This window comes from Amborella trichopoda, chromosome 9 (assembly GCF_054954075.1).
Source record: "Amborella trichopoda isolate Santa Cruz 75 chromosome 9, AtrichopodaSantaCruz75HAP2 v2.0, whole genome shotgun sequence".
Classification (NCBI taxonomy): Eukaryota; Viridiplantae; Streptophyta; class Magnoliopsida; order Amborellales; family Amborellaceae; genus Amborella; species Amborella trichopoda.
Genome location: NC_142344.1, coordinates 16346322 through 16468217, shown reverse-complemented (window position 1 = coordinate 16468217; position 121896 = coordinate 16346322). Strand labels below are relative to the sequence as shown.

General features: G+C 37.0%; 3 protein-coding genes across 9 annotated transcripts; 1 reads left to right on the top strand and 2 right to left on the bottom strand.

Annotated features, from left to right (window-relative positions):
• Window positions 1-15783: 15783 nt before the first annotated feature.
• LOC18424505 (altered inheritance of mitochondria protein) lies at window positions 15784-54245 on the top strand. 2 transcript variants are annotated; one of them, XM_011630716.3, is made up of 5 exons: window positions 15784-16035; window positions 24123-24292; window positions 49140-49203; window positions 53768-53837; window positions 53928-54245. In XM_011630716.3, the coding sequence occupies exons 1-5, from the start codon at window positions 15810-15812 to the stop codon at window positions 54046-54048; spliced, it is 651 nt and encodes a 216-aa protein (XP_011629018.1). In that variant the 5' UTR covers window positions 15784-15809; the 3' UTR covers window positions 54049-54245. The 2 variants fall into 2 exon arrangements, with proteins under 2 accessions (XP_011629018.1, XP_088704619.1); XM_088848493.1 differs by lacking the exon at window positions 49140-49203.
• An 11781-nt stretch (window positions 54246-66026) lies between these two features.
• Window positions 66027-73043, bottom strand: ALDH3F1 (aldehyde dehydrogenase 3F1). Of its 2 annotated transcripts, none has more exons than XM_006829090.4 (10): window positions 72853-73043; window positions 72724-72792; window positions 72543-72639; window positions 71995-72201; window positions 71788-71912; window positions 71087-71191; window positions 70601-70773; window positions 69813-69903; window positions 69562-69711; window positions 66027-66509 (listed from the first exon to the last, which is right to left on the bottom strand). In XM_006829090.4, exons 1-10 carry the CDS (start codon window positions 73027-73029, stop codon window positions 66261-66263), a joined length of 1443 nt encoding a protein of 480 aa, XP_006829153.1. In that variant the 5' UTR covers window positions 73030-73043; the 3' UTR covers window positions 66027-66260. The 2 variants fall into 2 exon arrangements, with proteins under 2 accessions (XP_006829153.1, XP_011629017.1); XM_011630715.3 differs by having other exon boundaries at window positions 71788-71876.
• A 30421-nt stretch (window positions 73044-103464) lies between these two features.
• On the bottom strand, window positions 103465-109786 carry LOC110006381 (uncharacterized). 5 transcript variants are annotated; one of them, XM_088848489.1, is made up of 4 exons: window positions 109541-109786; window positions 108856-108929; window positions 106510-108371; window positions 103465-106403 (listed from the first exon to the last, which is right to left on the bottom strand). In XM_088848489.1, the coding sequence occupies exon 4, from the start codon at window positions 106163-106165 to the stop codon at window positions 105692-105694; it is 474 nt and encodes a 157-aa protein (XP_088704615.1). In that variant the 5' UTR covers window positions 106166-106403; window positions 106510-108371; window positions 108856-108929; window positions 109541-109786; the 3' UTR covers window positions 103465-105691. The 5 variants fall into 5 exon arrangements, with proteins under 5 accessions (XP_088704615.1, XP_088704614.1, XP_088704616.1 ...); XM_088848488.1 differs by having other exon boundaries at window positions 103465-108368; XM_088848490.1 differs by having other exon boundaries at window positions 103465-108371; window positions 109545-109780.
• Between the last annotated feature and the right edge of the window lie 12110 nt (window positions 109787-121896).

The window sequence follows — 121896 nt, the reverse complement described above, 5'->3', positions numbered from 1 at the left end:
AATTTTTCTTTTCTCCCTACTTACTGTCCATCAGAATGGAAGTTGTTTAATAGCTACTGTATATGTCAACAGTAAGTTTCATGTAAACATTACTATTCCATTTTGTATTGATGCTATAGTTATGAAATGCAGTTGAAATTAGTTTTCAGTATTAAAATTAGAAATTCAACTCATACCTATTGGATTATCTTAGATGTTTCTGTTATTTCCGCTATCTTCATAATATTTTTATTCCTCTATTATATAGGAATTTTACGACAATTAATTAACTATAATTATGCTTTATTCATGTTTTTAAGATAATAATAAAAATTAAGGTTAAGATTTATGTAAAATAAATTAGGGTAGTTCTTGGCGCTATTGATAAAAGTGTTAAGATGTTTAAAATGTTGATCAATAGAATCAGAGAATATTAAGACATCATCAATGTAGACTATCATAAATTTATGATAAGGATTGAATACATCATTCATTATCTTTTGAAATTCAAATGGAGCATTTTTTAGACCAAAAGGCATGGCATTCCATTCAAATTGGCCAAATGGTACATTAAATGTTGTTTTATATTTATCTTCTTCTTTAATTTATATTTGCTAAAAACTTGATTTCATATCAAATTTAAAAAAGATGACTACATTAACAAGTCTGTCCAATAAATCTTTTTTATTAGGAATTGGATATCTAATCCATTGTAAAACTTTATTAAGAGGTTTATAATTTATAACTAGTCGAGGAACTCCTCTTTCTTTTTCAGCATTCTTATTTACATAAAACACTGAGCAACTCCAAGGAGATTGACTAGGTCTTATTAGTTGTTTCTAGATTAAGTCATCTATTTCAGTTTTGCATGTTTGTAGTAATCCACTGTTCATTTGAATTGGTCTAGCCTTTGTTGGTATTTTCTTTTCATCAAAATCAGGCTCATAAGGTAAAACTAATAATATGTTGTTTCCTATTCCATAATGCATTAGGTAAATCATTACATATTTCTTTTTCAATTAATGTCTTTAAGGACTGTATTTTCTGCATTAATTAAGAGGTTTGTAATTTTTCACATATTATTTTATGTTTGATTTCTGTTTGTAAAGAACATAGAAAATGTTCTTTTTATTTAATAATTGTTTTGATAGTATTGATTTCTTTGATTTTAGGCTTATCTAAGAATTCAAATTGGATTGTAGTATTGTTTATTTGTGTTTCTATTCCTGTATGAGTAATTGTCATGGGATAAAATAAAGTCAGAAAGGGTACACTAAGGATACCAGCTCGACTTAATCCTTTAATCATGATAAAAGGGGTTGGAAAACAATGTCCGTTATTGCAGATCATAGTATTTGATAATTTATATTTAATATATAATCTACTACCATTAACAGTGTATAAAATTTGAGTTGTTTTATCAAAATATTTAGTAGGTACTATTCCTTCATTGAGACAGTTTAAATCTGCTCCAAAGTCTATTAAAGCTAAAGATTGGAAGTCATACTCATTATTCACTACGATTTTGACTAATACAAACCATTTTTGAGTAATCACTTTATTAAGTAAATTTAAGGATGTAGTATCGTCCTCCTTTATTTTGACTTTTGAAGATTCAAGTTTATTTTTAAAATTATAAGTATGGACTAAATTATCAAATTCAATATCATCATTTTCAGTTACTGCATCCGAAGTGTTATTTTGTAATTCTAAAATTTGTATCCTATTTTTAAATTGGGATACTTCAATTTTAATATTATTCACCTCTGTTTTGAGTTCAGCAATAGTGGGTTTTTTATGAATAACTTCATGTTGACTTATTATTTTCATTATAGTAAAGAAGTTGTATTCATCTGGAGGTTTGATCAACGTAACTGGTTTAAGTTTTTCTTTAGTTAAATTAATAAATTGTGTGATAACCTGCCTTTTGTCATCTGGATCAGATATTTTCTCTATCAGATCTAGAATAAAATTATCTTCTTTTGTCAAGGTATGAAGATTATAAGTTGGAATTTTACCGGAACAAGTTGGAGTTTTGCCAGAGCATTGTTTGCATAGATCATTATCAAATTCATCTGATGTATCCGACCAAATAAGATTTTCATCTTGTATATTTCCTAGTAATGACATATCGCTACTGGATTGAGAATCCGTATCAGAACTAGTAGAGGAATTATATATTTGTACTAGATCAAATAGATTATTTCTTAAGGATTCATCTAATATAAGAGTTTCGATTTTCTTTTTGACTTTACATTGGCTTTTATAATGGCCAATTTTACCACATTTATAACAGACATGTAATTTTCTTTTGCCCTTTTTCTTAAAGGCAGAATATTTGGGAGCAAATCGTTTGATAAATTTATCTCTTTTCTCACTATGTTTATATTTCTTAGAATGGTATTTTTCTTTTTGGTTAGATCTATGTATTTTTTTATGGGATTTATGAATTTTATCCTTTTCTATATGGTAACCAAATTGTTCACAAAAATCACCTAATTCTTTCCTACCAGTCATTTTTTGTTTATCAAGTTGTTTCTTTAGTTTCATATCTGTGCATAATGTTAATCCTTCAGCACATATTTCAGCAAATAATTCTCCTAACGTATATTTAGAATAATTTATTATACCACCATTTTTATTTTTAAGACGTTCTTTTACCTTCTCAGCGAATAAATAAGGTAATCTAGCTATGAATTTTTCTTTCCAGTATTCAAGCTGGCTATCTTCTCTTAGTAATAAACGGGAAAAGAATACATCTTTATACCATTTGTAATGGGATAGAGTTGGACATCTTAAATTAGATAAAAGATCTTCGGATCTAGATGCTAAGACAGCGGTATTTCCTATAAAATGGAAAGTAATAGTATAAATTAGTGTATTGACTGCATCACTTTCTGTATAAAGGACATCTTGGTTTTGTTCATTTTTGGCAGTCCATTGTCTTGTATTATTTAATATTTGTTTTTTAATGGATTCTGGGAGATGGAAATCCCACCATCCACATAATCATTCTGTAAAACCATAGATTATAGCTTTTGCTATTTCTTGATCATGGGTTCCCACCATTTTGCATGCATATGCATCCATAGTCATATGTCTCATGGTATCTAAGATTTGATGTTCAGAGATTCCATCTATATTCCAGTTTATTAAAGTTTTTCCCAAATAGGAAGAAGTATTGGATATGAAAGCTTCTTCAAATTGGATATCAACAGGTGTTGGTCTTCTATGATATGGTAAGGCTGTTGCAGGTTTCCAATTTTTGGAATATGCAATTCTTTGGATTTCATCTATTTGTGGACTAGATGTCATAGACTGATTAAATGCTTGTTCTCTATTTTCAATTATATCATCCATAAATTCATCAAATTCTTCCTGAAGCATTAAGGTTTCATGTTCAGGAACCTTTTCTTTGGTTTTATTTGTAATATCAAGTTTAGATAATTTTGATATTAATTTATCCATTAATGTTTTGTTATCATTTCTGATAATAAATTTTTCTTTATTTAACTCAGGGGGAGGTTTGAATAGTAACTGGTTTGGTACTGGAATGGATGGAGCTGGAGATAAAAGATTTTCAATTCGTAATGTTTGTTTGACTATTGTTTGTAGGTAAATATTTGTATAATAATTTTGTTCAATTATATGAGGAAGTAAGTCAAATCTTGTGACATCTGAAGTAGTTAATTTATATGGGGTTACTGTTGTTTCATATACAACTATTTGAGTAGAAGTACTTGATTCCTCTGTATCTTTTTTGGGTAGTTGTTTACTAACACCTTTAATGGTTAGACTTTGTTTTGGAGGATGCATACAGGCGATTTCTTTGCCACTAGTAGTGTTGAAGTTTGTGAATTGAGATTCATGAGTATTGACTTCAAAGTCAGGTATTTCAATGTTTTTATCGCTACATATATTTCATAACCAATCAAAGAAACATATTGTTGTTTTCTCCTTTTTAATAAATTTATTAAACTTTTTAAGGAATAATTCTACTAATCTAGGTTCGAATGTATTTAGATACCATTTACATATACTTGCATTTCTCTCAAATAAATAGTCATTAGTAATATAACTTTTATCTAGTTTTCTTTTTTTTGTAAGGGTTAATATTTGAAATTCTGATTTATCAGGTTCATCTTGGGCAGGTTTATATTGAGGAATAATTATATTTTCAGATGTTCTCAATAGTCCTTGAATTTGTGGTTCAGGATGTTGGCTATTTCTAGATGCAGGTCTTTGTGGTCTGTCATATGTTGTGACAGATTTTCTGGATGGTTTTAATTTCAAAGATTCATCTATTGGATTATCATATGATATTACTGAATCATCCTGATAAGAACGACTTAGGTGATTTGGAAATTGTATTTCGATATTCCCATTAATATGTTCAACAATCCTGTTAGGAATGTTTTGAACCGAAATTTGTGATGGTTGGTTGTCATTGTGTATTAACCATGATTCTGGTAGTCTTATGTCAGACCAAGATATTGTTTTTGGAACTATAGTGTTGGATTTTTCTATATTAGTTTGGAATAGTATGGTTTGACCTCTTGTATCTATTTGAAGAACATTAGGACATAGGGTTGTCATAACTTTATAATAAATACGATAAATTATTGCAATATTTTAGGATCCTTGCATCATATCAAATCCTTGTGTTTTAAGATTTAAAGATAATACATTTAATATATTAGGATCTGTTAAAGACACAGAATAATTAAGTAAACAATTAAAATATATTGGTCCACTACAAAGACTGGAATCAAAAAATCTATTATGTCTTGTATCTCTTAAGCATACAAGAACAGAATTATTAAGTCCTAATCTTGTTAATGGTTTAATTGATATTTGTATTAACCCAATATGTAGATATTTATAATTTTTATTTTTATGTACTTGTAATATTTTATTTGATAGAAGTTGAAAGTCTTCTTGGTTACTAGTAACAGATAAGGTATGTTCTACAGTTTTTATAGCATAACCTATTTTTAAATCAAATGCTCCTTTTCTATATACATTAGATATAGGTACTTTTGGTATATTCCAATTTTGGTTTTTAATATCATTTATAATCACTTCTTCTTTATTCTTAATTCTTAGAGTATTACTAGTTTGTCCAACAGCTTTATCAGTAAGATTTTAAAAAAAAAAATCCATTATTAGGTTGCGAATGAGTGTTATCTGGACAGTCCTCCTTGACTACCTATTATGTCTGTTTCGACCTCAGCGGTTCTCCTGGCCTTAACGGTATTTAGACTGGGTGTCTGAGCGTCTCTAATCGCAACTCTCGGACTAACTTTCTTTAATGGATAATTTTCTTAGATTTCCTATGATGAAGTTGTTCTTGAAACTAGTGATTTTCTACTAAGATAGTGAATATGTGTGAACTGGGTTGGCTCTGATACCATAAACGCGCCAAGATTTACCCAAATTTATTTTGCATAAATCTTAACCTTAATTTTTATTATTATCTTAAAGATATGAATAAAGCTTAATTATAGTTAATTAATTGTCGTAAAATTCCTATATAATAGAGGAATAAAAATATTATGAAGATAGCGGAAATAACTGAAACATCTAAGATAATCCAAGAGGTATGAGTTGGATTTCTAATTTTAATACTGAAAACTAATTTCAACTGGATTTCATAACTATAACATCAATACATAATGGAATAGTGATGTTTATATGAAACTTACTGTTGACATATACAGTAGCTATTAAACAACTTCCATTCTGATGGACAGTAAGTAGGGAGAAAAGAAAAATTATAATCACACATGAAGAAAAGTAAGAATAAAAGTTACCGACTTTGTAGTAGACGGTGTATACAAGACTGTGAGAAAGCTAATCTACTGTAGTAGAAAAGAAAGAGAGAATAGCAGAGAAAAAAAAGAGAGGAATGTTGAAGAAGGACTTCTGATGTGGCTGTGAGGTTTCCTTGTTCTCCGCCCTTCAACTTTAGCGGAGATGGGGTTTTATAGATGGAGCCTAATGTCGATGGCTGCCAGGTGGACTAAGATGCACGCCTGAGAGAATGGTGATATGATGGAAGATGTCTTTGTAGATAAGGAAGACTACTTTCGTGGCTGAGGAAGTCTCAGTAGTGTCGGTGATGAACGCTTGGTGGAATGGGATGCCATGTGGCAGTAAATAAAACAACAACGGTCGATGATAATCTTGCTTTATTATAAAAAGACAATTATGGTCTAATTATATATCTATATATATATATATATATATAGGAGTAATGAGGTCACGATCAATTAACATTTGGAAAATTTTATTTTAGACTTTGTGCCCAATCAATGACACATCATCAATCACCTAATTTCTCATTTAATGATTAATAATAATTGTGACCTCCTTGTATAAAAAATAAATTGACTCATTGTATATATTTTTCTATATAAAGAATGCAATTTGCATAAGGTTGCAAACTTAAATAATCAAAGTAAGGTGTAATTTTGGTGAAAATTCTTAGGATAGTGCGAGAATCTATTTTTATCTCTCATTATAAAAAATTTGAACTCAAAAAATAGCTCAAATCAAGCAGATCTACAAACACATGAAAATCTTAAAAATGGATGGTACAAATGATGTATTGCAAGATGTATTATTTTTAGGACTTGAAATCTCTTTTCTTTTCCATATATATATATATATATATATATATATATATATATATATATCTTAATGTCAAGATGATCAATTAGATGTTTCTTTAATTTTTTGAAGGATTTTAATGGTGCACTTTAATTCTCCATTTTAAGGTAATTCTACATTTTAAGATATCAACCCTATATATATATATATATATATTTCAAATGTATTTTGAATGATTTGTTTTTGGTAAATATTTTTTTTAACATTTTTATTAAGTACGCCTTGATGAAAAGAGTGGACGTCCCAAATTTCATGTGATTTGGATTTATAAAAAAATAAACTTATGAAACGTAGTTGTGACCGTTTGATCGGTCTAGATTCGATCTACATTGTTGGTCTTACACTATTCCATTAGCCCATGGGCTGACAGGATCTTTTCCCTACACACACATCATACATCTATAAACAAATTTATCAAAATATTATATATTTCAAAAAATTATATATATGCATGATGTGTGTGTGTGCATATATATATATATATTTGAAAAAAATTAATATCTTTTAAAAGGAAATTGTTAGGTTCTAGTCGGACTCAAATTGGGTCGGGTCTAGATCTGAGTCCAAATCTAGATCGACCGAGACCTGGACGGACCCATTGCCACCCTTACACACTGGTGTGAGAAGTTGAACACTCATTTGTAGATTCATCTCTCAATCGCGCTCTTGTCGAGATCTGGATTACTTATTCTTAGTCTGTATCATCGATTTTTAAAATGTTGGGTTTGAGCTTGTGTTTCCATTACTCAAAAGGACAATCCAACCAAGATATAGGCTTTGCTTGTTAAAAATGATCAAAATGCCTCAATTGTGCCCAAAAATTTCAAAACATACCCTTTTATTATTTCCTATTAATTTTTTATTGCTCAGCATTTATTGTGAAACCATATATCAATTCAACGTATTTCGTCATAAGTTCAGCAAGTCGAATAGAAACCCTAACCAACAGAGATACGAAGTTCATATTGGTATTAGCAAAATCAATAATAATTATTAGGATGACCATTAATTCTATTTGGAGTATGATATTGTATCTAAACTTCATATATTCCGTGTAATATTATCTTATTAGTTTTTGGCATGTACATTGTGTTATTTAACTTTTATGATGACTTCTAGTCAGCGCTTAAAAAATTGTCGATTCGATCTGGAATCGGATGATCTTGATCGGATTTTGGTGACACTGTTCCGGTTTTGCTAATACCACGAAATACAGACGATTTGCGTCCAAGAATCGAATTGATGATATCGGTTACTGGAGCTCATTAAAATACGTGTTCCATATTTATGCATACAAGCTCATGAGTCCAGACTCCTCCATGCGTCAAGCTCACACCAACTGGGATGGTAACCTCCATTTTATACTCACTTAACCTTCCGAAAATTGTCGACTGACTAATTTTTGTGTCTTTTTCGAGCGGGCCAATCAACCTCCTTAACATAGTAAATTAGGGTGCATCGAGTATCTGTGCTTTTTTTGCGTGAGTAATCTTGGTTGCGTTGATATGATAAAACTCCATGCGTGTCACTTAAATTAGCATGCCTTTGAAGCATGCCATATTAAATGAGCATGTCCTCTAATTTATGAATTTTAGTGTTGGCATATTAATGAGCGCGGCATGTTTCCAAATTAACGTGTCATATTAAATGAGCATCATCAACATATTTTTTGAATTAAATAAATTAATTAGCGTGCCAAATTAAAACGACAATATAAAAGTTTTTGCTATTTATTAATAAAATGGTTTTTTCGATAGGCTTTATTACCATACTTTATTTTTATTTTTATTTTTTGTAGCTATTGTGCATATTGCCGATAGGATTTTTTTTATTTTTTTTATTTTTTGAATTTTGATTTTTTTTTTTTTTTTTTGAGTAAATTTTTTTTGAAATTTTTTAATATCATAACATTAGAATTTATTGGGGGTTTTATTTTTAATTTTAATCATATGATGTGGAAGCATTTTCTAATAATTTTTTAATCACGTTTACTATAATATTATAATTAATAGTTATATATTGAGAACCAAATCTTGTATTTTTTTTTATTTTTATTTTTACACTATAAATTATGTAATGTATTATTTTTCTTATAGTTGTAAATAATATTTTTAAAATTTGATGATATTATAAGATATTTTAGATTTGTTCTTATTTGTATAGTAAAATAATAATAAAATATAAACAACAATTTCAATTTCATTACATAAAATTTCATTACATAATATTTTTAATATCATAACATTGTAAATTATATTCAATTGATTGTTAATTTATAATTATCATGTGAAAGTAACTTGTATTGTTCAACTTTATTGTCAGTTATTTAAAACAATTTGTTGATTAAAACTGTGAATTAATCTCAAGTGCCCACTAAGTTAGATGATTCGTTCCTAGATCGAGTCAATAAATTGTCACGTGAATTCAATCAATGGCACCGGCGTGACAAAGATGAAGAACAACATCGTCTTTCATTTGGGTATTAGGTCATATTTTACGAATTATATGCTTTATTATAGTCCATATATGGTTATATACTTCATCCATGATAATTCTATGCTTCTTCTTTTGTGTGATGTAAATTTAATGGTTAACAATAGTTCATATAAGGAAATAACATCGCAATATTCACATATTGATGTAAAAAAAATGAAAGTTATTAATGTAGTACCTCTATTTCTTATTGGATTCCTAAAAAGCAACATTTATAATGATTTTTAATAAGTTTGTTTAGATTTTTTAAAGGCCTAATTCGATGGATTCGGCCGATTCCCGATTTGAAACACCGATTCACCGATCCAGATAGGTTTTTAGGGTGCCTGATCCAGGGCACCGATCCGTTTTTTAAATCATTGCTTCTAGCTATTTCTGGCTAAAACATGTGATTTTCAATAAATTATTTTGAATAAAATAAAACAACTTTTCAAAAAATAAATTCATATGTAAAATTGCTTATAAGTTTATCTTAGATAACTTTTTTTTTTTTTTTTTGGTTTGATAGAGGATAACATTCCATTGCTTCAAATTGTCAAAAGTACAACAATTGCATCAACCAATTGGCACACAAACAATGACAAAGACAACATAAACAATCTATACAATTGTTAAGCTTGTAGCATTAATTGCCATCTTTGCAAGAACATCAGCCTCTGAAATCTTCTCTATATATACATGGCATACAATATAATCTATTGAAGCACAGTAATCCATCATCTTTAGATGCCAAGGTATATGTATATTATAATTCATCCACTTAATCACATTCATTGAATCCCCTTCCCACCTTCATTTCTAAATCTTTAACTAATCTTACTCCCTACATCACATATCTCAACTCTGCTTTATTCGAATTTGCCACCCCCCCCATAACCATATTTTCTTAATATAACACAACTACTATCTCGAATAATACCGCCTATCCTAGGTCCAGGGTTTCCATAAGAACTTGTGTCGAAATTTAATTTATCCAATCTTCCATAGGGAATTCATATACACCAATCCTCATTTTCTAACTAGATTTATTCTTGATAAATACATGAATGTTATGCATTAAATCCATTCGAGAGATATCCTACAATCCCTCTTTCATTGATAGCTATTCTGCTACTATCACTTTGATCTTTTCACATAGTTAAACCTTTCTTTAATTTCACCTTGAAGACACATTCGATTTCGCTACTTCCACAATTCCCAAAGACATTGCCTTCCAAACCATACCATCTTTTCACCTTATCCCTTCCAATTGCCACTTGCCACTATGAGAAAATCTCACTTACCCACTAAGAATTCACATAACTCACATCTATCTAATCAAAGCACCATTTCCAAACTTCATTTGCAAAGCCACATTGAAAAAAGAGATGATTAATTGCTTCTTCATTATTTTTGCACATAAGACATATATTAGGAAATATTTTCCCTCTTCCTCAAGACATCCACTGTTAGCAATTTCCTTTGAGATAGGACCCGGAAAAAAATCCCAATCTTCATTGAAATTGGTAATTTCGATAATCTTGCCAAAAAGAGTTATTTCCATCTATTTGGACCATAAAATAACAACTTATAAGCATATCCCACCATAAAGACGCCATTTTTAGAGGGCTCCCAAGTGATCCTATCTGCATTGTCTAGATAATAATAATGTTGATGTAACATCTCTATACAATGAATATACGCTTCAACAACAATCTCATCAACTCTTTGATATGCAAATCTTATATCCCATACAGTGTAAAAACGTCTACCCCTGACCATTTCTTTGTCCATCTTACTTTTTAATGTCACCTTTTCAAAAATGTGGGAATTGAACCTTCAATGGTCTATCCCCTATCCATTTCTACTGCCAAAATCTAACCTCATTACTATCCCCAACCATAGCTCGCATGTTCTCTAGGAAAAAAATTCCTATGTGAAGCAATACCCTTCCATATCAATGAACATCTTTTCTTATTTAATCCTTTAACAACAATACCATGTTCATTATCTATCTCATTTTTTCCCGTAATAAATTTCCATGACTGATTTTTATCCATAACATATCTCCACCATCACTTTGTAAGTAAAGCGTTGCTCATCATTTATATCCTTTTAACCCCCATTACCCCCATCACTTATTGGAGTGCATACTCTATCTCATCCCACCAAATAAAACTTCTTCTTCTCATCAGATTTCCCCCATAAAAACGTTTTCATGAGTCTTTCAATTTTCTTCATGACACCACTTGGCAGTTGGTGCAAAGATATATAATAAATTGGAAAGTTAGATAAAGAAGAGACTTAATCAAAGTAAGCCTCCCCTCTAAAGAGAGTAAGGTTAACTTAAATAACGTTATGATGGATATTGTTGAACAATAAATAATTCATTGTCAGGATTAATTTTATTAAAATAATAAATTATCAGCATAATGAGTAAATCAAAATAATGAGTATATTTCTTTAAGGGGTGTGGTTTCTATAAGGTTGCAACCTTAAACAATCAAATTAAGGTGCACCTTCTAATTTTACCATAACATATAATTTTGTTTTAAAATATTTTTAGGATTATGTCAAAATCTATTTTCATATCTAATTCAAAAAATTTTAAACTCCAAAAATGGTTAAAATCAAGTAGATATATAAAAATATGAAAATCTTGAAAATGGACGGTCTAGATAATGTGTTGCAAGATACACTATTTCTAGGACTCAAAAACTTTTTTTTTTTCATATTCATACATCTCAATGTCGAGATGATCAGTTAGAGGGTTTTTCAACATTAAAACAAACCTTCCTGATAGATTTTTGAGGTGCATATGTAATTCTACATTTTAAGGTTGCAACCTTATATAAACTTTTTCTTCTTTAAAAGTATTTCAATTCATTGATAGTTAGCTAAGTTGGAATGTAGTGTTGTAATTGCACAACGTCTTAACCAATCTAGGCTAGAGGTGGCAATGGACCCAGACCCGACCCATTCCCGCCAGGTATACCAGATATGGGTCTGGGTATGGGTCCAAGTTTTGGACCCGCGGGTAGGGTCTGGGTCCAATAAAGGATACCCGGATAGTCCCACGTTCGGGTACCGGTCCTGCTATATCTGACCTGCGGGTACCCGGATCTGAATTTTTAGTTTACCCGAAGGCCAAAGCCCCAATACTAAAATCATTTCAATATTTTTTGACTTCCCCTAGTTCCCCAAATGGCCAAACCCCATCACCATCCTCCCTCTCTGCAATTCTCCCTCTCTCAATTTCTTGGAGACGTAGCTCTCTAGCTGGATCTTGAATATGTCTCTCTCTCTCTCTCTCTCTCTCTCTCTCTCTTATTGCCCACCCTTAAAAATCAATTCTCTGTTTTTCACTATTGTAGGTTACAAAAAAAGGAAGCTCATAGTGAGGGTGCCAATGGACGCAATCAGACCCAGGACCCGACGGGATAGACCTAGAACCCGACGGGTACAGGTATGGGTCCAAATTTTTGACCCAACGGGTCAGGTTCCTGTCCAAAACCTAAACCCAAATACATTCATGTCTAGGTTTGGGTCCAGCTGGACCCAGACCCGTTCCACCCCTATTCTAAGCCGAGCCTTAACATCATCAGAGCTTCTTCCCAACTAAGTATAAAATTGGTACATTGATTATTGAATGTTAATTTGAAAGACATATATATCATATAAACCACACCATTGGAAATAAATTCTACATTGGTCTCCAAATGACTTTAAAATTGGTACATTGATTATTGAATATTAAGTTTTAAATATATAAACCATAAAAACTACAACATTGGAAGTAAAGTTTAAGAATCATTACTCACATCTACCTGGGTCTCCTAGTGACTAATAATAGTTGTGTTTTTTAAATCATATTATCTAAAAGCATGTCAATTTCACGTGAATATATAACTATAGTATATGTTACATTTTTAAGCTAGGGTTAAGGGGCGGACACGTGTCGCAAAAATAAAAAAGGACCATAATTCATTAAAGGTTGTAGGAGACATTCCCATCTTTCAGGGAGAAGAGAGCAATGTCCCAAAATTAGTGCATGTTGTGTGAGAGAGAGAGATAGAGCAATTAATGCATGCTAAGAGAGAAAGGGTGTGCATGCATATCAATTTACTATTTTCCATTTAAAGAGAGATTTGAGAGAGAGAATCAATAGGGAGATACTTATCTTATTTTATCCATATCTATAACATACCATATTCTATATCCTAATTAGAGAGAGAGATAGATATGTGCCTGTTAAGAGAGAGAGAGTACACATTTCAATTTTATATTCTCTATTAGATAAATATATCAACAAAATGAATCAATCGAGAGATATTTACCATGTTTTGCTATATCTAAAAATACCTTATTCTATATCCTATTTAGAGATAGATAGATAGATAGGTGTGTGCTGTGTGAGAGAGAGAGCACGCGTATCAATTTTCTATTCTCCATTTAGAGAGGGATATCAATAAAATCAATAAAGAGGAAGATACTATATTCTATCCTTATCTAAAACATCCTATCCTATATTCTAATTAGAGAGAGACATAGATAGACTATATTGGATCGATTTTAAATAGATACTATATTCTATCCGTACAAGCTCGCTTACAAGCATGCGTCACACCCCATGGGATGGAAAGAAAGAGAGAGAGATAGATACTTATCATATTCTATTCATACAAGTTCGCGTCACATCCCGTAGGATGGCCAATAACCAATGGTTAATTGCCAAACGGTCATAAATAATTGCCCGATTGGTACCATGTAAGAAGACCATTCTATCACACAACCCATGTCAGGAGGTTAACTGTCGGATCGTGCTAAAAAACTACTAGACTGGTGCCACATTCTATTGCTAGACTGTGACCAATAAAACCATTGCCGAACCACAATGCACAAATGCTGGACCGCAAGTACCCTATGCCGGACTCTGTACACCTCCTGCTGCAGCGAGTGAAAAGAATGTCAGAACAATGGCATCTCCTGCTGAACCGCAAGAAACCTAAGGCCGGACCATTTTCACCTTTTGCTAGAACAAGTAGAAGGACCGAGTGCATAAAACTTCGAACGGAGATCACCACGTGCTGAACCATGCAGAATCGATGCCGAGCCACGTGCAAAAATTGTTGAAGGACATCCCACGGGGTGTGATGCAAGCTTGTATGAACAAGGGTATTTTTGCCAAAAAATGATAACTTTTTGACTTAGAGGTATTTGCTAGGAAAGAATGTCTGGGGTATAAGTTGTAAAAAAAAAAAGTTGATTGGAGGGAGGTTTTCTAAAAAAATCATTCCCTAACTATTAAATATAAGGGGTAAAGTATGTATCAAAATTTTTCCTCATGCACTAGATCAATGTCCATATTACACTAACTTTTGTCCAAATTACCATAAATTTAATAGGTTCCTCTTTTCAACTATTCCAACTCATGGCTATATATATTTTAATGACTATTTTGAAATTTAATAAAAGATATATGAAAGATGTTAATAGTTGATCTCTTAGTTTTTTTTTGATAAAGGGTGAAGTTTACATAAAGTGTCAACCTTAGACTATTGAAGAAAAGTACACTTAGAAACTGTGCATAAACTATTGAAGAAAGGTGCACCTCGAAATTTTTCCAAAAGATGCAGTTTTGGTGTTAGGAAACCTTGTGATGGCATGAAAATCAAGAAATCTATTGCCATTTCTAATTGAAATTTAAAGCTCTAAATAAGATGCAGATCAAGCATATCTATAAACATTTAGTTTTTTTGAAATGGACAGTCTAGATAATGCGTTATATGGTGCACAATTTTCATGACTTCAAATCTTTTCCGTTTTTGTATGCTTGCATCTAGAGGTTGAGATGATCAATTTTGACAGTTTTCAGCATGGGAACAACCTTTTTCTATGGCTTTTGAGGTACACCTTTCTTCAATAGTATAAAGTTTGCACCTCATATAAACTTTTCCTTTGACTAATTTTACCTCTTATAAATAGAAAAAAATTTATACAAGGTGCCAACCTTATACTATAGAAGTGAGGTGCATCTTAAATCATCTAGAAGATAATTATCTGATGTTGAAAATCCTCCAACTAATCAACTTGACCTTGAGATGGATGTATATGAAGGAAATAAAAAATTTCACATCCTAAAAATAATACATCTTGTAACAAGTTATTTTGACAGTTTATTTTCAAGTGCTTATAAATATGCTCTATCTATATCACTTTTAAAAATTTAAAATTTTATAGCTATGAATTTTTTTTTTTCAAGCTATCGTAAAGTATCCAAAACTAAAACTCCATCTCCAAACAAAATCTAGAGGTGCGTCTTACTTGCATAGTATAAGGATGCCATCCTATAGAAAAACATAGAAATCAAGGATGCCAACCAAGATTCAACACAACAAAAAGTTTATACAAGTTTGCAACCTAAGGTGTACCTCAATAATCCAATAGAAAAGAGAGTTTTAAAGTTGGATAGCCTTCCAATTACGAAACGAAGAAAAAAATAATTTCTAAGTACTGAAAATAGTAAATCGTGGAACAAGTTATGTAGAATATCTATTTTTAAGATTTTTATATAAAATTTTAAAATTTGTAATTGATATTTAATATAAAATTTAAATTTTTTTGACAGAATAAAAACCGCACGGGAGTTGAGTGAACCCTGGGGGTATTTGCTGTTCACTCCGGTGATGGGCGAGAATGAAGAAGAAGAAGCAGTCGGCGGAGCAGGGGTGGGAAAAGAAGGTGATCCTGTACCCTACAATGGTACTGGTAACAATAATAACCCTAGCAGCGGCAGCGCTAATGGAGGACCAAAAGGCAAGTCATGCAAAGGATGCCTCTATTACTCTTCCCATCTCAAATCCAAACGCCACAACCCTCGTTGTGTCGGGGTCTCAAGACCTCTTCAACAAGGTAATCTCTCTCTAATTTGTTTGTCTTCTATCTCTATCTGTTCCGTTTTGTTTTACTCGAAATGCGTATTTCTTATTTGATTCATGTGCTATAATATGTTTATGTCCCTCAACATATTACTGAATTACTTATCAGGTTATTTCGTAGACTGTCTGGGAATTTTAAGGAATACATATTGGTTGATTTGTATTTTGAACAGGATGAATTTGATTTAGTGTCGGGCCAGTTTAAGTCAATTATGTATACTTTGAATGTTGTATTGGATAGTAAAATCATGGGATGAGATGAGCTTGAAAAATATTTTAATTCATGGATTACTATTTGTGAGTTTCTTTATTTCATTTTCTTCCAATATGTGTTCTTATTTAAATTTACTACTGCAAATCACATCATATAAAATTGTTATATGTTTTGTTCAACTTACCATCAGAGTTGTAGAATTTCACATCCTGTTGAATTTCTCATCTTTTTATGCATTCAGTTGTTTCTCTGAATGGTTTCATCAAAATAGTAATGTCTGTAAGGGGAATAGATGGATTAGCTCAGCTTGTTCTTTGCCTAGGATCTCTGGTTGTTCTCCTAAATCCCTTTTTTTTATGTCATCGTGCATGGACTTCTGAGGCATGTGATCCGCTTCCTTTCTTTCCATTTAGAATATCGTGCAGCTTTGGGTTTAAAGGCCATTGTAAGCTCTATAGCACTTGGCTGTTTATTTATTTTCTACTTTTGTTTTTGTTCACATAAGCTATTTTCCATGAGACAGAATCTCGCTGGAAATGCTTCAATTGGGGTTGTTTTTATATAAATTAGTGAATAAAAACTCGCCTGAGTCACCTTGATTTCTCACCTGAGTAACCTCGATTTGCCAAGTATGTGAGTGCTTACAAATGAGAAAAAGAGATGTATATGATTTTTTCATTAGATATGATTTTTTATGCTTAGTTCGATGTAAACAATGTATCTCAATGTGGTAATGCCATGGTATGCCTTGTGTGATTAACTGGGTTTGATTACCTTGCGAAACACTTTATATGTTTATAACTCTTCACACGACAAATTGAAAAAGTTGCTCGGTTTGTCTGAGATCATTGCTCAACTCAACTTGTTTTTAGCATTGAAATGTCAACTAGAGGAATTTTGTTTGAGGAAAAGTTGCTACCAAAGAAATTTCATTCTATCTCTGAAAAGTGAAGACCAACCAGTAGACTTTCTTACCAAGGTCGTTGGGAACCCTCGAGTACAAGTGATTTAAGCAAGCTGGGCATGAGGAATATCTATGCACTAGCTTGAGGGAGAGTGTTGTGAATGTTGAAGTTTATACTCTTTTCTATTGTATTCAAGTCCCTAAGGGCTTATGTGTCATTTCCTCACTAAAAGGGCAACATTGCGTACAAGTAAAAGTTAATATACATGTGTGTGTGTGTGCGTGCGCGTGTGTGTGTAGAAGAGAGCCGACCCAAATAATTGGTATAAAGGCTTGGATGATGATGATGATGATATATATTAGAAGAGAGGAGTGCAGGTCAGTTTTAGAACTCAATGTGACTCCTTATCTTCTCTTCCTTTTGCTTCTCTCTAGACATCTCTCTTTCTCACTTCCTCTCCTCTCTCTTGTTCTCTTTAGATCCTCTTCTCCCTTGTTCTTCTTCTTCTTCTTCTTTTATGCTGTATATTATAACTAGATTACATCGAAAATCATGCATATGAGACAACTTGGGGGCTTTCCTAGTTAATTTTTCAATTATACTACTGTGGCCAAGAATTGGTAAATGCTTGTAAATCATCAAAGTTCTCATAATTTCAAGGGTATCTCTAGTGTTTCTCTCTACAACACTATTTCCTTGTGTGGTTGTAGGCATGAGGTCTGATGAATTATCCCTTGCAAATATTGGATCATGTTTCTTTTTTACATTGTCCTATTATCGATTCTATAGATTTCAACTTTGGCATTTAATTGAGTGATGACCACTTTATGAAAAACTTAAAAATTTCACACACTTATGTTTTGGTTTTCTTGCTTTAGACCCAAGTATTACGAGAACAATCATCAATGAAGGAAACAGAAAATTGTGCACCATTGATAGGACCCCACACATGAGAGTAAATGAGAGAGAAAAAATCTGAACAAGCATTTTATTATAATTGATGGCAAATGACAATATTTTGAAAGTTGGCATGCTTCACACAAGGAAATAACATGGTTTGAAACAGAGGCAGAAGGCAAGATACTCCAAGGACACGAGTTGAGCGATGCCCCAAATGGGAATGTCAAAGATCCCCATTGTAATTATTTGATAATTAGCCTTGCCGAAGATGTAGAGACAGCTATCCTCGTATCCTTCCTTAATCTTTTTCTCAGTCTTCAAACTTTGAAAGACATGGTGAGATGGAGAAAAAGTTACAGTTATAACTCATATCTATCATAAGTTACTAACACATAGTAAGTTAACTGGGAAAGAAGGAACATGAAGGGCTCTTTAACATATGCAAGAGAGCCGCAAAATGATTTCTGGTCAGATTTGTTTATTGGTCTTTCCCCTCTACGAGACCATTTCCCCATTTTATTGCTATTAGTGAGAACAACCCAGGCCACAATGGTCGGGAACTACGAATTGTTGGGTACTGTTAGGGTGTGGAACCCCAACTTTCTAAGGCCCTTGGCGGACCATGAGTTGCATGATTGCATGATCCTATCTTCCATTCTCTAGATGACCTTCTTACCAACCCTTGGTCCGATACAATCATTTGGTCTCTAGCACATCGTGGCATCTTTTTGGTTTCCTCTTTTTGCCATAAATTTTATATGCCCCCAACCTTACCTGACTCACCTCCTTCCATTGCTGTTAGAGCTTGGTTCCCTCTTGTACCCCTTAGAATTCAAGTGTTCAACTGTATCGCAATATCCAAGAGAAGGGGATTGCAGATACCAAATAGATGCATCATGTGCACCCTCAAGGAGGAAACCACCACCCACTTATTTATCCATTGGGACCTTGTTAGAACCCTTTGGGGAGACCTCATTCGCCTTTTCAATTGGTTGTGGTGACTCTGACATTGATCCCACACCTATGTCACTCCTCTCTCTCCCACCATGGCCGAAAGCAGGTATCCTCTTGTGGCGGGCTTCTGTGGCTGGCATACATTGGGTGATTTGGACAGAGAGAAACAATAGGACCTTTCACGATGAGAAGGTTGCCATCGAAGCCTTAAATGATAGGGTCAAACCCTCAGTTATCTTTCGGGCAAAAAATAACAAATTGTTCAAGGACTGTTCCTTCTCAGACTTTCATCAAAATTGGCAGGCTTTGTTGAACCGCAGGCCTGCTCGCATCCCTCGAGCTTCACTCTGGAGACTACTAGAGATCGGCCAAGCTAAGCTCAATTTCGATGGATGTTCCCTGGGTAACCCCGGCCCCTCGGGCATAGGGTGCATTTTCAGAGACAAGGACGACTGTACACACTTCCCCTTCTCTTGCTTCATCGGACACACTGATTCTAATACCACGGAGGCTATTGCCCTTGTTGAAGACCTTAGGAACTTTAATCCCACTTGGGGGCTCCATGTTGATCAACAAGGGGGTTCTAAGAGCATAATCTCTTGGGCCTTAGGAGTGTCCTCTTGCCCTTGGAGGCTAGATCACATTTTTGACAAGATTTCCCACATTTGCAGCCATACTCATGTTGGTTGGAGTCATACTTGGAGGGAAGCTGATGTCCTCGTTAAAGGGGGAGCCACCCAGGACAACAAGCAGGGGACTTTTCGAGCATCTTTTTGAGCACTTTGGCCCCATCTTTTGTATATTTATTTTCGTAACTATATGTTTTGGGTAAGTCAGTGGGGATTTGGGCCCCTACCCGTTTTTCATTAATAAGTAAGAATGGTACAAAAGGATAAAGAGTTTATGATACAGTTCTTTCATGAGAAGTCTTGGCCATAGTTGCTGGAACCTTGTAGGAAAGGCCACGGACCCGCTCCGGAACGTTGATTCCGAGGTTCCAGCTAGGAATCTCGGATGGAACGCGGTTCCCTATATTGTGATTCGCGTTCCAAGCAGGTTCGAATTGCAGTTCTCAAGTCTATGACACAATGCATATGATTTTTCCTCTATTTGGCACTGATTCATATGCAATGATTTAGTTTTGTGCAATGGTATTGTGGACCTACGCATCATTCTTTATACCTTAAAACATACTATGGCTATTCCTTCCCCATGGAATCGCGCTTCCCTGTGACAAGGATCCAGCTCCCTTGATATAGGATCGTACGGACAATGATCCCAACCACAAGGAGCTTCCAACAATCCACGGTTCCACGAACCCAAGCCCGCTCTCTCTCCCGGGAACGCACCCGCACCCGCACCCGCACCCGCACCCGACAACTATGGTCTTGGCCATTTCAGAAGAAATTAGAGGAGAAATAAAATCAGGTGGCCAGGCACACCAAACCGTAGGATGAGAGACTTCTAGCACTCTTGGCCAAGTGATCGGCCATCGAGTTGGCCTCTCGATAGACATGCTTAATACTCCAGGGGCGGCGATCCAAGATGGTAAAGGTAGTTTGCTGTCATAATTCGGAGATTCCAGGGGGGCTTATGGCGGCCGTGAAGGGAATGCACTAGAATCTGCCAATCACTCTCAATGAGCAGTGGAAAGCAATGCAACTCAGTAGCTAGCTGAATGCCCCTTTCATTGGCTGAAAATTCAGCAACATTGTTGGATGTGTGCCCTAGAGGAACAACAAAAGCGGCGCAAACCCTCCCATATCATTTCTGATAATTCCTCGACAACCAGTTGCTCCAGAGTTGCCAAGGGACGAGCCATCAATGTTTAGTTTATAGGGACCTGCTGGGGGTGGAGACCATGAGACCAAAATCAAAGTTTTAGGATGCATTGGGTACCGCTGGATTTTGAGGTCATCAACTATGTAGGCTTCTCTGACGGGTAGAAAGTCCATCCTTTCACCTTTGCTAAGCTTGCAACAATAGAAATGATGCGGTGCAACAATTGTTCTCTTTTGGGTCTCTTTTCTTCAAAGATACACAAATTCCTCTTAGTTCAGAGGAGCCAGATGGTTGTGGAGAATAGAGAGATCCAAACATTATGTAATCCTGCTGATCGAAAGCGGAAGTTGACCCATCTCTCAAATATTAAAGGTATTGATGGGCCTATAGGGAAACTTTTGCCACATTGCCACATAATAAACTGCAAGAGAACCTGCGAGAAAGTACATAACAAAATAATGTGGTTAACAGAATATTTTGGTGACTATATACGGGATGTGTAGCATATGTTGAGTCCCGTCGGGGGTTTTTGTAATGGAGCACCCAACATGTGGGTTGCCAATCTCTTGTAATCGTCTTCACTCAATACAACAGTTAACACTTTCAGAAAAATGGATGTAAGAGAGCTGTCGGCAAGGGTAACTGTCTTGGAACCAGCCGGGTATTCTCAAGTGAAGCTAAGTAAAGGGAGCTTACTAGTCATATATTATGTTACTCCATAGTCAATGACCCAATTTAAAGATGGAGCAAGGAGGGACTAATCATTACCTATCTCTTGAGATGGCTGCGTCGTTACGGGGTTTAGTGGGTTCCTTTCTCTGAAGGAGCACATTGAGGTGATTGATCTTACCATTTGAGTAGTTGCCTGAGGAAGCTGTCACTTGGTCGGTTGCAGGTTTGGCTTAACTTAACTGGTTGGTGGTGTTGCTGGCCAACACCTATCCTTCGTTTCCCCAATCAATTGCGATGCTCACATTTAGGTTTAGTAGTTACACCCCGACTATGTTCACTGCCTTTCTACTTGAAAATTAGCCACAGAGGCTAGATCAAGGACCTTTGGAACAACCCTCATTACTTCTTTGCACTTTTCTTCTCTTTGAAGAAGACTGTAGACAAAATTGATATCTGGTAATTTCTTAGTGCACAACAATGTTTCAAAAAACGGTCTGCTCGGCGCCTAGGCACCCAAGACTCTATGCATCGCACGCCTAGGCCTGCCCATTTTGGGTAGATGTACCTGGGCGGGCGCCTAGGCGGGTTCCTAGGCGGGAGGCTAGGTACAAGAGTTTTTATTTATTTGCAAAAGATACCCAAAAGGTAAAAAGGGGTAATTTTGACCCCTAAAAGTTATGGGGGTTATTTTCAACACTTAAAATTAAAAGAACAATTCCATAAACCCTTCAATCTCTTAGCGATACCTATTTTTGAGAATCAAAAGTATTTTTTGTGGTTTGAAGAAGCTTCTTAAATTTTTTCACGTATTATGGAATATGGAGAGTTGGAGACTATTACTAATACATATCCTATTGGACTTTTAAATTTTGTATGGTTTGAATTTTGAAATTTTGAACATTTTTATTCTCAATATGTGATATGTTATATGTTTGTATATAAAAAAGTATGTTACAATATTTTCAAATGCAATAAAGTACAAAATTAACACAAATATATGAATATATATTATATATTTATAGAATTTGTACTACAGGGTGCCCAAGGCTTTGGGCGCCCTCTTGGGAGCTGGGAGCCAAGCCGGCTACCTAGGGGCCGGCTAGCGTATTTGAAACCTTGGTGGACAGTACATGTGTACGAACCATCTCAGAATCACCATTAAGGCACCAATGAGTTCGAAATAGGCGTCCTCAACTTGCCTTTGTCATTCGAAGATGGCAATTGGGCACTTATGTGGCAATGCCTCAGAAAGTTTGAGTTCCTCCCACATGATTTTGAGTCTCTTTAATATTCTGACCGAGATTTCTCTCCTTTATAAAGCCCTATCTCTGTAGAACTGATACAGTTGGACAATATTGTCTTTTTTGGAAAATTACTCTTTTACTATCAGTAGATTTCTTTGGCAGAATCAAGGAAAAAATCCACTTCTAATGTTTTCATTTATGGAATTGAGATCCATGCCATAATATGTGAATCAGATGCCATCCACTCTTCATACTTAGGTCAAAAGGATTGGGGTTCTTGGATGTTCCATTTGTGTGTCCAATCTTGTTGTCATTTTGATGGAGATGGCCTATGCAAAGTTGTTGCCGCCATTTAGCTTCACAGCAGCAATATGCATGACCATTGAATCCCATGAGGGTATATTTCTAATCCCCTGAATGTGGGTGTCTTTGATCTGCCATCTAATAGATAAAAACAACTTACTAGAGGAGAATATGATATATGAAGCTTATCCAAAGATGATATTGCAGCCTTGTATAATCTCTAAACACTTATGACCAGTCTAAGTTATTTCGGCAAAAAGTGGAAGTATTTTCTGCAAAAAAAGGGTGCAAAGCCTTAGGGATCCTTCCAAACTTCGAACTGTTGAAAAAGATGGTGCAGTTGTGGATCACTGAGTGTTGGTTGTTGCTCTGGTACCATGTAAAGTTTGTGGGCCCAGATCTCTAGGGGAAACAATGGCTGCAAGTGAGAGAAATTGTTGCGAAGGGTCTCACTTTATTGATTCTTAGGAGGGTAGTATAAATATTCTTAGTAGAAATTGTTGATGTCTTTGATGATCTTTGATGATCTTTGATGTTCCAAACAAAATATGATCCTCATGGCTCCCTGTTTCCTAAGCAGCGTGTTGGATGAAATGCCCTTAAAAGATGAGGACAATCTTACCTTGAATGCACACACTTGCATACCTGTAAGCTGCATTGTATCTACGTTAGCGGCATTATGTATATCCATTGTCAAACAAATATTATGTGTTGTAGGGAACACTAGATGAATTAACCTGTTTTTTGCACTTGAAGGATACTATTAGGTTCAGATTCCATTGGGTTTGAAATGTTCTTTATTATGTGTTGTAGGGAACAGTAGATGAATTAACCTATTTTTTGCACTTGAAGGATACTATTAGGTTCAGATTCCATTGGGTTTGAAATGTTCTTTTATGACTATTTTATGTGGTGTTTTCAAAATGTGTAGATGTATACATATTTGCCTTTTCTATAGTTCTTTTAAAATGCGGCAAAGTACTTGTTGGCATTTCTTTTTCTTTTCTCATATATCTCTTTATGTTAAGGTGAAGCATGTTCATTATGATAACCCTGTGGTGTAACCTCTTGCAAATGTCATGAGCAGTGCCAGGTTATGTCATTGGGGAGTCGGAGATGGAGGCTTCTAAGGATGGTCGTAGCCTATCAGACTTCAAGTATTCTTGTCTGGGTTACTCTGTCTACTTGGACAACAAAAATAATTCAGCTGAACATCATGAAGAGCATGCTGAACTGCCCTTTTGTGTTGGCATTGAGGTCGTCGTTCATTCAAATTCATTTCACATTTTAAAATCATGTTTACAGTAGTGTTTTTCCATGCAATGAGGTGCATGATAATTGGCTTGTTGTTTTTTTGTTCATTTGCCAATAATGCATAGATAGTTGGAATTATCACTATTTCTTTTGAATTATCAAGTAAATTTGTTCCTAATTGTGTTGGTTCTTAAATGTCCAACACTAATCACTGGTTGCAGTCTAACATGGTGATATGCTGAGACTCTTTTATGCTTATTTCATTTCTTCATCGTAAACTGTAAAAAAAAGGTTCCCATTCTTTCTGCTGCCATCTTGTCGAAGTCACCTATCTTGAAATAACATGTTTGTCCTGTCCTTGCCACAAATATAGGTTCTACATGCCAGCCAGCCTGATTTTCTGGACTGTGGACCATGTCTAAGCCATAAAAATGGTTCTCAAAGCTTGGATTTATAGAATCTAACTGTCCTCTCACCCAGTGGCTCATAAAAAGTTACATAAAAAGTTAATACAATTTCTATGGTTTCATGTGTCATGTTCTTTTACTATAGTTGTGTTCAGTTCACACAAAACATCTTCGGCAAATTTGTTTAGTTGAATTTGAGCACACATGAGCACAAGGTAGAAGTATGATTGACCATCTGTTGTGCTGGTTGGGTGGGGGTGTTTTGAAGCAAAATTAGGGGCCTTTGCTGAAGCTATGGAGCACAATACCAGACTATGGTCCCGAGGAAGTGAAACCCCGGATTTCTACCTCTTAAGGGGACTTTCTGCCGCCCTAAATAAAAGACATGAAGAAATAAGTCAAAACAGTGGCCTACCAAGTGCACCCCACTGGAAGATCAGCCGAATAAACACTCGGGCACAATAATTGCCGGGATTCCATAGGAATTTTCGAAGCTGAGTTGAGAAAAATAGCCTAATATCAAGCTCAAATTTGGCAGATTCCTTTGAGATGATAAGAAGCCCGATACACTGAACCCACTCCCTATACACTGAAGCTGTGCCCTATTCAAAATTGGCGGATCCAGATTGTTCCACGACTTGCTCCCGGATCCTCGCTTTGAGGTGGCATCGAGGGTTTTTGACTTGCTTCCGAATCCCGCTCATAGGAAGGGATTCCATGTGTCCCACGACTTACTTGTGGACCCTTACTTTGAGGTGGAATTGAGTGCCCTAGACTTGCTCCCGATCATCGTAACAGATTCCAAGTGTCCCGCTACTTACGAATAGATCCTTGCTTTGAGGCGGGTGTCGAGTGTCTTTGACTTGCTCCCTATAACCGAAATTGAGTTTCATAATATGGTTGATCTTGGCATAAGAGTTGGAGGCTTAATTTGCTTTTAGGATCAGGCCAAGCTTTTTCGGGACACCTCGCGGCTGAAAATTGGTCCGGGATCCCTCTTTGAATGACTTCAGAGCTGTGCATGGTGGCACCCACACTGTGGGTGCACACCATGTTGTAGGCATGAATCCATGCTGATGCTGTACGTATGTGGGTTGTGGTGGGGTGCACGCACCCATGCTGTAGGCATAGGTGTGTGGCTCCAGCTCCATATCCATACTTCTGTGACTTGGGTTGGGCTGGGTCTTGAAAAATCTGGCTCGGCGAGATCTCTTCAATGGTTCTGACCTCACGCCTATCTGATCACAAAAATTAACCATGGTATTATTCATTTTCAGGCCATTCCAGTTTTGCCTTCGCTAAAATTTTCCTTTGTGTTGAGGGCTTTTCGTCAATAGGCTTTTATAAGGGCTTCCTTGGTCACTTCTCTTATGGTAAAGAAATATGGTATCCCCATTTTGCTCCTCCTTGGGACCCCACTTCACATTGGGGACATAGTGTCTTTAAGGATTTGTAAGGGAGTCTTTAAGGATTTGTAATGGTAATTGGGGTCTTCTCTCATGGGCTTCCATTTGCCCCATTTCACCTCACACCTTCTTCCCTTGAAGCTTTAGAGAGCCCTTTTTTACTTGGAGCTTTTAGTGAAGACAGTTGAAGCCTTAGAGAGGAGTATTTGGGCGTATTTCTTCAGCATGCAATGCTCTACTCTAGATAAGCTTTTAGTTCCCTTTCTTTTGCTCTTATTTTTGCCATTGCTTTTTAGTTCTGTAGCATGCTTTTGGTGTGAGGGGCTCAGTCCTAGCCTGTGATTTGTCGGACATTGTTCCCTTTAGAATCCGGTCATGGATTTCTCTGGGGCTTTTGGCACTAAGTCAGGGTTCTTGTCATTTTTGCAGAATGCCTCGATACAGGAGAGTTGTTGTTGAAAATTTTCATTGTGTTTCCCTCTTGTGGGGCCATTTTGACCCGGCCTGCTTTTGTCAGGCACCCACGCTGTGATTGTGGGTGAGTTTCAGTCCAGTGACATCCATGGGATGCTCTATGGCATGGATGTATCCATGGGACTGTCACATGCTGTATCCATATTGTGAATTTGGTTTGAAACCGACGGGGCACCCATGCCGTATAGTGCAGCGTGGGTGAGAGAAGTTTCATGGAGAGCACCCATGCTGTGTGGTGGGGGTTTGTAGAGTGGGACACCCATGGTGTGCTGGTTCGTGCGGGTGCAGATGTTGTAGTGAGAGCACCTGCTCTGTGTGGTCCAGCGTGGGTGGATATATTCAAAGGTGGCACCCACGCTGTATGGTTGGCATGGGTACAGAGTATTCTATTGGGAAACCCATGCCATAAGTGTGGGCAGACTGTTTCTGGGAGGGAGACACGCTCAAAATCAGCGTGGGTGAGGGGGACGTTGCACTGGGGCACCCTCGTTGATGGTTCAGTGTGGGTGTGAGATGTGGAGCAGGGCTGTGCACCCACACTAGGGCTTTAGCGTGGCTGCATTTTCTTTTTACATTGGTACCCACACTGTGTGCTTCATCGCGGGTGAGCTTTGTTGAGGCATTTTTCGTCTTAGCTTTGGGCACTTCTCTATTGCTTCCTTCTGTTGGTCCAACTCCTATCTCCGTGCTTTTTGCAGTGTATAATCTCTTAGAAGATTCGGATCTGTTTGATAGTTCGCATCTCATTTCGGATCAACTTCCTCGCAAGGGGGTGGATTGGGAGGTCCATTGCTTTGGTATCGTCATTTTGCGGCACTCGCCCTTGGCCTGTTATTGCCCTCAATTAAACTTGAAATTCCCATTTAGCATCACATATGTTTCCCAGGTCATCCATGCTTCATTATCTTCATCGGGATGTCGCCTCAAGCACGGAATGGCCCCCAGTCCATGATAAAGGCTGCACAATACTGACGGGGCCAACACAAATCTTTTGTCCTGTGCCTCCTCACAGGCCATGAAAAGGCACTCTGGTGGGCAGACGAATTCGAAGGCCAACACAAACCTTTTCTTCTGTGCCATCTCACAGGCCATGAAAAGGCATTCCGGTGGGGCTGACGAAGTCGCCCCGAGGGGAAGGGAGAGCGATTTTACAGAGGAACATGGCCAGATAAGCGGCCTGATATGCGCAATCTTTTTGTCTCCTGCATGTGAAGAACTTGGTCGCTATGCATAGTAGGTTGATAAACCTCAACTTTCCTTGAAGAGCAAGCCCCAAAGACACTCAACGCAACTCCAAGATTCCAAGGTTCTGGGAGCAAGACAACAAACTTGGTACTATTGACCATGAGTGGGAAGCAAACTTCAATGAAGTATCCAACACGCCCACAAATTGTGGACTACAACAAACTGGTAGGGAGCCTGACACACTTGAAAGTAAAGCAAATCGCCAGCTATCGAGAACTCCAAACTAGAGTGAAATGTCCCGCTCTTTGTGGTGCCACGATCGTGTGACATTCGCGCACATGCCCCGGAAACAAAATAAGGTCATCGAGGGCTAGTTGCTGTGGTTGTGAAGCACAATACCGGACTAGGGTCTCGTGGAAGTGAAACCCCGGATTTCTACCTCTAAAAGGGGTCTTTTTGTCTCCTTAAATAAAAGAAATGAAAGAATAAGCCAAAATGATGGCCCACCAAGAAAGTATAATGCTTGTTTCAAATTTGGGGTCGATCCGATCTTGGAAAGTACCACTTTTGATGCAACAATCGAAAAAATCACCAATGGACCACCAAACTTTTACGAGAAATGCATTGTGGGCATGGTCTAGGAATGGAAGACCAATTTCCAGCAACTACCAAGTTTTATTATGCAAAGAAAGGTCATAACTCATGATTCCTATAGCTAAATGGCTTCAAATTTAGATATTTTGCTCCCCTCTTAGCTAGCTTTCCATTCGCATGCATATTCTCGACACAGATCATAGTCGAATCAAGGGGAAAAATAAAAGATGAATGGTGAACCTATGTGTAATAGTCCCCATGACCCTGATCCGTGCTCGACTCAATATCTTACAATCTGTAGGGAGTTTTGGTCTCAAATTTTGCAAGGGCATTCCTCATTCAATCCCTTCGACATCAATATAAAATGTCAAAAGGTGTCCAAGCCGATTCGGGGTTTGGATTGTAGAGAGAAGCTACTCAATAAACCATTGCTGCTGAAAATTGAAGAAGGGCTCAATAGTTTGATCATACTCGTTGTCTATTGAACAATGGACAATAGTGGGCAAATTTCCTAGATTTCAAGCAAAGCATGGCGTTCTTAAAGAACTTGTTGCCAAATCCGTTAAAATTGCCCTCAATCCTTGGAGTTTTTTTATCCAAATTTGTCTCAAAATGATCATGGCAACATTCTCCACAAAATTCAGGAGAAAATTCGAGCAAAAAAAGGCCCAAAAACGCATCATTGGAAAATGGATGGTGACATGGGAGAGGCTCGTCCCAATGTAGATTGATGAAACTTCCAGGTTTTGACCCTCAAAATGGTCAATTTCCCCTCTAGCCTGAATCTAATTTCCGATTTTCTTCTCACCTATGAGGCCTAACTTTAATTTTCAACCATTGTTTCACTCAAGTTCAACCTCTAACCCCCATTTGTTAGGGTTTAGAAAAGTAAAATTAGCCATTCCCTCTTAGAGAGAGAAACCTCCCACCCTCTAGCCTAGAGTGAGAGACCTTTACCAATAACTAAACTACCCTCCCAAAAATCCAAAAACTCCTCAAACTAAGGAAATAGAAAATACATCAAAATTCCCAAAAATTTCCCAAAACCCAAGGCACCAAAATTACCAAAACTACCCGCTGGAAACTCCAAAAATGCCAAACTACAAGAAGGGAGAATTAAGGTAGGAACATGGATCGAAACCTCGGAAGTTGACTTGGATCGGATTACTCCTCTCTATTCGGATCATTTGGGATCCCTCATCAAGGTGCATGTTCCTTCTTGTCTAAAACAAGCAAAGTGGGGCTAAATTCCTGCGAGGAACAATGTTGAATACTCCGGTTGGATCTGCCAGCTGACGAATATATCGTGGGTCGGCATCCTCGGTATTCATATAAACCAAGTGGTCTAAGAGGGTTGGCTAACCCGACCTGGGGAATTCTCGAGCCCTCATTGTAAGAGCGTTTCATGCATTTTGTAATTGAAAAGAGTTGTTCGCTTATTTTCGCTTCTCAGGTTCTTTGCCTCTTGTGGTTTGGAGTTGGAAGGAAAAAAACAAGCTTGAAGCACACACGAGCGCATGAGAGCCAAGTGAGCGCTGGTGTCTAATGACGTCGGGATATCCCCCTCCATTGGTAAGGGGAACTACCTCCATTAGCTGTTAGCCATTGAATGCCTTGGACTACCTTAGTTGAGTTACATTTCCCTTAGGAGTTTTGAATGAACCCACTTATCCTTGCCGGGAGGTTGCCGTCAAATGCAATTTTTTTAAAACTGGACTAGATAGACCAGTTTGGCTTGTTGGACTAGGAATTGGGCCTAAAAATGGTTTGGTATGATAAATGAACTGGCAATTGGTCAAAACTGATGCGAGTCATCCTGTTGGGCTGGTCTTGAGAGGTTATTACTTGTTCAGAACCCCTTTTTGACTGATTTGACCAATTATTTATTTTTTATATTTTCTAATTATATTGTTCAATTCTAATATCTTGGGTCAACAATCCAAGAGAATGGAGAGATTGAGGAAAATGTCACGTATGAAATTAGAGCTGGGTGGGTGAATTGGATATGTGCATTTGAAGTTCTACATGATCATTACATACCAATGAAACTGAGGGGAAGTTTTATAGGACAGCTGCAAGAGTGGCCGTGCTTTATGGGACGAAATGTTAAGAAGTCAAGAAACAACATAACCATGGGATAAGTGTAGCTGAGATGAGGATGTTGAGATGGATAAGTAACAAGACAATAAGTGATAGAACTCGGAATGAATACATTCAAGGGAATTTAGGTGCGGCTTCAGTAGGCGTTAAGATGAGGGAAAGTAGACTTAGGTTGGCAGTAAGCCTAATACAACACTGGTTAGGAGGTGCGAGTTGGTTCGAGTGGAAGGATCTAAAAGGGCAAGGGGAAGGCCCAAAAGTCATGGATGGAAGTAGTGAGAAAAGATACGATGACCTATGGTCTTATTGAGGGTATGACCCTTGACAAGGCAGAATGGCAAAACTGGATTCGTTAGCCGATCCCAAATAGTTGGAATAAGACTCTGATGATGATGATGATTATTATTCCATTATTAGATGAGTTGTCCTGATTTGATAATATTTGATACTTTTGTCACATGGAGTTCCTTCAATGATTTCAACAACCTTGTGCTTGGCGCAAGGTAGGGAGGTTTGATCATATTATTCTCTATTTGTAGATTGTTTGAGATGACCCTATCAGACCCATCCACTTAACGTAGAACTGTTATATTAAGCTGTCATGGTTGCGAATATGTGGTGCTAGAGGTATAAGAGGAGAGTTACTTGTGATGAGGTACGATGACCCCTATGAGGAAGGAGAGTTCCTACCCTTCCCTCACCCCATCGACCCCCCACCCCTCTCCTGATCCCACTTCACTCAACCTCCTCCCTTTCCACCTTTCCTCCTCTTCAGCTTCTCCTCCCTCAATTCCATCAATTGACTCTAGTTGCAATGGTTGTTTAACCTCCACCATAGCACGCGAGCAAACCTAGCTTGGGAGGTCGAGAAAAAGGGCTGCCAGAAAATGGAGCAGCCAGAGAACATCTCCACACCTAATTGAAATTGGCCAAGACTTTCCAACAAATCGATGGTGAAAGCTTATGCTCATTGAGATTTCCACAATCCTCGTACCCAAACCAACAATGCAAAGTTATTATCTTACAATGTCAAACCAAAGGTGAAGATACAAGCAAGTTTAAAAGAATGGTAAGCTACCCTTGTTGGATCATTTTATGGCTGAAGGCCACAATGGAGCTAGAGAAACTGATTTGGAAAATAGGAGGCAATTTCGAGAACATGGCAAAAGATGAAAACCTGCTATCTTCTAATTTAAACTACAAGATATGGAAAGAGTCCTCAATGGAGGACACTGTTTTGTGGGTGGAACTATACAAACTACAAGTTTCATCAATCACAAAGAACTGCTCTCATTTACGAACATAAGTGAGCACAGTTACTTGAATGCCTCTTCTATTTGTGGTCACCATATCTACTTGGACACATTGCTGCCTCCTTTGGGAACCCTATCTCAATGGATCGTGTGGCGAGAGTCCACAAGCAAATAGATTTTGCATGCAGTGCTGTAGAGGTTGAACTCAACTTAGATCTCCTCTCTGAGGTTTGGATAGATTCAGATGAAGTTGAAGGGCAACTGCAGAAAATTAAATATGAGCAGGATCCCAAAGTTCTGCTCACTCTATATGATGCTTGTCCAGGACTCTGAATCATGCTGAGCAAAGAAGGGAACAGGGTTATAGAATAATACATGGCACCAAAGACCAGGTTGGTGAAATGAATGCCAGGAGACGTTGAGGCAGAGGCAGGTGTTGGAAGCTATCAAGCACCCAACCACAGCTCATTTGAACCACATTCAGAGGAGGGAAAACCGAATGACATGAACCAGAAAACTGAGCATTCTTCGAAAACTCCCCCTTGAGTTCGGGTTCTTGATTTAGCCTCTTGGAGGGAGGAAATGATAGGATTCCCATTATGGAACTCGAGAAGAACAAAAGGAGACTGAAAACCAATGCTCAGAGGTGGAGATGAGTAGAAAAAACAGGAAAGAGGTTCACAGAAATTCAGACTCCAGCCAAATCAGTAGAGTTGACAGATTTTGAAGGGGTAAGACGGGATTGAAGGAAAAAAGAACTCGAAAGAGGGTCCCAAAATGGACGGTATTGGCAAAGTTTGAGAGAGAGATAAGAGAGTTACTGAGAAAGCTGGTCGCAAATTAACTCTAAGCAGATTCCAGCAATATTAAAAAATTCTCTTGGCTGGAGAATATAGACCTAGGCGGCGCCCTACGCGGACATGTTCCTAGGTGCCCACCTAGGAGGCTTAAGGCGCTTGCCTAGTGCCACCCACTTTTTTTTTTGGTGGTGGTGGGGGTGGGGGGGAGGGGATATCGTAAGCACCCTTAAAAATAAAGAAAATAGGTCAGAATTATAAAATTGATTGAGGCCCTTTTCTTTCTCCCTCACTTAAGGTTCATATTCGCTTTCTCTACATATAGGAAGAAGAAAAAAAGATCGCCTCCAAGAGTTCTATGCGAGGCTTCTCTCTCACACACATACACATGCAAAAACATACATGACCCATATGCTCTCTCTACATGTAAGAAGAAGATAACCTCCAAGCGTTCGATGGAACGCCCCACTTTGTCTCTTTCTCATGGACTCATATTCTCTTTCTCTCTTTACATATAAGAAGAAGAAAAAGAACATGTCCTCCCAGTGTTTGACGCAAGACCTCACACACACGGATCCAGATGCTTTCTCTCTAGTAAGATGATCTTCAAGTGTTTGATGCGAGGCCTCACACACACACAGTGTTTGTGTGTGTGTCTGTCCGTGTATGCAAATGTGCTTGCGTGTTTCCCCCAGCCCCCCTGCCCTAGGGCTGCCCAAGTATCTGGGTGCCAGCCTAGGTAGTTAGGACCCATGGCTGCCTCTGCCTTTTTGAACATTGGATTCCTGCAGGGTGAATGGATGAAGGGGTTTTGATCTTGCTATTGGAGATATTTAGGATCCAAGCTCTCCATTGGTCCATTTAGACCAAACTTTAGATTGCTTCACGAGATTAAAGGATGAACTAGATTTTCTCTTTTCTTTGGACATCTCAAACTCAAGTTCATTCCGTTTGCATGTACGACGTGATCCCAAACTCAAAATTTGGAAATATCCCATTGGGGCCAAAAGTCTATTGGCAATCTCTCCTTTGGGCCGGGTTGGGCCTTGGTTCACCCTGTAGGGACCTGGATCGGCTCCGGGAGTGCTCGGCTTCTAGCCAACCCAAATGGAAACGTTGGCAGCAAATTTATGAAATGTAAATATATAGCACGTTATAGGACCTTGTAAAATTAGGGTATGGAGTTTTGCAACATGGTAGGAACTCTTGTACTCGCAGTTGGGTTATAGTTGTTGGATACGCTTGAGATTCTGAATTGTTTTAGGAATCAGAATCTTAGAATCACGGTTGGCTAGAAGATTCTTATTTCTTGAATTAACATTCGTACATGGAGAATCATGGGAAATGGGATTCCTACTTTATAGGAATCGACTTTTGATCCAAATGGAATCGAGATTCCTACATATATGGAGTAGAGATTTCGATATATTTAGAATCGAGTTTCTAACCGATTTGGAATTAAAATTGAGTTTCTGACATATTTGGAATCGAGTTTTTGATGTATTTGGAATCGAGATTCATACCAATTTCGAATCAAGATTCATATAAGTTTGGAATCAAGTTCAGACCCACATGGCAATCGAGAACTCAATGGGGTCGAGTTTCAAGCCCTTTTTATTTTTGATGCTGTTAACTGTGAGTTTCAAGCCCTTTTAGAATCCAGATTCTGACATCAATGACTTCTGGTTCTTTAACAACTTAGAATGTCATCGAGCAATTGAGATCAGAGGTCTTAGAGACCTGAAGAAGGGTTCCATAGATATGAAGTCATATGTATTAGCTATTGAGCCTTTGTATCGGAGGTAAAATCAATTAATAGATACTTGTAGTCCACCACTCAAATTGTCTACAAAAGATACATATATTGTCTCATGTATTTTTGAAATGTGATTTTTATTTCATTATTAGGGTTCAAAATAGGATTTTGTCTATGTTGTAGTTCTATTTGAATTTAAAACTCTTAACCAATTATAATTTAAAAGTCCTAGTACTATTAGAAAAGCGCTATTATATTGCAAGGCCAAAGTTCTCTTATTTTTAATACTCCAATGCCCAAGTTATACTTGCGTTTTTTACCGGCAAAAGAAGTTATGCTCGCCTTTGTTACCTGCAAAGGCATTTGAATGATACTTGTTGAGAACTTAACTCGTAGACATTTGCATTTGAAAGGTGATTTATGGAACCAATATTGTAGCAACGTGTTGCAGATTATTATGTAGGAGACAATCATCTCCAGTCTGGTTTCCAAATAACTCAATCGAAATCCATAAATATTTTGAACCAATCCATAAGTGACAGATTTATGCACCTAAACCACTAGTAGTTGGTTTGGTGGTATTACGATTCCAAAAGAATCAGATTAAAATTGTTGAGGGTGGAAGTTGGATTCGATGTTTGACTAATTCGCGGTTTCGAACTGCGGTACTTGATGTTCAGGAATCTGGATTAAAGAACAATCAAGTATCATTATATGGGGAATTTGGATTCAATAAATGTAGAATCAAGATTCAACAATTGTGAAATCGAGGTTCAATAAAAATTAGAAACAAGGTTTTATAAGTGTTGGAATCGAGATTCCTAAAATAAAGAATTGAGATTCCTAAAATAAGGAATCAATATTCCTAAATTTCGTGAAGATTCCTTGTTGGAATTGCATACTTGAGATTCCGAATCGAAATTGTGGCTCTGCATGAGAGATTCCGGTAACTATGGGTTGGATTATTAATTATGAAGTTATATTCTCGGGCCTAATGTGCATAGTCATTGACATTAATACAAGGTGGGGTTCCCATACAAACCTCACTAGCTTGGCGAAATTAAAAGAGGATGTGTGATGCACTTAATGCCTCCATAGTGAGGTTCTTCCTTGTCAAGGTTGCTGTTTAAGGTTAATAAACGTTTGAGCCATTTCGACTCTTTAGGGACCAACTAATTGCATTGAGATGACATCCATGAGTCGTCATGCTTCTTCCGCTTTACGTTGCTCCCTCCCTTCCCCCCTCAGCGTCCTCCCTCTCGCCCCCTTCCCCCCTCAGCGTCCTCCCTCTCGCCCCCTTCCCCCCTTATAGTTGGAATGACATTTACGACCTTTACCCCAAACCCCATCCCCCGCCACTCAGGGCTGCGGCTGCTACTCCTTTTTCCTCGATCCCCACATTTCTCAGGGCCTCGTTCTCTCAAGTTGCTGCTTCTCATTAGCCCAACACCACCCTCCCCCTAACCCCCCCCCTAACCCCCCCCCCTCCCTGCAACCGCCCGAGATCCCCCCTCTTGCTATTAGATCTCCCTTCGCCCCCTTTTGCATCTTCGTCCCTTAGGTTTAGGTTGAGAAGACTAAGCCCAAGCTCCTTGCGCTCTCATAGGGTGCTTCTGTCCAGAGCACCACGATTTTAGAGGCTTTGAAAAGGGTGCGCAGAAACACTGGGGGGAGCCAAATCTCAGTTGTAGACGCCTCTCCAGTGGCAAAATCCTTTTCTCCTTCCCCTTATCTAATGGTGCTCTCCTCGCGCTTCAGGGGATGGATGCTTTCACCTTCTTCGGAGCACGGTGCTTTCTGCTGGCCTAGTCACCTTCGGAAGGGCCTTTCAAAAACAGAGTGTGGCTTATCTTTAACCACATCCCGCTTCATGCCTGGTCCCTTGAAACCTTTCGGAGCCTCGCCGCTGGGTGCGGGTCCCTCGTCGAAACCCTCCCACTGGGTTTAATTCGTGTCCTCGTCGAACTGTTGGACCCCAAAACCCTTCCCAAAGTTTTGTGGTTAGAGGTAAGTGACCTCTACTACCCCATTTCGATCTCTTGGTCACCGGCTTCCCCCCCTTTCCCTCGTTTTCTCCACAATGAGGCATCGGCTGCACCCTCAACTGCCCAACCTGCCCCTTGGAATCTGGTAGCTAAGAAAGCTCGCTTGTGTAACAGGCGTCGTAGGCCCCCTGACTTGGCCGTGGATAAAGGTAGCCACCTACTCCCTCAGCTCCCCCACCTTTCGACCCCTCCTCTCCCTCTCGACCTGAAGTGCTCGGTGTTGGCCCTATCTTCCCCTAGTTCTTGCTTCCGTCGTCGACCCGGCAAGGAGACCCGGGGTGGGTCACCAACCATCTCCGGCTTTCCCTTGGGCCCGGGCCCATCTTTTACGAAATCCCCTCCCCCTCCGCCCGCCCTTCCTCTGCAACCTCCCTCCCTCCACCCTCTCCAACCGAACGCATGGCACCCACTTGAGCCCCTCCCTGCCGTACTGTCTCTTTATCGCTGCTCCTCCTGCCCACGCGTCACATGAACCTCCCTCCAGCCCATTGACATGTTCTGACACCCCTCTGTTAGCACCGGCTGCCTATGGCGCCCTGTGCCACTTGTCACCCTCTCCTCATCCCTTTGTCCTTCCCTCATGTACCCCACCCTCATCCCTTCCTCCTCCTTGTGACGTGGTCTCTTCCCTTGCCCTTGATCTCTCCCCCTTTCGGACTCTGAGCCCTTCTTTGTTCGTCGAGGATGGCTTGGCAGAGTCGTCCCTCTCTCATTTGCAAGCTTCTGACCCGGGACCCCCCTTTCCTCCCTTCCGCCTCTTTGACTACCCCTGCCTTTCACTTGTGCCCCCTCCCCTCGTGTGAGCGTGGTTCCCCTCCTGGAGTCTTTTCAGGGCCTTTTGACACGTCATCCAGGGAAATCGCCACGACGCTACCTGCTACAGCAGGCGTACCGTCCCCTCTATCGGTTGACGTGTCGACGCCTAACTTCCCTTTTTGTCGGCCGTTCAACCTTCTGTCCTTCCCTCTCCCTTGGGCCTTGAAGAGACCCCTCCCCCTGTCCTCTCGATTGTCCATCCTCCCGCGTCCATTCCACCGCTGAGAGCCGCCATCGATGGCCTCGAGCCGCTCATCTCTGCCCCCCTTTTCTCTCTGGAGCACCGTGTGGCTTCTTCAGGATGCCGACTGGCTGACCTCACCCCTTCTTCCTCCCCTATACTCCACTCTCTCTTCCCCCTAGTTACCTTTTTCGCCTGCCCACGCTCACCCTTCTCCCCCTTGTGCATCTTTCCCCCCTTTCTCAGCCCCCCTCCATCCATTTGCAGCAACCAGGTGCTCTCCACCCCCCTCCAACCTTTTCTTCAATGGACCCATTCCCCTCTTATTGGGACCTGGATCTCACTCATCCCTCTCTTGACTTTTACCCCTCCCAAGGCCTTATCCCTAATATTGTTGGGTTCAATGGGTACACTCCTCCCACCACTGTCTCGGGCCTTTTTGTCTCTCTCACCACTCTGTTTCTGTCTCACACCTTCCTACCTACCCTCCTCACCTCCTCTGTTCCTTATCCCCTCTCCCCCTCTATCCCCTACCAGTGGCCTCCCACCCTTCCTGGGTCCCTTTAGCAGTTGACCTTCCTCCACCCTCCTCCTGTCTCCCCCCTTCCTTCCTATCTCTCTCTGACCCCCTCGTCTTCCCCCTTACTCCGTTCTTCTTCCTTCCCTCTTGCTTCCTCCTCTGTCAAGGTCCCCTCTCCCCCTCCACTCAGTGTGCTCCCTCACCTCCCCACGGACCTCTACCCCTCTATCTCCCCTCCCCCTTTAACCTTACAGCAGGAGGAAGACCAAGGTGCTTCAGAGGAGCCCATCTCTCCCCCCTCGCCCAGGGACGTGGATGGGGGGGTTGACGGCGACGGGCTCTCTACCCTAGCAGATGCTGTTGCAACGACCATCTCTCCCCCCTTGGTGGGCCTAGCTCATGAGGCGGTCGACGAGGATGGGCTAGACTGAGACTTAGCAAGGATGAAAGAGATCTACCGTCCAGCATGATGGCCCTGAAGGACCGGCGCACCGCTTCATGCTTGCCGATCCTCAGAGCCGTATGGAGGTGGGTTTCAAAGGAAAGAGGGAGCTTCTGAACCTCTTTTCTTCCTTATTTGACTAGGGCCCGTCCTCTGCCGAAGGGCCCCTTCTCTCCCCTCTTCACTGCTCTTTGAGGCGTTCACCCACAATAGCCTCTCTCCTCAACTCCTCTTCGTCTCCATGAAGATTGTCTCTTGGAATATCAGAGGCCTGGGTCACCCTAAGAAAAGGAACGCCGTTAAAGACCTGTCCTCCAAACACTTCCCCCCTCATTTTAGCCATTACTGAAACAAAGAGCCCTGAGCCCTCCTAACTCCAAGTCCGTTAGATTTGGGGTAGACAACCTTGCCAGTAGGTAGCTCTACCTGCAGTAGGTGCTTCTAGGGGAATCTGGGTTATTTGGGAACCCACTGATCACACCCTTGTTTCCTCACATGTTGGGGAGTTCTCAGTCACCATTTTGTTGTCTAGAGCCTCTGATGGCCTGAAATGGAAAATCACGGCCATTTATGGCCCCTGCTCTTCGACTGGTAGACGGCGGCTCTGGTGCGAATTGGACTATGTTGCGTCTCTCCCCCATCCTATCTGGTGCCTGGGTGGGGACTTTCATACCACTCGGTGGTCTTCCAAACGTAACTCCACCTCACGTATCTCTCAAGGGATGGTAGTGTTTTCTGACTTTATCACCAGGAACGACTTGCTTGACATTCCCCTCCAAGGCAACATGTTGACCTGGTCCAGTCTCTCTTCCTAACCTTTTCTTTCCAAATTGGATAGGTTTCTGTTTTTCCTTGACTGAGAAGAAAATTTCCCTAGTTCTCACGTAGTCACCTTGCCTAAACTTATCTCTGCTCATTGCCCCATCCTTTTGTCTACCTTAACTGTTGACAGGGTCCTAAACCATTCTGATTCGAGTTGGTTTGGATGGAAGAAAAGTCCCTCTCCACTCTGATCCCTACCTGGTGGACTTCCTTCTTTGCCCAGGTCAACGGTAGAGCAGGATTCAGACTTTAGTCGAAAATTCAACTTCTCAAGGCTGCTCTCAAGTCTTGGAGTATGTCTGTTCCGGGGAATTTTAACCTAATCGAGGCTGAACTCCTTAAGACTCTACAAGAACTGGATAGCCTAGAAGAATCCTGTTCCCTGTCTCTCATTGAAGCGGACCTCAGAACCCAATCTAAACTTAATTACCTCTCCACTCTGAAAAGGAAGAGATTTATTGGTACCAGAGGTCTAGGGTCAACTGACTTAAAACATGCGACCACAATACCCGCTTCTTCCATAGGATTGCTAATTGTCGTAGGAGAGACAGTACAATCTCGATCATCAAAGTTAACAACTGTTTCTTGGAACAGCCGGTAGAGATCGAATTTGCAATCATCACTAATTTTCGAAACCTTTACACTACTCCCTCTGGCCTTAAACCTTCAATGGCTGACTTGGATTTTTTGACCATCTCTGATGAACAAGCCATTTGGTTAGAGTGTCCTTTCCTGGAAGAGGAAATTCTTAAAGCTTTGGATGATCTTGCTAAAGACAAAGCCCCCGGGCCTGACGGGCTCCCTGTGGCCCCCTTTAAGACTTTATGGGAGACTTTCCGGTTTGATTTCTTAAGCTTCTTCATTGAGTTTTTTTAGCTAGGGATTCTCAACAAATCCATCAATGCTACTTTCATCGCTCTGGTCCCTAAGGTCGAAGGGGCAGAGGAACTTAAGGACTTCCATCCCATAAGTTTGCTCAACTCCTATAAATTCTTTCAAAGGTTCTGGCCTCTTGTCTTCAGCAGGTCTTGTCTTTGGTCATTTCCCCGTCGCAGACAGCCTTTATCAATAATAGACAAATCCTTGATGGTGTCTCGATAGCAAACGAATGCATTCACTCGAGACACCTAGCCAAAAAACCCGGTCTCATTTTTAAGATTGACTGGAAGAAGGCCTATGACCATGTCGACTGGTCGATTTTGAATGAGACTATGGTCCGTATGGGCTTTCGAGACTGCTGGCAAAAGTGGATAAGGGTGTTTTCCTCACCCAAGTTTCTCTATCCTTAGCAATGGTACTCCCAAAGGGTACTTCCAGTCCTCGAGAGGCCTGCGGCAAGAGGATCCGCTTTCCCCCTCCCGTTTCGCAATCTCAGCCGAGGTTTTTAGCCGATCCCTTGGTTGGCTTTACCATGCTAATCTTCTTTCTGGCTTTGGATCCTCAAGAAGAGGGCCCACTGTGTCGCATATACAATATGCAGATGACACCTTGGTCTTCCTTGACGCCTCTCCCTTGGAGGTGGAAAACCTCAGAATCTACCTTAAGTGTTTCCAGAGGGCCATTGGATTCAAGGTCAACATGGCGAAATAAAAAATGAGGGGTACTGCCATTACCACCAACCTTATGAGAGACCTCTTTCTGGAATGGGAATGCAAGGTGGAGGACCTCCCAACCTCATACTTGGGCCTCCCCTTAGGACTTGGAAAACCCAAAAAGTACCACTGGTCCGACGTTATAGATAAGGTAGATAGAAGGTTGGCTGGTTGGAAAGGGAGGTATCTGTCTCAAGCAGGTAGAACCACCCTTATCAAAGCAACTCTAACCAATGCACCGGTATATATGATGTCCCTCATGAGGAACATACCAGCCTCGGTGGCTAACCGCCTTGATCAGCTCATGAGGAACTTCCTCTGGTCGGGACAAGTTGATAAAAGCAAATTTCATCTCATCTCTTGGGACGAGGTTCTTTTACCCAAAATTCAAAGGGGGTTGGGAATTAGAAACTTGAAAAAACATAACATCGCCCTTTAGGGGAAATGGTGGTGGCATTTGGCCACCCAATTTGAATCTCATTTGGCTCTGGTACTTCAGTACAAGTATAATATTCCAGTTCAGTCTTGGATCTCAGAGACCAGACCTTGGTCTAATGCTTCAGGGGTGTGGAGGTCCCTAGCAGCATCCCTCGAATTATTCAGGAAATACATTAGACTTTGTCCAAGAGATGGTACTAGAGTGAGATTTTGGACTGACGTATAGGTCATACCCCCTTAAAGGAAACCTATCCTTCTCTGTTCTCAGTTGCGGTGAATGGAGATGCAACTGTGGAGGATGAGTTCACAGTCCAAGGAGGCAGAAGACGTTGGTATCCCTCTTTTAGAAGGAACCTTTCTGAGGGGGAATCTCATCAATTCCTTTCTCTATCGTCTTTGCTCGACAACACTTTTATCCCGGTCCAGGGAAGGGACAAGTTGGTGTGGTTCCTTGCCCCTTCAGGGGATTTTACTGTGACTTCCTTCTCCAAAAGGTCATCCAATCCCCCACTTTCCCCCTCAACCCTACTTTGATCCTTGCACAAGTTTGGCTGACCATTGCACCTCCAAAGGTGCAAACTTTTAACTGGATCGCAGGTTCAAACAGGGCACTCACAGTGGATCACCTACAAATGAAAGGAATTCCTATTCCTAATAGGTGCATCATGTGTTTGTGCCAAGAGGAATCCGATAATCACCTATTTCTGCACTGTAATGTGGCTCATGAGATTTGGAGTCTAGTTCTACAATGGTTTGGGGTGCTTTGGGTTTTACCTCCAACGGTAAAAGACCTCCTCGCTTTGAATCTGGCTGCACATTGGCCGAAGGCCGGCAGAATCCTTTGGAAAGCAACTTTGGCAGCAACAATTTGGACATTTTTCGGGGACAGGTCTTCCCTTGTCCTTCACTCTTCTTGAAGGTTACATCCTTAGTAACCTTCTCGGCAGTAAACGACCCCTGGTTCAAGGGCATTCCTATGGACTCTTTCAGCTGGAATTGGAAGCATATATCATTCCACAACCCGAAGAAAAACAAAGTTTAATCAGCTTCGATTGCTCCTCCCCAAGGAGTGATCAAACTTAATTTTGACGGTTGCTCTTTAGGCAATCTTGGCCACACAGGTGCGGGAGGGGTCTTTAGAGATCATCTTCAAAACGTCCTCTTCTCCTACTCCGAATACCTTGGTATCCACGATTCGCAGTTCGCTGAATCAATGGCTCTCCTTAGAGGCATACAGAGCTTCGATCAGTCTTGGGGACAGACTCTCTTAGTGGAGAGTGACGCTAGGAACATTATCTCTTGGGCTTCCAAGTCAGCTTCTTCCCCTTGGTACCTTGTGCCCATTTATGATGAAATTGAACGTCTTTGCAGGGATACACCAATCTTATGGACGCCTATCTCAAGGACATCGAACGGGTTCGTCGATCTACTAGCTAAGGACGAAGCCATGGCATGCACTGAAGATTTAGCACTATAGCGGTTCGTTTTTGGAATGGGCACAAAGCTTGCATTCTACTTGAACCCCTTCTGGACTTACTTTTCGGTCCTGTTAGCCTCTTTTTTTGTACATCTACATTTTACTTTGTACGGGGGTAATCTTATAAGCCCATTTTGCATACAGTCTGTTGGCCTATTCTTTTTACCAGGAGTCCTAGCTGTTAGGTACTATTGGATTGTACTTCATCTCGTGTATCTATCGTTTCATATCAATACAATTGTTAAACAGTTCTAAAAAAAAAACGTTTGAGCCAATTTCTGTGAATAGAGAAGTCTGTGATGATCTTCTGCCTTTCTCCATACAAAAGGAAGATACCTAGACTAATTTGGAATATGAAATTACCCATTGGAAAAATACCCTTAGCTTTTGAATTCAAGCTTACCTTTTGAATTATGGGCTGGTGTCTTGATGTATAATATTCAAAATATTTCTATTGACATGCATGTAAGATATTCATGTTATTTGTTTTCTTTTTTTTTTCCTTGAAATTGTTAACTATTCTATTTAGTAAAGAGAAGTACAATAGGTGAAAAAATAGGCTTCCCACTTGCCAGGAGCTCTATATAAAATATAAGCTTCCCACATGAGCTCTATACAAAAGTTGAAAGGAAGAACCTAGATGGGTAGCTTTGTACAAAAAATCACCAATCAGGTGAGAGGAGATGGTCTAGGTACAAAAATTCCTTCCTCAGACTAAGAACTAGGTGGAGAAGGAAGGGTCATATTGTGTTGTTGTAGCAACCTCCTTAGCGAGAGTCAACTTCTTGGTTGGCCTTGCTCCAAATATGCCTCTGTGAGACGTCCATATCCTCGCAAATGTGCGCAATTTCATTAAAAATGTGACTAAGTGACCAAGGGCATAGAGAGGAGCCCAGGGCCCATCGGATAACATTCTTGGAGTGGCTCTCTACCACTAACGAAGGGCTCCACTGAGGGTTAAACAATCTGATGCCGTCAAGAAAAGCGAGGGCCTCTGTCGTATGGGAGTCTGAGTGTCCAATAGTTTTGGGGGAGGAGGTGAGAATATGACCTCCATGATCCCTGAGTAAGCCACCAATCCCTAAGGGCCCAGGGTTGCCAAGAGAGCAACCATAAAAATTTAGTTTGGTCTGCCATGGATTTGGTGGTCTCCAAAGGTAGGCCTTGGGGAATGCGAACCTGACTTAAAAGGGTATTGCCTGCCCAATGTTCAAAAAGTCGGCCGCCCGACCGCCTAGGCGGCTATTTAAAAAAAACACCTAGGTGTTCTTAAGGCGAGACTAATTAGGAGCCAGAACTAGGCGGCCGCCTAGGCGGTCGATTAGACAGTCAATAAGGCGGAACTAGGCACCCGCCTAGGCGGCACATAGGGCTTTGGCAGAAATTTTTTTTCAGGTGGGGGCAAAAAGGACATTTTACCCCCTTAAAAGGGGGGATAAGGGTTTGAGGGGACATTCTTGCCCCCCAAAACAAATTTAGTGAACTGTAGAGAGAAATAACTTGAAAAAAACTAGATTTGAAGATTTTTTGAGAGCGAATTTCTTTTTCGAAATCCACAAATGGTCACGTTATTAAAGGATATTCAACCCCAATCTTTTTGAGACTTATAGGCGTTGTAAAAGAGGAGATTTGGGATCCCTAACATTTTGGTTTGGCCCGAAATTGAGTCCACTTCAAGAAGGTTCGTATATTTCAATAGTTGTAATTAGGTTTTGTATTTTTCTTCCTTTAATGTCTAATAATATTTATTGCTATTTGTATTTTTTCTTTGATACTTTGTCATATATATTTCATATGTTATTGTCTATTTGGAATCTTGGATTATTATTTATTAATTAGTTTAATAATTGCGTAATTCTTAATTGCTTTTTAAATAATTGTATGGGCAAAGTGTTTTCTTGAGTGACTTTTGATTTGTGAGATTTAAATGACATCTCGAGTTCATTTTATCTTTTAATGTTCATTTTGAGTTATACTTATTTCATTTACAATCTAAAGCTGTAAATGTTTAGGTTTGATCTGTTCTTCTGGCAACTTAACAATATATTACAAACAAAAACTTATTAAATAATAAAATAGACAATTTTATAAAAATTTTTTTGGGTTTGGGCACCCACCTTATCGCTTAGGCGGCCCAGCCCCCTCACCGCCTAGGCGGATGCCTCCGCCTTATTGAACATTGAGCTTGCCAATCCTGAAAGAAAGCCTAATGGGGGAGTCCTTTGAAGTGTTTGTGGTTGGTCACTCCGAAAATAACCAGGGACTTAATCCTTTCGATCACAGATGCTGGCAAATACCTTTCTCCATGGAAATCCTACTGTTTCTCTCGGTACAGATCATCCTAAGAATAGTCGTGACTGATGCCTTCCACAAAAGGATGCCAGCTTTGGGCCAGGGAAAAGGGTGGAGGGAAAATGTGAGCGTTACTTTCTTCATCAGCATAACACATCATGCAACTGTTGTGAATGGGCAGGCCCCTCTTTTGAAGCTGGTCCAGTGTGAGGACCCTTTCTGGCAGGGCAATCCAATTAAGAATTTGTATTTTTGGTGGAAATGGAGGACTATGCTTGGGCCACAATGGATGTGGGGGAGAGAGGAGGGCTTGGTGGCTGTAGAAGTTGTGATAAAAGGATGAAACCGAGAAAACCCTGACGGGGCCGGGCACTAGATAATATGGTCATGACCTTGAGAGGCAAGGAAGGTAGTGTGAAGTGTGGAAGAAGCAACTTCTTGGTCTTTGAACTTCATGTTATTTCTTAATATTTTGGATTTCTTTCATTTTTTTCAAATTTTGTTTGGAAATAAATTCCTGCATAGTAACTCCGATAAATTGTTCAATGGAGAAACACCCTTCTTGGCTTTGAACTGAAGCATATTTATTGGCTGGTGATCTATAACTGCCACTCAAATAAATATTTATACTACCATACATAATAAGAGTTGTTTACTTTTTTTAGTGCTTTGGATTTCTTACTTCTATATTTTGTTGGAAAATAAATTCCTGCAAAGGAACTCACGCACCGAACTGGTGTCTCCAAGCCCCCTAGACCTGATCCTTCTGGGGTCTGTCTCCCACTTTTTTATTAGACCCAAATTACTGCACCGAACATGTCCTCTTTGAAAAATTCAATTTTCACCCCCCCAATGAACCCTCCACACTCCCTTTCCTCTGCTTTCTCCATATGGCGAAGAGGTGATAACCCTTAAAAGGGGACATTACCCCTGTCCAAGTACTCTCCATGTGTACCCTTGATTTCCAGTGTCTACCCACCGTCTTCCTCCCCCATCCCTCAAAAACTCTCATTCTGCAATCCCTTGCTGGCATCAATTTTTTGATCATGGGGCACTTGATTTCATAGATAGGGGCACATTCCATATGGCCGAATGAAAATGTTGGCCTTCGTTACGCCTCAGCATGGAAACTCTTTGCAATCTTCCATTCTGGCCGCCACTGAAGTGAACATTAGAAGAGTGATGTACATAGCTAAGTTGGGCATAGTAGCTCAACTTATAGTAGCCAAGTTGGCCATAGTAGCTTAACTTAAGTGATCGGCTGTGATAAAAATTGAATTTGCTGTGGTGCAATCTTTCTCTCTATCCACTCTCTAATGGGAATCATTAGCTCCTGTTACACTAGTCCACGTAGAGCGGAAACCCTAGAAAAGAGCTAGGATGATGAAACTGCGCCAGGTATATGAATGGACTGCACCAATCAGTTCAAGATGTGGTAGTTTTGCAGCGGTATTGCACCTTTAATGAGGTGTCTAACATTTCAAAGGGAGTTGAAACGCAGCAAAAATGACCCTCAAACAGGTGGAGTGCAAGTACGAGTAATGGGGGAAATAGGTAGCAGCCCATGGTGAGGATTTTGGGAGAAAAGACAGCATGATTGGTACTGGTTCGACATCTTGCACTGCTGGAACACCCATCCAGCAAGGGTGCCCTGGACCAAAAAGGGGTTGTTTCATGAGTCGGGTGACCTAAACGGGGTGCCGGTAGCAACATCAAATGCTACGAGTGTTCAGGGATTGGGCATGTCTCATTATATTGTCCAAATCTCAAGTTCATTAACCTTTCTAAGGAGTTCTATGATGAGGACAACAAGCATTCGTGATCCCATCTATGTTGAGCCGGTTGATGAAGAGGACCCGGAAGTAACCTATAGTGATCATGGGGAGGTATTGGTGATCCAGCACAGCATGATTACACCCCGAGTAGTAGACGAGGCAGGTTGGTTTAACCCCGAAGAATTTCTCGTCACCTTCAAAAGGATTTCTCTTCACCGGTCTTTGATGAGTGTTCAGATGTAGAAGGTATCGATCCAATTTTTGAAGAACCAAGTGAAAACAAGGAAGATGACAATGATAGAGATGAAGACGAAGAAGATTTGGAAGCGGAAGTTGCTGATTTGGTTAGTGAACTAGGGGTTGGAGATGATCATCTCGAAGATGCTCCCCTGGTTTGTTATAGGGATGAACTAAGGCAATTTCAGCAGGGTTTAATGGCTGTACTGATGCAATTTCAGCTGGTTAATGTGATTGAACCGATGTACATATCACGGTTATTCTATCAACATATAATAACCCTTTCCTCAAGGGGTTCTCAAATGTGTTTATGGATACATCAACTGATTACAGAGACTTAGTTTCAATTTGCAACCATTGTATTTTGACTAGTGCAATAACCCATAAGTCTCAGGATCGTATTTACAATATTCAAGTTGAAGACGGTTGCAGGACTAATACAAATTCATCTTAGCACGCTTCAAAACTCGAGGACACGTTTTCTCCAATCAGGGGAGAATGATGGAGGGAAACACTATTCTTATTTTAACGATTTGTTTAATTGGAAAGGATTTATCTTTTTATTTTAGTTTTAGGGTCTATTTTTAGGGTCTTAAGTTCTTTTAAGGGAGTTTAGGAATTTTTATATGTTTTTAGTATTTTAAGAGATGTTTAGAAAAATGGTTAGAGTACTTATGGAATTATTACTTGTTTTATCAGGGTAAAAATGTCATTATGATTTTTCTTTTAATTGAAGGGACTTATTGGCGTATTTTTATGATGTTTTAACTTCATTGGGTGTAGTTCTGATCTTGTTTTTATTATAATGTAATAAAAGGGCTGGAGGTGTTAGGGTTTGTAATGCTTTTGGGGCGTGAACAGTAAAAACATATTGTGAATAGTGCCAGCAAGTCCTATCTAGGATTTTGAGGTCACATTTTTTGTGCAAGGAAAGCCAGAAACACTCAAATCTGACCTATTGTGATGGTTATTGAACTGTTTTTGGTATCTTTTCTCTTTTGTCCTTTATTATTAGAATGGAGCTTTTGGAAGTGATTTACAGTAGCAATGTTAAGGAGGCAATAGCATGGCTGCTTCGTTCATAATACACCCTTATGGATCGCCGTCCTTCAACCACGGCACTCTTGCTGCTGCTTTCTAATTTCCTCTTGCTTTAACATGGGTTATGTACTTGCTTGATTCGCTATCAGCTGCCCATCACTTATCCGAGAGGCCCATGCATTCTTCCTTATGGTCCAGCTCACCTAAAAGGCATCCTTCTTTTTTAGTTTTTGTTTTCCTGAGATCTGATTTGACACCACTAATTCAATCGAGTCATCATAATCTGCAATTATTTACACATTCTAAATCCTGCCCATCCTGAATGTTGACACTGTCCTGACCATTCAAAATGTTTCCTGAAATCTGGTTTCAAGAGCCAAGGCAGTTCAGATTGGAAAGGAAGATGGTCACATGACATAGTCTCCAAGTGATGCGTAACTTATGCGCTGAAACCATATATCCCTATGTGAATCTGCTCTCTCAATGCAGGATATAGCAAGGCCATACAGCTTGGACATCATTGGGTCCCTACTCTCTTGGAGCCTTTGATCATGTGTAGCTGGTTTCAATCAAATGAGGTTCGTGAAGTAATAATGGCCCAAACGTATTGAGAGTTCATTCATACTGACAGGGATTTGCCTGCTCTTCTTTCATGGGAGAACTGGATAACATTAGAGTCATCAATTATGACGCAAGGATCAATCCACCAACCCATTCTCCACCAATGTTTCTAGCTCTGGGATTGTTGGATCCATACATTGAGGTAAATCCAATGAAAGTTCTCTGCCAGAGAATAAGGGTCTTAATAGTCCCACCTAACTTAGTTTCTCTGTACTCCAAGACATTTTTTCCTCGCAGACTGTTAGCAAGTCAAATGTCATGTCTCATTCTCAGAAGAACTCTGCGCTGTGTTGTTAATATGTAGACATTAAGGCATCCCTGATTTTGGATGTCAAATTATTTATTTTGCCACGTAGCTTGGAAGGACCGTCTTGCCATGCATATTAGAAATCTTTGCAAAATTATACGCTTTTGAATTCTTTTGGTTCTTATGCAACAACATTCTTTGTACTGTTTATTCCCTTAATCAAGGCACATGAGGGTATCTACTTAGTAAAAATTCTCTCACATAGAATACGACTAGCTGACTGCTCTTCAACTTAACTGCCACGAAGTCTTACACACACATTTCCATTGCAGCTCTTGGTTGACAAAAGGGCTCCGAGCACTGAGCATGCTCGTGCTAATTCCAGCAGCAAGGAAGGTAGGGAACAACAGAACTTTGGTGATCTAATGTTCTTAACTAGTTAATTTTAACAAAGTTTCTCTGGCTATGGATTCATGCTTAATTTGTGCCTCGTTGGCAAATTATCTTTTCTTTTTGTTTTTTTTCCCTTCCAGTTGCTACTACATTCCATGGATTAGTTAGCATATGCATTGTCTCATGATTTGTTCTTTTTTTTAATGGGTTTTTGCTTCCAATTTCTCAAATTTCTATAGCGAGCTACTTTTATGTCACACATGTACATAATGTTGGACATACAGACCCTCTTGCACATGCATACATACATACATACCTTCACATATGGAGACACACTTGTACACACTACATTATAATACTAAATATGAGCTGAGGGAGCATGTGTAAACCTTTTGGACAATTACACCCATCATAACTTTTAGTTATAGAAAAAAACAATTCTATTTAATCTTTGTTATTGTAGATTTCTGAGGAGTAATGATGGATGCTATTGAGGTTTTCTGTGTGTATGTGTGCACGCGCGTGTGTGCTTGTGCGTATGTGTGTCTGTGTGCATGTGTGTTGTGTGTATGTGTGGGTATGTGTGTGAAAACTGGATCTCCGTGAGTGATAGCTAATCCTACCAAAAGTATCATATGTGCTGCTTCATGCAGCAAGGGGTTACTTGACTCGTGCCGTTGGACCAATGCACCACACACACTACTTGGCTTGCACCACAAACATTTGGCTGCACCAGTCGGCCTGCATCACTCACACCAACTGCCCCATTCAGCCTGCACATATGCACTATGCCGCTTGCACCATACACACCAACCTGCTGAACCACACACACCAGGCTGCCTGCACCACATGAGCCTTAGGAAAAAGGGGTCTGGCAAACTGTCATGGGGATAAATATCTCACAACGCGCCATGCAGCACCAGGCCGTTGTCCTAGCACAACAAGTCTCAGCCAGCCTTCACACACCACGCAGGAGACAATCACACGTGCAAGGGACACACAAAGCAATGTTCGAGGGACGTAGCTCACTGGTATTCCACTATACAATTGCCAAAGTATAGATCCACGAACTCCTCAACTATGAGAGCCACGTTTACACATTTTAATTTTGAATACACAGTACACATGTCAGTGATGCCTTCACCATGAATCGTATGGAGGCCGCTTGGCCACCACACACTCTGGGTTGGCCATCTGGCCACCCACTCCCTCGGTCGGTTGTACTAGTAAGGTATAACTGCCCATCACTTTTGGTGGTTGGTGTGCCCACCTTCTCCACTACCTCAATCCACACCACCTGGCTCCTTGATGAGAGGGGTTGGTTTCACCTAGTCAACCCCACATGGCTCATGGTTCTAGCGTGCAGCTCACTCGTGGTGTTGCACAAGGCCCTCGTGACAAGCGCTATATCCTCCTACAAGGTCACAAGGTTGGCCTTGAAGGACTGAGTGAAGGCCTTGAGGTTGTACATGAGCCCTCCCATATGAGCATCATAGGCACCACAGCACTCCTCCAACTTGGCCTCTAAAGCACCGATCCAAGCTTCCAAGGTAGTAAGGTTTTACTCGAAACCACCATCCTGGACCGCTTAGGTGAGTTGCTCCAACAGCTGCTCGAGGTGGTCGCTATGATCTCGCACATCACTATGCCATTAGCCATGGTGACATCCAACCTTTTGCTTTGATACCAACTATCACAGGGGGAAATTTCTTACTGCACCCTGTGCGGTGCCAAGCCTTAGTCCTAGCACAACCAAGGGTCAGCCAGCCTTCACACACGATGCAAGAGAGAGAGAGCGCACAGTCACACGCACAAGGGACACATAAAAGCAATCTTTAAGGGCCGTAGCCCAGTGGTGTTGCACTATACAATTGAAGTATATAGCCACAGATTCCTCAACTATGAGCCAGGTAAGTGGTACTTATAGCCCCAACTTTACATGTTTGAATTTTCAGTATGCAGTGCATATATGTCAGTCATACATTCCGATTGTAGGAATCTTGATTCCGTTTGGATCAGAGAGCGATTCCCAAATAGTTGGAATCCTGCTTCATGTGTTATGTATTTACGGACGGTGATTCCGATTATAGGAATCATTTGTTCACCTGCAGTGCCGACTCTAGGAATCATTTGGCTGCCCCCAATTCTGTGATTCTGATTCCTAACACGATTCGGAACCACAGGCATTTCCAACAACTATAATTTGACTCCTGAAAATATTTAATTTACTATTATTATTTGCTAGAATACATCTCCATGTTTTACTTAACAGTTGTATTAAGTCTGTGGGATTCCTTATTTTTGTGTTTTTGTAGAACTTATTTTGTTAATGATGTTAAGACAAGTTAGGATTGGTTCTTTGATGGAGTTCGTTCTGTGCAAATCCTCAAGGCAATGCTGCCATTATTTTTCCGCCAAACATGAAATCGTTGATACACTAAAAAGGATCATGAGATCCTTTTTCAGCTGAGAACTTGTAAGAACTTAGTGGTGTGCAATGTTTTTCATTAGATGATGTTAAGGGCGTCTCCCTCCACATGCAAGCAATCCTACTTTAATGTCCAAATTTTAGCCACTATCAACTTCAGGAAAAATGTTTACACCCTCTATATTATGTGGTACTAGATTAGGAAATGAATACCAATCTATGCTCTACCTCTCTGCAGTATGATAAAGATGCCATCGCAGAATTTTAGCCTTTCTTAAATTGCATGAATATGCATTTTTGATACAAAATCTGGACCTAAAACCGGATTGCTGGACAACCCTTGCCCCCTTTTGAATCTAGGCTGCCAGGTTTTGGGCGGCCTGGACCCCCCGTTGCCCACACCCCCTTCGGCCGCCTAGGCGCCGGCCAGCGTGTTTTGGAACACTGCTTCATTTGTCTGGGTTGAGCACTTAGCTCCTTGATCCTCCCACTTGCAAAGATGTCGATGGATCCATATTTGCGAGGATAGATTGATGGATCAGTTCTACCAACATTAATGGCTAATAATGCGATCATTCTAACTTGAATTCTCGACTCAATTGATGTCCTCGTTGCATAAAACTTCAGGGATCTCAAAGCCCTAGCTGGAACATGCTTGTCAAGGATTGCAGAGGGACAATAACTGTGTTTTGATGTCAGTTCAAGAAATCGAGTTGGATGGATGGAGTTGATTGGGTCGGTGCTGTCAAGTAAGAGTGCCCCTCAACTTTATCTGACACAAACGGTAGTAGTGTTAAGAGTTTGGGTTCATTACGCCACAAATTGGGTTCCCCTTTAGGTGGTTGATGACACCAGTATACATGCTCACATTATATATATGATATATAGATATGCACACACTCCACAGCCATTGAGGAAGATGTTTTGAAAGAATTATTTAGAGGGAGAGTAAGGGAGGTCTGTGGTGCTTGGTGCTTTTCCTTGCGGTGTATGTGGGGGGCTTGATAGAATGTGAGGAATATTTGAGATAATCAACCTTAATAAGTTGATTGATTCTTGCACATCATGTTGGCATGGGCCACTTGGGTTTGACTCAGCCATGACTAGATATTATCTGTATTTATAGGACAGATTGAGCTGAGACGTTTCTTGAGGGCATGAAGAACCAGAGCACCAAACAAGTCTTGGACCAATGACCATAGATGCTCCTGAGCAGAGGAGGTCCTTCAACCTTACAGTTTTGAGTTGATGTTGCTAGATAGAGATTAGAGGGACATGGTAGGTGGGTCCCAATGTCTGCAGTGGGCCAATTTCTGATTTGATTAGAAAAAATTGAAGAGCTCTACATGAAAATAAACTTCAACGTAAACCAAACGAAGCTCAGTCCTTACTCTACGAATAATAAAATTTGAACCTTACATATTATTGCTTAAGGTTGAAAATTGTTGTTCGAAGTTTATGGTTATAGTTTCTATAAAGTTACCAAGTGGAAACTTGTCATAAACCAGCAAGTTATGGAACTAAAAATTGTTAGTTTAGGTCAATCCATTAAGAAACGCAGAAGAAAAGATTGACGATGCTGTTTGAATAAGAATGTGAGTAATAACCTGGCCCTTGTATATGAGCCTGTTATAAGTGGAGTGATATTCGTACTGGCGCAAATTCATTTGCTAATTTTGAGTAATAAGGTTTTTGTGGATCAGTTTTATGTTGTCTGCTGTGCCTGTTGGGAAATGAAGGGGCAAAGGCATTGTCAGTTTTAAAGTTTGCAAAATGAGCCCTTCTATACAAAGGTCATTTTTGAGTCTTGAATGTGGGAGACATCGGGAACTAGTCTTGTTCACAGTCAAGTCTTCTCCTAGTTTTGACCAACCAACCTTACGGCTAACTCACCAGCTGACCCTGATGAAGTGCAGACCAGATTTTATTTTTCAATTTTCCTGGTGTAATTATGCAGTTTGCATCAAATTATTTCCCGTGAGTAAGTGAGGTGCCCCATCTACTACTTTTGGAGTAACGACCTTTGATCGTTTTGAGTGTTATCTTGTAAAGGTTCTTGTGTTGATTTCTACAAAAGCATCTCAAACATTTGAACCGTATTTGATGAATATGATGCTTTCTTCTTTATGTTTTCCACAGGTGATCAGGCATTTCCCCAACCTCGAAGCTATAGACCGCCAAATACCATCGGTGATGAATTCTTGAGTAGGCAAGTATCATTTCTTTATTCACATTGCTGACTATACAGAGACTGTTTTTAGCTGCTGATATGAAGTGCTAATGATTGTGGAATATGTAGATTCACACGGAATGCAGGCCTAGTGTCATCAGGCGTGGCCAGAAACTTGTACAGAGTGGGAAATTATATCAAAGATAATGTCGACGACATACTTTATCCCTATAGGAGGCGACCCAAATAGTACTCGAGGCTGTTCTTTAATCTGTGTATAATAAATTTGGGGCGCGAAGTGCCTGCATCCTCATGGCATCCTCCACTCATGTTTTTTATTCTGAGTCTCGGTTGTTACTCTTGAATCTTACTCTGGACAAGTTGTTTTCTTGGACATCTTTCATCATTTTTGTATTGTTAGATTGCTATTAATAGCTTTTATTCTTACATCTGTTGCATATTTCCCACGATCCATTTTGTAGACAAGTGAGGTTCTGGGTAGATGTGCTCCACAATAATGAAAGAATACCAACCAGTCCTTCAATATTGCAGCCTTTGACGCTCATAAGGTGATTGTATGCAATTGGATAGCAGTTGGATCCATCTTTAGTTCAGGAATGGATAGAAATTAGGGGTTAGGGGTGGGTAACCTGTGGGATTGACCTGCCAACACAATGGGTGGACCTAATTTGAGTTCAGAAATGGTCCTATTTTTTCAAGAAGAGGGATCTTGTAAAGGTTTTTTGAGGTGCACTTTAGTTTGATTGTTTAGGGCCTCAACTTTATATAAAATTTTTCAGTTTTAAAAAGTTTAAAAATATCTTTTAAAGTAAGAGAGAACAACACTAAAATGGATAAATCACCAAAAAAAGAAAATTCTCGAGGTGGATAAATCAATGGTTTAGCAGCAGACTGGTTACTTTGTCACAAGGGTGTAAGTGGGCCTAATGGGCAGGATCGGCCTGGTATGGGTAGGGTGGGCCTCTTAATGGGCGGAGCCTAGGCCTGAGTAGTAAGGTCTGACGGGCCCTTGTTATAAGTTACGCAAAATGTGCATAATGTGATATATATTATATAATGTAATTTTTTTTATATAATTTTTATAATATAATTTTATAAACTAAATATATTATTTACATAATAGCTTATGTAAGAGTGTGATTTGTGTAAGGTTGCAATCTTAAACAATGAAATTAAAGTGCGCCTTCAAATTTTATTACAAATGCAATTTTGGTATAAAAAGTGGATTGAGAATCTATTTTCATTTCTAATTATAAAATTTTTAAACTGCAAAAATGTTTCAAATCAAGTAGATCTATAAACATATGAAAATCTAAAAAATGGGCGGTCCAGATAATATATTGTAAGATGCACTATTTTGGGACAAAATCTTTTTATTTTTTCATAATTGTACATTTCGATGTCAAAATGATCAATTTGAGGGTTTTCCAATATCAAAACAACCTTTTATGATGGATTTTCAATGTACACTTTAATTCTACATTTTAAGGTTGCAACTTTATATAAACTTTTCTTTTATATAGACTAAATAGATTATTTACAGTCTTATATCTTGGTTATATACTTATTATTCTACCCATATTTTTGGTGGAATTCTGATAAAGTCAGGCCAGGCACACCTTGGGTTTTGAAGTTTTTGAAACTGATCGGGTCTGGGTTAGCACCCTTTGATCACAAGTTGGGGCTAGGCCAGTTTTGCCCCAACCTGCTTGCATGCCAACTATTATAATATGTGTTTCACCAAGTTCTTTTGTTAAGTATTTTATTGAGAAATGCTCAAAGTACAATGATCTAGGTTTTTTAATATGAACAAGGAGACATTTTGGTAGTTTGATTTCACTTAAGTGGCTTGAGCAAGATAATATAAGTACCTTCCATACTTTGGGTTATGATTCAAGAAAATGATTTTTCATCGAAAATGAGATATGTTCCTTGTTCCTAAATAAGTGGGGTTTAATTTCCTTAGGGTCATGATTTAAGAAAAATACTTTTTTTTTATATTGAAAACGAATTATGTTCCTTGTTCCTAAATAAGAGGGGGTAAATTTGTGATTTGAATTGGGCCATTTAAGTAAAGATTAAGTCAAATGACAATTATCCCTTTTTCTTTATGTTTTGGAACTTGGAACATATTTTTTCAAGAAAATAGCACATTCGTTTTGTTTTTGTTTTTTGTTTTTGTTTTTTGTTTTTGTTTTTTGTTTTTTGTTTTTTTTTTTTAAAATTTGAATTTGAATTTAAATTTGAAACAAGTAAGGGTAGAACTTTCATTTGGCTTAGGCCACTAAAGTTAAACTAAATGTAGCTACTTCTCCTTGTTCAGGGTAAGGAACCAAGAATAATATTTTCCATAAGAAAAATGTTTCTTTGATCATTATCCTCAACAAGGGGGTAAGACTTGGTTGGCCTTGAGCCAAATGATGAAACTACCCCTATATAATTAGGGTTGGAAGCCCCGAATTTCAATGATAAAAAAATCTTTTAGGCTAGGGCTAAAATTCTTTTTGCTCTTTTTAGGTTCGAAACATAGAAATATTATTTGTATATTTTCTACCAAAATAATTGAGAAGTACTTGAGAGGAATTGTATAAAGGAAACACTGATGATTTAAGAGAACTTTACACAAATATCCCTCAATATTAATGTTATTAGAAAAAAAAAAAATCAAATCAAGGGGTTGGCGGAGCAAGAAGAACCAACAATCGACACAAGGGCCCTTTAGGATCAATTTGGTGATGAGCAGTGTGTGTATGTTTTAGGGCTAATTAGCTAGAGGAAGCTGAGAAGGGTCATGATGGTAGGACCACTACTGAACAGGAGCACCATTGTGGTAACTGAAAAAGCCAAGGTGGTGGAAGATAGAGCCTAAGGGCTTGTTTGGGAACATGGATTTTTTAATATTTTGGATATTATCAAAATCTACTTAATGGTATTTTCAATGGCTAGGATATTAAAATTTCATGGAAATTAAAATTGTGAAAAATCATCTAACTTTTCTAAGATTTCATTTCCACACCAAAATCTGTTCTTTTGGATTTCCAAGGTCCATGGATTCCACTTATTGGCCCCTCGACCCGAAAATTAGGGAATGAAAATATCTGCATGAAAATATTTTCATGTAAAAATTATGTTATGCACATTTGGTATGAGACAGATATGAAAAATTATATCAAATTTTAGAGAGGGAGTACCTAATTTTTTTTAAAAAGAAACTATATCAAACTTTTTAGAGAGAGAATCTATCTCAAATTTTAAGTTTTGGAGAGAGAAAATATATCAAAATGTTAGAGAAACTATATCAAATTTTAGAGAGTGAAAGGACCTAAAAGTTTTAGAGAGATAAACTATGTCAAATTTTTTAGAGAGAGAAACTCTATTAAATTTTAGAGAGAAAAAATACTTTAAAATTTTTAGAGTAGTCTCAAATTTTTAGAGAAGAAATCATATTAATTTTTAGAGAGAGAAATATCTCAAATATTTTAGAGTGAGAAACCATCTCAAGTCTTAAGTTTTAGAGAGATAAAGTATGTTAATATTTTGGAGAGAGAAACTATATTAAATTTTAGAGAGAAACTACTAAATTTTTTTTAGAGAGAAATATCTCAAAATTTTTAGAGAGGACTATCTCAAGTTTTACGTTTAGAAAGATAAAAGTATTTTAAAATTTTAGAGAGAAGAATTATATCCAATTTTAGAGAGAGAAACTATCTCAAATTTTAAGTTTTAAAGATAAAATACCTTAAAATTTTAGAGAGCAAAACTGTATTAAATTTTAGATTGATAAAGTACTAAAATTTTTAGAGGGAGAAACTATCTCAAAATTTTTAGAGAGAGAAACTATTTCAAATTTTAAATTTTAAAAAGAAAGTATACATTAAATTTTTATAGAGAGAAACTAAATCACAATTTGGAGAGAGAAATTGTCTCAAAATTTGTAGAGAGACACTATCCAAAATTTTGAGTTTTAGAGAGAGAAAGTATATTAAAATTTTAGATAGATAAATTATATCAAATTTTGTTACCAAACAATGGACATGAAAATGATTGTAAGGAATCAACAAATTTTGTATTGTACATCCAAACAAGAATTATTAATATTTGAAATGTTGGGTGAGTGTGGCCTTTAAAGGCCTTATGAGTGCTTATAAAATGAAATGATATAGTGGAACATGAACTCAGTAGGAGTGTGGTCCCTCGTGGACCATACTAAGTAAACAATGTTTGCTGATACTGGACTGTGCTTGACGGTTTAGGCTAGTCGGTTGGGAAAAACTCATGTTAGCTAGGCATATAGTAAACCGATAAAGGTTTTAATGGGTTATCCCTTGATGAGGTCGGAGTATGCTCGGATGAGTGAGCCGAGGGGCTGTGTAACCCTTGTGTGTGATGGTGGCCTTCAAAGACGGGGCCAAAGTCTCATTCATGTACTATAACATCGCATGCATATTGCTTGACAGTCTAGACTAGTTGGTTGGGAAAAACCTATGTTACCTAGGCATAGAGTATAAATCGATAAGGGTTCTAATAGGTCATACCTTGATGAGGTCGGAGTATGCCCGGTTGAGTGAGCCGAAAGACTTTGTGATCATTGCGTGTGATAGTGGCCTTCAGAGACGAGGCCAAAGCTTTATTCATGTACCATCATATGGCATTTATATTGATAGATCGTTTCAAGAAAGCAAACCACCTTTCAAGGTGAAGTGTATGCATGTGCAAGAGATACCCCTATGCGCCATAAGAGTTGTGGTTGCATCAGATCTAGGTGACCTTGACCCGTCTTTAGGGGAGAACCTGAAATCCACAGACTGGGATTGTGACCCATTAGCTCATCGATCGGACTTTGGTGGCCCACTAATGAGCACATGCATGGACTGTGGGTCACATGAAACACTAGGTCGGGTCAGTTTGATAAAGCAAATGTGGTCGGTAGTTTACAGTTGAAGGTAGAATGCCCCAGTGTTTGATTGATTCCTAGGCTATATGGATCATTTTCCCATCTAATGAATTTAATTATGTTTGTTTTATGATATATATAATTTTAGAATTATTATTTGAATTTTTCTCGATCTCTAGATATTTTATTTATCAAATTTGGATTTATAAAATTAGAAATATTGATTTTACATTGGTTTAAATATTCAAATAAATTCTAAAATTATTTTATTGAGTTTTAAAAAATTTAAAATTGCATGGGGGCTTATTATGCACATGGACCCACTGGTGGGGCCCATGAGATCCTCTCATGGGTGGCACGCCCCACCCATTTAGAAGCTTTCTATTTTTATGATAAGTGATTTTGGCTCATAGGCCAAGTTGTAATGTGTTTTGGAAAGGTATTGGCTTGTGGCAGCTTTGAATGAATTTTTGGAAAGCATGAGAAGACTTGTGCATTATTTTGGTATTCACAATATTATATTTGAAATTATTTTATTTAATTTTTATTGATGGGAAAATGGTTTGGGAAAAGGGGATAAATGTTATAGCACATTCTATAATGTTGATGACTCATCTATGGAATGGATGACTCAAATCTCTCACCCCACAAGTCACCCAAGAATAATGATTCATATTCAATCTCACAAGAAGAGATAAGCCAAGGAAAATCTTAAAAAACCTTAATATTGTTCAAAGCATATAAAAAATGGATTCTCTACCTAAAATCTTTACATCTTTTCTTTCTCTCTCCTAAGAAATTTTTTTTTTTTTTCTCTCTCTCATGAAAACCTAAAAGGGGCATGTCCCGCTCTCTCATATTTGATCTCTCTCTCTCTCTCTCTCTCTCTCCCCCCCCACATTGTAAAAAGGGACTAAAGGTTAGACAATGACGTTCTTTTCTCTCTCATATCTCAATTATGGATTTGTGGCTAAGGGTTTTAGGATATAGCAAAAAGAGAATTTATCTCTCTCACATTAGGTTGCTAAGGGAACTCACCTAGGGTTTGAGTTTGTGATCAAAGGGATTTATGTTCTATTGGTGTGGCTTGGCTGAAACTTGCTTTTCTGATTGAGATTGAAGGTTGATCACTGATCCCGTGCCATCGGATGGTGGTGACTCAGTGTGGGGTGTAATAAGCTCGATTGAGGTAATATCCGACACTCTCTTTTTGTTTCTTGTCATATTTAATTATATTACCTTTATTTTCTCAAGCATAAGAATTGTAGATATTTTTTTTGTTTAAAAAAATTTGTTTAATGACATCAAGGTTTTTAAGATATTGGATTTGTTAGTTTTATTTTTTTTAAAGCAAGAATTACTGTAATAAGACTACTTGTAAGTGATGTTTGCCAAAAGAGAAGAAAAAAAAAAAAGAAAAACGATGAAGAGAAGAAAAATAAAAAATATATATTCCCCAGCAAGATCGCATTAGTCTATCTTTCATTGGTATCAGAGCTATTGATACTTGATGCCATTAGTTATTTTTTTCACTTTACTGAGTCTAGATCAAGCTTGAGAATGAGATATAATAAAGCTAATGACCTTTGTGGTAAACTAATACACCCATAGTTAAGAATTATTGAAATATTCAAACACCGAAAAAGGAACTCTGCAACATGAATATTCTAAGCTATTTTGGAGCAGTGATATGAAGAAGATAATGATGTATTTTTCTATTTTATACTTAGTAATATTGTGTGCCTTTGAGAGTATGATCTACTTGCAAAATTTCAGTGGGAGATCCTAAAGGAATTGAGAGTTATGCACTCATCAATGAAGGGTGTCAGTTCTGACCCTGCAAACTTCAAGAACTGTTTATTGAGTTCTATGATTTTTCTTACTAACCATATGACTTTATTTCTAGCTAAAATTGGACTATGACTCATAGAATTGAATCTAATTTCAAACAAAAATATTTTCATTAAAAAATTCCTTGTGGTTTGAAAGATATGGTCTATTTATTGAAGGGTGCGCAATTGTTGTTTTCTGTAACGAGAACTATTTCAATGGCTTACAAGTCATGATTTTATTTATATTCTTAATAGGATGTTTTATAGTTAATACTAAGTTCTTAAACTTCCATTATGAGTCTATGTTTTAATAAATTTTATTTGAGAGAAAAATATCTATAAGAAGGGAGAAATAAAAATTTTGCATTAAAGAGAGGCTCCTGAATTTCCTACAATTTGGTATATTCTTCATTGAGATATGAATAACTATATTTATCAAGCCTACTTAACTTAGTGATATGAGACTTGTGGAAATATATGTGTCACTATTATGTGTCTACTTTCCAACAAAATTGGTTTGAAAGGGAAAATCTATGAGGGTAGAGAGAAAAACCAATTTTACTAGATAGTATTAATCCTGAAATTCTGCAATATGATTTATTTCTTTGAAGAAAAATATTAGTTGGAACTCACACAATGATGTTATGATTTTCTTTTGAGTCTAGTTTTTGACACAAAAGATTTAAGGAAGAAATTATTTGAGGCTTGAGGGAAGCAATTTTTTATTAAAATGAGATTAACATGATTTTTTACTGAGAAAATTGCATTGTAACGTAAATATCACTAAACTGAAGACTCACTAAATGGTGTGATTTAAGGATGGAACTGAGCACTATTTTATATTTTTGACTCTATACTCAAAAAGCTTCGAAGATAAACTCTTTATGAGTTGAGAGATGTCATGTTTTTATCATGGGATGCTCATGTTCGGTTCTATAGTAAATTAAAAGGTGTGGCACGTTATGACATATCTTTGGATTCCTCATAGTGAAAACCTTTTTAAGGCTCATTTAAAAAGTTTTATAGTGTGATATGAGTATGGTTTATTATAATAAAACTTTAGAGAGAGATAATATAGAGTTGACAAGATATGACATTCTATGTGAAGAGTATTCGATTTAAGAATAACAGAAAGAAGAAAAAACACAATACCTATAAAAGCATATTGGTTTCTTTGAAATGAAATGATATATAGAGAGACTTGGTGGTAGCATAGAATGCTAAATATTAGTGGGAGAATCGAAATTGTGATATTTGAAATGATGTGATGAAGAAAAGAATTTCTTCACGGTGTGAGACAGAGATAATCCAAGTGCTAAAGAGATTGACACATCGTGACATGCGAAACCGATGACCAATATATTACCTATAAATTGTGTGTTCTTCCAAGATCACAAAAGCTTGTCAAACAAGTAAAAACAATAAATAAAAAAAGCCAAGGTACCACACAACATGGTTTTGAGGTATGAAATCTATCCCATATTACATATATAGGGAACGATGATTAAATAACTTTTTATTATGTTTAATATGCTTTGGTTATATTTTGGCTAATTATTTTATGAATATGTATGAAGTGTATGGACATTAAGTGATAGGTGCTAACAAATTTGAAAGAGCCGATTTTTTAATACCCTGTGTATTAGTGCCTCCTTGTGCTAGAGTATGAACTACTTAAGGTAGTAATGAACTACTTAAGGTAGTAATACACATGGAGATGTGATTTGATCAAAGGCTTTGAGGCTTAAGGATGAAACACGAGAGATGGGTGTGGCTTATTCAAATATGTAAACACAAAGGCAGTGTTTTGATAGAACTCGGTCGTAGTGACCATTCTCCCAATACTGTCAATAATATGATGTATTGCATGTGATGATGATATCTTGATAACACCTCCATATTTATCAAAAATGAAATATTTTGTCAATGCTTTAGTAGACATTATTTAGTCATGCTTTATTTTGGATAAAATTATAAGATGATATTTATGATTTGTTTTTGTGGCCATGAACTTGATTTGGTAGGAAATAAAAGGTGAATGCAGTAAAATGATTTATGAAGGCTGAACATGTATTTTACAATTAAATTGAATGATTTGAGAAAAACCTACATCTATGAATATGGTTTTGAGAAAACCACATAGTCTTCCAAGGTCCACTAAGTTTTTATGAAAATCATTTTAAATTGTCATACTATTATCTGACTATTGCTTGTGAATGCATATATATATATATATATATATAACATTCATATACCTTGACCAATGTTTCTAGTTATTTAGAATCATCGATTACCTAAGACCTTGAACCATATGGAATGTTGAAGGAATGCCATCATGCTAAGCTTCCTTGACACATGTTATGTTGATTAAATAACTTGGTTTGTATGAATTTACTACCAAGATGACTAGTGTGGTTGAACCTTTGTGGTTCATGAAGGTTTTATATATTGTGAACCCAACGGGTATTGAATTACTAATTGCATAAGAATGTTAAGCATGTATATGTTGCGTGTGCAATGATTGAGTGGGAGCAATTACAGTCCTACGCTTTTTTTAGCTGTTTGGATATTCAGATATACAGGTGCAAGCTATTTCACAAATCCAGATAGTGCGAAGTCACATTTAGATATGTGTTCATGCTTGGAGGGGGTACAGTTACTTGGAAATTAAAGAAACTAGATGTAGTAGAATTGTCCACCATGGAGATAGAGTATGTGGCGAATTGTTTGGTGGACAATGATATCGTAAGGATTAATAAATTTATTAATCACGTTGACTTTCACCCCGTGCATTGTGAGGCAGTAAGGATTTTCTACGACAATACGACGACGATATGTGTGTCATAAGAGGCACGATTTTGTAAGAAATCCAAGCGTATAAAATCATGTTTCTATCACCTGAGGAATGAGATGTGTGGGTTTGGTTGTATTGCTATAATGGAGATCAGCTTATTTGAAGAGGTTTTTTGAGCCCATGAACATATAACCCCATGCGATGAGAGTACATGATGATTTTCTGTGGCAAAAGGTCCATGATTCATGATGCGATCTGAAATATGGGTTACGACCACTTTTGGGATGATATTTGTGCAGCAAAGGAAAAAAAATTGTTGCCTCAATAAATCCTTTTGTTAAAGGATTGATGACGAAAACCATGATTAATGTATTGAGAGAGAATAAGTAAAAAATGCTTGAGAGAGAGATTGTAATTGGGAGAGAGAGATGGGGATGAGAAAAAGTAAGGAAGAGAGAATGTAAGGCCATCAAAGGCTAAGTGGGAGATATTGAGTGAGTGTGGCCATTAAAGGCCTTATAAGTGTTTGTAAAATGAAATGATATAGTGGAACATGAACTCAGTGGGAGTGTAGTTACTAAGCAAACTATGTTTGCTGATATTAGGCTGTGCTTGACAGTCCAGGCCAGTCGGTTGGAAAAAACCCATGTTGCCTGGGTATAGAGTATAAACCAATAATGGTTCTATAGATTATCCCTTGATTAGGTTGGAGTGTGCCGGGATGAGTGAGCCGAAGAATTGTGTGACCCTTATGTGTGATTGTAGCCTTCAAAGACGGGGGCTAAAGCCTCATTCATGTACCATCACACGACATGCATATTGATGAACCGTTTAGCCACCTTTCAGGGTAAAGAGTATGCATGTGCGAGAGATACCCCTATACGCCATAGGAGGTGTGGTCGCATCAGGTCTAGGTGATCTTGGCCCGTCTCTAAGGGAGAACCTGAAATTTACATACTGGGATTGTGACCCCTTAGCTCATTGACCAGACTTTGGTGAGCCACTAATAAGCCCCTGCATTGACTGTGGGTTATGGGAAACACTGGGTTGGTTTGATAAAACAAGTATGGTCCGTAGTCCACATTTGAAGGTGAAGTGCCCCAGTATTTGAATGATTCCTAGACCATATGGATCCTTTTCCCATCTAATGAATTTAATTATGTTTTTTTATGGTATATATGATTTTAGAATTATTATTTGAAATTTTCTAGATCTCTAGATATTTTATTTATCAAATTTAGATTTATAAAATTAGAGATATTGATTTTACATTGATTTAAATATTAAAATAAAATTTAAAATTGTTTTATTGAGTTTTAAAATTTAAAATTGCATAGGGGCCTATTGTGCACATGGGCCAACTATGGCCTAGATGGTGGGGCCCATGAGATCCTCTCATGGGTGGCACGCCCCACCCATTTAGAAGCTTTCTATTTTTGTGATAAGTGATTTTGGCTTGTAGGCCAAGTTGCTCTGTGTTTTGAAAATGTATTGGCTTGAGGAAGCTTTGAATGAATTTTTGGAAAGCATGAGGAGACTTGTGCATTATTTTGGTATGATTAAATTATATTTGAAATTATTTTATTTAATTTCTATTGATGAGATAAAGGTTCTTGCACATTTCATGATGTTGATGACCCATCTATTGAATGGATGACTCAAATATCTCATCCCCTAAGTCACCCAAAATCAATGATTCATATTTAATCTCACAAGAAGAGGCAAGCCAATGAAAACCCTAATACTGTTTAAAGCCTATAAAAAAAAGATTGTCTTTACCCAAAATTTCTACACCTAATCTTTCTATCTCTCCTAAAAAAGTTTCTCTCTTTCATGAAAATCCAAAGGGGGCACATCCCACTCTCTCATCTTTGATCTCTCTCCCACATTGTAAAAAAGGGCTAAAAGTTTAAACTATGGGATTTTTCTCTCTCCTATGATTTATGGTTAAGGGTTTTATGATATAGTAAAAAGAGAATCCATCTCTCTCAAACTAGGTTGTTAAGAGAGTTCACATAAGGTTTGAGTTTATGATCAAAGCAGTTCCTGTTCTATTGATGTAGTTTAGCCTAAACTTGCTTTTCGATTGAAATTGAAAGTTGATCATTGATGCAATGCCATCGGATGGTGGTGACTCGATGCCGAGTGTAATAAACTTGGTTGAAGTAATCTCGGACACTCTCTTTTTGTTTTTTGTCATATCTAATTATATTGTCTTTATATTCTTAAACATAAGAATTTCGAATATTTTATTTGTTTAAAGAAAATTTGTTTAATGACATCAAGGTTTTTAAGAAGTTGGATTTGTTAGTTTTATTTTTTGTGAAGCAAGAATTAGTATAATAATACTACTTGTAAGTGATCTTTGCCAAAAGGAAAAGAAATAGGTAAAAAGGAAAAAGTTGCAAAAATATATTCTTCGACAAGATCGCATTAGTCTCTCTTACAAGAAATCCACATATTTTTTTAAGTTCAAATATCCAAAATTCCTAGGTCCAAAGAAAACTTAAGGCCAGAGCGAATATTTACCTAATTCCATACAACAACGGAAATTGGAAATCATTTTTGTTTAAGAGCTACATGTACAATCCTTATAGGGAGCCTTTTCCAAAATCCGAGAGCCAGTATTCTAAGTACCTTATAAGCTTATTATGCTTCTCTTTGCTGTAAAACAAGGGTTACCGGTGTATGGCAATGAGAGTAATATTAATACAATCAATAAAACCGAACTTTTACACGACGAGCAATATGAGCTCCTGCCAGGTAAAGGTACACACTGAAGAAGTATGCTCCATGTAACTGAAGGTTCAGCTGAGCTGAGCTGAGCTTTGAGCACCTTCAAGAATTGTTAACAAGCGGAAGAGTAAGGTACATAAAATAGGTGTGGTGTACCCGGGTGGGTGGGGAAGGTGATAGGATGTTCAAGTGGTGGCTGAGCTGCCGAAGCCGAGGAGGTGGAGGACGAGTTTCCAGTAATTGAAGGCATAGACAGACTTGATGAAGTTGAGCTTGGAACCATTCCATGGAGGGTACCGCGAGTAGACTTCGAACATGAAGCCCCTGCACAAGATGGGCTTGGTGTGGCTGAAGGTATCAAAGGAGAACTTGCCATGGTACCTGCCGAAACCGCTCTGTCCGACCCCTCCGAAAGGTAGTGAATCAACGGCGTACTGTACGGTGATAAAAACATGGTTATTGAGTTATACTTAATAACTTTAAAAGCAAGTGCATGGTGTAGATAATTTTTTTTTCTTATGTTAACTTAAGATACGGGAGCTTTGGACGTCATGACATCTCATACTTGGGATGTTCTTTAGTATATGTGGTCAGGCTATTTGGAGGCACCACCACTTGGGGGAAAGTCATGTGGTCAGGCTATTTGGAGGCACCACTTGGGGGAATGTCATGCGGTCAGGCCATCTGGAGGCACCACTTGGGGGAATGTCATGTTTTTGGGGTGACTCATCTGTTAATTTATTTTTGAATTATGAATTTCAAATTTTTTTTTTTTCTTGTTCCCTTGTCTTGATGGTCTACTTTGCCTTTTTTACACCTTTGGACCACCGCTTTTAACTTTTTTTTTTTTTTTTCAATTTATCTTCCAACGTTATTAATGAGCTATTAATGTTCCAAGTATCATCTTTGCGTCTTGCTCAGGTCACCTGTCTCTGCCTTCACTTTAATTGACATGTCCAAGCAACTTAGCATCTCTTCACTTTAATTGACGTGTCCAAACAACTTGGCATCTCTGTCACGGCGCCCTACTATATTTCCCTCTTTACTCACCGCACTTTACCTCTATAGCTACGGAGGCATCCGTATGCCAACTGCACCTTTAAAATAATATCTATTCCATTTAAAAGGCCTCTGTATGAGAGAGGCATCCGTATGCCAACTGCACCTTTAAAATAATATCTATTCCATTTAAAAGGCCTCTGTATGACGAAAAAAATAAAGGGTGACGCTTATAGAAAATCCACGTAACACAAGAAGACTTGACAGTGACAGTGAACTCATGGTGGAAACCACGGTGGTTTTTAGTACTGATGGTGAAGTATTAACATGGAGATTAATTTATAGATAGAATCTAAGGAGTTTTATAGTATTTTGAGTTACATCAGTATATTTTTGCTGTCATATTTTGCGAGTTACCGAGCATGAAACTTTAGAAACTCAAGAAGACTTTGATTTGGCTGTATCTTTAGGGTGTGTTCGTTAGAGACTTTGTTTGCGACATAAAATCACTCGTTCATCTCGAAATTGTATCGGATACAAGGTGAACGTCAAAAAAAACGAGCTCCTTTCGTACTTCCAGATCCTGGAGGTACACTCACTCTGTATAACCTTCAAAACCTGGTTCAATTCTTATGAGAATTTGATTGGTATTTCGAATATTTTTATTCCCAGATATAGCCTCTAAACTCTAAAACCTGTTCCAATTCCTATTGAAATTTGACTGGTACTCGAAGTATTTTTATTGCCAGATAAAACTTTCGAATCTTACTTTAATTCCTATGAGAATCCGAATAATACTAAGAATAGGAGTGCTTTGTAATTATTCTTTTGACACTATTCTTGGATAAGGGAAAGTGCCGCTGATTTGGAAATAAGGTGATAGTGAAAACTATATAAAAGAAATTAACATCATCATCTCACCCTAGAACTTATCCATTGATAACTTCTATGCAATTGAGGAGAAAAGCCTTTAATTCCATGGATTAGTTGAAAAAACCAGCAGTCCATTGGATCATCTTCGTCAAATTAATGGAACATTGCGCCAACATAATAGGCCCAAAACATGATGGATCTCACTCTTGGTTTAATTTCTTGATCGAGGGTGATGATGCTATGTATGACCTACGTTGCGGTACGTGGGACTGTAGCTTTGCCTAGTGCACAGAGATTGGACCTACCTCGCATCACTATCCATCAAGTAGTAGCATGGTGATTATCAAGCCAGCAATAAATTCTCTAGATCCTCAATATACTGCCTTGTCTAGTGATTTTAAAATTTAAAGCTGGCACACCAACTCAAATGCATGCACCTTCCAAAAACCATTACCTAGGATGCAATTGGATACAGAATTTAACTTATTGATAAGTTTGGTCCCCACGATCATAAAATCAGAAATGAAGAAAATGTCAAATCTTGAAAATAATTTATTCGTAAACTTTATTTAGCCATTTCATTGAAGCTTTTTTAGATCCTTCTCAAAGGAAAATGTTTTGATAGGGCCACAACGCTATCAAAATAAGTAAAGCTTTACCTCAAAACTCACCAGAAATTACACTTTCGGCATCGAAAAACTTTCGAATCAATCATCTGGACCTTGATTGTTATGGTTGTAAAAAATTTTTAAGATTTCAAACCATAAAAATAATGACTACTATAATAGATTATCTTAGACTGCCTACTTCACCTTAAAAATAAGTGTCCAAGATCTACACCACCTTTTGGGCTTCGAATTTCATAATTGGGGTTCAAAATTGATTTTAGAGTCATCATCAAGGTTTATAAGCCTAAAGAGTTTTTTGGATAAAGATTTGAGACAAGGCTTTACTATATTTTCATAAAGGTCCTAAGGAACCTTCATCTTTCTTCAAATGATCGTATTTTCCCTATTAAACTCATGAATTAATATGAAAATAAAACTGCCGAGAGTGTTTTTATAAGAAATCTAGCATAGTGTAGGAAAAATCGGGCAGTTCAAATTCTAATCACCCAATTAGATTGGAACCATCCAATGACATTGGTCAGCTCTGGTTTCGACCGGTTTTGGTGAACAAGGCCAGGTATTTTAAACATAAATTAAAAAATTATATAAAATCCCAAAAATAAGGGATCTTTTTGTAACATTTTTTTTAATATTTTCGGCAAAGATTGAAATTTTTTTTAACTATTATTAATATTTATTTTTACATTTTTCTATTTTTAAATTTTTTTTTCAAAAATACCTTTAGACACAAATCTATCTTTAAAATCCATATTTTTCATTAATTTTCAACAGCTTCGTATGGATGTGCTTTGTTTAATCATATTTTAAATATACTTTTATATTTTTTATTTCATCTAACATTTTTTTTTGACTCTCTCGAATTTATCCGGTTAAACAGGTTGAAGCAGCTAGATTACCAATTAATATGGAGTAACTGCTTCCGACCTCATGTCTTCCGATTTTATTTTATTGGTTCAACACAAACCAAAAAGGAATAACCACAAACCTGAACAGTGGCGTCATTGACGGTCACGCTGCCCGAGGACGTCTCCACTACGATTTTGTCGGCAAGCGCGGAGCGCGAGGTGAAAACGTAGAGGCACAGTGGCTTGGGCCTCGAATTTATGAACTCGATGCTCTCCTCTATCCTTTTCAACTGTCCACAACAACCCGCCTCATTCATGTGCCGTTGCAACTGACCATTTATGTGCAGTTGCAACTAAGATTTCCATTAAATGCATAATAATAAGCACTTACTGTGATGATGGGAAGTAAGGGACCGAATATTTCTTCAGTCATTATTTCCGAGTCCAGAGGGGGGTCCAATAGTATGGTCGGCTCTATGTACCTAACGCAACAAAAATAAAATTGATTTTACCCCAATGCCAATATCTCATTTTTTTTTTTTGTTTAATAGTTGGGTGGCAGGAATCAAACTTGAAAAAATCGCAGGAAGAGTTTATTCGGTGCGGCATAAGCCTTCAGCGATCAAAAAGTGTTAAAAAAAATAAAAAAATTTAATAAAATATAAAAGATATATTTAAAACATGGTTGGAGACAACCTATCCAAATGAAATTAAAAATTAATGGAAAAAGATGGATTTTAGAATCGATTTGTGCTATGGGTATTTTTGAAATTTTTTAAAAATGATAGAAAAAATATAAAAATAAATATTAATGACCGAAACAATTTCCAATCTTTCTCAAAATGATAAAAAAACATTAAAAAATACTTTACAAAAAAAAAATCCCCTATTTTTTTTTGAGATTTTATATAAGTTTTTCTCTTTTTTTTTAAAATACCAACCCGGTTTATCAAAACGATCGAAATCGGTTTCAATCCAACCGGACGATTTCGGTTTGAACCACTTGATTTTTCCTACACGGCTTAAGATACAATTGCTACTAATCAATCAAACCGAAGTCTATAATTGCTACTAATCAATCAAACCCAAGCCTAATTCCTCCAGCCAACCTCACTCTTTAACGGAAGGAAAACATGGAGAGACAGAAAGATGAGTGAGCGATAGAGAAAGAGAGTTTACATGTTGTCATCGTCCACTCCACCTCCATGAACGACCGAATTGGACACTCTAGGGTCTGCTAGGAGACTCTTGAGTCTGAGGTAGTGATGCTTGTTCACGATCCGTGAGATCGCGTTTGATTGTTTCGGGTCATCCCCATAGAAGGTTTTTAGTGTGCTCTTCAATGTAACAATCTGCAAACATAAACAGAAGACTCTGATTCTGGGTAGAGGTGGTCAAAATGGCATGTACCAGAACGCAAATGTCTAGAGTTTTACTCTTGCTAGCTACTAGGGGTCGGCCCTGACCCGGCCCTGCCCCTTGAGCTACATTTTGTAGCTTAAGCTCTAGTTTTTTTAGGGCCTGATTGATGAGGTTGGGCTGAGGTGTTGATCTATTGTCAGCCCTAAAATGGTTATGCAGGTCGAAGTTAAAAGAAAAAGACAAAAAAAAAAGAAAAGAAAAAACGAATTCCTCAGACATAAAAAAGAGTCCTGAGTATATTACCCACGTAGAGGCGAATTTCTCATCTATCAAAACATAATCAACTGCTGCGCATGCTTGTCCATTACAACTTCCCCATTTCGCAGAGACCATCCTCGCTGAGGCCACCTTTTACAATAGAATTTAAGTTCACAGTCAAATTTAGAGTAAGTGTTTGAGCCTGCATGCCATCAGAAAAAACAACACTGTTGAAAAAAGCGACTCGGGCCCCGGCAGCCCAGGCCCGCCCGAACCAATTATGCTGCCCCAAGTCCGAGCAACTTGGCCTGAGTTGAGCCCGAGTTCCAGCCAAGGCCAAAAAGTGTTCAAAAATAAAAAAATACTAAAACAACAACAAAAATATGAAAATATTTTTAAAGTGAAAATAAACAAAACACAATTAAACGAGGTTCAAAAGATGGCGCAAAAATAGATTTTGAAAACATCAATTTGTGATTTGGGGTATTTTAAAAACAATCCAAAAAGAAGAGAAAATATATAAATAAGTATTCATCCCCAAAATACTTTTCAATCTATGCCAAAAATGATAGAAAACATCAAAAACATATTACTAATACAATTTCTCATTTTCTTAAATTGTTTACTTAGTTTTGAATTTTGTTTAAGATCCCCTAGTTAGACATCCAAGTGGGGATACTTGGGCGAGTCTGAGCACGCCCGAGTAATCAAACATTGCGAAAAAGAAGCCATGAAATTGGAGTGACCTTTCTATCCCTGTAGCTAGAGAGGGTATCTACAACGGCAGGGCTTTTCCCACCCAATTCAAGCACTACGGGGGTGAGATGCTTTGCAGCTGCGGTCATTACCAGCCGTCCGATTTTCGGATTCCCTGCAAATTATGAAGGACCAATGGATTCCAATAGAAAAACAGAACAGATAGATCAGTGTGAAAGGGATGGCCGTTCACTGACCTGTGAAGAAGATCAGATCCCACTTCCTTTGGAGTAGTTGCTCGCACACAACAACCCCTCCTTCAACCACGATTATGGCCTTGTTGTCGAGATACATTGGGATAAGCTTCGCCAACAGCGATGACGATGCAGGGGACGTCTCCGACGGTTTCACAACAGCCGTGTTCCCTGCGGCCAATGCTCCCACCAGTGGCTCCAGTGATAGCCCTGCAACCACCCATCACCCCCTTGCATGTTCAAGTAACCACCATCTAAGCTCTTCTCTTTTTTCGTGTTAGGTTGTTTCAATTCGAGAATTTCCAAGTATACAAAATGTCAATAGAGTTGTAATTTCGAAACATTTTGACAAAAACAAAATTGATCCGCGGGAGCACCGCTCATACAACAACTTTTATTTTTAACCACAATTTAATCTATTTCATACCGTACACAAATAATTGAGATAAAACTACGATGATGATGATACCATACCATAGATAACATACATAAATTAGAAGTTCGTCGGCATCAAAGATTAACCAGAGAAACTGATTTGCTATCTCACATACCAAATGGATAGTTCCAGGATGAGAATATCAGAACGTTGCCGAGAGGTTCAGGGACCAACGCAGCGGAGGTGGGGAAAGCTACGAGGGGTACCCCTGCCTGCCAAACAAACCAACAACTCTCTTACTACACAATCTTACTGAGATTTGGAGGGGAGCCAGTATTGGTTTCGGATGCTCAGACCTTTACAGGAGCCATCCACTGGTTCAGGTTCTTCAATGCGTGTTTTATGGATTTGACGAGCAGCCCCACCTGCAAAACGCACTCTTTACCGTCTGCATAACCACACAAAGAAAGGGTTGAGATTCACACCTCGTCTCTGTAGGCCTCGATGTGATGCTTGCCGAGGTCCTGTTGGAGAGCCTTGCAAATCTCGATCTCGTTTTGAGTTAGAAGTTTGAGTAGAGATGTCAATTGGCCCTTCCGCCATTTCGCACTGCGGGTTGTACCCCTTCGAAAAGTATCTCTCAGCTTTTCGACCTCCTCCATCGATTCTTCTTGATGTTTTTGCTCCTATTTCCCCTCTTTTTAAAAGAGAAGAGTGGAGTGGCATAACAATTTTCGTTTCTCCTCTTCTATCCATCGGTAATTAATTTGTTGCGGAAAAAAAAAATCCACGAGGAGGAGTAGAATTACAGTGAGCACGCGGAACCGCCGGAGCAGGTTTGGACATTTATGCAATTAAAGCCAGTCATTTCAAAGACGTTGACATAAATCCGGGTACCGAACCCACCTACCATGTGCTAAGACGTTGACGTAAATCGGGGCACCGAACCCACGCACCATGCGCTGAGTTTAAAATGGGAGGATAGGAAACAATCTCTTAAAAACCGGATCGAACCTACTGGTTTGGATAGGAAATTGAAATGGCACCAAGCTGGCTAGTTTGGTTTGGAAAATGTTGAGCCAAATCTAATTATGCCTAAATATCGATAATTGTATGTCTCTTAAGGAAATTGATCGGTCTTGGTGTTTTTCTATCGGAAACTGCCGGTTCTATATTATTTTTTAATATTGTTTGATTTTACTTTATTTTTTAATATTTAAAATTTTTTTGTTTTCTATTTTTTTTAAAAAAAATTTGATTAGTTGGTTCATCAGGCTGAGATCGCCAATCCAACGATTTGATCTGAAACAATTCTCTCGAGGGGTGATTCGGGTCACCAAATTGTACTTTTCCTCTCTAATTTGATTGTTTGCAAAAATAAAGAGTTTTTGGGCAGATAAGAAACGGAATACAAGAAAGACCCTTTTCATATCCAAGTTGACCTCTTTCATTAGCGATCTATAATATACATATACGGCGTCAGCTACCTTTGTAGGCCGCACGTCGTTAAAATAGGCATCAGCTACCTTCGGGAGCGGGAGCGGTTCCGGTTTTGGGAGCAGCTCCGGTTTTGGGAGCAAGAGTACCGGATCGATAGCTGCCCAAAGCTGTAGAGCTCGGAGAGTGAGTTCCCATGAAGGTAGAAGTTCCGTGTTGAGATCCTTGCTTTACCAAGAAATTTGTGCTGTAATGGGATCGGGATATGTTGTGAATGGGAGTGATATCTTTGAAGTAGAGACCGTCGTTAATAGGATCGAGAATCCTCAAAATTGAAAAGAGGTTGAGGTAAGGTGGAGAAGGATGATTATTTTTGGATTGGTTGTGCTCTGAAATTCCGTGGCCTCAATGCAAGAGAGAGGTTGATCGGATAGAGGGTTCTGCAAGTTGATCGGATAGAGGGTTCTGCAACGAAGTTATCTGAAACCCATCATCCCTTCACTAGGTCTATAGATAGAAACAAACGAAGGGGATGGACGGGGTGAGTGAATAGTCTCTGTTCACCCATTAAAGGCTTTGCGTGTTTGGGAACACACTCTCTTTCTCTCTCTTCACCATTACCGACCCAAGTTTGAGAGAGAAAGGGGAATTCTCCTCCAAATATAAGGAAGGGACTTGGGATTGGATCTCTTCTGATACCCATTTTCAGCAGCGGATTAGGATCTTTACCTCGCCTTTTTTTCTCTCACTGCACAAGTACCAGTTTCTCTCTCTACTTAGCCCTTTGGTTTTCTCTCTCTCAATCTGTAATCAATCAGAATTCTATCTAATGTAATTTCTCTGCCTCTATAGTTGCAATCCCAAAACAAGAAAAAAAAAGAGGAAAAAAGAGTTTGTTTCATGAACAATATCTACACTACTCTGTGCTGGCAGATCATGTCCCGTCACAGAAACTGCATTCCATCATCTCTTTCCTCATATATTACTCTCCCTCTACCACCACGACCACTCTGGCTCAAGCTCGTGGAGAATAGGTGCAATTACGCTACTGTGAAATGCTTGGCTCTTTGGACTCCTCCTCCAATGACCCATGAAGAAGAAGACCCCTCTGACCACCACCGCATCGGCTTCCCAAGCCAATGTGGCTCGCCACCGGCCCAACAGTTACGGCAGCTGCTCATGACATGCGTTGAGCACATTTCTCACTCTGATTTGCAATCGGCAGCTCACATTCTCTCTCTCCTTTAGTTCAACTCTTCTCCGTTGTGTATGGGATCCAAATCCGTTGTGAATGGGAGCGAGCTCCGTTGTTAATAGGATCGAGAATCCTCACAATTAGAACAAGATCCCAAATATATGGGAATGGGTTTCGAGTGAGATTCCGACTCGAGAACGTCGGAGCGAGATTCCAAAACGGAAGCGCCACCGAAGTAGTGGCTGGTTTGGTTAGTGAATCTTATGGTTATGATAATATAATATGTTAATATTATGAGGTTGTTGTTTGTATAAAGTCGAAGCTCTAAACAATTGAATTAGAGTCGACCTTCAAATAGTGTTGAGAAATATGGTATCCATATTGAAAATTTATGTGATATCCTTAAATTATATTTTCATCTTTAGTTATAAAATTTAAAGCTTCAAAAATAGTGTAGATCAAACATATGTATGAAAACTTGAAAATCTTGAAAATTGCCTGTCTAAAAACGCGTTATAAGATGTTCTATTTCCAAAACTTGAAATCCATTATTTTCTCATGTCCATGCATCGTGATGTCGAGATGATGAATTTGATGATCTTTGGACATCAAAACAACATCTAATGAAAGTTTTAAGGTAGGCTCTAATTTGATTGTTTAGAGCCTATGCTCTCTATAAAATTTACCCATATTATAATAGTAGTTGATATTATATTGTATTATATATGTTATGGCTGACATGGTATGATGCATATATCAATGTTTCCCATTGCCATCAATGATGCATAGATTGATGTGTACTATGGTACCTATGACATTTATATTTTATTATAGCAATAATATTTATGGAGTTTTGTACATTGCTTCATGTGAGCCAGACATGAACAATTACATATAAACCTCTTTAGTGTTTAAAAGTTTAAATAAATTTATCAAGATATGTTTAAACGTTTAAGCAAATTTATCAAGATATACTTAACTTTTTAACAATATGAGAGTTTATCCTTTTTCAATTATTTCAATGCATGGTCATGTAGATTTTGATGGCTACTTTGAAATTAAATCAACTGTTCAAACTCATGGTCATGTAGATTGTGATGGCTACTTTGAAATTAAATTGGGAGAAAATTACAAACAGACACTTTTTCCAGCCCTTTATTACTGTGTGGGAATATTTTCTGCGAACATTACATTGAGCGCAACACCGGATAGGAGGGAAATACCGCAACTTTACACAATTTATATATAGGTGCGGTTTGTATAGAGTCGCGGCTCTAAACAATCAAGGTAGAGCTTATCTTCAAACAATGACGAGCAATGTGATTTTAATACTGGAAATCTTTGTGATAGCCTTAAAATATATTTTTATATCTAATTATAAAACTTAAAGCTTTAAAAATAATGTAGATCGAGCAGATCTATGAAAACTTAAATACCTTGAAAATTGACGATCCAAAAATGCGTTACAAGATGTACTATTTTCGATACTTGAAATCCATTTTTTTTTCATGTCTATGCATCTTGATGCCAAGATGCTCAATTTGATGTATTTAGACATCAAAACAACATCTTCTAGTGAAATTTTTGAAGTGCCTTTGATTTGATCGTTTAGAGCCTTGCCTCTTTATAAACTTTTCCTTTATTTATTTGGCAAGTGGTCTAGCATTGAACATTCCTTCTTTCGCGTTGCAAAGAAGGGCAAAATTTCAGTACTCCTAGACGAACATTTTAGCACTTGAAAACCACATTCACCCATTCCTCCCTGCCATTTGACCTAGATTTCTTTTGGGGTTAGTTGGATTAGTTGAGGATAAAAAAAGAACAATCACCCCCCATGAAAAAAAAAGAAAAAAAGAAGAAGAAGAAACGAAACCAAAACAATAAACATATGCTTGTACTTTTAAGATCAAAATTCCACATTTTCCAACCACCCAAACCCTAATCTCCGATTCTTCGTTGTTCTCGGTTTAAATCTCAACCAAAAAATTTAAAATTTTTTTCTAAAGTACTGGTAATTCAGCCCATTAGCAAAGCCCAACGGAAATTGGTTGAAATTACTTTGATTTAGCTGAGGTTTTAAGATCCAAATATTAGATATCTTACCCCCGAAACCCAATCCTCCATTACTACCTCCCCCCGCCTTTGAAAAAAAAGACAATTACCAAACCATTCAACATTTAGGGGCCATTTGGATACCTGGAAATATTCTGTCTGTGAAATATATTACTGTGTAATATATTAATATATTACATGCAAATAAATTGTTATTGTTTGGGCAGTATTTATATGTAACTTGAGAAATACATTGCTACTGTTTGGCTATGTTCGGAAGAAATATGAGAAATGCATTACCAACATTTTACCAGCACTTGCCTATAAACTATCATTTCTTTCTTTTTTGTCACAAAATTCCACTGAAATGCAGAATGAAAGTCATCATAACACCATTTCAAAAAGATTTTCTAATAATAACATCATCACCATTCCAAAAAGATTAATAATAACTTGTGTCATTCTAAAGGTATCATCATACCATTTCCTACTTATTTTGCATGCCTTTGGCACTTACATGGAATCACATGACTTCTAACATTATTAGATTTTGGTTTCAACATGATAAGTCATTGGAATAACATATTTTTATTGCTATAAGTCTTATTTTTATTTATTTTTTATAAAAGTCTTACAAATGTCCGAATATAAATAGCAAGACAGGTTGTTAAATAGTTGTATGTTATGTACATTTTGATAAATTACACTTTTCCCCCCTGATTATGAGGTGTGGAGCTTTAAAATGTACTTGAAGATATTAAGGATGTAGTTTCTATAAGGCCTAAGCCTAATGAAAAAAGTAAAGCCTCACCTCAAAACCTCGTTTGAAAAATACTTTGGAAATCTCTATTATGGCTCTAAAATCAATTTTCACCATTGATGATAAAATTTGTAGCTAAAAAAGTGGTATAGATCTTGTGGATCCATAAATACTTATTTTTTGGGCAAAATGGACGGTCTAGATAATGTATAATATCTACTATTTTTAGGATTTGAAATCGTAATTTTTTTCACAACCATAATGGTCAAAGGAGAGATGATCTATTTGAATGTTCTTTGACGCCAGAACTATAATCTTCGGTGAGTTTTGAGATAAAGCTTTATTTATTTTGAGAATGTGGTATAGGTTATGTAGAACTTAGTGTTCTTTTCTTATCAAATTCAAAATTGTCAAATTTCAGAAATTTTCTAATACCATATTGTAATTTATGGAGATATTTGATGTTCCAAGAGGCCTAGGCTGTGAGACAATCTTCACAAATTGAAGGAAAATGTATCTCGTCCAAATGATGTGGACGGGTGGAATGGTGCACAAGCACCTTTCCATATGCAATAACCAAATATTAATCTCATATTTTATTTTTTATTTTTAATAAAATAATATATTTATTTGAATTTATAATTAAAAACATATTTTAAATAGAAAAATAACTAAAATACACCTAATTTATATTAGCTAATATTTCTTATCCAAATATTTTTATTATTTTATTAGTTCTATTTATAAAATGAAGCTTATATTATTTTTAAATAAAAAAACTTAAAATAAAAAATAAAATTCAATCTAAACTAAAGAGTACTTGTACATGTGGATTTTGCACCAACCAATTTGAAAAAGCGTACGTCATTAAATATCTTCATTAGTTGTGGCCGATTGGGGTTTCGAAGTGTCAACATCCCAAGCAAAGGTGAAATGGACATAAGCGCAATTATTTTTATAGGAGACGAGCATTGCGTGATTTAAAGCTCCAAAGGAAACCAACATGTGGGGATAGAAAGATGGTGAAGTTATATCAAGAAGAAAAATTGTTTCATGGGCCTCGACCGCATTTGTACGCTATGTGGTCCAAAAGCATAAAGCATCCATTTTCAAAAAGGATGTAAATAGGTGGTCCATCTAAAAACAATTGGAACTAACGATTTAAATATTTTTTTTAATAGAATTATTATTTTTAGTTTTCAAAATTTATTTATTTTTTCATGTTCATGATCTCCATGTTAAAAATTATATATTCTCTAATAAAAATTAGGATCGAAATCTATTTCAAAAATAAATTTGTTAAGGGGCCTGCACTTCTACATGTGCCGGCTAGGCCGCATGCTAACTGCGTCCTATCAATAATCAATTTTATTTCCCAACTTCTCTTGTACTAGTGGACGTTTGAACTATATATCATTTTCAGTGATAAATATGTCAGAAGACACCCTTTGCTTTTGGGAGATACATTTTTTGGAAAATGAAAACGATGTTTTGCTACTTTGGTAACCTAAATAAATTCATTGAAAGGATTTTCTTGAGCTGCGCTGCAAGATTTTTTACTAGAGAAAATTTATGGATAAATCAAGCTAAAATTAAAAGATGAATATTTAAATAAGAAAATTTTTATATAAGGTTGACATCTCCAAGTTATAGATGAATGTGTTTTTCAAAAATAATGGAAAACGCTATTTTGATGTATTGTGTCAGTCGAAATGGAGATTGTTCCATTTCTTTTACGCAATGTAATGTTTCATTATGTGGCTAGAGCAAATATGAGTGATTGTAATTTATTACTTTTTTTTTTATGACTTTCCTTGAAATGAAAAGGATTTCAATGAAATTGATTTAAGGAAAAATTACATATCCTCCCTCCCTTTAGTTTCAAGAATCGCCTCCCCCTATTGAAAAGCCTATTTATTACTGTAAAAACCGTGTCTTTCTTTTTCTTTTTTTTTTTTTTTTTTTTTTTTGGGCATTTACCCTCCCCCCCAAACCAAACCAAACAACTGAAGCCTGCATCCTTGGTTCCCAGTTCCAAGCTTGAGCTTAAGGTTGAGGGTGTAACCTCGACTAATAGGGTCAACCAAGTAGTTGTCATTTTTATAGCGATTAAGATACTCTTATTTAATGCCTTACAACCAAATCTTGTATCTTTATCTTACTCCTTTCTTCTCTATCTACCTTTCAATTTCAAATTCCTATTTCTCTCATCTATTTATTTCCCTCTCTCTCTTATCAATGCGTCTGTACGAGTAAGAGCATTCGAGTTAGTGCTTAGTGGTCTGTTCAAATTGGATAATTACAACCAAAAAGCAAAACATACTTAAAATCCATAAGATTACACACAAGAACATCACATATTAGCATAAATCAATAAAGAATTTAAATCAATTTTGATCAATATTATCAAACAAAGTTGAATGCATACTGCTGAGTAGACAAAATTGTGAAAAAATAGTCGCACACAATTTGGTCTCATGTGTGTTGCTCATATTATGTCATTTCACAAATATAAAGACAGGGCACCACTCTCATAACTTTGATATGATATATGTTGCTCAAAATCGATCATGAACATCAACTTCTGCACACTCTATACCCTCGATCATTGCTCAATTCCTCTTCTTCTCTTCTCCCACAGCATCTTTTGCCTGCAAGAATTTGAAGCATCAAAGTAATTGCAGCATTTTCTGCATATGTAAAAAGAAAAGCTGTTGTAACCATGGATAAAGGTGAATGACAACAATAGACATTATTGAGGACTGTAAATGAACTTGAAGCATCAAACTCACGACAACTATTCATCCTTTTCATCGGTAGCACAGAAAATCAGCAGAAATAAGTATATTTTAGATCACTTGATTCCCTGATATGGATCATGTTTGGAACCATTTTTGTCTTAGGATCTTTTATGCGGCAATGTTAGGTAGTTTTCGTCAATAGTATACAGTTTTAAGCAACTTAATAGATAAAAATACAGTCACTCATACTGCTGCAGTGTGAGAAACCATGAAATTATCTTGACGATTATCTACTAGACATGCAAAACATTTTTTCCGGCAGGAAATGAAAGCATCAAAGTAATTTAAGCACAAAGCAGTAAAGGTCACCACAATGATAAAACAATAAGAAGTCTCTTGAAATGAGCATATATCGGGCATGCAAGAACTCAAATGAAAAAAAAGAACAAGGAGGGAGAGGGAAACTAGCAAAAGAGGGAGAGTGACATATTGAAATACGTCAACAGCTTTATGGTTCAGGTACTCATCCTTCAAAATATATTGACATTGTTAATCTCACATGTGTGCACTCAATTTGCATATTCATGTACTAATTAGCATGTCCAAGCAAAATCAAAACCTCTTTCAAGCAAACCTAATTGACCTTGCATCAAGTGGCAAAATAGTTGAAGCACTAGTATGAATCCCTTTAAGTACGAAGGAAGTTCTTGAGAATGAATACAGAGGAAAACCACAATGAACATGAAAATTCTATCATATAAATGGAACAATTAATTCTAAAATTAAAAAGAGAAGACCAAATATCGCATACGTGGCCCAACAAAGATACAACCAAGAAGAAATGCACTACAGTGGGTGTATGCAATAGAAACGAGTCCCAATATCAAAATCTCTCTCTTATCTCCACTCTTCTTCTTAGGTATCACTTTACAAGCCTACAAATATTCAATCCAATGCATATGGTTACAACATATTCCCAAGAAACAAAGACTCAGCTCAATTAATTGAGATCATAAGCTACTGAACTTCAGTCATTTATAAAATGAAAAAGTATAACTTCCAAAGTACAAATACTATACAAAATTCCATTACATGAAGATTGCACAATTTTCCAAATATACAGAGACTGTACAAACTTTCAAATACACAAAGATAGCAAAAGTTCAATATAAAAATACTTTGCAAAAGCGAGATTCAATACAAAACGTGATTGTTAAAGCTTCAGTACCTATCAAAAAAATAAAGCTAACTATAACTATATACAAAATAAACTTTAACCACAAGGCCCTTCAAGAAATGCTTGTTTGTTCCCACTCCTTGGGAATCGTCATTGAGGTTAATGGTGCTCCTATTAGTATCAAACCTGAACAAAAATATAAAGATTAACAATAAGACAATAAAGTATTACAACATTAAGATTAACAACAAATGAATCCACATTATAAGAACAAAAACATCTTTAATCTCACAATAACCGCCAAATCCGCTACATACAAGAATAATTAATGGTCATACACACTCTGTGTTATGTATGGAGGGACAAGTATGTCGATCATGATCTACGATGCCACATCTACTGCACATTCTCTTACTCATTGTCACACCACAAGTTTTAAAATACTAGAATCCTTGAGATATGACAGTCGATTCTTAACAAAACAAATTCTTAAACTTCACCATTTCTTGTGCTAAAACAATTTTCTATTTCTAAGAGTCTGTATAAAGTCTACTCATAACTAATATTAACATGAAGGTTTAGATATACATATGTTGATAGAACAAAATTCACAATGGTGAATTTAAACAAAAGTTACAAAGGAGAATTTAGTTATGACTACAATTTCTTCACAAGCTGGTCCTTATGTGCATTCAACTATGAGACTGCAATTACCCTGAAAAATATTTACCATAATTTGATGTGTTTGGCTATTCAGTAAGTGATCATCATAGTCCTCAAACATAATCATGGTTGGAAGATATTAATACTTTAAAAAAAGGAGATCTATTAAAAATAATACGAGGACAAGTATTTATGGATAACAATTACTTTCAGAAATGCACAATTAAACATAATCCAAATGATCGAAATGCATATAAACATTTTAACAGAAATGCATAACTCAAAGGATTTCACAAAATACCCTACTGACATCCTAAGTAGGTCACCTATATACCCCACTAGCGTCCTGATGGGTCCAATTCGTCCCTGCAGGTCCAACATACCTCACCGGCGTACCAGATGAGTCCAAATAGTTGCTACCGGATAGGTCTAAACAATCCCTACAGGTCCAAACATTGATCACCGGCGTCCCAGATGAGTCCAAATAGTCCCTATAGACATAACCGGATAGGTCCTAACAATCTCTGCAGTTCCGATCATACTTCACCGATGTTTCGAATGAGTCCAACTAGGCGCTACCGGTATAACCGGATAGGTCCTAACGATCCCTGTAGGTCCACTTATACTCAAATTATCCATGAAACTCTTTAAACATCAGGGAACAACAACATCATATATGCAAAGTATCATTGAAATCATTAACAAGAATTTACTTGAATCAATTTAAACAATCACTTTCATTGAAATATTTGTAAGTAACTAGTCAAACATTTTGGCAATAATTTCTGAAAGGTAGTAGTTTTGAAGGACATTATGTGAATCTAACATGATAACAGTCTAGTATTAATAGACGAAATTTTATGAGAATCCAAAATTAAATATGAAATTATCACAATTTATGGAGTTGCCAATTCATAAATAATCATTTCATAGGCAATACTACAATCAAGTACAGAAATATTAGTTTTTCAAAAACTGCGGCTATCATTTGCATATGAATTTTTCAATGTCTAAATATTCAAAACAGTAGGAGGAAATCTCAAAATTTTACTAAAAGCGAAAATATCACATTTATTTCTAATAATTTATAGTATAAAAAATTCTGAACAATAGACAGGAAAAATAAATTTATTTCTAAGAATTTAGAGCATTTAAAATCCCGAATAATAGATAAATATCATAATTTGACTAAAAAGATTATTTTTCAAGAAAATGAAGTCCCTTACGCATAAAATTTACCGTGTCTAAAATTCATGATAATAGACAGAAATAATCATTTCATTATATAAAAAAAAACGGATTATTTTTCAAGACAATGAAGTCACTTACTCAAAATGGTGCAATAGAACTGGATAACTATAAACACTTATAACTAGGGAGGGAGAAATCGCTCTATAGAAAGCTCAAGGTTCCCTGTTCCTCAATAAGAAAGTGAGAGAGAGCATCCTTAATTTATTTTTATCGAGAGAGAGACTTCACCGCTTTATATACTTAGCAGGAATCTCATGGGCATTGAACCATAGAGAAATGTTTATAAGAGAGAGAGATAACGTTCTTGTAGGGAGAGAGAAAGAGTGTGTGAGAACTTTTTGTTTTTGTAAGAAGAGAGAGTGCACTTTTTCTTTCTACATGATGTGTAAAACGGACATTCGAACAACAACAAAAGCCCATGTCAAATAAACGTGGCATATAATGAAAAGGTGAAGTGATAAAGGGAGTAAAAGTAGTGATGGTCTTTAAGGACCATAATACTTATAGAGACCATTACATTATAAAGAATTGTTTAAATTTTATTATTTATTTATTTATTTAGGATTGTTACATTCTTTCTCCCTTAAAAAAATTTAGTCCTCTAAATTTTTGTACCTGATTACTGAAAAAGATAGGGGTATTTTTCTCTGATTTCGTCTTCTTATTCCCAAGTCGACTCCTCTCTCGAATGGTACTGCCACAATACGAGGACCAAAAGAATCTCCTTATTGCGCAACACTTGCACCCTCCTATCCAGTATGAAAATTGGCTGCTCAATGAAGATCAGGTCCTTCCTGATTGGTAAAGGTTCATACTTTAGGACATGGGATGGATCGGGTTGATTTTTCCGTAATGAGGATACGTGGAAGATATTATTGATGTTTGCTAATTCTGGCTGTAAGGCAAGTCTATAAGCGACGCTTTTGATCCTCTTCAAGATGTCAAAAGGTCGGATGTAGCGGGGGCTTAGCTTTCCTTTTTTGCCGAATCTCATGATGCCCTTTATTGATGGCACCTTTAAGAAAACCGGATCACTTTCCTCAAATTCAAGGTCTCTCTGTCGGTTATCAGCATAAATCTTTTGCCGACTCTGAGCTGTCTTAAGCCTTTTTCGAATTAATGCTATATTATCTGATGTTACCTGGACGATTTATGGCCCCTAAAGGCTTTTTTCACCAACCTCGTCCCAACACACAGGTGACCTGGATTTCCTTCCATACAAGGCTTCATATGGTGCCATCTAAATATTGGCTTGGAAGCTATTGTTATAAGCAAACTCAATTAGGGGTAAATGGTTATCCCAGTTTCCTATAATGTCAATGACACAGGCCCTTAGCATATCTTCCAAGGTCTGGATGGTCCATTTCGATTGTCCATCAGTTTAGGGGTGAAAGGCAGTACTAAAGGTGAGTCTCATCCCCATGACTGACTGTAGCCTAACCCAAAATTTTAAAGTAAACTGAGTGTCCCTGTCTGAAACAATACTGATCGAAACTCCATATAATCGCACTATTTTCTTAATGTACAACTTGACTAGTCGATCCAAAGTGTAGGTCGTGTGGATCGATAGGTCCACAATGACCCAAATGCTGTCATGTCCTGAACTTGTTCTAGGCAAGCCGGAGATAAAATCCATAGAAATATACTCTCACTTCTATTCTGGTACGGGTAAGGGCTGCAACAACCCAACGGGCCTCTGATGCTCAGCTTTTACTTACTGATATGTTAGACATTTAGACGCAAATAGTGCTACCTCCTTTTTCATGTAATTCTACCAGAAGGTTTTCTTTAGGTCCTGATACATCTTAGTACTCCCGGGATGTATAGTATAACGGGAATGATGTGCTTCCTCTAAGATATTTTTCTTCACACTCTCATCATTCGGGACATAAACCCTACCTCTAAATCTCAGCAAACCATCACTATACATAGAGAATTCGTCTCTCTTTCCCAGCTTCACCTCTTTTATAATTTTTATAAGTTGATGATCCTCCTTTTGTGCCAACCGAATATGTTGAATTAATTGGGGTTCTGCCTTAATGTTGGCATCATTCTTATCACACAATTAAAGGGTGGAGCCGGATGCCAATCCACTATTTCTTCTAACACTTTCATTTCTTAGATCATTAGATGAGGTAAACTCCTGTAGATTTCTTACTTAGAGTGTCGGCCATGACGTCAGCCTTACCTGAATGATAATGAATTGTACAATCATAATCTTTTAGGAAATTCATTCATTTTATCTGCCGCATATTTAAATCTTTCTGGGAAAAGAGATATTTCAGGTTCTTATGATCTATGTATATTTCCAAATGCTCACCATATAGATAATTCCTCCAAAATTTCAAAAAAAATGCTATTGCAGCCAGCTTTAAGTCATGAATTGGATATATCTTCTCATATTCTTTCAACTGTCTGGATACATATACTAGTACCTTCCCATGTTGCATTAATACACAAGCCAAGCCTTTATGTGAAGCATCACTATAAATCACAAATCCTCCACTCCCATAAGGAATAGCTAAAATAGGTGTTGAAATCAATTGAGCTTTTAGTTTTTGAAAACATTCGTCACATTCCCTTGTCCACTCAAATTTGATATTTTTTTGTGTTAATCGAGTTAATGGGGTTTCAATTTGAGAGAATCCTTCTACAAATCTTCTATAATATCCTGCCAATCCCAAAAAGCTTCGAACTTCTGTCACATTACTTGGTTGTTTCCAATTACACGGTTTCAACCTTTGAAGGATTAACTGATAAGCCTTCATTTGATATCGCATGTCACTTGTTTAAGCTAAAATTCACATTTACTTAGTTTGTCATACAACTTCTTTTCTCTTAGTATTTGCAATACCAATCTTACATGTTGTTCATGTTCCTTGGAATAAATTAGAATATCATCGATGGGTACCACAATAAACCTGTCTAGAAAAGGCTTAAAGATTCGATTCATCAAATCTATAAATGCAGCGGATGCATTGGTTAATCCAAAATGCATGACTAAAAATACATAATGGCCATACCTTGTTTTGAAAGCTGTCTTGGGAGCATCATCACTTTTAATCTTAAGCTGATGGTATCCAGATCTGAGATCAATTTTTGAAAATACTTGTGATCCTTGTAATTGATAGAATAAATAATCAATTCTAGGTAGTGGATACTTATTTTTCACTGTTACTTGGTTTAGCTGTCTATAATCGATATATAACCTCATGGTCCCATCTTTCTTTTTAACAAACAATACTGGAGCACCCCAAGGTGACACACTGGGTCTGATAAAGCCTTTATCTAATAATTTTTCCAATAATTGTTTAAGTTCCTTAAGTTCTGCAGGTGCCACTGGGTAAGGGGCCTTAGGAATTGGGGATATCCCAAGAAGTAACTCAATAGAGAATTCAATTTCCCTATCAAGTGGTAACCTTGGTAATTCCTCAGGAAATACGTCAAGAAATTATCGGACGACCGGAATGGTGTCCAAGTTTATCTTTTCCTTTCTATCTTCTTTAATATAGACAATAAAGCCTTGACATCATTTTCGAAGGAAGCGATTAGTCCGAGAGGCTTCTTTGATTCCTTCGGGGTAAAATACTGGTTGATTGATTCGGAATACAAAAAGTAACCATTTTCTTATAACAATCAACACTTACATGGTATGCAGAGAGTCAATCCATGCTTAAGATCACATCAAAATCTTGAATATTTAGGAGTATTAAATCTACTAACATTTCTTTTTCTTCTATCCTTATCACACAAGATTTGTATACTAGATTGATATTAATTGAATTCCCCATAGGTGTAGCTACCTCTAGAATATATTCCAATTGTTTTGGTTCTACCTTTAAATGACATGCAAAGTATGGTAACATAAACGAATGAGTAGATCCAGGATCAATCAAAACATGAGCTACTTTTTGAAAGATAGTAAGATTACTTTGGATCATCGATTTTGAGGCTTGAGCATTTTGCTGGGTGATCGCGAATATTCTCCCCTTCGTCTGAGGTTTTTGGGCTGCCTCTTCAAACTTTGAATGTTGCTACATTTTCAAGGCAGGACAATCTTTGATCTTGTACCCCAACTTCTCACATTGGAAACAAGCTCCCATTTCCCAATAACAGGGTTTCATCCCATGTCTCTTCCCACAGTTTTTATTAGTGGACTTTGAAATGGCGTTGGCCTTGGCCTTTTGTTTGCTCCTTCATCGATTAGGTGGTGTGGGCCTATTCTAACTTCTCTGGCTTTTCCTCTTTTAGTAATCTTCACAATCTGTTTCAACAATTTGGGTTTGATCTACTATTTCGGCATAAGTTCTTAATTTTAAGACTGACATTCTAATTTGATGGCTGATCTGAGACCCCTTTCAAAATTTTTCACCTTTCTTACCTCATTGTTGACCATGTGTGGAGCAAACTAGGCCAATTCCATAAACTTGCCCTTATACAGTGCTATTGTCTTGTTCCCTTGAACTAATTTCAAAAATTCCATTTCTTTTCAGTCTCGAATAAAATCTAGGAAATACTTTTCACTAAATATCTCTAGAAATACTTCTCAAGTGAAAAGTTTGTTTTCTTGGACCAATACTCCTTTTTCCATCCGCCACTAATGTTGTGCTTCACCTTATAACATAAAGACTGCCAAGGCAACCTTTTTATCATCATGACATCCCATTACCTCAAATATATTTTCCAATTGCATAGTATATCCCTCGGCTTCTAGTGGGTCTGCAGCACCCTTAAAAGAAGGTTGGTTTAATTGCTTAAATTGTTCGATATTATACCCACCATTTCTCGTAGCTGATTGCTTGGGTGGATTGTTGTTCTCCATATGATGTTGCATTAGGGCACCAATATTTTTCAAAGCTTTATGAATTCCCTCCATATTAGCTTCAGCCATTCGAAATTTTGACCTTGTATTAGTCAGTACATACAATAAATATGACCTAGAGTACATTATTTTCAAATTTCCTAAGAATCCTAAACCTCGCTCTGATACCATAATTGTCACACCACAAGTTTTAAAATACTAAAATCCTTCAGATGTGACAGTTGATTCTTAACAAAACAAATATTAAAGGTTTAGATATACATATGTTGATAGAACAAAATTTACAATGGTGAATTTAAATAAAAGTTACAAAGGAGAATTTAGTTATAACTATAATTTCTTCACAAGCTGGTCTTGGTGTGCATTCAACTATGAGACTATAATTATCCTGAAAAATATTTACCATGGTTTGATGAGTTTAGCTACTCAGTAAGTGATCATCATAGTCCTCAAACATAATCATGGTTGGAAGATATTAATACTTTTAAAAAAGGAGATCTATTAAAAATAATACGAGGACAATATTTATGGATAACAATTTCACTTTCAGACATACACAATTAAACATAATCGAAATGATCGAAATGCATATAAACATTTTAACAGAAATGCATAACTCAAAAGATTTCACAAAATACTCTACTAGCATCCTAAGTAGGTCACCTATATACCCCACTAGCATCCTGATGGGTCCAAACAGTCCCTGCAGGTCCAAACATACCTTACCGGCGTATCAGATGAGTCCAAATAGTCCCTACTGGATAGGTCTAAACAAGCCCTACAGGTCCAAATAGTCTTTATCGGCATAACCGAATAGGTCCTAACAATACTTGCAGGTCAGATCATACCTCACCGACGTCTTGGATGAGTCCAAATAGTTCCTATCGGCATAACCAGATAGGTCCTAACCATCCCTGCAGGTCCACTTATACTCAAATTATCCAGGGAACTCTTTAAACATCAGGGAGCAGCAATATCATATATGCAAAGTATCATTGAAATCATTTACATGAATTCACTTGAATCAATTTAAACAATCACTTTCATTGAAATATCTGTAAGTAACCAGTCAAACATTTTGGCAATAATTTTTGAAAGGTAGTAGTTCTAAAAGACATTCTTGAAATCTAACATGATAATAGTCTAGTATTGATAGACGAACTTTTATGAGAATTCAAAATTAAATATGAAATTATCACAATTTATGAAGTTGCCATTTCGTAAATAATCATGTCATAGGCAATATTCTAATCAAGTGCAAAAAAATATTAGTTTTGCAAATAATGCGGCAGCCATTTGCATATGAATTTTACAATGCCTAAATATTCAAAACAGTAGGATGAAATCTCACAATTTTACTAAAAGCGGAAATATCACATTTATTTCTATTAATTTATAGTATCAAAAATTCTGAACAATAGAAAGGAAAAATAAAAATATTTCTAAGAATTTACAGCATTTAAAATTCCTAATAATAGATAAAATATCACAATTTTACTAAAAAGATTATTTTTCAAGACAATGAGGTCCCTTACACATAAAACTTACCGTGTCTAAAATTCATGATAATAGAAAAAAATAATCATTTCATTTTATAAAAAAAACAGATTATTTTTCAAGACAATGAAGTCACTTATTCAAAATAGTGCAAAACTGGATGACTATAAACACTTATAACTAGGGAGCAAGAAATCGCTGTACAGAAAGTTCGCGGTTCTCTGTTCCTCAATAAGAGAGCGAGAGAGAGCACCCTTAATTTATTTTTATCGAGAGAGAGAGACTTCATTGCTTTATTTAGTTAGCAGGAATCTCATGGGCATTAAACAATAGAGAAATGTTTATGAGAGAGAGAGAACGTTCTCGTAGGGAGAGAGAAAAAGTGTGTGCGAACGTTTTGTTTTTGCAAGGAGAGAGAGAGAGTGCAACCCCTTTTTAAAACCCTACTTCTTACCTGTTTTTTTTTACATGATATGTAAAAAAGACATTCGAAAGCCAACAAGAAAAGCCCATGTCAAATAAACGGGGCACATAATGAAAAGGTGAAGTGATTAAAGGAGTAAAAGTATTGATGGTCTCTAAGGACCATAATGCTTATATAGACCATCATACTATAAAGAATTGTTTAAATTTTATTATTTATTTATTTATTTAGGATTGTTACACTCATCGTCTCGTACCCAGGTTTCTCTTTCACATGGGAAGGTCGACCCTTTGGCTTTTCATATATTGGAACCTTTATAGCTATATTTGAGTTGGAATGCACAAAGAGGAAGGGAGCCATAGAAGGGTGCGAGTGCCTATCAAAATAGTACCAGCAGTGGTGGAAGCCACATGTTGTGTGATAGCGTTCTCTATGTTTCCTCTAGTAATAGCCTTATCACAATTCGTTGAACACTCAGAATCCATTTCAATGTCTAGAACAAGTCAACAGAACTTGACACTGTTGGGTTTACGTAGCCTTTAAAGGCCTTAGGAGTGCTTGTAAAATGAAATAATATAGTGGAACATAAACTTAATGAGAGTGTGGTCTTTCATGAACCACATACTAAACAAACGATGTTTGCAGATATCGGACTGTGCTTGACGATCTAGGCTAGTAGGTTGGGAAAAACCCATGTTACTTGGGTATAGAGAACAAACTAATAAGGGTTCTAATGGGTCATCCCTTGACGAGGTCAGAGCATATGCCCAGATGAGTGAGTCGAGGGACTGTGTGACCCTTTTATGGGATGATGGCCTACAGAGATGGGGGCTAAAGCCTCATCCATGTACTATCACACGGCATGCATATTGATAGATCGTTCGGGAAAGCAAGTAAGCCACCTTCAGGGTGAAGCGTTTGCATGTGCAAGAGATACCCCTATGGGCTATAGAGTTGTGGTCGCATCAGGTCTAGGTGACATTGACTTGTCTCTAGCGAATGAACTGTAATCCACAGACTGGGATTGCGACCTCTTGGCTCATCGGCCAAACTTTGGTGATCCACTAATGAGCCCCTATTTGGACTATAGGTCATAGGAAATATTGGGTCGGTTTGATAAAGCAAGTGTGGTCTGTAGTCTACAGTTGAAATTAGAATGCCCCATGATTGTTGATTCCTAAGCTATATGGATCTTTTTCCCGTCATATTAATTTAATTATATTTTTTTTATGATAGAAATTATTTTAGAATTATTATTTAAATTTTTATGAATTTTTGGATATTTTATTTATAAAATTTAGATTTATAAAAATAAAGATATTGATTTTACAATAGTTTAAATGTTCAAATATTATTCTAAGATATTTTTATTAATTTTAAATATATAAAAATATTATGAAGGCCTATTGTACACGTGGGCCCACCATATTTCTAGTAGGTGGGGCCCATGAGTGCCTCCCTTGAGTGGCATGCCCCACCCTTATTCTCTTTCTTATTTTTTGGTGATATGACATATGACCATATGGTTAGAAGATATTGACTTGGTATATCTTTGAAAGTTTTTATGAAAGGATTGAGTAGACTTGTGTTATTTTATGGTATGTACAATATTTGATTATATTTAATTTATTTAATTTATTTAATTTCTATTGATGGTAAAATATTTTAAGAAAGGGGGATAATGGTTCATGCACCTTCCATAATGTTGATGTCCCATCTATGGAATGGATGACTCAAATCTCTCACCCCAAAAAAAAGAGACAAGTCAAAGAAACCCTAAGAAACGCTAATCTTGTTCAAAGCTTATAAAAAAGATTGTCTCTACCTAAAAATCTCTACACCTTATCTCTTGTACCTAATTAAATATTTCTCTCGTATATCCCACAAAGGGGGCACATCGCACTCTCTCATCTTTGATCTCTCTCTCCCACATTATAAAAAAAGAGCTAAGGGTTTAGGCTATGGGGTTTTTCTCTCTCCCATCTCAATTATAGATTTGTGGCTAAGAGTTTTAAGGTGTAGTAAAAAAAAGAGAATCTATCTTTCCCAAACTAGGTTGCTAAGGGAATACACCTAGCGTTTGAGTTTATAGTCATAGGAGTTCATGTTCTATTGGTGTGGTTTGGCCTAAACTTGCTTTCCCAATTGAGATTGAAGGTTGATCATTGATCCCGCGGATGGAGGTGACTTAGTATGAGGTGTAATAAGTCCGATTGAGATAATCTCCGACACTCTTCATTTGTATTACTTGCAATCTTATCTTTATATTCTTAAGCATAGTGTATAGTTATTTCGATGGCATCAAGTTTGAAGATCTTGGTTTTATTGTTATATTGATTTTATTTTAAAGCATGTGTTATTGTAATAAGATCAGAGGAATAAAAATTTTGGATCGAAGAGAGGTCATCTTGAATTTTCTGTGATTTGGTATGTTCTTCATTGAGACATGATTAACTACATTTATCAAGTATACTTAAGAGAGTAATACAAGGCTTGTAGAAATATATGTGGTACTATTATGTGTCTACTTTAAAAAAAAGTTGGTTTGAAAGGGAAAATTCACGAGGGTAGAGGAAAAATATAATTTTATTAGATAGTGTTCATCTTGAAATTCTGCAGTATGATTTATTTTGTGATGTAAATATCACTTATTTATTTTTCTAAAGAAAAAGTATTATTTGGGATTCACACTATGATGTTATGATTTCGTTTTGAGTCTAGTTTTCAATACAAAAGATTTCAGGAATAAATTCTTTGAGGATTGAGAGAAACAAATTTTTTATTGAGAGGTGCTCAACCTGATTTTCTGCTGAGAAAATTGCATTGTGACGTAAATGTCACTAAAATGAAGACTCAATAAATGGTATGATTTAGGGATGGAACTGAGCACTATTTTATATTTTTTACTCTATTTCAATACCCAAAAGGATTCGGAGATAAACTCTTTATAAGTAGAGAGATATCATATTTTTATTATGGGATGCTCATGTTCTATTCTGTAGCAAATTAAAAGATGTATCATGTTAAAGCACATCTTTGAATTTCTAATTATGAAGACCTTTTTTTTAGGGCTCGTTTAAAAATATTTTATAGTGTGCCATGAGTATAGTTTCTTATAGTAAAACTTTAGAGAGAGATAATACAGAGTTGGCGAAATAAGACCCTTGACATGAAAAATGTTCGATTTGGGAATAGCAGAAAGAAGAAGAAACATAATACCTATAAAAGCATATTGGTTTCTTTGAAATGAATGGATATATAGAGATACTTGGTGGTAGCATAGAAATGCTAAAGATCCGTAGAAAAATCGAAATTTTGAAATTTGAAGTCATGGGATGAAGATGATTGTTTCTTCACAATGTGAGACAAGGAGAATCCAAGTGCCAAAAAGATGAACAATTCATGACATGTGAAATCGATGACCAATATATTCTCCATCAGTTGCGCGCTCTTCCAAGATGACAAAAACTTGTCAAACAAATAACTGCAATGAATCAAGAAAGCCCAGGTACCATACTACATGATTTTGAGGTATGAAATCTAACAACATGGTTTTGAGGTATGAAATCTATCACACATTACATGATAAGGTCATATAGGAAAGATGATTAAAAAAGAATACTGTAATCCACAGACTGGGATTGCGACTTTTGACTCATCGGCCAGACTTTGGTGACCTGCTAATGAGCTCCTGCTTGGACTGTGGGTCATGGGAAACACTGGGTTGGTCTGATATAGCAAGTGTGGTCTGTAGTCCACAGTTGAAGGTGAAGTGCCCAATGCCATATGGATCATTTTATCATCATATTAATTTAATTATATTTGTTTTATAATATAAATTATTTTAGAATTATTATTTGAATTTTTATGAACGTCTGGATATTTTATTTATGAAATTTAGATTTATAAAATTAAAGATATTGATTTTACAATAGTTTAAATATTTAAATAATATTCTAAAATCATTTTATTAATTTTCAATAAATAAAAATATCATGGGGGCCCATTGTGCACATGGGCCCACCATATTTCTAGAAGGTGGGGCCCATGAGTACCTCTCTTGGGTGGCATGCCCCACCCTTATTCTCTTTCCTATTTTTTAGTAATATGACATGTGGCCATATGGTTGGAAGATATTGACTAATTTTGACTTGGTATATCTTTGAAAAATTTTGTGGAAAGATTGAGTAGACTTGTACTATTTTATGGTATGCACAATATTTTGATTAGATTTAATTTATTTAATTTATATTGATGGGAAAATGGTTTAGGAAAGGGGGATAATTGTTCATGCACCTTCGATAATGTTGATGACCTATTTATAGAATGGATGACTCAAATCTTTCACCCCATAAGTCACCCAAAATCAATGGTTCATATTGAATTTCACAAGAAGAGGCAAGCCAATGAAAACCATAACAAACCCTAATCTTGTTCAAAGCCTATAAAACGGGTTTGTCTCTACCAAAAAATCTTTACACCTTATCTCTTGTACTTAATTCCATATTTCTATCTCATATCCTACAAAAGGGACACGCCCCATTTTCTCATCTTTGATCTTTCTCTCCCACATTGTAAACAAGGGGCTAAGGGTTTAGGCTATGAAGTTATTCTCTCTCCCATCTCTCAACTATAGATTTGTGGCTAAGGGTTTTAGGGTGTAGTAAAAAAAAGAGAGTTCATCTATATCAAACTAGGTTGTTAAGGGAATTCACATAGGGTTTGAGTTTATAATCAACGGGGTTCATGTTCTATTAGTGTGGCTTGGCCTCAACTTGCTTTCCCGATTGAGATTGAAGGTCGATCATTGATCTCGCGCGATCTGATGGTGGTGACTTGGTGTGGGGTGTAATAAGCCTGGTTGAGGTAATATCCAGCACTCTTCATTTTTATTACTTGCAATCTTATCTTTATATTATCAAGCATAGTGTATAATTATTTCAATGACATCAAGTTTTTAGATCTTGGTTTTATTGTTATGTTGATTTTATTTTAAAGCATGTGTTATTGTAATAAGACCACTTGTAAGTGATCTTTTGCTAAAACAAAAAAGGCAAAAAAAAAAAAAAAAAAATTTTATGATTCCCCAAGAAAAGATCATATAGGTTTTTCTTCCAGACATTGCCCCAAAATAAGGAGTTGGGGGCAGATCGTGAGAAACTCGAAATCCATTGTGGTGAACGAGAGCAAGTCCAAAAGACACATGACACCATGTGAGGCTCTAACTGGGAGCAACTTATCAAGACACTCAATGAAAGTCTAAACTGCGATGACTAGGAGCAAGTCATCCAGACACTTGGCATCAAAATACAAGATCGTGTTCAGGGGCATGTCAGGGAGATACCTAGCACGGTCATAATTGCCTCGTGCACAGGAAGCAAATCAGGAGACACTCGGTGCATGAAAGCTTCGGCAGTTGACAACAAGTCACTATGACACTTAGACACCATCTGCAATAAATTTCCAGCCTCCTACGATGCTCCCACAACTGATGTTGAATGTGCCACTCTCTGATCGCGAGACATTTAGGAGGGAACATTGCTCGGGGGTATTTTTTGGTCTCAAATAAATGTCATAGGACTCATGAGTGATGATGTCTAGTAAAAAAATTCTCGGTTGGATTACTTGAGGAATCACTAGAAATGGCTACAATGGGTAAAAAGACAAAATCAATCTCATGATAAATTAAAAGGTGAAAAATCCTTTTAATATTATGGAAGAAAGCTTCCGGCTAAAAATAAAAAAGATACTAGTTCAATCATGCCCAAGTCAGCAATCGGGCAGTCCAGAAAGAGGCATGGTTAAACTCTAATCAAAATAGCCCAAAATGGTAATTTGACAGTCCATTACTTAATCCAAGTTACCCCAAGTATACCTTCAAAAATTTAGGCTAATTCGAAGCCAAACGATCAAGATATCGTTCGGCAAAGCTTAACTGTTAATTTCACAATATTGATCTAAGGCTAATTTACAAAAGTTCTTCAAGATATACAAATATAAATGGACCGATAAACTTATGCGCAGAATATATCACTATAAGACGGCTACGGTCCAAATTTGAGCCCAATTTGGCATCGGATACAAGAGAAATTACCTCTTGAACATCTTGGACCATAAGTAGGGTCCACTTAAATTGGTCCAACTCTACCTAAGAAATAAGTGGCCAATGAGTTTCAAATTTTAGTGAGATGAAGGTGATGATGAGTAAGGCCTTTGATAAATATTTCAGCCAAATTCGATGTCCAGAGAGGTGATTTTTTGTGAGCCATCTTTAGGGCACCACAGGGGGACTACACAGAAAAGAAGAATATCACATACTGTGTCTATGTTTCATCATCTTCATTGGAATTACAGTAAGCAATGAAATTTTTTTGAAAACGTAAGGGGGTATATCTCCTAATTCCTATAGTCAAATGAGCTCAAATTTATGTATGTTGCTCCTTGTAACATGGGTTTTTCATCCATGTATGAATCCACGGGGTTTTCCATTCGGATCGTGGTCGAATCGACCAAAAATTTAGAGGTTTGCAGCAAGTGATGTATATGTGTCCCCATCACCTCCACTCACTATTGGAGAAATATTTCACAATTCGTAAAACAATTTGAGCCAACCTTTTACAAAAAGCTTCCTAACTTAGAGTCAAACGTATCCATATATGGCAATTCGCAATCAAAATCCAATTAATGGGGTGAATAATAGTAAGAAGCTGTCTAAATTTATGAGACTGTAGTTGTCAAAAATAATAAAAAATGAAAGTCATGTTTCTCTAATCTAGCATCATCTTAAGCCAAAATTCTTGCCAAACATCAGTCTCAGCATTTTCCACAAGAATCTACTGGCGGATCATAAAATAGCAGCAACCATTGAGAGCAATGACTAGATATAGAGATGGGTACATGCTTTTTACCAAAAACGGAAAACTGAAACTTAAAATGAGTGAAACTTCGCGAATTGAGGATGGTTTATTTTTAATATTCTCTTCCTTTTAAGCCATACTTTAGATATTTCACTCCCAACTTTTACTATTCCACCTATGTTCTTTCATATCTATAGAATTCTAACTTTCCAAAATGGCCTTGCCTCCATCCCATTATCTCCAAACTACCCCTTGACTTTTCGTAAATACCCAAATTACCCTCCGTAAAATTCAAAATACCTTCAAAAAATATAAAACCACCAAAACTACCAAATATTCCCATAAATCCTAAGAAATTAAAATTCCCAAAATACCTTTATGAATTCCTAGATCCAAAAACCAAAAACTTCTATAACCCAAGGGAAACCTTGGAGTACGTGCTTCCAAATTGGAAAGTTCATGAGCTCTTCGTCAAGATTTTAGAGGATACATGGGGCTCTCATGAGCAATCGGCTTCTTCAGACGTTTGAGGTTTCACCTCATTTTGGACTGATATCACGACCAAGTCTTGGCGAGAAGGTTTCCCCAGATACAAAGTGCTAGTGGTCTAAGAGGTTCTGGGTTCCGCCTTATCTCAGAGATAACCCCCACCCCCATTGCCACCCCCACCCTTTTGTATTTGCTTTTTTATTTTTATTTTGGGAAAATGACCTTTACGCCCTCCCCAAACTTCCATCCCCATTAGTCCATTGGGTTCACCAAAATCCCTTATACCCCTTCAAATTTAAACTTTTGGGACTGTTAGCCCCCTAATTACGTTTTTCTTTTTATTTTTTTACAAATTTGATCTTTTTATTTTACAAAATTTTCCCTTCCCTTTCTCTTCTGTTGCCTAAAACCAATCTCACCTCCGTGGATTCCACACTATAAATTTAGACATGAAAAAAAAAATAGAAAAGAAGAAGTTTTCTTTAACATTATGACCTATTTTACAATTATATCAAATAACGTTTGAACTTGAAAATAATTAATCAAGATATTTGTTACTATTGTTAATGGTTATTATTATTTATTTATTAAAAAACTCTATCAAAATACTTATACGAGATGAAATACTTAACAATTAATATATTATTATTGTTATTATTGTTATTATTATAATTATTAATTAATTATAATTATTATAAATTATTATAATCAATAAAATTTATATATCAAGTCACAAAAAAATTATGGATGACTAATGTAGGGGTTTGGCATTCTATAAAACAAAGAGATCAAATTTGTAAAAAGAACAAAAAATATATAATTAGGGGGTTAATGGTCTCAAAGTTTAAAACTTGAGGGGATGCAAGAGATTTTGGTTAACCCAAGAGGTTAATAGGAATGAAAATATGAAAATTTCTGAGAGGGGGTTGGAGGTCATTTTACCTGTATTTGCTTTCTTTATAAACAATAAAAATATTGTTGTTTTAATTGTGTATCTCTGATTACGGTTTTTATCCCGACTATTGAGTCTCTACTCTACTTGCTAGAGTGCTACTCCTCTCTTATGCTCGCTACATTGGTCCACTCTGCATTAATAATGGAATTTTGTGAAGACGAGGATGGGAACTCTATTAGAACTTCAAGGTCTCTCTCAAGGGGGCATATCAGTAGATGTACGTACCCTCGCTTACGCAGAGTATCTAAAAAGCCTCAAATTGAGATAGAAGAGAGGAAGAGAGAAAGGTTTGTATTCCATTTTTAGAGCATACTCTTCATCAGAGAGCTATTGGCTTGAGGTTGTCCATAAGAGCATCCATTTTTGAACCCATTGAGCTATTTATCGATAGCTTCTTTTAAGTTCATCGGCAATGAGAGCACTACAAGCCCAATCCAATTTGTGAGATTCTTGTTACAACTCAAGGTAATGGCAAGGTTATTAAATGAATCCGGCGACAAGATTATTGTATGACTTAGGTAATTATCAAAGTAATAATACCGCCTTATCTTCCTCAACCATCTTCACCCCCAAAAATTCTCAAGTTAACCAATTATGTTCTTGAAGTCATTCAAGTGTTCCAATGTTTTCGTAACTCCGCGCATCCTCAAAAAATACAATTTTTCTTTTAAGAAAATCTAATTTATGAAAAACTTTATTTCGTACACGCATTCGCCATAAATCCAATTTTGTCTTTTCTCCTAATATATTAAATAATATTTTATATGTTCGCTTCTATCAATTCTTCGCCATAATTATCCGTCATACTCTCCAGATTCTGAAAGTTTCCTTGCAATGCTTTATAAATGCCTTGCTGTACCTATATGTCATGGACTTTTAATTTATAAAGTCCAAGAATCTTTCCTCCCATTAAACTTTGCCACTTCAAATTTGTATCTAGTCATTTTCTCTAAATTGGTACACGCTTCCTTTGAGCTCTAATATCATTTATTGGGAACCTAGACTTGTTCGATTGCCATTTGTTGTGTTAACTTCCAATATAACAAATTTAATACCTTGAAACCAACTTACCTATCATGAACAAATGAATTTCAAGAAACTCAAACTCTGTAATAAATTTGGGTAAAATGGTATGCAAATAAGAGAAGTAAAATATGAAAACTCAAAACCACAACATCATATAACAAACCACAATCTAAACACCACCAACACACAAATGTATGTGGTTCGTACTAATCGGGCTACATCCACAGGCCCAACCAACATTCTTATTGAATCCATCTCCATCACCATGGCTTTGCTTGCCATGGGAATTACTAAGGAAAGCTACGAAAATAGGGCGTAATAGTAGCTGTGGTTTTGTTAGAACGCCAAATCTCAACTTCGACAAAAGCTCTCTCACTCATAATAACTATTTTCTCTCTCTCTCTACACGGTGGCTTATAAAATCCCCACCAATGGTAGTTTTTACAATGATCATACAAGCCTTTTGACTAGGAGGAAAATAATGTTGGGGTGATTTTGGATAACCATCCAATACCCACTCTACTCCACAAATTAAATAACAAGGAAAGTATCATTGAAGAGTTTATAATTAAAGGAGCCAATGATCTCGATTAACAACTGTGGGTTTATCTTTTTATTTTCATTTCATTTGATGCCTCCTCAAAAGGAATTCTAAAAACTTCCAAGCTACCCTTGTTTAGGAATGAGAAGCGTGAAGAATTAGGGATATTTTAATAATTTTACCTATAATAGGTCAAAACTGAAGGTTGAAATACTTCTGAGGATTATAAGTAAGGAACTCACTATTCAAGTTTTCTAATGAGGAACAATTAAAGGTATTTATATAATTTGGTACATGCTAAGCATTTGGGTGTCAAATGATAAAAATATGTCTAGTTGCTCCTCATTACTAACCCTAAACAGTGCGTTCCTTATTTGTGACCATGAATAAATAGATTAGGGCCTCTTAGGCATCAAATGACTGAAAACCCCTTATTATTCAAGCTTCCCATTCTTGACAAGTGCGGTTTGGGAATTTTAAATTTTTTTATTTTTAGGAAATGAAAACAAAAAAATCGCCCCTCAAACATTTATTGGAATAATCCAATTGAATGATTTTGTGAGGTTTCAACCCATTCAATGATATTTACCCTAAAATAAAGGAGAAAGTTCATATTAGAGGGTACCTGAATTTGTGCAATTGTTATTTTGGACACCCAGTATCCAAACTTGTCGCTGAGTTAAAATAAACTACGTGAGTAGACTCCGACACCAAATGTTTGAATTCACTCACTTAGATTCCTTTTTAATGGGAGATAGATTCAGACATTGGGGTGACTAAACCTTTATCCCATAAATAAATAAATAGATAACACTGACTCAGACATATAGTATCTAAACTAGGGGAAATTTGGAAATAAAAAAAATAAAATAAGATCATTGCATAATATAAGAATGAACTGTTTACTATAAGACTATTTACCTTTGATACAAGGATGTCTCAATCATGAATAGCCATCCAATGTGCAATCTGACAACTTGGATGCATCACAAAGTTCGAAAAAAATTTATGTTGAACTTTGAGCCTAATAAATGGAAAACATACCACCACTAATTTTATAACCAATTTTTAAGATTAATCGTAATATCAAATATAAATGGTCTTATTGAATTCCTATAGGAAATATCTTATCCCTTATTGTAATTTTTTTTTTTTTTGATAGAAAGTTCACTAAATTTTATTGCTCTAGAATGAAATTACAGATTCCGAAACGGAAACATCAGAAAGAGTAGTACCACCTTTGGCAAGGAAATCTGCCAAGGTTCGCCTCCCTATAAACGTGAACAAAGGAAACAGAGAGGGACGTGGATAAATCCAAGATTTGCAACAACAATGGTTTCAGTTCCTATGGGAGAAGTTGTTCCTTCTTGCACCACAATATCACATTAAGAGAATCCCCCTCTAGAATGAACTCATGCCCCAATTTCCTGTCCACAATAGTACGCAGACTAAAAAGAAGGGCAGAGAGTTCAGCGAAGTTAGCAATCCGAACACCAAGAGGACCTACATAAGAAAGAACCACATTTCCATCCTAATCTCGAATCACTCCTCCAAAGCCAGATACACCCGGGTTGCCTATCAAGCTGCCATCGAAATTTAATTTATATACCCCTTGTGGTGGTGGCCACCATCTCTCTTTAGGCCTACATTTGATGAAATTCAAGTGGAAGATATCACCAACATTTCTTCTAACATCTAATTCAGTGATATCCTGCCCCCCAGAGTAATCGAAAGAAAAGACCAAATACAATGCAGAATTCTATCCAAGACCTTTTCACAAGACAAAGTCACCCCTTCGAAGACTCCTATTCATCTCTTTCCAAATTTCTCAAAGAATGACTCCTCTAACAATTTGCCAAGTAATAGCCCCTAGCTTCGGAAGTGGAATTGAGAGGCCCTCTATTATCCCTACTACTGAGAGGGGCATTACCAATGCAACTCCCAAATTTGTGAAAAACTATCTCCAAATATGGCTAGCAAAGGTACAATGTAGGAATAGATGGTTACCTGACTCCCCATCCGCCTTACACAAGAGGCAAATATTTGGTAGAATATTTCCACGCTTAATGAGATTATCAATAGTGAGCACTCGATCTTGGGCTGCCAACCATAAAAATCCTTGAACCTTCAACGGAAGAGGCCACTTCCAAATCCTAGCAAGAATTGGCATAGACTATCTTACACTATCGTTGGAGAGTAAATAATACATGGATTTAACTGAAAAAATGCCATTCTTATCAATTTCCCATGATACTTCATCATTTGCATTCAAAGGAATATAAACATCTTCCAGCATCTTAAAAAGGTCAGAAAATTGAGAAATGAGAAAAGAGAAAATAAGGAATTCTATTATATGGAAGATCTATATTCCAGACTATTTGGTCACCTCGGTGAGCATAATTGGCTGAGACAGATGCATCTTAATTAACCACTATTTGACACAACAATGGAAAAAGGAATTTCAGTGGAGAATACCCTATCCATTTCTGATTCCAAAAGTATATATTACTTCTATTGCCTATACATCATTTAATATCTCTATGGACGAGTCCTTTACACAACAGAGATGGTTTTTGAGAGTCAAACTCCTCCACCACCATTTACAGAGCAGAGCAAAATTAATCAGCTTGATTTTTCTGATGCCAAGGCCTCCTTCCTCCTTTGGTATGCGAACCCTATCTCATCGCAGAAGGTGGAACTTTTTCTTATCTACAGAAGATCCCCAAAGGAAGTTCCTCATCATAGACTCAATCATCTTTGCCACCGAAATAGGGATCTGAAGAATAGACATTTGATAGATGGGCAGGTTTGATAATCATGCCTTAACAAGCGTAATTCTGCCCCCAAAAGACAAGTATTTGAACTTCCAGAGATCTAACTTCATTTGAATGCGTAGAAGAATTTTGTCCCATACTGCAATGGGGAGCCTACCAACAGATAAAGGCAAACTCAAGTACGTAATATGAAACTTATCCATCTTGCAACAAATTCCTGAGCCAAAACAAAAACATCATCCTCTATGTAATTAAGGCCCACCATGCTACTTTTTGTAAAATTTATTTTTAAGCCTAAAGCATTTTAACAACACTTTAGAAAAACAACAATATTGGATACTTCAGTTCTTTGAGCTCCACAAAGCAAAAGTGTGTCATCTGCATACTGAAGATGAGAAACTCAAGGGTCATCAGTAGGAAGCTGAAAACCTACAAAATGACCATTACACATCACTTTGGAGAGCATTAAACTGAAGCATTCTACATAAATTACAAAGAGGAATGGAGAGAGGGAGGTCTCCTTGACGCAGTCCACGGGTGGCTTTAAAAAACCAACCGGACTACTTTTATAGATAACCGAGAAGTGTGTCGAAGAAATGCTTCCCAAAATCCACTATCTCCACTTATTACTGAAACCCATATTTCTCATTATTTCAAGTAAAACCTTCCACTTTACTCTATCATATGCCTTCTCCATATCTAATTTAATGACCACTCCAAGATTGCCATCAATAATTTTAGAGTGAATGTATTCTTGTGATATTAATACACTATCAATGATCAATCTATCCTTTGTAAAAGCCGATTGTGGTCCAGAAATGACTTCAGGTAGAACCTCCTTAAGTCTCTTAGCCAGAACCTTAGCCACTATTTTGTAAAAGCTCGTGAGCAGACTAATAGGTCTAATATCTCCCAAAGTAGCGATCATTGATTTCTTTGGTATTAGAGCAATAAACTTAGAATTCGCACCCTTAAACAACTCTCCTCTCCTCAAAAAGCCCCTTGTCATTTATAAAAGCTTTGAACTAATAAGACTCCAGAACTTATAAAAAAAGTAAGAGGGAAACCGTCCGGCCCAGGTGCCTTATTACTAGGTAAGGCAAAAACCACCTTTTTTAATTCCTCCATCGACACCTGCCTATCTAAAGCTGAAATAAAGTGAGGTGGGATAACTCTAAAATCCACCCTGCTGAGCCTAGATGCGTGAGTGACCTCCGAAGAGAATGCCCGTTGAAAGTGATCAACAACAGCTTGAGATATACCCATACTGTCCTCTTGATCAACCCCATTCATAGACAAACCAGAAATATTGTTTTGACGTCTCCTTGCATTGATAATACAATGGAAATATTTTGTGATTAAACCCCTTTCCTTAAGCCACTTAACCCTCAATCTTTGTCTCTAGTATACTTTTTTCACCCTCCTAAGCTCCTGTAACTCATTGAGTTTTTCACTTCTCTCCTCTGCCAACTCCTCAGGCCATTCACCAATCTGATGCATCACAAAGTCCAGGTCGTCAATAGAGAGCAGAAGCGCATCATTCTTGCACTTTACGGAAGAATACTTTTCCTTTTTCCACTTCAAGAGTTCATGTTTAATATTTATCAGTTTCTTATGGAGTTGATAATCAAGTGATCCAGTGGTGACTGAGTTCTCCCATGTACTTTTTATAATTTATAAGACATCTTTCTCCTTTAACCAAGCAATTTCAAACCGAAAAGGTCTAATACCACCAGAGTAACCCTTAGAGGTTAACAAAATCAGAGTGTCGTCAGAAGAAAGTCTAGGGAGAGCTCTCACAGAGGCCAATCGAAAAAATTATGACCACTCGGGGGATACCAAGAACCTGTCAATTTTTGACATAGAAAGCACGATAGAGCTTCCCTTGGTCCAAGTGTATTTAGCCCCTACTATTGGATAATCAATAAGAGCATTTTCTTCAAGAAAACAATTGAATAAACGCATCGAAGACGAGATAGAACCCCCAACAAGAGTTTCTTCCGATCATCTTGTAAAATTAAAATCCCCCCCAATACAAATAGGAAATTGAAACTGTGCAGTAACCTCTGACATATCAGAAACAAAACAAACATTTTGAGCTGAAGTTTGTGGTCCATAAACATTTATACGCCCCCATTGAAAATCAGCTTGAGGACCCACAAAGCCAACAAGTAAGACAAAGTATTTTCTAACAACTGAAAAGGAAAGCAAAGAAAGATCCCATAAAATCCAAATCCCCCCTGACTGTCCTACTGCATCAATACCCACAAAGACTACTGCTCTATGACCCCACACCTCCCTAACCCTAAACAGAGTAAGGCTAGAGAGTTTGGTTTCTTGCAAAATTAGAGCAGTAGGTCTATATTTACCTACAAGAAACAAAACATCTTTTTTTCTTTTGGGATCACCAAGACCCCTCACGTTTCAAGACAACATTAACATAAGAAATTAAGGGTGAGAAGAACTTGAACCATCCTCCTTTGGCCCAAAATTGAATTCTTCAAGTAGCAATGCCTCCTTCACAGCTTCCCCATCACTCTCCTCTGATGACGATAAAGAAGAAGAAGACTCGGCCTCATTAACTTCCACATCTCTGGTCACCACACCACCTGCATTAGCTCGTTTTCCACGCGCAATTAGTCTCATAGACGATCACGTGTCCTTCACAGGGCTTTATCCCTCTTCTTCTTAGATGCTACGTCCTTCATGAGAGTGACATCAAAGACACCCCCATCCCCAGTACCCTGATTTTGCTTCTTCAACAAGCCCCTCTGGATTTTTTTTGCCTTAAGCTTCTCTATAAGATCCTTAAAAATGACTCCTATGGGAAGGTTGAAGTCCATGCAGCTATCAAACACCATAGAACTCACTACTTCTCCAGCTGCCTTGCTATCATCGTCCATCAAAGGATTTGGTACATAATCCTCTCCTTCATCTGCATGATCATCATTCGCCTCTGAGAAGCCTGGCTTAACCTTGGATAGGTGAAGGAGCAGATGCTGCTCCTCCCTGATAATAGAGAGTGGGGTAGCGTCCTCTGAGTCCAAAGTAGCCAGAGCCAGATTTCCATCTTCTGAAAGATTGTTCTCCTCCTCAGTAGAGGTCACCACATATTCTACATTCTCATTTACCTCCATCTCCTCAATTAGCTCAACATCCTCTTCTATAACTACCAGGGCCAGAGCGTTAATCGCAACTGGATCAAAAGGCAGCTGCTGAGAGATGCGCTTCTTCTTGACAGCCCTACGAAAACACAATGGATAAATGGCAGCGAGAAGAGCAAACACTACCTGAGGTGTCACTTCTTATCTCTGCATCTCTCTTAAAAGAGCTTCCCCTTTGCTGGACTTCTCGACAGAATTTCCTTGCTCTAAGCTGTAGTATGGGAGATAAGGAAAAACTTTAGATAACGAACCATCACCGCCTCTTATTGCCAATGACAAGAAAGCTTAATTGCATAGTACTGTCGAGTATAGCAAACCTGATAAACCCGCGACTTTATCCTGACAGCCCGATGATCCTTCCACTACCTCATCATCAATCCCGCCAACTTGACATTGTCTTTCCTTCATGACTTTATTCGGTAGCCCCTCACATACCTTACTTGGACCCTCAGCAAACCTTTGTAGACTTTCAGGCGAGTTAACATCCGTTGGCTGTAACGCAGGCGTAGAAGGCGTTAAACATCTAGTTGGGATCCACCATTTATTTATTTTTAAAATTTTAAATTTCCTTGTAGAGTGTCTAAACTTTCGGGTCCGTTCCAACTTAAACTGATCGGAAACTAAGTTTTTCAGTGTAGATCTACAACGCCTAATCACTTCTTGCCATCCATTTTCACCATTGAGCTTAGTAGCAATATTCTCAGCTTTTTTAATAATGGCGCCTTCCACCTGACTTCTGGAACTACTGTAATAGCGAAACACTCCTTCCCCACTTTTAAAGTTAAAAATTTAGGAATGATGAACCCCTCTAGTTTTCAGATACGTACCCTCACAGATCGAAGATCAACTCCAGAAAAAGCCAACTTGTCTATGTCACAAAATTCTCCACATTTGTTAGCAAGAAGACGGAAAATAGAGATGGACCACGCATGAATAGGAATACCAAGAAACCTAGCCCAAGCAGTACTTTCACTAAGATATGATTGATGCAAATGGGGTCTCCAAAGACAACAACTACCCTTTAACCTGAACAAACTTGTTTTTCAACGCTGAAGCAATATCCTTCTTTGAAAGAAAAAAAAAGATGATCTTATTATCACCCACAATTTTGACTTTAGGTGCATAAGACAAACTCCAGCTTCTCCTAGCCCAATCCGAAAGCCCTAATATATCTGTTGATGGGGGGAAGAAAGAACCCACCACTGGGAATGGTGCCTCTGCTAACAGACCACCTGTCAAATCAAGCCCAATGCTAACCACGGGCATGCCATCACCCTCAACATCTTCCTCTACATCCATCGATAATTGGTCAACTCAAGATACCCTCTATCTCTTTCTCTCTCTCTCTCTTAAAATAGCTCTCACAGGCTAATGACTCTGCAATAGTTGCAAGCATCTTTTGTCACCAAGAAAATGAAGGCACGACAACCAAGTATATTAATAACTCCCTTAACCTTAGGCTTCACTCTCAATCCATGGGGTTCTTCTCTGATAAAGCTTCCTCGTATTCTTCCTCTTTTTTTTTTTAACTACAAAAAAAACCAATGCTACTTTGAACTAGAAAAAACAATAAATAAAGTCAAAGTGGTTCTCCCTGCGAATGAAATGAATCTCATTTCTGCCGCAAATCCAATAGAAAAACCCCTTTTCCAGCAAAAACTGCATCCAATTCCAAACCAAAATGTCTCCAAATTCGGGGCCTCAAATAAATCCAGTCAAGGTCCCTTTAAAAATCCGGCCACAAAACGCTATAACCAACAAAAAAAAAAACAAAATCTAATCATAAGGGCCTGAAACTTCCTTTCCAACAAAGACACGCTAATTCTTGGCTTTATAACAAACCCTAGATCTACAATTTCTAAGGTGCAATCGAAACCCTAGATCTCCATTAAAGAGAGGGAGAGATCAAACTAGAGAGACAAAGTTTGTGTCGAAAAAGGATTAGGCCAAGTGCACTTCTCAGCGAACTCAACTCCTCCGTGTCCTTGGCATCACGTCTTCGCCCTCTCTCTCGCTATGAAGCCCAAATCTCTCTGACCCATGGCTTTGGGTGCTTTGGTTCTTCATCAAATGAGTTAGAGCAAGAGCCGAGAGAGGCCTCAACGCCATTGATGAGCGCTTTTCCACTTATCTTGCTTAGAGTTCGCAACTCATAGCAAAGGCTTCCAGGACTCTCCTGCTATCGACATGCATACTCTAATGTTACTTTATATGGAGCCACATAGTTGGCCAAATAACCAGCAAGACTCCTCTCTCCCTCTCTCTCCAACATTTCAGTTTTATTGTAACTTTAAGGGTGTGGTTTGCATAAGGTTACAACTTTGAACAATCAAAGTAAGGCGCACCTTCAAACTTTGTCATAAGATGCAATTCTGATATAAATTTTTTTTACGATAGCACAAAAATCTATTTTCATCTCTAATTATAATCTTATAATCTTAAAGGAAACTTATATAAATATCCATAATATTTTTCGCTTTTATGAAAATACCTGAAACTTTCCATTATTACACAGATGTTTATTTTTTCAACTTCATAACACATTTTTTTTTTAAAAAAGATTGAACTATCTATTTTTAGTTTTTGAAAAACCAAAATTTTTTAAATTTTGCGTTTTGGTAAACCGAATTTATTTTATTTTTTATTTTTGAAACACTCTATACCTTTCCATGCATTCTTTCTCCTAGAACTTGGTCTGGGTGTCCCTCTTGTACTACTCCATGAACTTCTTCTTTACCTTGCAATCGAAGAAATGCCGGGTTATAGGTTCTTCACTGTGTTGGCTTCTATAATTGCATGAAAGTCTTGAAAATAGACAGTCCAGATAATATATTACAAGATGTATTATTTTTTTACTGAATTTTTTTTTTTCACATCTCGATGTCAAGCTGATCAATTAAATTGTTTTCTCTATAGTCACACATCTCCAAATAGCTCTCCCCATTTGTGCCATTGACGGCCACAAGTTATGGGAGCCAAAAAAAGGTCTCGATAAGAACTACAAGGGTCACCTCCATTGAAGTCATCATTGAGGGTGGTGAAAAGAAAAGGAAAATGCTTTAGAAAAAAATTAGCAGAAAAAGCCAAGTAAGTAGAGCTAAAGATTGGTTAATAGAACAATCAACTATAATTAGAAATAAATCCTCGAAAATTTTATGTGAGAGAAACTACCTTTTAAACCCCAAGGCAATGAGAGAGAGCATGACAAAAGAAAACAAAGAAAGAAGGGCCCTGCTGCCATTTAGTCATGGGCTTATATAGAGAGAGAGAAAACAAACAAGAAGGGCCCTGCTGCCATTAAGTCATGGGCTTATAGAGAGAGAAAACAAACAAGAAGGCCCTGCTTACCTACCATAAAGCAAATCGATGATTTGGCTTTCAACCCTAATTGAAAAGCCCCCTTCTGATTTTCCGAAATGCATCACTATAATTAATGATGCCAATCATCTACTCTATTCACTGCAACGAGAATGGTTAGAACCTCATTTACAGAGAAATAGAGCATATTCATTTACGAAGAAATGGGTGCATATGGGAAGGAGAATGGCAACAAACGTAGGAAGGCAGATGAAGAGTGAGAAAGGCACTTTCTATAATTCGGTGGAGGGGTTTCTTGGGTTACTTTCTAAAAAGTAGAAAGAAGGTTACCAGTTTTGCCTTCGCCTGCGCTCTGCACCGTCAGATTACATGGACGGTTCAGATGTAAGTGCCTGTGTAATAACGGTTTCTATCCCGGCCCCACCAAAACCGGATCCTTATGGAAAAGAAAGTAATAGGAGATGCTTCAAAGGAGTAGAGAATGATACAATCTTTAAAAAAACGCCAAGTCGAACCGGACTCACCCGGTTCGACTCGGGAATCGTCATGGACGGCTCGAACCGCTAAAAAAATCGGGAATCATCCAGTTCTAGAGAGAACCGGACGATTCTGCACAGTCACTCGCCGATTCACAGTATGAAATCGGCGAGTCCCGTGAAAAACACAGGCTGCACAATGTTCTTCACTGGGATTTTTTGAAATTTGTCATTTTTTGATCATTTTTTTTGTTTTTTTTGGCATGTGATCTAACTTGCAGGCTTTAAACAACTTTATTCAGCTTTTAAACGGATTAAATGATTGAGAAATTTTGTGTTTTTGGATAACGAAACTTGCATTTTGAGAGTTTCCGCATTTCCTTGTGTTTCATGCCAAATAAGGCATAAATCTTTCAAAATTTGTAGGCATTGTGATCGTAAAGTTGTTCATCAAAACCTTATGTTACTAATTTGTGATAATCGTTGCAAAAAACAGAGTTTTTTGGAGATTGAAGGCTCTGGTTCACAAAACCAAGTAAGAAGTTTGGGTTTTTTTTTTTTTTTTCTGCCATATGATTAATTTAACTGCATATTTTGAAGATAATGAGTTCAATTTGTAAGGTTTTTAATCTTTATTGTGTCTATTATGATTTAACATATTCAATTTTATGTAATTTGGTCAATTACAGCATGGAATTTCACATGAACACAGAGATGTCTGCAAAACCAAATTTCCGCTATTTTTTTTTTTTTCCGCCATTTGATTTTTTTGTTCGTGATATATTAGAAATAATGTGTTCAAACTTTAGGGTTTTGATTCCTTATATTATTGTTTATCAGAAAATGTACCCTATTGGATGTAATTTATTCGCTTAGAGGTGGATTTTTTAGTTAAAATGGCTTATGAAGATGACTCTGTGAAGAACATATTTTTTTTTATTTTTATTTATTTATTTATTTATTTATTTTTATTTTTGTAATCCATGATCGAATTTTTTGTAATACTTGTAATCCATGATCGAATTTTTTTTTTTTTATCCATGATTGAATTTTTTGTTTTTTGTTTTTTTTTGTAAATGGTAGAATTTTTTGTAATCCATGATCGAAATGTTTGTTTTTTTTTCTTGTAATCCATGATCCAAATGTTTGTTTTTTTTTGTAATCCATGATCGAAATGTTTGTTTTTTTTTGGTAATCCATGATCGAATTTTTTGTTTTTTATTTTTTTTGTAACCTGTGATAGAGTTTTTTGTAATCCATGATCGAATTGTTTTTTTCTTTTTTTGTTATCCACGATCGAATTTTTTGTTTTTTGTAATCCATAATCGAATTTTATGTAATCCATGATCGAATTTTTTGTAATCCAGGATCGAATTTTTTGTAATCCAGGATCGAATTTTTTGTAATCCATGATCGAATTTTTTGTAATCCATGATCGAATTTTTTGAAAATTTGTGATTTTTTTTTAAAATCCATGATCGAATTTTTTTTTGTAATCCATGACCGAATTTTTTGAAAATTTGTGATTTTTTTTTTAAATCCATGATCGAATTTGTTGAAAATTTGATGTACTTTTTTTTAAAATTTCTTTTTATCCATGATCGAATTTTTTGAAAAATGATGATTTTCCGAAAAGATGTGAAAATCGTGATAAGGTTTTGATTGTCATGATGTATTAAACCCAATTTTTAATTTTTATTGTTTAAGTTTGCTGTACTTTTTTTTTTTTTCATGATCAAATTTTTTGAAAAATGATGATTTTCCGAAAAGATGTGAAAATCATGACAAGGTTTTAATTATCTTGAGGTATTAAACCATATTTTAAATTTTTATTGTTAAAGTTTTTGTTGAAAAAATTGTATGTTGATAGTTTATGTATGCAAAAAAATACATGTTATTATATTTTTAATGCAAAACTGTATTTTTTTTATCTGTTGTTAATGCATTTTTTGGTTGGAATGACTGATGTTAGCTGGCTCTGTGAAGAATTGTTTTAATTATTAATTTTTTAATGCAAAAAATGTATGTTCTTGATAATTGAGTTGTAGCCATGTTTGGAGCTTGCATTTTGTATTATATTATCCTGAAAGTTTGTAATTGATATGTACAAAAATATTATTGTCAATAGAGGTATTTTGCAATAACAAATAACAACAAATATGACTACATGCACTACCCCAACATATTATCACTACACATGGTGATTATTTTTCTTGTTGAACTGTCAGGTTAATTTTATACTTTTTACATCTTAAAATAGTTGAATCATGTCAAGATCTGCAAAAGACCCTGCATGGCAACATGGGGTCAGACTTGATCCCAACAAAAAAGACAAAATTATTTGGAATTACTGTCAAAGAGTGATAAGTAGTGGGGTACATAGGTTCAAGCAACACTTGGCAGGGGTTAAGGGAGAAGTTTCTGCATGCACTAGTGTCCCTAGTAATGTAAAAAAATAGATGGCGGCAATTCTTAATGCTAACAAAGGTAAAAAATTGCCAAACATAGGCTGAATGAGGAGATAGCTAGTTTATATACGCCATCAAGCATGAATGATATAGAAGAGCAATATAATAATGACCTAGAAGAGCAATATAATAATGAGCTGGACATGGCCACAAGATTGAGTTTACATGAACAATATCAGAGGGAACGTGGGTTTAGAATGCCCGGTGGGCCTAGCTCAGACATGCATGGTGGGCCTAGCTCAGATATGCTTGACGGGCCCAGCTCGAGCATGTATGGCAGGCCCAGCTCAAATATGTATGGAGGGGTTGGTGGCAATATGTATCAAGGAGAATCAGATGTTGAAGAAATTGTTTTTAGGTTACCTAGGAGTGCCAGTATTGCAGGTCATGGTCGTAAAGACCCATTTCTCTTAAAGCCTAAGTCACAACAGATGACCCTAAAAGGTATGGTTAAAGGTACAAGAAACATGTTGGGAAGATATGTTGGTAAATGGTTCTACGATAAAGGGATTCCCTTTGATGTAGCCAATAACTCATATTTTCCACCTATGGTCAGTGCAATCCAGAGAGTCGTGCCCGGGGTAAAACCCCTGACGGCATATGAGCTCAGTACGCCAATATTAGATGAAGAGAGGGAGGAAGTTAAAAAGTGGATTGAAGAATATAAACAGAGTTGGCCAAGGACAGTAATTACTCTCATGAGTGATGATTGGTTGAATAAAGTTAGCAAAAATGAGTTTTTAAACTTCTTGGCCTATTCCCCAAAAGGTACAGCTTTTTTGTCTAGTAAAGACGTATCAGGGACGACGAAGGATGTAAACTTCTACGTACGGCTATATGATCAGATAGTAGAGGAGGTGGGAGATAAGCATGTAGTACAGTTTATTACGGACAATGTGCGTGCATGTGTTTCTACGGGAACCAAGTTGATGGATAAGAGGAAGCATCTAGTAAGGACCCCGTGTGCTGCACACAGCATCGATCTTATGTTAGAGGAGATCGGTGAGATCAAAATTGTGAAGGAGACTCTAGAGGAAGCAAGGTTGGTGTGGAGATTTATATACAACCACTCTAAAATTTTATTTTTGTTTAGAGAACACTCTAAGAAAAAAGAGATAATCAGGTCTGCCATAACCCGCTTTACGACCGATTACTTACCTGTAGACTCCATTTGAGAATCTGAAGGTGCATTAAAGAGATTGTTTACCTGTGAAGAGTGGTTAAATGACCGCCTCTCGAAGTCCAGTATCGGTATAAAAGTGGACAACATAGTCTCAAATAGGCGGTTCTGGTCTCGATGTTCCAGTGTTGTAGAGGCCACTGCCCCTTTGGTCACGGTGTTAAGAATGGTGGATGTTGACAAGAAAGCTATCATGGGTATCCTTTATGAAGGTATTGAGAGGGCGAAATCAGCTATTGGGGAGAAGTGTAATTTTGCTAGCAAAGTGATCGAGATTATAGAAAGGAGGTGGAACACCAAATTTGGACGTCCAATTCATTATGCTGGTAAATATATATTTATATCATTACAATGTTTCATTTTAAATCATTTTTTTATGAAATTGTAAATGACATTTTTCTACCTATATATTTTGTAGGTTACTACTTCAACCTAAAATTTTTCTATTTGACACCTGAACAACCCCATAAGATTATGGAACGGGTCAGATACATTATTGCAAGGTTGGAGAGAAGCCATCGAAACCAAGTAGCAGCAATACAAGAGGTATTATTTAATGTTTGGGTAAGACTTCATTGAGTTGTTATATTTGTGAGGAATAATGCACTAAAACGTAATATATTTGTTTTAGCTTGCTATGTATAGGGATGCTATAAGATCCTTCGGAACTAGACTTGCCAGGAATTCTCGAACTATGATGGATCCAAGTTATCCCCTCGCTAATATTTTGTTCATTCATATATTTAATCTTATAAATTGTTCTTGCCCTTACAATGCTTTTTGCATTTTAATCTAGCTGAAAGGTGGGAGATATATGGTACTGATGCACCTCACCTAAAGAGGATGGCAATCAAGGTGCTCTCCCAGACATGTTCTGCTACTGGCTGTGAGCGCAACTGAAGTACGTTCCAATGGTTGCACACTACTAGGAGGAATCGACTCGCTTCTGAGAAGCTTCATACACTAGTCTACGTTCATTATAATTTAAACCTCCGAGAGCGACAAATAAGAAAGAAGCTTGAAGACTATGGGCCGATAGACTTAGACATAATATTTGTCACAGACACAACAGACCAATGGGTAGTAAAAGAGGAGGAGCCAGTGTTGCACAAGAGAGCATTCCTTGAGGCTATCGGTGATGAAGATCTTGAAGAAAGTGATGAGCAGCATGAAAAGGGAAGCAGCCAGCCACCGTATCCACAATTCGTCGAAGATGTCGGTGGTATTGCACCTAATGAGGGAGAGTGGGAAGGGGGTCTAAGAGAAAATGAGAGAGATGATGATTCGGAGGCCACCCTATCCCAACCATATTATTCACATATCGAGTCCCAACAGCGACAGTGTAAGGATGAGCACGACAATGCAGGTGAGCATGAAGGATGGACAAGCTTCGGGGATTTTGGATTGGGAACACAACAAAACACTAACACTCAGGGATTTGAGAATAGTATCGATGATTCGTTTTTAGATCGAATCAATGAATTGTCAAACGAATTCAATCAATAGCATCAGCGTGACCAAGACGAACAACAACATCGTCTATCATTTTATTTTTAGATCGTATGTTACTAATTTTATGCTTTATTGTAGTCCATGTATGTTGATATTCTTATTCCATGATAATTCTATGTTTATCCTTTTGTGTGATGTAAATTAAATGCTGAATCGTAGTTCATGCAGGGAAAGAACATATCAATATTCACATATTCATGTAAAAACATGAAAATTCTTAATGGAGTACCCTCATTTCTTATTGAATTCCTAAAAAACAATATTTATAATGAATTTTAATAATTTTTTCGAAATTTTTTGAAGCTTTGTTCTGACCGATTCACCTGATTCCCGATCCGTATCGCCGATTAGCCAATCCGGATCGGTTTTTTGGGTGCCCGATCCGGGACACCGATCCGCTTTTTAAACCATTGGAATGATATATTAAGGAGCCAAGGAAGGATAGATATTGGAAATGGCAGAATGAGCAACAATGGTGAGAAATCAACAACCATGGGGAGAAATCAACAACAGTTTATAACAGTTATTGTGCATCTATATCAATATAAACAAACAATAAAAATAACATGGCATGAAAAGAACATAATGAAATGAAAAATATTGTGCATCCATATCAATATAAACAAACAATAAAAATAACATGGCATCAAAAGAACATAATGAAATGAAAAATATTGTGCATCCATATCAATATAAATAAACAATAAAAATAGCATGGCATCAAAAGAACATAATGCATGAAAATACAGTAGCAAACAACCCACAGAGCACAAAGATTTAATGTGGTTTGGTCACAAAACATGACCTACATCTACAGGAGAATGGCACGAGACTTTGCTTACTAATTTGATAATATTACAAGAGAGATTGAGTCTCAAAACTCCAATTTCCAGCAGCTTTAACTCTCTCCAAACATGGCCCAAAATAGAATCCAAACACACAAAATTGTACTTTCTCTTTCTAAAACATGGTCTGCAATAGAGTCCCAAAAACCCAAGTGTATATTAAAAAATCTCCACTTTCTCTCTCTATAAAGTAGGGAAAAGCTAGGGCCACTAGTAAACCCTATGTGTGCTCTCCTATTTTTCATTATTTATTTCTTTTCCTCACTAAAACAATAGAGAAACAAAGTACCTTTAAAGAGAAAAGTTCCTACAACCTCATAGCCCTTGGATTAGAAGCCCATCCAATGGCCTAAAATAAAAAAAGAAAAATCAACACAAAATATAAAACAAATGAAGCCCAAAAACTAACATGTGTGATTTGACTTCACACATACAATAATCTTCTACTTGAAGACAAATCACTAAGACTCTAAAACAGACACCAATGCACCATTCTCCATCATCTTGAGGTTACATCTCATCCATGAGCATGCCTTGCTCATTTCACTTTGTATTTGTACTTCTCATACAAACTCCACATTCTTGAATACTTACATCCTTGAGCTCTTGGCGTCATCTTACATTCACACATGCACTAGATGAACCATTGCTTATACACCTATAAGCACAACCGGTGGTTAATATCATATTACCAAGATCCTTTGCATCAATCTCTCCCATGAAGCCTTGGAAATATTGACAATCCTTGGAAATATTGACAATCCGTGCTCATACTTTTTAAATTCTAAAGTATCCATTTCACTTCATACCAACATTCTCTTCCCATGCTAAATACAAGCCAATCAAGAAAAACATAAATAAGTGAAATGATAAATTTCATACAAATCATGGCAATTATCAAAATCAACATTAGAGTAAGATGCAACACTCTAATCACATCGGCCATTCCTTTATCAACATTTGAACATTGGTTCAAAGGAAATTCATGAAAAGCTTTCAGCTTCACATCCTCTTGTAAGAGCTCTAAGTCTTGCCAATTGTCCTTGTCAAGAACTTGCTTTATACCATCAAGTTCTTCCATTGCCAAACCATGTGCCCCTTGTCGAATTTCTTCTTCTTCAACAAACAAATTTACACTTGTGTTTATAATTGTGCTGCTTAACAATTTATACAAGTTTCCTTTCCAAACTCCCATTATCATCAATATAGCCCCCCTTTGAAGCTTTGATCACTCCCTTGCCAGTTAAATTTGTACCCTTCCATATCGAGAGTAGGAAGTGAAATCAAGCTATTTTTCAAATCTGACACATGTCTCACATTTTCAAACGTATGAACCATACCATCATATATTTTTATGTGAATTTTTCCAATGCCCAAAATTCTACAAGCTCTATCATCACCAAGATATACAAAGCCACCATCCACATTTGTGTACGATAAAAAATATAATTTTTTTGGGCAACCATGAAATGAAGCACCATAGTCCAAGACCCAACTATTTTCGTTAGACAGTGTTGTGCAAACAATACTAAAAGTGACCCTGTTTTCACCATTTGAAACTGTACTTGCTTCGGCATAGCCATATTTGCCCTTGGCCTTTGGTTTATCCTTCAAAATATAATAATTTTTCCTTCTATGACTAGGTTTCTTGCAATACCAGCAAGTAACCCGCTTGCCCTGTGACTTGGATCTGCCTCTGCCATAAGATTTGCCCTCATTAAATCTATATGGTTGATCTCTATGTTGTGTTATTCCTCTATCTCTTGCTACCAATGCTTGATTTTATTCAACAAGCATTTGTGTGGATACCTTTTTAGTTTCTTCATTTAACAATAAAGCAGCAACATCTTTCAAATTAAACTTGTCACCTATTGTATTTGTCACAATGGTAACCAATGGATAGTGGTAACCAAGGTATCCCAATTACTAGGCATAGAACTCAGCAAAAGCAAATATAAAACTTCTCCATCTAATTTTTTTCCAGATACCTCAATTGTGCAGAAATATAATTAAATTCACTCATATGCGATCTAATTGTTGGACCTTTTTTCATTTTCAAAAGAAATGATGTTTCCTTGCATGCATTTTATTTGCACCAGAGGGTTGCTCAAAAGATTGTTTTAAAGATTGCCAAAGCTCCGCAGATGTTTTATATTGACAAACATCAAATAGAATTGATAATGAAATACATGGTCTTATAGCTGCTAAACATTTTCGATCAAGAATATCTCATTCTCGATCTTCCATTCCATCTGGTATGGTTTCTTTTCCCCAAAGTGGCCTATCTAGTTCTTTTACAACAAGATAATCTTTCATCATCATCTTCCATATTGGCCAATTTTTTTGATTTAATTTTTCAAATTCCATTGCCCATTTTATTTTAGGAAAAATACACGAAATAGCCACAATAACAAAAAACCCTTTCTTCACAAATATAATAAAGAACAAACCCTAAGCTTTGATACCAATTGTTGGGAGATTGGTGAAAAATCAAGAAGAGTTTATAAAATTCACAGCTATTGTGCATTCATATCAATATAAACAAACAATGGAAATAACATTCAATTAAAAAAACATTATGAAATAAAAAATACCAAAGCAAACAACCCACAAAGCATAAAGATTTAACGTGGTTCGGTCACAAAACATAACCTACATCCATGGGAGAATAACACGATACTTCACTTACTGATTTGGAAAGATTACAAGAGATATTGAGTTTCAAAGCGCTAATTTCCAGCCGCTTTAACTCTCTCCAAACATGACCCAAAATAAGGTTTAAACACACTACAAAAGTGTACTTTCTCTCTCTAAAACATGGCTTGCAATAGGATCCTAAACCCAAGTGTATGTTTAAAAATCTCCACTTTCTCTCTTTACAAAATAGAGGAAAAACAAGGGCCAACAGTAAACCCTACGTGTGTTCTCATTTTTTTCCTTTTATGTTTCTTTTCTCTCACTAAAACAAAAGGGAAACAAAACACTTTTAAAAAAAAAAAATGTTCCTACAACCTCACGGCCCTTAGATTAGAAGTCAATCCAGTGGCCTAGAATAAAAGAAGAAAAATCAATACAAAATATAAAACAAATGAAACCCAAAAAGTCACACATACAAATATGCAGAAGTGTAAAGCGGTAGCAGAATTAAGGGAGACAAGGATTGCTTCTCAAGTTTATGCACCCCCACACCCCCTTCTTTAATTGGAAACTACAGGGTCCTGATTGTATGGGCAAAGACCTTTGCTATTGCCCTCTGGAGCCATGTGGGCCTTGTCATGGCAAAGGAATCGAACCGAAATGAGGCCATTGTAATATACAGTTTGTAGTCCCCTCGTTACCAACTGGAGCTCATCAATACTGCCTAGTCATGGCAAAGGAATCGAACCGAAATGAGGTCCATTGTAATATACAGTTTGTAGTTTGTAGTCCCCTCGTTAGCAACGGGAGCTCATCAATACTGAGAAGTTATTCTATATTGTATTTACACTAGAATAAATTATTTAATATTGTATAGACCTATCGTATGACTACATGTCAATAAATGTTTTTCCGTATAGATGGTGATTTCTGGTGTTTGCATCAAAATTTTGCGACAGAAAAGTATTTACGTTAAAAATTATTTTCCACTTTTTAAAGCAAAAATTAAGTAATCTATATCATGCTTTTATCCTCATAAATTAATTTCCAGCAAGATTTCCCCGTTACGGAGATGCCCACTTTATAAATTCAATTAATTTCGGCAAAACATCTCTACGAACTAGAGAGAAACTATCTCAAATTTTATGTTTTAGAAAGAAAAAGTATCTAAAAATTTTAGAGAGAGAAACTATATCTAATTTTAAAAAAAAAAGTACCCAAAAACAATTTAGAGAGAGGAAAATCTTAAAATTTTAGAGAGAGAAACTATTCCAAATTTTAAATTTTGGGAGAGCAACTATCTCATAATATTTAAAGAGAAACTATCTCAATTTTTAAGTTTTAATGAGATAAAACTATCTCAACTTTCAAGTTTTAAATAGAGAAAGTACTTGAAAATTTTTAGACAGAAAAACCCTCTCCAAATTTTTAGAAAGTGAAACTATCTCAAAACTTTTCACTCCAAATTTTTTCAATTAGTGATGCTATCTGATATTAAGTTTTAGAGAAAGAAACTATTTCAAATTTTGAGTTTTAGATAGAGAAAGTACTTATAAATTTTTAAAGTGAGAAACTATCTCAAATTTTAAATTTTAGAGAGAGAAATTATCCTAAAATTTTTGAGAGAGGAATTATATCAAATTTTAGAGAGATAGTTTATCTCAAATTTTAAGTTTTAGAGAGAGAAAATGCTTGAAATTTTTTAGAGTTTCAAATTTTAAGTTTTAGATAGAAAAAGCATCTTAAAATTAGAGAGATAAAGTATATCAAATTTTAGAAAGATAAATTGTCTCAAATTTTAAGTTTTAGAGAGATAAAGTACTGAAAATTTTTAGATAGATAAACTATCTCAAAATAAGAGAGAAACAACATATCCAAATCTAAGTTTTAGATAGAAAAAGTACATGAAATTTTTAGAGAGAGAAACTATCTCAGATTTTTAGTTTTAGGGAGAGAAAATATCTAAAATTTGTAGGCAAAAGCTATATCAAAATTTAAAGAGAGAAACTATCTCAAATTTTAAGTTTTAGAGAGATAAAGTACATGACAAATTTCAGAGAGAGAAACTGTCTCAAAAATTTTAGAAAGCAAAACTATTTTGAATTTTATGTTTTAGAGAGAAAAAGTATTTAAAAATTTTTAGAGAGAGAAACTATCTAAATTTTTTATAGAAATGAACTATTTTAAATTTTAAGTTTTAGATACTGAAAATGTCATAAAATTTTAGAGTGAGAAACTATATCAACTTTTAGAGAAGGTACCTAGAAAATGATAGAGAGAAACTATATCCAGTTTTAGGGAGAGTGATTACTTGAAATTTTTTAGAATGAGAAATTATCTCAAAATTTTTAGAGAGAAATTATCTCAAATTTAATAAAAAACATGACATTATAATAAATAATACAATTAGAAGCATAAAAAAAAGGAAAAAAAAAAAAAAAAAAGAGCCTTGAAAATGTGATGCATTTATGTACCACTGAAATAGCATAAACCCATTTTATAAAAAGTACTTTTCTCAAGAATTATATTTCAAACAAAATAAATTTTTCCACAATCTTTTTCAATGGATCCAAAGGACATAATTATACAATCTATATTCATATATTTGACTATCCCTTCATCAGTCGACCTCTTCCCAATAACTAGCTCTCATCATCTCTACCATGGTTCTTCTCAATTACTTTGAGCAATAGCTGTCTATCCTTGCACAAACCTTTTGCTAAAAGAAGAATTGAACTTCCATAAATCCAAACATCTCTTTAAAATTCGTTTCCCAAATAGATATTGGTAGTCTACCTTCAGACAAAGGGAAGATCCAAATATTAATTCGAAGGGTGTTCGTTTTACATCCCAAAATAGATAGGGCATTGTATATACTACCTCTTTCCCACAAGCCACCCTACGAATTTTATCTTACTCTTGGTTACAATCTCATGGCACTTAATGAAGAGCTTGAGGTTCTCAATCTCCACATGCATCACTGAATAGCAACATGTCATTAGCATATAATAAACGTGATAATTTTTTTGTTTATGTGGCTTTAAGGATCTTATGAGAACTTGTATAAGCATTTTATATAGTGAAACATAAGCTCCGTAAGAGTGTGGTCCTCGTGTACCAGACAAATACAATTTGTCGATACTCAGACTCGGCTCAACGTGCTAGGCCAGCTGAGTTTTGAAAAAACTCAAGATCCCTGAGCATATGGATCTATCGATAAAGATTTAATGGATTAGCCCTTGATGAGGTCGGAGTATGACTAAATGAA

What these genes read in the sequence shown, in the direction of transcription:
- LOC18424505 (XM_011630716.3), top strand. Translation starts at nt 15,810, where the DNA reads ATGGGCGAGAATGAAGAAGAAGAAGCAGTCGGCGGAGCAGGGGTGGGA. An exon ending in TAATTCCAGCAGCAAGGAAG is followed by an intron (nt 49,204 to 53,767) that starts GTAGGGAACAAC and finishes TGTTTTCCACAG; the next exon opens with GTGATCAGGCATTTCCCCAA. An exon ending in GGTGATGAATTCTTGAGTAG is followed by an intron (nt 53,838 to 53,927) that starts GCAAGTATCATT and finishes TGGAATATGTAG; the next exon opens with ATTCACACGGAATGCAGGCC.
- ALDH3F1 (XM_006829090.4), bottom strand. Translation starts at nt 73,029, where the DNA reads ATGGAGGAGGTCGAAAAGCTGAGAGATACTTTTCGAAGGGGTACAACC. An exon ending in ATCCTGGAACTATCCATTTG is followed by an intron (nt 72,202 to 72,542) that starts GTATGTGAGATA and finishes GGGTGGTTGCAG; the next exon opens with GGCTATCACTGGAGCCACTG. An exon ending in AGAAATTCGCCTCTACGTGG is followed by an intron (nt 70,774 to 71,086) that starts GTAATATACTCA and finishes TTATGTTTGCAG; the next exon opens with ATTGTTACATTGAAGAGCAC.
- LOC110006381 (XM_088848489.1), bottom strand. Translation starts at nt 106,165, where the DNA reads ATGGAGGTAAATGAGAATGTAGAATATGTGGTGACCTCTACTGAGGAG.